The sequence below is a fragment of the Salvelinus namaycush genome, chromosome 28 (genome assembly GCF_016432855.1).
Source record: "Salvelinus namaycush isolate Seneca chromosome 28, SaNama_1.0, whole genome shotgun sequence".
Taxonomy (NCBI): Eukaryota; Metazoa; Chordata; class Actinopteri; order Salmoniformes; family Salmonidae; genus Salvelinus; species Salvelinus namaycush.
In genome coordinates, this window is record NC_052334.1 from 20,355,832 (window position 1) to 20,473,967 (window position 118,136).

At 41.4% G+C, this 118,136-nt stretch overlaps 4 protein-coding genes and 2 pseudogenes across 4 annotated transcripts; 1 reads left to right on the plus strand and 5 right to left on the minus strand.

Moving 5' to 3' along the window:
- Positions 1-8,264: 8,264 nt before the first annotated feature.
- Positions 8,265-10,100, minus strand: LOC120023252 (leucine-rich repeat and immunoglobulin-like domain-containing nogo receptor-interacting protein 2). The gene has a single exon (XM_038967297.1). It carries the CDS (start codon positions 10,098-10,100, stop codon positions 8,265-8,267), a length of 1,836 nt encoding a protein of 611 aa, XP_038823225.1.
- A 34,297-nt stretch (positions 10,101-44,397) lies between these two features.
- Positions 44,398-57,871, minus strand: LOC120023573 (eukaryotic translation initiation factor 4E-like). The gene is made up of 8 exons (XM_038967610.1): positions 57,744-57,871; positions 47,516-47,619; positions 46,845-46,940; positions 46,601-46,664; positions 46,318-46,431; positions 45,963-46,102; positions 45,633-45,758; positions 44,398-45,508 (listed from the first exon to the last, which is right to left on the minus strand). The coding sequence occupies exons 1-7, from the start codon at positions 57,816-57,818 to the stop codon at positions 45,644-45,646; spliced, it is 708 nt and encodes a 235-aa protein (XP_038823538.1). The 5' UTR covers positions 57,819-57,871; the 3' UTR covers positions 44,398-45,508; positions 45,633-45,643.
- A 449-nt stretch (positions 57,872-58,320) lies between these two features.
- Positions 58,321-86,574, plus strand: LOC120023510 (methionine aminopeptidase 1-like). Its single transcript, XM_038967536.1, has 11 exons — positions 58,321-58,475; positions 59,660-59,711; positions 60,222-60,328; positions 60,589-60,649; positions 80,414-80,505; positions 80,615-80,698; positions 80,829-80,967; positions 82,473-82,604; positions 84,461-84,604; positions 84,768-84,833; positions 84,965-86,574. Exons 1-11 carry the CDS (start codon positions 58,362-58,364, stop codon positions 85,129-85,131), a joined length of 1,158 nt encoding a protein of 385 aa, XP_038823464.1. The 5' UTR covers positions 58,321-58,361; the 3' UTR covers positions 85,132-86,574.
- Positions 86,575-87,672: 1,098 nt separating this feature from the next.
- LOC120023253 lies at positions 87,673-89,020 on the minus strand (annotated as a pseudogene).
- A 5,344-nt stretch (positions 89,021-94,364) lies between these two features.
- On the minus strand, positions 94,365-98,056 carry LOC120023254 (annotated as a pseudogene).
- A 3,641-nt stretch (positions 98,057-101,697) lies between these two features.
- On the minus strand, positions 101,698-105,026 carry LOC120023565 (uncharacterized protein FAM241A-like). Its single transcript, XM_038967598.1, has 2 exons — positions 104,811-105,026; positions 101,698-102,376 (listed from the first exon to the last, which is right to left on the minus strand). The coding sequence occupies exons 1-2, from the start codon at positions 104,934-104,936 to the stop codon at positions 101,945-101,947; spliced, it is 558 nt and encodes a 185-aa protein (XP_038823526.1). The 5' UTR covers positions 104,937-105,026; the 3' UTR covers positions 101,698-101,944.
- Positions 105,027-118,136: the final 13,110 nt, after the last annotated feature.

Sequence of the window (118,136 nt, forward strand, 5' to 3'; positions counted from 1 at the left end):
AGTCACTTTAATAACTCTACCTACATGTACCAATTACCTCGACTAACCGGTGCCCCCGCACATTGACTCTGTACCAGTACCCCCTGTATATAGCCTCGTTATTGTTATTTGACTGCTGCTCTTTAATTCTTTGTTACTTTATTATTTTTATTTTTTTGTATTTTTCTTATAACTGCATTGTTGGTTAAGGGCTTGTAAGTAAGCATTTCACTGTAAGGTCTACACCTGTTGTATTCGGCGCATGTGACAAATAACATTTGATTTGATACTTTTGACTCGACTTGCACCTGATATGCAAACAATCACTGCATAGATGAGGTAAAGGAGTTGGCGCACATTAAACATATCTGATCAAACAAAGTGGATATCTGTCAAATTCATCATGATTTATGTATTATGACATGCCCACAATGTGATTGCTTAAGTCCAATTTTGATATATTTGGCTGTTTTTGCTGCATAACATATAGAAGTGGCCCCTTTTAAGGTTTAGAAGAACTGACTGCTAAATGCTAACTCCCGTTCGTATAAGCTAGTTAGCATAGCTAGCATACATACATCGGTGGTGCTAGTCAGTTGTTTTTAACTGTACTAATGCTGTTGATTGGTAATGATGACATAAACATATGTTAGGGTTGACATCCATACAAGCATTACACTCAGATTTTTACCTCAACATAGTGTGAAATACATGTATAAACAATAGCCTAAATGTAGGTTAATTTTGCTGGGGGACAATGATGAGACTTGGGATCTTTCCCCACGAACCTTTCCCATGGCAATTCCATTTTATTGTTGTATGTTTTTACTTAACCTTTATTTAACTAAGCAAGTCAGTTAAGAACAAATTCTTATTTACAATGACGGCCTACACCGGCCAAACCCTAACCAGGACGACGCTGGGCCAATTGTGCGCTGCCCTATGGGACTCCCGATCATGGCCGGTTGGGACACAGCCCGGAATCAAACCAGGGTCTGTAGTGACACCTCTAGCACTGTGATGCAGTGCCTTAGACTGCTGCGCCACTCAGGAGCCCCATTGTTTTGGTCTTGGTCGAGATTTATTGACCTCTACCGCATCTATGAGCAGCAGGAATTAGGGTTGCATTGAGTGAGGCAGGGATGAGTTTGTTTTGAACAAAGGTCATTTAATTATGCCTCCAGCCAGGGCCATTTAAAATTGCATTATAAATCCCTTTTAGCAATGTAGGATAATCTTACCCTCCCCAATCCATTAGGGGTGGAAATGTGCAACTGACATTGTATTACTGAGTGTCTAGGGGAGCAATTCATCCACTCCTCTGCCCATGCCCTCTTTACCACCCTCTTTCTCGTAAAACAAACTACACTGGACTGTAGACCATCAACACTTTCACTTCAAATTATTGTGATTGGATTAGTTAAAACAATCTCATGGTATCCTTGATTATGTCGCAAGTTGACAGATTGATGAGGCAGGCTGCACAAATCACATCAACACGTTTTCCTTCAAGTGATGATAGGCAACTTTGCTCAGACTTTTCAACAGGGCTCAACTGCCACATTTCAAAGGAGGAACTGTGGGTCGTAGGCACAATTATAACCCAGCGCCCTTCTCACTATGATTCCAAATGAGGCACGCACAAGCATCTCTGTAGTGGTTGGTAAAAGAGAACTTCAAAGAGTCTCGTCTCAGCTGAATTGAATCCCTTTGCGACAGCTGCACTTCGACGCCATACTGGAAAAACAAACAAGCCAATAAACTGGATTTTAGATAAGACTATCAGAGAGACAAAGATCAGTGACACACAGCAGGCCATCTCTCAGGCATCATCTTGGGTTAGAGTATTTGAAAGCCCAATAACACCCATGAATAGACGGGTGATGAGTGGGTGGCATTTATCCTGTGCTTCTCAATGTATTTAATATTGGGAAATGTACTTCATCCACTACCAATGTACAGTAGAGCACTCACATAGGTGATGCATAGCAGCCATTACAGTATGTGCCAGATTGAACACCACATGTCGGGTATCACAGGGGAGAGATGAACTGCGAATTCTGTCCATTTTAAGTACAGGATAATTGGAAGAGTGCATTTTAGGTACATGATAATTGAATGGCCATTGAAGCACTGAACGTGGGGCTAGATTGGGAATCATGTTGAGGGTTAACAGTAACACCACTATTCCTGCAATAAATGTCATGGCATCTTTATAATGAGGGCTTGAGTTTGGTCGCTCCTGAACGACAGCATATTTCACAGGGCCGTGTCTCCATCACTAGCCTGGGCCGCTGATCCCAGCATCTGTCTGATTTAGCCAGGGGGTCTCCCATCCAAGCACCGACTAGGCCCTGCCCTGCTTTAGCTTCAGCTGTGGGATGCATGGACCTGAGTGGAATGGTTGTATTCAATGAAAACCTCATCCCACACAGATAAACAATTTAAATGCTAATATTTGTCTTTGACTTGAGGTAATATTAGGAGTTTAAAGGTAAAACTTTCCATTGCTGATAACTGGTGCCTTATCTCCTCGTGCATACTTTTTAATTTAGTCAGTAATTGTGTTTCGACCTAAAGGCCATAAGCATTACGTCTCGCTAATTAGCCTTCATGACACCTCTAAGTGCCGCTATGACCTCTCCATCAGCTAAAGGGCTTGACGTCGACCTCACTGACTGGACTGACAAGCAACCACTTACCAAAATAAAAGTCTAGCTGTTTTGTTTCTTCAACCTATCCTCAAAGTTATTTGCCCTCTTATTGCAACCAAAATATACTTATTTCATAAAACTGAACACATCTGTGTTTTGCAAGAGGAATCATGTAAGGAAAAGGCTATACCAGCTCAAACAAACATCAGTAGATCAATGGGCCTATTTAAAGCACACTTTCAAGATAGATCTAAGGAGAATTAAAGCTTTAATTAATCAGAACCTAGCATTGTGATTTTCTTCCTCTATGATTTAATATCTGCAGTAGGAGAAGGGGGCAGAAAGTCACACTCGCTAATTAATCATTCATACATTAAAACTTGGAGACGAACTGCAGCGCAGCTTTAAATGATTTCATAATACATTGATATTAATTTCATAATTATGTTAATTTCGTACTCGTCTCCAGTCTCTCTCTCGCCCTTTGTCCTTTTAAGTAAAATATATCCTAGTGTTCTAAAAGCTGTCACACTGTGATGCGTATCTAAATATGCACCCATTGTTCAGTTGCCTATAGGGTTATGTTATCACATAGCCAGGGCATGTTCGTATCCAAGCCCAGAGGACATCCCTAATGTGATTGTAGTCCTCTGCAATCGAGCACAAATCACATCCCTAGCCCCAGGCTCTCTCTATGCTTAAGGAGTAAGAACCTGGGCTTGATGACGTCATAGTGGACTCTCCCTCCAGTGCTTTCCTTGTGTGTAAATCCATATTCTGATAAACAACGTCAATGTATGATGCGATGCTCTTCGATCCTTTTATTGCTCTCATCTTTCACAGTATGCATCTTACTGACACTTGCCACAAGCCTTGTTTTAATGGGGAATTGCACAGGGAAGCAGTGAGGTTTGTGATCTAGACCCTTTGTGGGGTTAAGCAGGAAGCTCAAGCTAATGGTGTGCTTGGGGCCTCATTCTAAGTAGAGCTGAGGACGTAATTCTGCCAGGCTGCGTGCTATTAAACCAGTTGAATGATAGGACAGATAAAAGATTTCCGCCTAACTAGACATAACCAAACATAATTATTTTTTATGATTTCTTTCGTATTCAACAAAAGTGGGACAATAGCTAGGTCTTGAAATGACTGAAAGGCTTTCTAAATACAGTACAAATCAAAAGCTTGGACACACCTAATCATTCAAGGGTTTTTCTTTATTTTCTACTATTTTTGCTAATAATAGTGAAGATATCAAAACTATGAAAAAACACATATGGAATCATGTAGTAACCAACAAAGTGTTAACAAATCAAATCAAAATATATTTAATATTTTAAATTCTTCAAAGTAGCCATGCTTTGCCTTGATGACAGCTTTGCACACTCTTGGCATTCTCAACCAGCTTCACATGGAATGCTTTTCCAACAGTTCCCACATATGCTGAGCACTTGTTGAATCCTTTTCCTTCACTGCGGTCAAACTCATCCCAAACCATCTCAATTCGGTTGAGGTTGGGTGATTATGGAGGCCAAGTCATCTGATGCAGCATTCCATCACTCTCTATGGTCAAATAGCCCTTACACAGCCTGGAGGTGTGTTTTGGGTCATTGTCTTGTTGAGAAACAAATGATAGTCCCACTAAGTGCAAACCAGATGGGATGGCGTATTGCTGCAGAATGCTGTGGTAGCCAAGTGTACCTTGAATTCTAAATAAATCACAGATTGTGTCACCAGCAAAGCACCCCCACACCTCCTCCTCCATGCTTCACGGTGGGAACCACACATGCAGAGATCATCCATTCACCTACTCTGTGTCTCACAAAGACACGACGGTTGGAACCAAAAATCTCACATTTGGACTCATCAGATCAAAGGACAGATTTCCACCAGTCTAATGTTCATTGCTCATGTTTCTTGGCCCAAGCAAGTCACGTCTTCTTATTGGTGTCCTTTAGTAGTGGTTTCTTTGCAGCAATTCAACCCTGAAGGCCTGATTTACACAGTCTCCTCTGACCAGTTGATGTTGAGATGTGTCTGTTCCTTAAACTCTGTGAAGCATTTATTTGGGCTGCAATTTCTGTGGCTGGTAACTCTAATGAACTTATCCTCTGCAAAGGAGGTAACTCTGGGTCTTCCTTTCCTGTGGCGGTCCTCATGAGAGCCAGTTTCATCATAGCACTTGATGGTTTTTGCAACTGCACTTGAAGAAACTTTCAAAGTCTTGGAAATTTCCAGATTGACTGACCTTCATGTCTTAAAGTAATGATGGACTGTCGTTTGTCTTTGTTATTTGAGCTGTTCTTGCCATAATATGGACTTGGTCTTTTACCAAGTAGGACTATCTTCTGTATTCCACCCCTACCTTGTTACAGCACAACTGATTGGCTCAAACACATTAAGAAGGAAAGAAATTCCACAAATTAACTTTTAACAAGGCATAACTGTTAATTGAAATTCATTCCAGGTGACTACCTCATGAAGCTGGTTGAGAGAATGCCAAGAGTGTGCAAAACTGTCATCAAGGCAAATGGTGGCTACTTTGAAGAATCTAAAATCAACAATTTTTTGGTTACTACATGTATTATTTCATAGTGTTGATGTCTTCACTATTATTCTACAATGTAGAAAATAGTAAAAAATAAAGAAAAACACTTAAATGAGTAGGTGTGTCCAAACTTTTGACAAGTACTGTATAGTAACATTGAAATTATAAAACACTTACTATAAGATTTCAGATTTCTTACAACTGTAAATAAATAAATACATAGTGACAGTACAATTAACCAATATTGGCACTGAGGGGCACAGAGACACCATTCAAATGTGTGCAGACTCATTACAACTTCAGCTTTAAGGACTAAGTGATTTCTTTCCTCTATGATCAAGAGAAAGTGGTATTGTTTCAATGAAATCATTTAGTATTTTTTCATGTTGAGAGCTCTTAACCCGGTTGAGAATATCACAGTGAGATGAAACCACAATGGCTGGATCCGCTAGACTGTTACCGTTCATATGCCGTCTCACAGGCTGGCCTCACTCGGTCTTTACTAGTTATCACAGTCATAAACCCCGCAGATTTTTTAAATTATTTTTTTTATCTTCTTAAAATGTGATTTTAAACCTAACCTTAACCACACTGCCTACCCCAAACCTTAAATTAAGACCAAAAAGCAACAAAAACAAAAATCATGAATTCTTTCAACACGTCACTCCCTATGCAAATGTAGGCTGTGAAACCTGACACTTTCCATACAGCTCCAGTAGGAGAGTGAAAGGGGAGAGCAGACAGATGAGGCTTTCTGGCATTATAAGGCACAGGACCCTACAGCATTCACGGTGCGCTTTCGTACACACAAATGTCAGTCAGAACCGGTCCAGAAGCGCTCAAAATCTAAGAGGTTAATTAACAGAATGGATGCCATTAGTGTTGTAGGTGATATTATTTGGTCTGTCTCTTTATAAAAAAGCTTTAAGAAGTGGTTTTGAATGTTTCCCTGCATTATTTTCTATTTAATTTCACTGCAGGCACAATATGCTCGCTATAATCCATGTAGACACCAAGTTTAATCACAGGCATAAAATAAAGCTAATAACAATGTTTCCTCCCCAGATAGCAAAGCACGCTTAGCACCAATCATTAAAGCACTGATTACCAAATCCTCTTCATCTAGAGAAATGGCCTACGGAAATTAGAGTAATATTATCCATGTGGTATTTCTTTCTCCCCATTGTTTACTGGAGCCCTCTTTCTTTCCCAAGTTGTGGAGAAACCACTGTAACAAAAGTGATAAAAGCCCATCGGTGGGACTTTGATCTTGTCTTCTTGAATATTCCCTGTGTGCCGACTCCAAAGATAGAACTACTTTTAACCATTAACGTGTTAGCATCAAGTGCACCCTTCCCAGATCTCTGTAAAGAGAAGGGTGCTGAATGAAGACATCAGGAGCAGCTACATTTATCAGATTTTCAGGAGAGATTCAGGCTCGTCGGGTATAGTAGGTGTGGTTTAAGAAGAGTTGAATTAAACATCTGGTGGGAAATGAAAATATTCCCGTTTGTCACCTTTCCTTGGCCTGCGTCATAGGCTACAACCAATCTATATCCTTGCTACAACACACCATGTTGGTTTCTAGTTCACATTTTTCTAAGGAGTCTGCACATCTGTGGTTTGCTATTACAAATGTTTGAGACATCAAGTAAAATTGTAAAAATTTAAGTAAAAAGTACTGATATGACATTGGAAATGACAAAATTACCACATAAAGCTGTATGATTACGATTTATTTCCGTTGAAAATATACCCATAAATTTATCATATGAAAACATTTATACAACCTTTAACATTGTATCACACATGTTGACACACACATCCCTGCATTTACAAAGAGTTGCCCTTAATACATCCTTTAATATATATATATTTTTTTTACAGTTAAAACATTTAAACAAAAACGCCACAACTTTCAAATGTCATCAATTAAATACCCAGAAACCCCTTTTAGCCCATGGGAGGCCTCAGGACATGCCAGCTTGAAGCATTGGGATAAAGAAATTAAGAGGGGATACAATACAACCCATAACTCAACGGGGCTGAGATTTGTCCTGTTCCAAGGGGGACATTGGTCAGTAAATCTTTACTATTGTGTCTAGTCTAGTCACTGACCATTTTTTTATGTTACATCAGGAGAATTTGCTGACAGGAAAATCTGCCATTGATTTATAAGGTAATAAAAGGGGATTTAACATACAAATTTTATCACCTGTGGTCTTTTTCCAAGCAATAACCAACATTTTCAGCTGCTACTATTTCTTCAGCAAGAAGTTGTCTTGTGTTTTTCTAGTGATTTGAGCTGAAATCCCACTTAAAGTTGTAAATATCGTGTGTATAAATGTTCCTTGAGTTGAAGGTTGATTTGCTAAAATCCCTCTATACCTATCTTGAGGTGGTACAAAGGGAAACAATGACCTAGTTGAAAATATATGCAACAGGTCTCTTGGATAATGTTTGGAGGGATTTGCATGTGCATACAAACATACGTTATTTTACTGAACAGTGACAATACTGTTGTTACAATGAATTAACAAATACAAAGGCAGGTCAAACAACTTTGGACCCTATTATCCTTGATGATTACCCTGTCACACAACAAAGGCAGTACACATACGCGCACACTCACACCTGCAGCTCAGATGGGTATTAGACACAATTTACTCCAGACATGGCAGAGCAATGATAGCTCCACTGTCATCTCAACTTCTCCCGTCATTCCAAGAGACTTCCTTTCTCACCTTGGTGTCACGCGAGTCTACAACATCATTAGTCATTACATCACCAACTAGCACATGCCCAGCGGTGTATCACTGCATCACTGTCATATTGATATGTGGATTATATAGTATTATATCCAGTGTATTGTATGATTACATCATTTTATATAAACACGTCCACAGTATCATTGATAACTTTTCTATCAACATGTCCACTGAATCACTAGATCATCTTCATATCAACACCACTACATCGGTACATCACAACCATTTTCACGACTCCACTGTATCAAAGAAATATTTGCAAATGAGATGCACTGTATTGTGTTTGTTACTATCATATGAGTTGGTCCGTTTGTTAAATTAAATCATTTTCATGTTGACTCGTCTGGGCCCGCTTGTCTCAGTTGCCTCCGCTGCTGTCCCGTTCGATTTGCGGGGAACGTACTCCATGTCAAAGTTGCTCTTGTGCCTTCCCTTCCCACGACTCCATGCAAACAGGAGGAGGAAACAGAATATGACCACGCCCAGGAAGGACAGGCAGCCCATTGCTGTGGAGATGATGATGGTCTTCAGGTCTATGGGGTTTGTCATATTGTACAGGACGGTCCCGTTGGCCCAGGTCCCGTTGGAGTCCGCCAGGAGTCTAATCTTGTTGGCGTAGAGCGATGTGTCGCTGATACCCAGGCTCTTCACCGCCAGCGAGGCCGACAGGCTGGCGTTGCCCGCCGCATTGCTGGCCACACACAGGTACACGCCGCTATCGTGCAGCTCTGCAGCCTTGATCTCCAGGGTGCCGTCGGTATGGACCGTCACTCTACCGGTGCTTTTCACTGTGACATACTGTCTGTGTGGCGTCACCCAGGCCATGGAGGGCCGAGGAGCCCCGTCTGCAATGCAGTTGAGCCGAACAGGCTTCCCCTCATCTGCCAGCAGCAGCTGGGTGGTGTTGGGCCCAATCCGGGGCTTGGTGCAGATCACGTACCGTGTCACCAGCGGCTCCTTGAGGTCCAGCAGGGGTTTCCCACGGAGGCGCTCAGGGGCACTGCACTCGGGCTGGGGGTCAGGGAGCTGCAGAAAGGGTGGCTTCCGGCCACTCAGCAGCCATAGGAGCCGGCAGTCGCACACCAGTGGGTTCCCCCCCATGAGCAGCGTCTGCAGGCTGTCAGGGGACTTGAACACAGCTCGCTCCACTGAGTCCAGCTGGTTGTGGGACACGTCCAACATATGTAGTGCTGGGAGGCCCAGGAAGGCCAGGGGTTCAATGTAAACCAGTTGAGCTCCTCGCAGGTGCAACTCCTGCAGTCGCGGAAGCTGGTCTAGCACCCCTTGCTGGATGTGCTGGATGTGGCAGAAGGACAGGTTGAGGTGCGTGAGGTAGGGCAGGTTGCGTAGAGCATGGCCGGGGAAGGACGACAAGTTGGTATTGGTGACAGAGAGCGTGGTGAGGTTGAGGCTATGTAGTGACAGAGCGGGTAAGACTTCCAACCAGGGCCAGTAGTCGATCTCCAGGTGGCGAAGACGGGGAAGTCTCTTGAAGGAATAGGGCTTCAGGGTGCCGATGCCCAAGTGGCGCAGGCGGAGCTCCACCAGGCTGTGCAGGTGCCCCAGGGCATCGGTGGGCACCACAGTCAGGTTGCAGCGCTCCAGGGTGAGGCTCTGTAGGCCCAGCAGGCCCGTGAAGGCCCTCTGGGAGATGAACACCAGCTCATTGTCGCCTACCTCCAGGGACACCAGCCTCCGAAGGTCCTGGAAGCCATGGTCCAGCAGCACCACCAGCCTGTTGTGGCTGAGGTCCAGACTTGTGAGGTTGGCCAGGCCGGAGAGCACGCCGGCAGGGACCAGCTGGAGGAGGTTGCTGTGGAAGTTCAGCGAGCGCAGGGAGAGCTGAAATTTGAAGGAGCCCGGTTCGACCACGCCAATCAGGTTATCGCTGAGGTCCAGATCCTCCAGTTGTAGGAAGGAGGAGAAGTTGTCTGGGGTGATGCTCCGCAGCTTGTTCTTGCTCAGGTCCAGAAGCCGGGTCTCGATGGGGATGCCCTCAGGGATGGTGGGCAGGCGCTTGCGATGGCAGCTGACTGACTTGGTCTGGGCGGAGCAATCGCAGCGGGCGGGGCAGCCCATGGCGCAGCTAGCCAGCAGTAGCAGCAGAGCCCCACCCAGAAGAGGGTGGCAGTGGTACAGGGCGAAGCGCCGCATAACTTTTACCCACGCTGCCCTCTGTTACGACACAGCTTCGTATCCTTGCAGACCACCATCACTGTATAGCCCTGCAACACAAAAACACACACAGGGAGGAGTGCATTAGAATACCTACCATGAATTATCCTGCAAAATAGCACTGTTTGTTATACAAAGCTTTACTGCCAACAAAGCTTTGCCCTGATGCTATTTTTCCCCCACCATGCATCACTCTGTTGTCCATTTCTTGCTCTCTCTCCGTCCTTTCTCACCCTTTCTTTCCTATTACACTATCAACACTTTTCTTCTTTTATCAGCAGTATTTTTTTCCGCCAAAAGGAAGTATACTGAAATTTAAATCTAATCAAACTTAATTTAAAGTGAATTAAAACACCAATACACTTTACAGAAAATGGGCAATAACATTGAGCTGCAACAGAGTGGGACAGCTTATGCAAAATACAAATACTAATCAATGTGTAAGCAAAAGGTTGAAGGGTATCTAGTGTGTTAAAAAACAAGGAGCAAGTTGTTCTAAGGCTTGTGGCCAAGACTGACCCTGGTCACATCATAAAGACTAGGCAGAAACCCTATTGGACGCAAGGAGGTGGGAGACGGGAGTTGACCCAGGGGCAATTCTGTTCCCCCAGGAGCTGCACTTTAAATGGAGAAGGATGGGAAAACCCCTCCTATAGACAACAGGTTGTTGGCATAGCAGATGGTCTGAGATGTTTACCTGAATGCATCTGTTTTGTATTCTGTTAACCTTGCCTATTATGGATCATACTCTGACTATTCTGTCCTGTTACACATTTTTTTAAAGAATAAAGCATAGGCTACAGTAAGGGAAAAAACTATTTGATCCCCTGCTGATTTTGTACGTTTGACCACTGACAAAAAAATTATCCGTCTATAATTTTAATGGTAGGTTTATTGAACAGTGAGAGACAGAATAAAAAAAACACATGTCAAAAATCTTATAAATTGATTTGCATTTTAATGAGGGAAATAAGTATTTGACCCCTCTGCAAAACATGACTTAGTACTTGGTGGCAAAACCCTTGTTGGCAATCACAGAGGTCAGATGTTTCTTGTAGTTGGCCACCAGGTTTGCAGGGGATCAAATACTTTTTTCACTCACTGTGTATAGCAAAACACTGTAACGCAGTTTAGGATTGGTAGCAGCACACATTGTCAAATCATTGTAAACAAGCACAAAACACTGCAGAGGTGAGCAGTTGGTAAGCATAAATACAGATATATGTGTATATGCTGCTGCTGAGGTGAGTAACAATTACTAAATAGATGGGCTGAGTACATACATACACACGTCATACACACACACACAAACACACACAGCACTCACCCCGACTCTGAACAGCTGCACTCTGGTGTCTTCCCTCCCATCCTTCTCCCTTTTCCACCCTATATATCTGCTGCTGCTTCTCTACTGTTCTCTCATCTTCTGGTCCTAATTTTTCACACCCCTTCCTCACTCCTTTTTTCTCTTTCTCTCTCTCGTCGTCATTGCCTGGGAGAAGCCCCATACTCTCCATTTTCCATTCCCCGCAGGCTGTGTTTTATCGATCGTGACACAGATCAGATGCCAGGAATGTATCCTTTTAACAAAGAGCAGGCCGTTGCCATAGCAACCACAAACCCTCCCTCCCATCCGCTCTTTGTGGTCTGCCAATCAAATTAATGAAAAAGAATAAAGGAAAAAACATGATTTGAATATATTTGAAATAGTTGCTTCATTAACTTGCAAGCATCAAGTTTACAGTCTCTCAACTGTCAGCCTGCCTGGCTATTTGTCGAGCTGTCTGATTGCCTATCCCTCTGCTGGTCTCTGGGTATCTATCTACCTTCAATCTGTCTGGGTCTTCTTATTGGTCTGCCTTTACCTATCGGGTACTTGTCTGTCTTTCTCTCTTCAGACTGTGTATGTGTGTGTGTCTGTGTGCCAATTAGTATTTCCGCCAATCTGTCAGTGAGTCTAAGTCTGTCTCTGGATCTGTCCATCTACCTGTCTCTATCAGTCTATCAAGTTACCGGTCTATACGTCTCACTGCTGGTGTATCTATTGGTCTGTACAGAATGTCTTGTCAATTAGTCAGTCTTCTAACAGGATGCCAGTGTGCTTGGTCTGGTCTGGCACATCCTGACTCCCTTGGAGCTGTGCCATACTTTTAGAGACCTTTGGACCACCAGACTTGTTGGACAGTGGAAAACATACCTGAGAAGGCTGGGTAAGAAGAGAAGGGTAAGGAGTCATTCAGTAGGGCAGACCCACAGGGTATAGAGCTTTTTGGGATTATGTTTAGAATTGGATTAGAGACGCAGTGAAACTGTAGAAAATCTGACAGGCAAATGAGAGCCTAGGGGAGACGCATGAGTCACGGTGGGAGAGAGAGAGAGAGAGAGAGAGAAATGCAGACAAAGATAACAGGAAATATGTTTTAAAAAATGGAGGCAGAGCTAAGCCTGTGGTAGATTGGATGAAAGTTTAATTTGCTTGCTGAGTTCATTGGAGTTTTATAATGTGATTCATTCCAGCAACACAAGTGTAAAGAATTTAATAAGAACCTGCAGATACTTCTAGACTCAGAATTATATATATATACAGTGGGGCAAAAAAGTATTTAGTCAGCCACCAATTGTGCAAGTTCTCCCACTTAAAAAGATGAGAGAGGCCTGTAATTTTCATCATAGGTACACTTCAACTATGACAGACAAAATGAGAAAAGAAATTCCAGAAAATCACATTGTAGGATTTTTAATGAATTTATTTGCAAATTATGGTGGAAAATAAGTATTTGGTCACCTACAAACAAGCAAGATTTCTGGCTCTCACAGACCTGTAACTTCTTCTTTAAGAGGCTCCTCTGTCCTCCACTCGTTACCTGTATTAATGGCACCTGTTTGAACTTGTTATCAGTATAAAAGACACCTGTCCACAACCTCAAACAGTCACACTCCAAACTCCACTATGGCCAAGACCAAAGAGCTGTCAAAGGACACCAGAAACAAAATTGTAGACCTGCACCAGGCTGGGAAGACTGAATCTGCAATAGGTAAGCAGCTTGGTTTGAAGAAATCAACTGTGGGAGCAATTATTAGGAAATGGAAGACATACAAGACCACTGATAATCTCCCTCTATCTGGGGCTCCACGCAAGATCTCACCCCGTGGGGTCAAAATGATCACAAGAACGGTGAGCAAAAATCCCAGAACCACACGGGGGGACCTAGTGAATGACCTGCAGAGAGCTGGGACCAAAGTAACAAAGCCTATCATCAGCAAGGTCATTGAAGATGAAACGTGGCTGGGTCTTTCAGCATGACAATGATCCCAAACACGAAGGAGTGGCTTCGTAAGAAGCATTTCAAGGTCCTGGAGTGGCCTAGCCAGTCTCCAGATCTCAACCCCATAAAAAATCTTTGGAGGGAGTTGAAAGTCCGTGTTGCCCAGCAACAGCCCCAAAACATCACTGCTCTAGAGGAGATCTGCATGGAGGAATGGGCCAAAATACCAGCAACAGTGTGTGAAAACCTTGTGAAGACTTACAGAAAACGTTTGACCTCTGTCATTGCCAACAAAGGGTATATAACAAAGTATTGAGATAAACTTTTGTTATTGACCAAATACTTATTTTCCACCATAATTTGCAAATAAATTCATTAAAAATCCTACAATGTGATTATTTTTTCTCATTTTGGCTGTCATAGTTGAAGTGTACCTATGATGAAACTTACAGGCCTCTCTCATCTTTTTAAGTGGGAGAACTTGCACAATTGGTGGCTGACTAAATACTTTTTTGCCCCACTGTATATACACACACAAAAGTATGTGGACACCCCTTCAAATTGAGGGATTTGGCTATCATAGCCAAACCCGTTGCTGACAGGTGTATAACATCGAGCACACAGTCATGCAATCTCTATAGACAAACATTGGCAGTAGAATGGCCTTACTGAAGAGCTCAGTGACTTTCAACGTGGCACTGTCATAGGATGCTACCTTTCCAACAAGTCAGTTCATCAAATTTCTGCCCTGCTAGAGCTGCCCCGGTCAACTGCAAGTGCTGTTATTGTGAAGTTGAAACATCTAGGAGAAACAACGGCTCAACCGCGAAGTAGTAGGCCACACAAGCTAACAGAACGGCACCGCCGAGTGTTGAAGTACGTAAAAATCATCTGTCCTCGGTTGCAAAATTCACTAACGACTTCCAAACTGACTCTGAAAGCAACGTCAGCACAATAACTGTTCATCGTGAGATTCATGAAATGGGTTTCCATGGCTGAGCAGATTACCATGCGCAATGCCAAGCATCGGCTGGAGTAGTGTAACGCTTGCCACCATTGGACTCTGTAGCAGTGGAAACACCTTCCCTGGAGTGATGAATCACGCTTTTTCATGGTTCGGGCTAGGCCCCCTAGTTCCAGTGAAGGGAAATCTTAATGCTACAGCATACAATGACATTCTAGTCTATTCTGTGCTTCCAATTTTGAGTTAACAGTTTGGGGAAGGCCCTTTCCTGTTTCAGTATGACAATGCCCCAGTGCACAAAGCGAGGTCCATGCAGAAATGGTTTGTCGAGATTGGTGTGGAAGAACTTGACTGGCCTGCACAGATCCCTGACCTCAACCCCATTGAACACCTTTGGGATCAATTGGAACGCCGACTGCGAGCCAGACCTAATCGCCATACATCAATGTCCGACCTCATTAATGCTCGTGGCTGAATGGAAGCAAGTCCCCACCGCAATGTTCCAACATCTAGTTGAAAGCCTTCCCAGAAGAGTAGTGGCTGTTATAGCAGCAAATTGGCTATCTTCAAATAATAGATAATAAACATATCAAAAATGTAAAATTAAACTACCGGTCAAAAGTTTTAGAACACCTAGTCATTCAAGGTTTTTTCTTTTATATTTACTATTTTCTACATTGTATACTAATAGTGAAGACATCAAAACTATGAAATAAATAACACATATGGAATCATGTATTCATCATGTATGTATAACAAATAATCACTATTATTTGTTTCAATGTTCATACAAGCAGTATACGACATACTCTCAGAACTTCATCTCCATTTTCTGTAGTCAACAATCCATATTCACTCAATTCCAGATCAGTTACATGACCAGCCAATTAGTGTTGTTTTTTTTCCTGACACAAGTGCACAATGCATGATAGCACAGGGAGACCCAGTTAGTTCATTAGAATGAATGTTCACCAGCCATGCTTAATTATTGATTTAGAAGTAATTATTTTGGAGATTATTATTCATTTTATTGATGTGCCTGGGACTTGCTGGAGGGTATTTATTAGACCCATGTTCTGCCTTGCGTGATGTAGCTACAGTTCTGGCCTCAAAGATTTGCAGCAATGTGGTATCATCATACACAGTGGGGCGACTTCCTGCTTACAATAGTACAATTTAAATCTGATAAGACTAACACGGTTAGCTCTTCCCATTTTGGACATGCCTCAAGAGAGGGTGCAAATCTGGAAAAGCCAATAGCAACCATCTTGGCAGATTTGAAGTTTGTTCTTGTTGCTCATCCCATTCAGTGGTGGAAAAAGTACCCAATTGTCATACTTGAGTAAAAGTAAAGATACCTTAATAGAAAATGACTCAAGTAAAAGGTTAAGTCACCCAGTAAAATCCAACTTGAGTAAAAGTCTAAAAGTACTTGGCATTAAATATACTTACATATCAAAAGTTAAAGTAAAAGTATAAATAATTTCAAATTCCTTATATTAAGCAAACTAGACGGCACCATTTTCTTGTTCTTGTTTTTGTTTAATTTACAGGGACATGCTCCAACACTCAGACATAATTTACAAACAAAGCATGTGTTTAGTGAGTCCTCCAGTAGGGATGACCAGGATGTTCTCTTGATAAGTATGTGAATTAGACCATTTTCCGGTCCTGCTAAGCATTCCAAATGTAACGAGTACTTTTGGGTTTCAGGGAAAATGTATGGAGTAAAAAGTACATCATTTTCTTTAGGAATGTAGTGAAATAAAAATATATATAGTTAAGTAAAGATACCCCCCAAAAAAGTACTTAATTAGTACTTTCAAGTATTTTTACTTAATTACTTTACGCCACTGATCCCATGAATGATGTCATATCGCTAAGTCTATCTTTGACTCAGTAAAACTGAGCTCCAATATATAGTTCTAGTCTCAACTGTAGCTATGAACAGCTTTCCTATTTGGTTACCCCTGGCTTTAGCTATAATATTTTTAAATAAAATATATTTGCCGTAAACAATTATTGTGGCCATGTACTGCAGAGCACACAATATTTATACAACAGTACTGTCTCTTAATGTTAAGTTAAGCCCAATGGTTCCATTTAGTTAATTTCCTACTATAATAGTGGCATGTATAATGAGATTATTGCACATGAGTGAGTTCACATGTATGCATTTTAGCGCAGCGACGTGAGCACAACCCATAACATGTTCTGCATGATAACACACATTTGCCTGGCTGACTTGGAGTGAGACATCATTGGGCTAGACATAATAATTGCTCGACATAATATTTTGTATTCACCTACTGTAGAATAGATTAAACAGATGTGTGTGCAGAATAACTACACATGTTTACTTATCAATTACTGAGTACTTAGGTCGTTTAACTGTTTAGAAGACTGGAACTTATTGTCCATGCATTATACACGGAGTATACAAAACATTTCCATGTGATAGACTAACCAGGTGAATGCAGGTGAAAGCTATGATCGCTTATTGATGTCACTTGGTAAATCCACTTCAATCAGTGTAGATGAGGGGAGGAGACAGGTTAAAGAAGGATTTTTAAGCCTTGAGCCAATTGAAACATGGATTGTGTATATGTACAATTCATTCAATTCATTTATACAGTTCTATATATATACCAACTGTATGTATGTGTGTATATATATACACTGCTCAAAAAAATAAAGGGAACACTAAAATAACACATCCTAGATCTGAATGAATGAAATATTCTTATTAAATACTTTTTTCTTTACATAGTTGAATGTGCTGACAACAAAATCACACAAAAATGATCAATGGAAATCAAATTTATCAACCCATGGAGGTCTGGATTTGGAGTCACACTCAAAATTAAAGTGGAAAACCACACTACAGGCTGATCCAACTTTGATGTAATGTCCTTAAAACAAGTCAAAATGAGGCTCAGTAGTGTGTGTGGCCTCCACGTGCCTGTATGACCTCCCTACAACGCCTGGGCATGCTCCTGATGAGGTGGCGGATGGTCTCCTGAGGGATCTCCTCCCAGACCTGGACTAAAGCATCCGCCAACTCCTGGACAGTCTGTGGTGCAACGTGGCGTTGGTGGATGGAGCGAGACATGATGTCCCAGATGTGCTCAATTGGATTCAGGTCTGGGGAACGGGCGGGCCAGTCCATAGCATCAAAGCCTTCCTCTTGCAGGAACTGCTGACACACTCCAGCCACATGAGGTCTAGTATTGTCTTGCATTAGGAGGAACCCAGGGCCAACCGCACCAGCATATGGTCTCACAAGGGGTCTGAGGATCTCATCTCGGTACCTAATGGCAGTCAGGCTACCTCTGGCGAGCACATGGAGGGCTGTGCGGCCCCCCAAAGAAATGCCACCCCACACAATGACTGACCCACCGCCAAACCGGTCATGCTGGAGGATGTTGCAGGCAGCAGAACGTTCTCCACGGCGTCTCCAGACTCTGTCACGTCTGTCACATGTGCTCAGTGTGAACCTGCTTTCATCTGTGAAGAGCACAGGGCGCCAGTGGCGAATTTGCCAATCTTGGTGTTCTCTGGCAAATGCCAAACGTCCTGCACGGTGTTGGGCTGTAAGCACAACCCCCACCTGGGGACGTCGGGCCCTCATACCACCCTCATGGAGTCTGTTTCTGACCGTTTGAGCAGACACATGCACATTTGTGTCCTGCTGGAGGTCATTTTGCAGGGCTCTGGCAGTGCTCCACCTGCTCCTCCTTGCACAAAGGCGGAGGTAGCGGTCCTGCTGCTGGGTTGTTGCCCTCCTACGGCCTCCTCCACGTCTCCTGATGTACTGGCCTGTCTCCTGGTAGCGCCTCCATGCTCTGGACACTACGCTGACAGACACAGCAAACCTTCTTGCCACAGCTCGCATTGATGTGCCATCCTGGATGAGCTGCACTACCTGAGCCACTTGTGTGGGTTGTAGACTCCGTCTCATGCTACCACTAGAGTGAAAGCACCGCCAGCATTCAAAAGTGACCAAAACATCAGCCAGGAAGCATAGGAACTGAGAAGTGGTCTGTGGTCACCACCTGCAGAACCACTCCTTTATTGGGGGTGTCTTGCTAATTGCCTATAATTTCCACCTTTTGTCTATTCCATTTGCACAACAGCATGTGAAATTTATTGTCAATCAGTGTTGCTTCCTAAGTGGACAGTTTGATTTCACAGAAGTGTGATTGACTTGGAGTTACATTGTGTTGTTTAAGTGTTCCCTTTATTTTTTTGAGCAGTGTATATATACACACACATACATACAGTTGGTATATATATATATATACACATACACACACATATATATATATAGTCGGAAGTTTACATACACCTTAGCCAAATACATTTAAACTCAGTTTTTCACAATTCCTGACATTTAATCCTAGTAAAAATTCCCTGTCTTAGGTCAGGTAGGATCACCAAATTATTTTAAGAATGTGAAATGTCAGAATAAAAGTAGAGAGAATGATTTATTTCAGCTTTTATTTCTTTCATCACATTCCCAGTGGGTTAGAAGTTTACATACCCTCAATTAGTATTTGATAGCATTGCCTTTAAATTGTTTAACTTGGGTCAAACGTTTCAGGTAACCTTCCACAAGCTTCCCACAATAAGTTGGGTGAATTTTGGCCCATTCCTCCTGACAGAGCTGGTGTAACTGAGTCAGGTTTGTAGGCCTCCTTGCTCGCACACACTTGTTCAGTTCTGCCCACACATTTTCTATAGGATTGAGGTCAAGGCTTTGTGATGGCCACTCCAATACCTTGACTTTGTTGTCCTTAACTTCTCTAGGATAGGGGGCAGCAAATTCACTATTGGATAAATAGCATGCCCAATTTAAACTTCCTTCTACTCATCCCCAGAATATAAGATATGCATATTATTAGTAGATTTGGATAGAAAACACTCTGAAGTTTCTAAAACTGTTTGAATCATGTCTGTAAGTATAACAGAACTTATGTAGCAGGCAAAACCCCGAGGACTATCCATTATTTTTTTTATTTTTTTTAAGTCACTGTCTGTTCAATGTGTTTTCATTGGAATACTGGATTTCTAATCACCCTGTTTTCAGTTCCTACCGCTTCCACTGGATGTCATCACTCTTTGGAACTAGGTTGAGGTTATTCCTTTGTGCAATGAAGAAGTGAGGCCACCTGGAAACAGTGTAAAGTCATGTGTACTGTTTGAGAGTTGCGCAAGACTAGAAAAGTAGCGTGCGTTAGTTTGTTGATCTCCTGTATTGAAAACAGATAGACCCGTCTTCAATTTGATCGATTATTAACATTTACAAATACCTTAAGTTGTATTACAAAAGTAGTTTGAAATGTTTTGGCAAAGTTTAGAGGTAATTTTTTTGATATTTTGTAGTGACTTTGCGCAAATTGGAAGCTGTTTTTTTCTGGATCAACCGCACCAAATAAATGGACAATTTGGATATATATGGACGGAATTAATCGAACAAAAGGACCATTTGTGATGTTTATGGGACATATTGGAGTGCCAACAAAAGAATCTCGTCAAAGGTAAGGCATGATTTATATTTTATTTCTGCGTTTTGTGTCGTGCCTGCAGTGTTGAAATATGCTACACTCTCTTTGTTTACTGTTGTGCTATCATCAGATAATAGCATCTTATGCTTTCGCCGAAAAGCCTTTTTGAAATCTGACATGGTGGCTGGATTCACAACGAGTTTTAATTTGGTATCTTACATGTGTGATTTAATGAAAGTTTGATTTTATATCATTTTTTTTGAATTTGGCGCTCTACATTTTCCCTGGCTATTGGCCAAGTGGGACGGTAGCGTCCCACATATCCTAGAGAAGTTAAGCCATTTTGCCACAACTTTCGAAGTATGCTTGGGGTCATTGTCCATTTGGAAGACCCATTTGCAACCAAGCTTTAACTTCCTGACTGATGTCTTGAGATGTTGCTTTAATATATCCACATCATTTTCCTTCCTCATAATACCATCTATTTTGTGAAGTGCACCAGTCCCTCCTGCAGCAAAGCACCCCCACAACATGATGCTGCCATCCACGTGCTTCACGGTTGGGATGGTGTTCTTCGGCTTGCAAGCCTCCCCCTTTTCCCTCAAAACATAACGATGGTCATTATGGCCAAACAGTTCTATTTTTGTTTCATCAGACCGGAGGACATTTCTCCAAAAAGTACGATCTTTGTCCCCATGTGCAGTTGCAAACCGTAGTCTGGCTTTTTTATGGTGGCTTTGGAGCAGTGGCTTGATGTCAATTAGCCTATCAGAAGCTTCTAAAGCCATGACATCATTTTCTGGAATTTTCCAAGCTGTTTAAAGGCACAGTCAACTTAGTGTATGTAAACTTTTGACCCACTGGAATTGTGATACAGTGAATTATAAGGGAAATAATCTGTCTGTAAACAATTGTTGGAAAAATGACATGTGTCATGCACAAAGTAGATGTCCTAACCGACTTGCCAAAACTAATAGTTTGTTAACAAGAAATTTGTGGAGTGGTTGAAAAACAAGTTTTAATGACTCCAACCTAAGTGTATGTACACTTCCGACTTCAACTGTGTGTGTGTGTGTGTGTGTGTGTGTGTGTGTGTGTGTGTGTGTGTGTGTGTGTGTGTGTGTGTGTGTGTGTACAGTCGTGGCCAAAAGTTTTGAGAATGACACAAATATTAATTTTCACAAAGTCTGCTGCCTCAGTTTGTATGATGGCAATTTGCATATACTCCAGAATGTTATGAAGAGTGATCAGATGAATTGCAATTAATTGCAAAGTCCCTCTTTGCCATGCAAATTAACTGAATCCCCAAAAAACATTTCCACTGCATTCCAGCCCTGCCACAAAAGGACCAGCTAACATCATGTCAGTGATTCTCTCGTTAACACAGGTGTGAGTGTTGACGAGGACAAGGCTGGAGATCACTCTGTCATGCTGATTGAGTTCGAATAACAGACTGGAAGCTTCAATAGGAGGGTGGTGCTTGGAATCATTGTTCTTCCTCTGTCAAACATGGTTGCATGCAAGGAAACACATGCCTTCATCATTGCTTTGCACAAAAAGGCTTCACAGGCAAGGATATTGCTGCCAGTAAGATTGCACCTAAATCAACCATTTATTGGATCATCAAGAACTTCAAGGAGAGCGGGTCCAATTGTTGTGAAGAAGGCTTCAGGGCTTCCAAGAAAGTCCAGCAAGCGCCAGGACCGTCTCCTAAGGTTGATTCAGCTGCGGGATCGGGGCACCACCCGTACAGAGCTTGCTCAGGAATGGCAGCAGGCAGGTGTGAGTGCATCTGTACGCACAGTGAGGCGAAGACTTTTGGAGGATGGCCTGGTGTCAAGAAGGGCAGCAAAGAAGCTACTTCTCTCCAGGAAAAACATCAGGGACAGACTGATATTCTGCAAAATGTACAGGGATTGGACTGCTGAGGACTGGGATAAAGTCATTTTCTCTGATGAATCCCCTTTCCAATTGTTTGGGGCATCCGGAAAAAAGCTTGTCCGGAGAAGATAAGGTGAGCGCTACCATCAGTCCAGTGTCATGCCAACAGTAAAGCATCATGAGACCATTCATGTGTGGGGTTGCTTCTCAGCCAAGGGAGTGGGCTCACTCACAATTTTGCCAAAGAACACAGCCATGAATAAAGAATTGTACCAACACAACCTCCGAGAGCAACTTCTCCCAACCATCCAGGAACAGTTTGGTGATGAACAATGCCTTTCCCAGCATGATGGAGCACCTTGCCATAAGGCAAAAGTGATAACTAAGTGTCTCGGGGAACAAAACATCGATATTTTAGGTCCATGGCCAGGAAACTCCCCAGACCTTAATCCCATTGAGAACTTGTGGTCAATCCTCAAGAGGCGCGTGGACAAACAAAAACCCACAAATTCTGACAAACTCCAAGCATTGATTATGCAAGAACGGGCTGCCATCAGTCAGGATGTGGCCCAGAAGTTAATTGACAGCATGCCAGGGCGGATTGCAGAGGACTTGAAAAAGAAGGGTCAACAGTGCAAAAATTTACTCTGCATCAACTTCATGTAATTGCCAATAAAAGCCTTTGACACTTATGAAATGCTTGTATATATGCTTCAGTATTTCATAGTAACACCTGACAAAAATATCTAAAGACACTGAAGCAGCAAACTTTGTGGAAATTAATATTTGTGTCATTCTCAAAACTTTTGGCCACGACTGTATATACATCCAGTTGAAGTCGGAAGTTTACATACACTTAGGTTGGAGTCATTAAAACTCGTTTTTCAACCACTCCACAAATGTCTTGTTAACAAACTATAGTTTGCATCTATTTGTGTAATGCATCTACTTCGTGCATTACACAAATAATTTTTCCAACAATTGTTTACAGACAGATTATTTCCCTTATAACTCACTGTATCACAATTCCAGTGGGTCAGAAGTTAACATACATTAAGTTGACAGCTTGGAAAATTCCAGAAAATTATGTCATGGCTTTAGAAGCTTCTGATAGGCTAATTGACATCATTTGAGACAATTGGAGGTGTACCTGTGGATGTATTTCAACGCCTACCTTCGAACTCAGTGCCTCTTTTCTTGACATCATGGGAAAATCAAAAGAAATCAGCCAAGACCTCAGAAAAATAATTGTAGACCTCCACAGGTCTGGTTCATCCTTGGGAGCAATTTCCAAATACCTGAAGGTACCGCGTTCATCTGTACAAACAATAGTATGCAAGTATAAATACCATGGGACCGCGCAGCCGTCATACCGCTCAGGAAGGAGAAGCGTTCTGTTTCCTAGAGATGAACGTACTGCGAAAAGTGTAAATCAATCCCAGAACAACAGAAAAGGACCTTGTGAAGATGCTGGAGGAAACAGGTACAAAAGTATCTATATCCACAGTAAAACGAGTCCTATATCGACATAACCTGAAAGGCTGCTCAGCAAGGAAGACGCCACTGCTCCAAAACCGCCATAAAAAAGCCAGACTACGGTTTGCAACTGCACATGGGGACAAAGATCGTACTTTTTGGAGAAATGTCCTCTGGTCTGATGAAACAAAAATACAACTGTTTGGCCATAATGACCATCGATATGTTTGGAGGAAAAAGGGGGATGCTTGCAAGCCGAAGAACACCATCCCAACCGTGAAGCACAGGGGTGGCAGCATCATGTTGTGTGGGTGCTTTGCTGCAGGAGGGACTGGTGCACTTCACAAAATATATGGCATTATGAGGAAGGACAATTATGTGGATATATTGAAGCAACGTCTCAAGACATCAGTCAGGAAGTTAAAGCTTGGTCGCAAATGGGTTTTTCAAATGGACAATGACCCCAAGCATACTTCCAAAGTTGTGGCAAAATGGCTTAAGGACAACAAAGTCAAGGTATTGGAGTGGCCATCACAAAGTCCTGACCTCAATCCCATAGAAAATGTGTGGGCAGAACTGAAAAGGTGTGTGCGAGCAAGGAGGCCTACAAACCTGACTCAGTTACACCAGCTCTGTCAGGAGGAATGGACCAAAATTCACCCAACTTATTGTGGGAAGCTTGTGGAAGGCTAACCACAACGTTTGACCCAAGTTAAACAATTTAAAAGCAATGCTACCAAATACTAATTTAGTGTATGTAAACTTCTGACCCACTGGGCATGTGATGAAAGAAATACAAACTGAAATAAATCATTCTCTCTACTATTATTCTGACATTTCCCATTCTTAAAATAAAGTGGTGATCCTAACTGACCTAAGACAGAGAATTTTTACTAGGATTAAATGTCAGGAATTGTGAAAAACTGAGTTTAAATGTATTTGGCAAAGGTGTATGTAAACTTCCGAATTCAACTGTATATATATATATATATCGGTACTTTGCTTGTGTACATATGAGACCACATTTCAGGCATACTGTAATTTTTGCTTCGGAAATTGCAAACATCAATTTAAATGTCCTGCAGAGTGCACAATCACGTAACTAAACAAAAATAAAAAACTACACTATGGAACAAAGATAAATTATATAAAGAATGATAGTAAAAAGCTCTGGAGTACTTTAAATAAATTCTAGGCAAGAAAGAAAACTCGGCCTCATCTTTCATTGAGGCAGATGGCTTGTTCATAACAAAACCCTTTGATATTGCCAACCACTTTAATCACTTTTTTGTTGACAAGATTAGCAAACTTAGGTATGACATGCAGAAAACAAAATGTTGAGAGTTCATATTCATGCATAATGAACCAAATAATGAAAGACAAGCACTGTAGTTTTGAGTTCCACAAAGTGGGTGTGGAAGAGGTGAATTTATTTTTGCTATCTATAAATAAGGACAAGCCACCTGGTACTGACAACCTGGATGGTAAATTGCTGAGGTTGGTAGCGGAATACATTGTGACTCCTGTTTGCCACATCTTCAATTTAAGCCTAGAAGACATGGGAGGCAAAGGTCTTTCCGGTACCCAAGAATAGCAGAGCATGTTTGATGTGGACCCCAGGAAGAGAAGCTGATGCTTTTGTAGTGGCTAATGGGGATCCTAATAAATACCAAACGTCAACCCGGTTATCATAGCGGTGCTGAGATTTTACAGTTAATCTGTACACTTCTGTGCTAATTAGTGCTTGTGCATTCGCAACAATTAAACAGCTCCTTTCTGCAACACTGGACCTGCCTGCTCTCAAGCATTGTGTTGTAGAACAATCAACTCAACAGCCTCTCTCTCTCCTACAGCCCTGTAGAGTATACAAGGTCTGTTGCAGGCGGCTTACAATGCCCCTAGTTTTTCGATTCAAAAACACAAAGCAAATATTTGTCTGTTGTTTTCGAGTGGATGGGTGAATAAGGGTTTTGAGCAAATTTCCTTAAAAGGGAACTTCATGGTCAAAAGCAAGCAATGCATTAAACAGACATAAGCATTGCAAAAGTGCTTAGGGATGCTTAGTCTACCAGCACATGTTGACATGGGGTATACTGTGACATAACCACCTGTATTACCTGATGCAAGTAATTATGTCATGCAGTAGATCATACAGGGAGCTTGCATGATAGTTTTGCTATTTGTATTCTCTCCAGAGAGCGATTACGATAATTATAAAATAAACCAGGCTGTGTGTAATGTATGGTTGGAAAGATTGTGTTTTTTCTTAGGTTCCAGCAACAGGAAAATAAAACATTTTCCATGGCGTGTCGACTGGCATTACATTTTTCCCACCGATCTTGTCCGGATGTTCTGTTGAATGCCAGATTTATTTCCTTGTTTGTAAATCAAGTGTGACTTGAAGGACACTGTGTATTAGGTTTCGCTCTAATTTTAGTCTCAGAAGGTAGAACTCATCCATTTTTCATGGTGTATACCGCCACTGTTTCAGAGCCCACTTTCTTTCTAACCCACTTGAGGCTCTTAAAAAAGACTGTCACACCAAAAGTTTTTCCACCTTTCTATATAAAACACAGAGTATTGATTCATACACTGTTAACAGAGCTATGTAGCATGAAACAGCACTATAAAGGATGTAAAAGTCCTAACATGATGGTTAGCTTTTATAAATATTGCCATTTGCAGCCTGAAACAGCAGTGAAATGTGGTAATATTTTGCCTTCTTAAAGGCTTTGTGTCTGCAACTGTCAACATAAACTGACACAGAAAGATGACAGAAATGGACCATTTCAAAGGTTAAGTGTCAGCCTCTATCCAGAGGCTATAACAAATAAAACAACTATTTAAAGTGCACTCTCTCCTTGTTGTAAACATTTTATGGTTCCCACAAAGCTCTGGGGAAACATTTGTATATGCCCACGTGGAAGGATGTTGCAGTTATGTGGTGCCATATACCATATTGATCCAAAATATTGACCACCCAAGTTCTGGGTTATGAGATTCAACAGTGGATTTCAGAGCAAATGAGAACAAGGGAAGCTTGCCGGAGCCGTAAAACAGTGGGAAATATGTCATGGCTTGTTCATCCAATATTCATTGTTCCAACTCCTCATCCGGGTTCCTTTTTTTATTACATTTTATTCATATGTTACCATGCATCTGCAAAAAAGATAGCTCAGATGTGCGGGTGCCTTTCGAGTTTCCAACTCGTCATAAATGTAAAATGCCTGGCTGTGAATGTCTTGAGTGCAGTGATTCCACAAACCAAGTTATATGATCAAAATATGACTCTCTGATGGTGAATGTAGATTTAATGAATCTATGAATGAATAAATAAATAATTACATCCATTAAATGCATTCTTCCATGTAGTCTATTTCATTGTCACGAAGGCTTGAAAAGGCAATTCCAGCACGTCATTCATGTAAAATCCATGGATATTCATCTTTTGATCAAAATGTTGGATTGAGATTCATTGAAGTTCCAAATGCAGCTGTTTTTATCTAAATATTAAATCATTTCTGGGTAACAATGAAGTACCTTACTGTGATTATTTTAAATCAAAATGGTCAAAAATAAACAAAAATAGCTTAGTAAAGAGCATGTCTGGGAGTGGTCTGAGTGGGGAGTGGAAAACTGAAAACTAGCTGTTATTGGCAGAAAGGTTTGGAACTCTCTTTCTTATTGGTCTATTAACTAATTTACCACCTGGCTATGTCACCAGGCAGGCCAAAACCGTCCTAACAAAACAGGCTGATATTTCAGGCGGTCTTTTCAAACAGCTCTAAGGGCATTATCATCATTTTCACAGTATTATTCCAAACTCATAGTGTGGAAATATGTATAAAAACACAGGAAAATCACATTTTTGACTGCACTGGGCCTTTCAAGCATTCATTTTCACCTGAAAGAACTACAGAAGATGCTGACAACCCTCCTTGAATTGTCACAATGGCTACCAGATAACAACAGGAAGTCCTTTGGAGCAACTGGCCCTGCTTCCCGGCATGCTCTTGTTTTATTCCTGAAGAGCCAGTTAGCATCCCTTCCTCTTCCATCAGACTCATGCCAAGGGATTAAGCAGTCCTCACTGGCACTGAATCATATCAAAGGATTAACACTCTCCCGTCATCAAATCATACCAAGGGATTAGCAGTTTATACTGTTAGTCACAGAATTTGTCCTGACTGGCTTCCATTATTCTCTGTGTGAAAACTACATTGAGTGGAGAAAGACCACCGCTTCTGTCATTTCTCTGTCACTGCTTGGCAGGGTAATACACAACTTTAAGATAAATGTTTCAGTTCCACTTCACTTGAAGTGGATGAATGCCCACAATATTCTGTTGTATGACCTGTAAAGCTGTTATGTAATTTGGCACTAGGATTTAGCCCTACTGTCTGATATTGGCCTACAGGTGTGACTGATGTAAAACTGAAGCAAGACGTTTAAATAAAGAATGGAAAATCCCTAAACTCTATTCCAGGGTTGGGGAGTAACGGATTACATGTAAGGGATTACAAAAAAACGGTAACTAACCGGTTACACACAAAAATCTTGTAATCAGATTACAGATACTTTTGAAAAACTTGATTACTTCGATGATTACTTTTAAATTCAGAAAGGATGTTTGCGGAAAATAATAATAAGACACTTCTCTGTTCTCAATTATTCAAATCAGCACTGAAAAAAAGGCACAAGTTTAGATTTGTCCACCTGAGCGAGTCTGACCACAAGTCAGAGACCACTATGATGACACACCAAATGTGTTTGATGGATCGCGGGAAAATAGCTTTTGTAGGCTCCAGTCCAAGCTTTATCTTCCAATGGTGCGACTGCTGTCGGCATCCAAAGATTACTGAACTTGAATAAACACTTGAAGTTAAGAATGACAGTGGTGTAGTCTACGGCGATACGGCTATCACTTACTATTGATATCTACATAGCGCATTGATGTGAATCACACTGCTGCTCTCTCATTTAGCTATTTGCACCTTACGGATTGTGGATGGCTGTCCACACATCTAAAAATGTATTTGAGCCCAATAATGGTTGAATTCAAGAAGTTTAAGCTGCCTATCAATCGTTGTTTTTGAAACCAGTGAAAAATGCGCTCTTGCAACAGCTGCATAGTGCGGATGCCAACCTATGGAATAAAAGTGGGGCTTTTATGAATCAATCTAATTAATGCTCATAAAAAAATCCATAGGCCTAATGGATACATGCTAAAACTCGCACACTTTTGATGGACTTAAAAGCGTCAATCTGTAGTTGCTACATCCATTTTTGGACTAATAAATTATAAATATAGTACCAGTTAAAAGTTTGGACACAGCTACTCACTCCAGGCTTTTTCTTCATTTTTTAACTATTTTCTACATTGTAGAATAATAGTGGAGACATCAAAACTATAAAATAACACATATGGAATCATGTAATAACCAAAAAAGTGTTAAACAAAACAAAATATATTGTATATCTGTGATTCTTCAAAGTAGCCACACTTGATGACAGATGACAGCTTCCTTGATGACAGCTTTGCACACGCTTGGCATTCTCTCAACCAGCTTCATGAGGTGGTCACCTGGAATGCATTTCAATTAACAGGTGTGCATTGTTTAAAGTCAATTTGTGGAATTTCTTTCCCTAAATGTGTATGAGCCAATCACTTGTGTTGTGACAAGGTAGGGGTGGTATACAGAAGATAGCCCTATTTTGTAAAAGACCAAGTCCATACTATGGCAAGATCAGCTCAAATAAGCAAAGAGAAATGACAGTCCATCATTACTTCAAGACATGAAGGTCAGTCAACATCTCAACATCAACTGTTCATAGGAGAATGGGTGAATCAGGCCTTCATGGTCGAATCGCTGCAAAGAAATGTATTTTTTCTTCAAGTAAAGTCGCAAAAACCATCAAGCTCTATGATGAAACTGGCTCTAATGAGGACCACCACAGGAAAGGAAGACCAATTGTTACCTCTGCTGCTGAAGATAAGTTCATTAGAGTTGACTGCACCTCAGATCGCAGCCCAAATAAATGCTTCACAGAGTTCAAGTAACAGACACATCTCAACATCAACTGTTCAGAGGAGACTGAGTGAAACAGGACTTCATTGTTGAATTGCTGCAAAGAAACCACTACTAAAGGACACCAATAAGAAGAAGAGACTTGCTTGGGCCAAGAAACACGAGCACTGGACATTGGACCGGTGGAAATCTGTTCTTTGGTCTGAGTTCAAATGTGAGATTTTTGGTTCCAACCGCCGTGTCTTTGTGAGATGCAGAGTGGGTGAACGGATGATCTCCGCATGTGTGGTTCACACTGTGAAGCATGGAGGAGGTGGTGTGATGGTGTGGGGGTGCTTTGCTGGTGACACTGTCAGTGATTTATTTAGAATTCAAGGCACACTTAACCAGCATGGCTACCACAGCATTCAGCAGCGATATGCCATCCCGTTTGCGCTTAGTGGGGATATAATTTGTTTCTCAAAAGGACAATGACCCGAAAACACACCTCCAGGCTGTGTAAGGGCTATTTGACCAAGAAGGGGAGTGATGGTGCTGCATCAGATGACCTGGCCCCCACAATCACCCGACCTCAACCAAATTGAGATGGTTTGGGATGAGTTGGACCGCAGAGTGAAGGAAAAGCAGCCAACAAGTGATCAGCATATGTGGGAACTCCTTCAAGACTGTTGAAAAAGAATTCCAGGTGAAGCTGGTTGAGAGAATGCCTCTTTGGTTATTTGAGCTTTTTTCTTGCCCTAATATGGACTTGGTCTTTTACTAAATAGCGCTATCTTCTGTATATCACCCCTACCTTGTCACAACACAACCGATTGGCTCAAACCAAGGAAAGAAATTCCACAAATTAACAAGGCACACCTGTTGCATTCCAGGTGACTACCTCAAGAAACTAATTGAGAGAATGCCAAGAATGTGCAAAACTGTCAAAGCAATGGGTGGCTACTTTGAATAATCTCAAATATAAAATATATGTTTGACTTGTTTAACACTTTTTTTTAGTTACTACATGATTCCATGTGTCATTTTTTAATGTTGTCTTCACTATGATTCTACAATGTAGAAATAGTACAAATAACAAAAAACTCTTGAATGAGTAGGTGTCCACACTTTTGACTGATACTGTATATCCATTGATTCTTGAAGAAAATAACTTCTAAATGCATCATGAGCTTAGTTCAATTGTCACACTCCATGAGAACCCAAAATATAAGCTTGTTTTACTCCAATGTTTGTAAACATTGTAAATGTAAACAAACACTGTATAGCCTAATAACATGGTTAAAACAATTTTGATATCTTGGATGGTCAGTCCTTGCATCCATAGCTGTCTATTAATCTGAGAGTGGTTACATTTCTCCAGGCCCATCCCTCAGCTTTTTACCAAAACAGAGGCGGGGTGGCCATTTTGTTATTGTTTCATCTGTGGATTTGCCCTTTAAACAGCTGCAACCTGAATCGTAACAGTTCTGGCTCAGATCTGTTCTTTTCATATTGTCCTTTCTCGTATGGTTTCATAAACTATTACTGCATCTGACTGTCACTGTAAATGTGTGCCTTAAGCTAAAGAAAAAACACCAATTACCACAGATCCAGATTTCCACCAGCAAGCCAGAAAACAAGCCTTGTTTCACTGTGCCTGAAAAATAACTGTTTGCTTTACAGTGAGTGCGCTGTCTGTTTCATTTACTGTAATATGATCAAATTACTATGCCTTGTTGCTTGCCAAATATATCTGGTATTCACAAGATGTAGATTTGCATGGTAAATAGGATTCATAAAAATATAATAAGCATTAACTGTGGCAGCCATCTCGTTCGCCATGTACAGTATTTGTAGTCATCTTATAAAGTAATCTAGCGCCTAATTAGTTCCTCCTGATTAAGTTTTGGAAGATGGTAAATTAAGTCATGTAGATGATTATTCAAAAAGTTGGCTGGGGTCTGTTATGAGTTCTATCACATTGGTCTTCTTTTGCAATGACTCAGTCATCTCTCTCTCTCCACAGAATTGTGTTTAATGCGAATGATCCAAGAATGAGCTATTGAAAATGTTAAGAGGTGTGAAAAAAAAAAGGGATTGAGACGTGACAGGCACAGTTGTTATACGACACCAGCTGCCACGACCATCATCTGTCATCTATTATGTAATTATTATGACAGTGTTATGTGGGCTTTATGAACCACAAATAAAGTGTTTTGATACATTAAAATAAAGCGTTTTTTTCTGTTTTTCCTTTTGTCTTTTTTTCACTACCAGCCCCAAGTTAAGTATAATTTAGAAGTAAAGTGAACTATACCTTTAAGGGTGTGCTGGGCACTATAAACCTTTAGATTGGGGAAAAGTCACACTGCAGTGGATACATATCAGATGCTGGTATGCTAATTAATCCCCAAAGCAGCTGACAATCCAAGTGACAAGGAATGCTAACACATTTCACAAGAATAGGGAAAAGTAACACACTTGCAACACTCCCTCTTCAAATTCTCACTGTCTCAACAGTGGCTTCCAGCTCACTTGCTCATTACTGCAATGCAATGCTCATAAATGTGTTCTGCCAAAACTCCCAAAGCATTCTCCCTGTACTTGCTTGTCAAATACTCACTTTCCACAGATTTACTCTACCCCACTGTCCCCAAAGCTCGTTCTCTCTCCCAACAGTAACTCTGAATTCAGTCAACACTCCAAATATTTCATTTTCTCATTATTTTTTTCCTCGAATCTCTCTCCAGCATTCCATGGACCCAAATTTTACCTCAGATTAATCAGCTTGGAGAATAATGAGAAACTTTGCATTTTTATTCTGTTTGCAGAGAGTTTGGGGGGAAAACCTCTCTCGGGCAGCACCTATATAACAGTAAACGGTGGTGATGTGCAACAGGGACCTTGCCTCTGGGCAAAAAGTGGTCGAGTCAAATTTGTTTCCGTGTTATTACAACTTACTTTATCAACCTAATTGCATTACATCAACGTAGCTAGTTCAGTGAATTTACGTGGAGTTTGTCTAATTTTTATATCAACAACAAGTCAACAAATTTCAAGGGTTGGTTTATAATGTATTCATCGTTACATACAGGTGGTTCAAAGAAACGTTATTTCCTGATATTGCCCTCGGATCAAATAAACAGCAAGTAAAATGAAATAGGTCACAAGGATTATAGGGCATGAAAAGTCTCTGAAACAGACTAGTGTCGTCATTCTTAAAAAAACAAAACAGAAGCTGCAGATTTGCCTGTCATCCACCCACACAGCCCATGGCAAGGACTGTGCTCTTGGACTTCATGTCAGGCCAGGCCAGTGAGTTCTCTCAACAAATGCTGTTGAGTAAAACTCGCGAGCTATGAAGGTCAAATCTTGATTTGAAATGTGTCTGTCATACTGTTGACAGGCATACATAATGCCTGTCATACTGTTGTCAAACAAGCACTTGGTATGTGTGCTACCACCACAGCACAGCAGGTAAATTCTGTTGGCACTGCAGTTAGCTTCCTGCCTCGGGAACTTAATGTTGCCGGTTGGGTAACCAACAACTTACATAATTTGCTTCAATATGAAGTTGAATAACAACCTACAGAACACTGCCTGTATAGCTAACTCTGTCTTTCCTTGCCAAGCCATGCATGTTACTTAGGCGTGACAGTGAACAAATATGGCTGGGAGGAGTTCGCCAAAGCCCAAACAGATTTGGACCACCATGCTATAAAGGAATGTGTTCAAGTTGAAATTTTATGAGAAAATTCTAGAACCTGGGAAATCATGACCCCTGGAAGCACCCTCCAGAACATACAGTGCCTTCAGAAAGTATTTACACTCCTTGAGATGTTTTGTCACTGGCCTACACACAATATCCCATAATATCAAAGTGGAATTATGTTTTTTGAAATGTTTACAAATTAATTAAACATGAAAAGCTGAAATGTCTTCAGTCATTAAGTATTCAACCCCTTTGATAGGGCAAGCCTAAATAAGTATAAAAATATTCCAAAACATGCATCCTATTTCCAACAAGGCACTAAAGTTATACTGCAAAAAATGTGGCAAAGTAATACACTTTTTGTGCTGAATACAAAGTGTTATGTTTGGGTCAAATCCAAATCCAACACATTACTAAGTACAACTCTCCATATTTTCAAGCAAGGTGCTGGCTGCATCATGTTATGGTCATGTTTGTAATCATTAAGGACTGGGGAGATTTTCAGGATAAAAATGATCGTAATGGAAAAATCCTAGAGGAAAACCTGGTTCAGTCTGCTTTCCAACAGGCACTGGGAGATGAATTCACCTTTCAGCAGGACAATAACCTAAAACAAAAGGCCAAATCTACACTGAAGTTGCTTTCAAAGAAGACAGTGAATGTTCCTGAGTGGCCGAGTTACAGTTTTGACTTAAATCTGCTTGAACATCTATGGCCAGACCTGAAAATGGTTATCTAGCAATGATCAACAACCAATTTGACAGAGCTTGAAGAATTTTGAAAATAATAAATGGGCAAATGTTTCACAATCCAGGTGTGGAAAGCTCTTACAGACTTACCCAGAAAGACTCACGGCTGTAATCACTGCCAACGGTGATTCTAACATGTATTGACTTAGGGTTGAATAATTATCTAATAAAGATACAGTACCAGCCAAAAGTTTGGACACCTACTCATTCAGGGGTTTTTATACATTTTTACTATTTTCTACATTGCAGAATAATAGTGAAGACATCAAAACAAAAACAATTACACCCATGGAATCATGTAGTAACCAAAAAAGTGTTGAACAAATCAAAATATATTTTAGGTTCTTTGAAGTAGCCACCCTTTGCCTTGATAACAGCTTCGCATACTCTTGGCATTCTCTCAACCAGCCTTACCTGGAATGCTTTTCCTTCAGTAGTGGTTTCTTTGCAGCAATTCAACAATGAAGTCCTGTTTCACTCAGTCTCCTCTGAACAGCTTATGTTGAGATGTGTGTTACTTGAACTCTGTGAAGCATTTATTTAGGCTGCGATTTCTGAGGCTGGTAACTCTAATGAACTTATCCGCTGCAGCAGAGGTAGCTCTGGGTCTTCCTTTCCTTTGGCGGTCCTCACATACTCAGAAGCGGTGGGTGGTGTGTATGCCTTCGAAGTCCGACCAGGAGGCCGCTCCGTCTACCTCTTCTGCGGCGACGTCGTTTTGGGTCGGCTTCTGGGATTAGATCCAATGTCCTTGGTGGTGGTCCGAACAAAGGATCCGCTTCGGGAAAGTCGTATTCCTCATCGTAAGTTTGGTAAGTTGACGTCGCTCTTATATCCAATAGTTCTTCCCGGCTGTATGTAATAACACGTATATTTTCTGAGCTACAAATGTAAGAAATAATACAGAAAAAAACAAAGGATACTGCATAGTTTCTTAAGGACGAAGCGAGGCGACCATCTCTGTCAGCGCCATCTTGATGTCTTCACTATTATTCTACAATGTAGAACATAGTAAAAAGAAAAGAAAAACCCTTGAATATGTAACTTTTGACTGGTACTGTGTGTGTGTATATATATACACTGCTCAAAAAAATAAAGGGAACACTTAAACAACACAATGTAACTCCAAGTCAGTCACACTTCTGTGAAATCAAACTGTCCACTTAGGAAGCAACACTGATTGACAATACATTTCACATGCTGTTGTGCAAATGGAATAGACAAAAGGTGGAAATTATAGGCAATTAGCAAGACACCACCAATAAAGGAGTGATTCTGCAGGTGGTGACCACAGACCACTTCTCAGTTCCTATGCTTCCTGGCTGATGTTTTGGTCACTTTTGAATGCTGGCGGTGCTTTCACTCTAGTGGTAGCATGAGACGGAGTCTACAACCCACACAAGTGGGGCCACTGACCCTTAACCTGGAAGTTCTGTTTTGTGTTGTGTACTATTCTAATAATTTGAAGTTTTATGGAAGTGAAACTGAAATTGAAGAAAAAAAAGACGAAATCTGTCTCTCTATTCCTCTCTTGCTTCTTCATTTTGGAAGAAATTAATTTATTCAAGACTTACTGTCTTTCTTGCTCTTTGAGTCAACTACTCACCACATTTTATACACTGCAGTGCTAGTTAGCTGTAGCTCATGCTTTCAGTACGAGATTAATTCTCTGATCTTTTGATTGGGTGGACACAACATGTCAGTTCATGCTGCAAGAGCTCTGATAGGTTGGAGGATGTCCTCTGGAAGTTGTCATAATTACTGTGTAAGTCTATGGAAGGGGGTGAGAACGATAAGCTTTCTAGGTTTTGTATTGAAGTCAATGTACCCAGAAGAAGATGGAAGCTAGCGGTCTTCCGGCTACACCATGGTGCTACCCTACAGAGTGCTGTTGAGGCTACTGTAGACCTTCATTGCAAAACAGTGTGTTTTAATCAATTATTTTGGTGACGTGATTATATTAAGTATAGTTTTATCTAAAAATAATAACTTTTTTAATGTTTCACCATTTACATTTTTCATGAAATTCACTGAGGATGGTCCTCTGAGGAGCCTCCACTGGAACACACGTGTTGGTACATCTGACTTTTAATACAAACAAATGCAAACACAATCTGCCAAGTCCCTGACGAATGATCCATGTGGTGGGAAATATTAACATATTGAGCATAGGGAACATCTAGCAGTGGGGTTACAGCAACACCATCCTAGATGGGTTATTAAAAATGAAATAAGAGTGGGCCTCCCGAGTGGCGCAGCAGTCTAAGGCACTGCATCACAGTGCTAAAGGCATTACTACAGACCCGGGTTTATTCCCGGGCTGTGCCACAAACGGTTGTTGGCAGGGAGTCCCATAGGACAGCGTACAATTGGCCCGGCGAGTCGTCCGGGTTAGGGAAGGGTTTGGCCGGCTTTACTGGGCTCTTGTGGCGGGCCGGGTGCCTGCAGGCTGACCCCGGTAGCCAGTTGAACGGTGTTTCCTCCGACACATTGGTGTGGCTGGCTTCCGGGTTAAGCTGGCGGGTGTTAAGGAGGAAGTGGTTAGGCGGCTCATGTTTCGGAGGATGCATGACTCCACCTTCGCCTCTCCCGAGGCCATTGGAGAGTTGCAGCGATGAGACAAGATCAAAAATTGGGGAGAAAATATAAACTTGAAATAAGAAATCTTAGTCTGTGAGCGGACTGCTCTGGTCCGCTCATGGCAGAAGATTTAGCTCACTGGAAAGTATCTTCCATATTCAGTTGTGTGTGTGTTTTGGGGGTGGGTATTCTGTACCAATTCAGGTTTCATGGCAGTCCAACTGATGTCAGTGGTACTATGGGTAGCGTACCTGCCGGTGAGACAAAATAAGCCCTTCGTGCGTACGAGTATGGCCTAGCTCTTGTAAATCATCTGCACAAAAGTGTTTCTGAGTCAAACTATTTACCGCAGACAGGAGAACCTTGAGTTTGTTGAAAAGAACGCCTACGGAAGACTACATCTGCAATTCTAATTATCCCAGACTAAAGACACTACAGAGAAGCCTAGTCTCCCTGTCAGAACTACAAACCGAGTCGCCAATAACAACCAAACACCCCAGCTTGCCGCAGAGGAAGATGAGTGGCACAACTACTCCAGAGAACTGTGCCACATAGCATGCCATCCATATTCACTGTACGAGAGAGGGAAATGCTTAAGTGTGTTGACAGTTATTATTCTCATCGATCTGCCACTCCCTTGAATACAGCTCATATCCTTTCTCTGATGTGGCTGTAGACCTTTCTCAAAATAAATCCTTTGCGAGCTGCATCTCTTGAATAAATGGCTGCAAAGAGAGGAGCATGAAAACAATGAGAGAACAATATGGAGCCCCCATCCCCCCTCACAAGAGATAGTTCTTTGCTCCTCTCTGCTCCTCTCCGTCTCAGGGGAACAAACACACCCGACAGGTTGCTGTGGTAACGCCTCACATACACTTTCACATCCCTGCGCGGGCACTGCCTCTTTACTGGAAACTGGGCTCCTCTCCCCCTCCATTAGCAGCTCCAGCAGACAGACAGAATAGACAGACAGCAGGTCCAGGCTGGAGACCTATTCAGTAGCATAGAGCATTTATAATTCAGATGGACTCCTCGTGTTGAAGGTCAGGGGAGATGTGTATAAAGTTATTGGTTTCGCGAGCACTAATCCGCAGGGCTACGTCCACGATATCTTACCTTATCCACAAGCTTACAAAAGTGCGCTCATCCACTTGGAAGAAATACATACCCTCAGCTCACCTTGTCAGTACAGCTCAATAGATAAACGACAAGTCCCTGATCTATAAGTCTCATCCATTCAGTTCACTTCTTCCGCAGTTCTCATCCATGACGTGTTTCATCATGTTTCTCAACAATGCAGTACACATCTACATAAGTCATCCCAGTTCCATTCATCCCATCCAGTTCATCTCATCCACAGACCTGTCATGTCGTCAACCTTATGCACACTTTATCCATTCATTTAATTTTCAATTGTATCCCCCACTATCACACGCGCATATACATACACACACATACACTACCACAAAACTCACCTCATCCACAGAGCTATCCGCTCGGTCAACCTCATCCACACTCCTCACCCACTGATAATCTCACACAGCCTCCACCTCATCGACTAATTTCAATTCAACCAGTTTCCTCTCTCCCCTATATCGCTCATCCACATACCCCATCCACAACAGAATAAGACTACGCCTTTTCAGGGAGGTTTTCAAACAAGAGAATGATGAAATCTACTATTCTCTACTACTGCCTATACAGTATGCGCAAGAGAAGACAGACTTTGAAGGGTCATGCCAGTGAAATCTTCCCTATGTTAGAAATGTCAGTTACAGATTTGAAACAAGTGCAGTTGCCAAGAATTCTCCCCTCTGGAAAAAGAAATACAATTCCTTAATAATAGAGCATATTCTCAGTGACAGCTATAGTTTGAGGTGTCTCGATTCTTACCTTAAAGTGCTGCTCCTCATTTCAAAATCCATATTCCAGATTAGCTCACAGATGGGGCATGCAGCCAAGCTGACACTTACACGCACACACAATCTAACGCACACACACACACAGCCTCGGAGTGCCCGCTCAATCCTCTGTGTCCCTTCCAATCTGCCCTTCATGGAAACAATATCCTTTTATCTCCCTCTCTCTTTGATTACTGCGCATTTCATCCCCACATTCGCACTCCTCCTGCCTCCCACTGTTCTAACGAAGCATCTCGAAAGCCCTGTATGACACTGGACCAGGCGGGCGAATCTGGGGAGACGAACTGAGATGAGGCTGAGAGAGGCTCTTCACTAGTGTGAGCTCCTTTGTTGAGAAGTGGCAGCGGTTCAGTTATCCCCCTCGCTCTACTGATCCTCCCCCCTCTTCACTCTACTCTTGCACATCACCTGTGAGCAGCCTTACCTCTGCGCTCTGAATGGGTGAATAAAATCCTACAGTAGGGCTTTTACTCCTCCCCTCCCTCTTGCATAGCCTCACTCTCTCTTAGCTTCTCTCTGACATCTGCTCAAACAGGTTTTTTACTCCTCTCCCTGGCTATCCCTTTCACCCCTTCCCATCTTGCTCTCTCTTCCATTCAATTTCTCGTTATTTTCTACTTTCTCTGACATCCTCCTCTAACTATATCTCTGGGGACATTTGACCGGTATGTTCGCAGTACAAAGATGAGTCATGATTGCTGTGGTAATAGAGGGAGTAGGTAAGAGAGGGGTGTGCTATTGATTCAGTTTGCTTCATTAGCATGTACAGTTGAAGTCGGACGTTTAAATACACCTAGCCAAAAACATTTAAACTCAGTTGTTCAAAATTCCTGACATTTAATCCTAGTAAAAATTCCCTGTCTTAGGTCAGTTGGGATCACCATTTTATTTTAAGAAAGTGAAATGTCAGAATAATAGAAGTGAGAATGACTTGTTTAAGCTTTTATTTATTTTATTTTTGTAACTGAGTCAGGTTTGTAGGACTCCTTGCTCGCACACGCTTTTCAGTTATGCCCACAAATGTTCTATAGGATTGAGGTCAGGGCTTTGTGATGGCCACTCCAATACCTTGATTTTGTTGTCCTTAAGCCATTTTGCCACAACTTTGGAAGTATGCTTGGGGTCATTGTCCATTTGGAAGACACATTTGAGACCAAGCTTTAACTTCCTGACTGATGTCTTGAGATGTTGCTTCAACACAGCCACATCATTTTCCATCCTTATGATGCCATCTATTTTGTGAAGCGCAACAGTACCTCCTGCAGCAAAGCACCCCCACAACATGATGATGCCACCCCGTGCTTCACGGTTGGGATGGTGTTCTTTGGCTTGCAAGCCTCCCTCTTTTTCCTCCAAACATAACAATGGTCATTATGACCAAACAGTTCTATTTTTGTTTCATCAGACCAGAGGACATTTCTCCAAAAAGTACGATCTTTGTCCCCATGTGCAGTTGTAAACCGTAGTCTGGCTTTTTTTTAATGGTGGTTTTGGAGCAGTGGCTTCTTCCTTGCTGAGCGGCCTTTCAGATGATGTCGATATAAGACTCGTTTTACTGTGGCTATAGGTACTTTTGTACCTGTTTCCTACAGCATCTTCACAAGGTCCTTTGCTGTTGTTCTGGGATTGATTTGCACTTTTCGCAGTACGTTCATCTCTAGGAGACAGAACGCGTCTCCTTCCAGACCGGTATGACGGCTGCGTGGTCCCATGGTGTTTATACTTGCATACTATTGTTTGTACAGATGAACATGGTACCTTCAGGAATTTGGAAATTGCTCCCAAGGATAAACCAGACTTGTGAAGGTCTACAATAATATTTTTGGTCTTGGCTGATTTCTTTTGATTTTCCCATGTCAAGCAAAGAGGCACTGAGTTTGAAGGTAGGCCTTGAAATACATCCACAGGTACACCTCCAATTGACTCAAATGATGTCAATTAGCCTATCAGAAGCTTCTAAAGCCATGACATAATTTTCTGGAATTTCCCAAGCTGTTTAAAAGGCACAGTCAATTTAGTGTATGTAAACATCTGACCCACTGGAATTGTGATAGTGAATTATAAGTGAAATAATCTGTCTGTAAACAATTGTTGGAAAAATTACTTGTCATGCACAAAGTAGATGTCCTAACCGACTTGCCAAAACTATAATTTGTTAACAAGACATTTTTAGAGTGGTTGAAAGACGAGTTTTAATGACTCCAACCTAAGTGTGTGTAAACTTCCGACTTCAACTGTACCTGTGGCTTGAGCTTCTCTGTGGGTTAGCTACCCTACTGTAACTAGCTCTCTGCTTCTCCCTGAGGTGACAGACTGCCTTCGCTGCCTCCCTCTGAGCCAGCTGATACGGAGGGTTGAAAAGGGAGACCAAAATAGATGCAACATCCCACTGCCCTAGACTTAAGGAAATGGCAGAACTATGACATGACATCCATGCTGCCTTGTGAAGGAAGCATACATTTTTTTTTTTTTTTTTTTTTTTTTAAACCCACCATAATGTGCAGTGGGGAAACATCTAAGCTATTCTATAATTCAGGAAAATGCATGGCATGCATGATTTTCTATAAGTAGTGTATAACCTAAATTCTGTTCAGTAATTACATTTAAATATATATATTTTTAATCAAGTAAACATTTTATCCCTACTGATTTGCAATTTTATACATAGCATACAATACCAATGCAGGTATTCCATTAGCAGTTCAACAACAATGTACAGTTCCATAAAATAACATTCATGCCACAACATAATAAGCAGTATAATTATATCCAGCTTTAATCAAGTCAGAGCACAAATCATCCATACAATTACATTACTGAACACTGCCCTGGTGTTGCCAGCCCCATGCTGAAACCAACTGAGCTATCACAGTTCTGGTATTACCCACAGTGAACTAGTGTTGCAGTCTAGTAATTATTCTAATAAACCTAAATGGTGAGCTCTAATCCCGATGGTCCCCATTAAGATGTAATTGCTCTGCAGATGTTAGGTATTTTCCCCCACACGTCTCCTCTTTTGGCTTAGCACCCTCTACCCAGAGCCATACACCTGCCTCTACCTATAGGATGCAGTATATTTCCATTGTCACCTGTCTGCCCATTGTGCTGCCAGTTGGCATGAAAGATTAAATGGAAACTGTTAATCAGTCTGTTATTTAGTAGACTGGCGAATTGAAAACTGTGTGGATCAATACAAAAATAAAGAAATGTATAGACCTATCTCTGGGGATGTGTGTCAGTCATTTACTTCCTTTGAGGAATCGTGGTCTTGGAGCTCTGTATGCACACATGTACAGGGCATTTGGAAAGTATTCAGACCCCTTAACTTTTTCCCACATTGTTACAGCCTTATTCTAAAATTGATACAATTCCCCCATCATCAATCTACCCACAATACCCCATAAATGACAAAGTGAAAACAGGTTTTTAGAATTATTTGCAAATGTATAAAAACAAAAACAAATAAAACACCTTATTTACATAAGAATTCAGACCCTTTGCTATGAGACTAGAAATTGAGCTCAGGTGCATCCTGTTTCCATTGATCATCCTTGAGATGTTTCTACAACTTGATTGGAGTCCACCTGTAGTAAATTCAATTGATTGGACATGATTTGGAAAGGCACACACCTGTCTATATAAGGCCCCACAGTTGTCAGAGCAAAAACCAAGCCATGAGGTGGAAGGAATTGTCCGTGGAATGCTAAGATTGTATCGATTCACAGCTCTGGGAAACGGTACCCAAGAAAACAGTGGCCTCCATCATTCTTAAATGGAAGAAGTTTGGAACCACCAAGACTCTTCATAGAGCTGGCCGCCCAGCCAAACTGAGCAATTTGGGGAGAAGGGCCTTGGTCAGGGAGGTGACCAAGAACCCGATGGTCATTCTGACAGAGCTCCAGAGTTCCTCTGTGGAGATGGGGGAACCTTCCAGAAGGACAACCATCGCTGCAGCACTCCACCAATCAGGCCTTTATGGTAGAGCTGCCAGATGGAAGCCACGCCTCAGTAAAAGGCATGACAGCCCGCTTGGAGTTTGCCAAAAAGGCATCTAATGGACTCTCAGAGCATGAGAAACAAGATTCTCTGGTCTGATGAAACCAATAATGAATTATTTAGCCTGAATGTCAAACATCACATCTGGAGGAAACCTAGAACCATCCCTATGGTGAAGAATGGTGGTGGCAGCATCATGCTGTGGAGATGTTTTTCAGCAGCAAGGACTGGGAGACTCGTCAGGATCGAGGGAAGGATGAACGGAGCAAAGTACAAAGAGAGATCCTTGATGAAAACCTGCTCCAGAGCGCTCAAGACCTCAGACTGGGTGAAGGTTCACCTTCCAACAGGACAACGACCCTAAGCACACAGCCAAGACAACGCAGGAGTGGCTTTGGGACAAGTCTCTGAATGTCCTTGAGTGGCCCAGCTAGAGCCCAAACTTGAACCCGATCTATCATCTCCGGAGAGACCTGAAAATAGCTGTGCAGCGACGTTGCCCATCCAACCTGATAAGAGATTGAGAGGATCTGCAGAGAAGAACGGGAGAAACACCACAAATACAGGTGTGCCAAGCTTGTAGCGTCATACCCAAGAAGACTCAAGGCTGTAATCGCTGCCAAAGGTGTTTCAACAAAGTACTGAGTAAAGGGTCTGAATACTTATGTAAATGTGATCTCAGTTTTTTTTACGTTTAAAAAAAAAAAAATTACGAAAAAAAACTGTTTTTGCTTTGTCATTATGGCGCACTGTCTGTAGATTGATGAGGGGTAAAAACAATTTATGAAGAAGGCTGTAACCTAAAATAAATGTGGAAAGTCCAGAGGTCTGAATACCTTCTGATTGCACTGTATGTGGTGAGTCAATAAAGTAATTACCTATGGCATCAGGTAACTGCCAAAGGAAACAAGTAAATGAGGGATAAAGTATATTGAAAGCAGGTGAGTTAATTAAGCAATTAGGGTCATGGGTAAAAATGTCCAGTTGCCCATTATTTTGCTTACCATGGCTAGAAGAGATCTCAGTGAATTTGAAAGAGGGGTCTCAAAGGAGCATAGGGGGTTTAAAGTGTGTGTGTCAGTCACCAGATCTCAACCTAAATGAAACTTATGGGAGATTCTGGAGCTGCGTCTCAGACAGCATTTTTTACCACCATCAACAAAACAATAAATTATGGAATTTCTCGTGGAAGAATGGTGGTGTCGCGTCGCATCGCATCCCTCCAAGAGAGTTCCAGACACTTATAGAATCTACAGTATGCCAAAGCGCATTGAAGCTGTTCTGGCAGCTCGTGGTGGCCAAACGCCCTATTAAGGCACTCTATGTTGGGGTTTCCTTTATTTTGGCAGTTACCTGTATTCCACTAGTAAGCATTGTATGTGTTAACCATTTTCTCAGATGATTTCAGCTCATTAGATCTCCCATATGTTTCATGTCTATGTCTAAGTCAAAGGCATTATACTAAATCCTTAAGTGCTTCTCTGATTATCCTTTCTATTCCCATAATCTCATATAACAAATCTTGCCATTGATCTTCACACTAGTGGGAGTGAAATGAAAGCTCCAACCAGACCCTCTGTAAAATAATCAGCTGTCATCCTCGCCACTATAGCCTACAATACAAGTACAGAATGGAATAGAATACTTAAACTCTTTAAAAGGGAATTTTTCTTGTGCTTGTATGCTAATATCCGCAGTACTGACAGTAATGCCAAAGTACTAGGATTAATGAAATGTTTATGTACTGCTTTGGAATGAAGTATATGGTTTACTAATGGGTTTTGAAGTCCTCCTTATGTAGGTACCCTTGAAATAAAGTGTGGGTTTGTTTTTGTTGGCCTTTGTAATGTCTGTGAGTCAAATAAGTCTCCATGTCAAAATAACACCTCTGGACAAGACACCCACTGTGGGAACAATGTTCTAAATTGTAGCCTTGCCCATTTGTGATTAGTAACCTTGGCAATTGACTTTTAGGCTTTCTGCCATCACTGGATCTGGTATACATTTTTTAAGTCTAGTTTTATGTTGTGGATTTTGGTCTGTGGAGAACTGACAATCAAGGTCCCATACCGGCTGGTCAAATAAGCACCTATTACAATGACTGGCTGCGCTTCAAAATGGGGTCACAGCACCCTCTAGAGGGAAGAGATGAAACTTCATGGTGACTTCAAATGAGTAAATCACTGACCCTCACAGTAAAGCAATTGGATAATACTTAAAACTCAAGAGTAAAACTCAGTTTATTAATGCGTTGCGAATAAAATAACCAAATTCATAAAATATTGTATGAATGTTGAAGAGCGGTTATGAAAAGTAAGTAATAAGAATTAAACATGCCTGACATAAATGGCAATTCATTATACTTTTATGAAATGGAAAGTATTTGAAAGCTCTGATTTGGTGCCATGACAATGTTATAGGTTGCCATTGTTGTAGGCTGTCATGATATGTTGCAACCGGTGATATACTGTAGGTACTGTAGGTGTAGCTACTATAATATTTCTTATGGCTTTATACATTATTCAGTTCTATGTGAAGTCCCTAGGGGCTACAGGATGGTTGTTTCTGGATGGGGCCAAAGAGCTATGGTAATTACAAGTGGCATTGAAAGAGATTATTTCCTGTTGGTTCCTGGGGTTGAAATGGCATATATTATATCATACTATATATAATATTATAAAAAATTATACGAAGTCACAGAATAACTTTAAAGAATCATTAGTGTTGTTTCCATTGCAGGCCGAAGATCAAAACCAACCACTAATAAATGTATACTTTGCAAAAAAACATCACTGTAAGTCAAATGTAAAACCATTTCTAACAAGGAATGTACAAATAACAAGTTGCAAAAAGTACTCCACAATATATAAAAACAGATTATATTGAATTGCAAATGAAAAGTTTTAATCATGTTAACACAGACTAATTGATTCATGACATGATCAGAAAGTCTTGATTACATCCACTTGAAGTTTAGGGCCACAGAACAAGTCTAAAAATAGCTAAAAAGCTAATTGGTATAATAAATTAAAACGGCGTAACATAATTAAGGATAACAGCAATTACAATGCTGTATAAGGGCACAGAGAAATGTTGACTTTTTAAATGTCAAATTAATTCCCTGCCATTAAATAAATCAACAAAATAATTTTCTTTATAACTCTGAAAATCTTACATTTCTATGAAAGGTATTCATTTGCGTTTTGAGGTTTGCATGTTCACCTGTGTGGCTATGGCAGGTGTCTTTGTGTGTGTGGGGGGGTTTCCAGAGAAAGTAGTGTGTCCGTGTTGTGAAAGTGTTTCCGGATTTTAGGTCCAGGACGGTTCTGTTGAAGTTTTTGTATATAGTCATGAGTTTTTCCAAGATTGTGTCACGCAGTCATTGCAGCTCCGTAAACAAATGCACCCACAATGAAATGTAGACCCCCAAAAATGTAATAGACAAGGCACCTGGTGCTTTTTCAGACCACAAACTTGTTTTTGGTGGTGGAGCCGTTCTTGGTGGCGGTGTCAGAGTGTGACTGGTAGCCAATGGTCATCTTCATGGGGATTCCCAAGCGCTCCTTATACACACTCCTGTTGTCACACAGATGGCCATATTTGAAGGGAGTTGGTAGCAACAAACTTTTTGGTATTGGATCTTAGTAATTTAACCAAGCCCAAAATAATTTACAAATACTAAGACTATACACTCTTTAGTAAGTCAGCACATTTTCCTGAGTCCTGATCAAAGTTGGAGTGATGACTAACAAACATTGACTTCACATTGATCTAACTTACCCGATGTGTGTTATGGCTTCCTTGTTGTCAAAGTCTGCCGTCCAGATGGCGATTTTGTCTCCTTTCGAGCGAATATTGACTACTGCTCCACACACTTCGTCACTATAGTCATCAAAAGTCTCCCCAACAAGGCAGAGAAGCTGGACAGGTGAAGTGTCAGGAAGAATATGGATCCACACATTAACGTTTCAGTGGCATCACAGAATTCCTTAATCCAGCCACACAGGGAGAAGGTCAAGGTTGCATTTCAATCCAAATTGTCTGCGCGCCCACACACACACACACACACACACACACACACACACACACACACACACACACACACACACACACACACACACACACACACACTCACGGTTTCTAGCCAGAAGCGGTCCAGGTCTTGTCTCCTCTGCTGCTTGCTGAGAGTGATCAGCCAGCGCCCTCCATGCTTGTTCCGCTCATCCTCCCACATGGGCTCAATGCCATCCTGTCACAACAGAGGAGACACAGCTTTACTTGCATTAACAAGGCCATGGCTGAGCAGTCCTGAACAACTTTCTTCCAGGTAGAATTATTAATTAAGTTGCAAAGATACCATGTAGTAACATGAAATAAAATGAGTTCCTTGTTTGCTTTTTGAAATGCAACAAACCTACCTTAAAGAGGGAGTAGTCGCATCCAGATATCAGATTGCTTGACAACTGAATATGATTATAGAGACTGAAATGACAAGATAATTTCGTAAGTACAATACACAATAGCAGTGTATTATTGACAACTGAATGCTATCAAGATGATGAATGAAGACAAATTTTGGTATAATCTCAAATCATCATTTTAATATTTATTCAAACCTTGTCATCACAAAACAAGAACAACTTTAGTCTTATTGATTCTTACGCCCAGAAATCTTCAACAGTGTCAAACGTGGAGATGAGGCAGAGGTTCGCCTGCCACGTTTTGGTCTTATCATTTTTGAAGAACCAAAGAGACCATCTGTTGGGGCAAAACAGAAATGGGATTTGCATAAGGTAAACACTGGCTAATTAAACGTATGCTAATCAAATGTAATCAACAGCCCATAAGCCTCAAAGCAAATTAGGACCTTATGGATGAGGGGGAAAACATTGACACGGTTCATTGCTTTGTGACATTCATTCAATGTAAAATCCTTAGGCAGTTCAAATGCGCTTGACTGCAATAAGAAAGGGCAATGCATGGTTGGTAATCACACACAGACAGCCTCAGCTTGTGGTGGTATGAACACTCATAAGCCAAAGTCACCTCTTTAGGTTTGGGTCATGATACTACCAATGTGAATTCACCATGCCTGAGACCTGGGGGGACGTAAACTCAGAGGCAACACACAAGATTGAATTGGTGCTTTGCATTGGCAGCTGTGCAACACTGTAAACTGGTGGGATCTACCTGATACTTTACATCAGATGAATACCCACCACTCTTACAGAAAACAACTCCCCGGAGGCCTTTTGCAGGAAGTTTCCTTACCACGGATCAGCAGCCTGTAATGAACAAGGGTTTTTAAAGAGCAGTAACCTGGGTCAGCTTACTTGTTCTGGAGGGGGTGTTTGATATAGCTCTCAGGGCTCACTATCTCCTGGCCAGTCTTTGCTTCTTCTCCTCCTTCAGCATGTTGGGGATTTAAATTGATCTCCTAGTGGAAAACAATTTGAAAGAAGTAAGAAGCGTTATCTTGCAGGACTGTCATGCCTTGGGTCATTGTCATGTTTTTTGTAGTTTTTTTTATACAAAGCTGGGTTGATGGTGAGTATAGGTAACAATCAATGAAACATGTGATGTTTGAAAGCTTTTCCATATGACCTCGGACGGAAGTTATTTTTGCAACATATTGTAATTTAAAAAAAAACTTTATATACACACTAATCAAATAGATGGTCCAACATTATTTAAAATCAATGAAATAAACTGTTTGTTTTTGCTAGGGTGGAAATATGGACAAGCATAAACAAACTTTTGCACCAGCCATAATGATTGGGCAAGTTGGTGAACTGTCTATCATCTAGATCTGGACAACAAAAGGGGGCTTAAAGCTTCCCCCTCTTGGGTTCTCAGCTGAAGGTATGGACCACAGCTGGCTCCATGTGAACTACAATCCCGACCCTCTGTTTTAACGTTTAGAAACGTTAATAATGCTCACTTGCGATACAAATTTGGAAACATAAAGCCCACAATTTTCACATCACACCAAAATAAAATAATTTCACAAATACAAAATACACACCTCACCGGTTTTAACACAGTTGAAGCTGACAGTATTTTTCTGGCGTCGTTCTTCCGTTACACACGTGTTCAAAGACATTTCAATTAGAGGTCGACCGATTAATCGGAATGGCCGATTACATTGCACTCCACGAGGAGACTGCGTGGCAGGCTGACTACCTGTTATGCGAGTGCAGCAAGGAGCTAAGGTAAGGTGCTAGATAGCATTAAACGTATCTTAGAAAAAACAATTCATCTTAACATAATCACTAGTTAACTACACATGGTTGATGATATTACTAGTTTATCTACCTTGTGCTGCGTTGATTATAATCGATGCGGTGCCTGTTGATTTATCATTGAATCATAGCCTACTTCGCCAAAAGGGCGATTTAACAAGCACATTTGCGAAAAAAGCACTGTCGTTGCACCAATGTGTACCTAACCATAAACATCAACTCCTTTCTTAAAATCACAAGTATATATTTTCAAACCTGCATATTTAGTTAATATTGCCCACTAAAATGAATTTATTAGGGGGCGCCATTTTCACTTTTGGATAAAATGGTGCCCAATTTAAACGGCCTCGTACTCTGTCCTAGATCATATGATATGCATATTATTATTACTATTGGATAGAAAACACTCTGAAGTTTCTAAAACTGTTTGAATTATATCTGTGAGTAAAACAGAACTCATTTGGCAGGCAAACTTCCAAACAGGAAGTGAAAATTCTGAAATGGGTCGCTGTGAAAGGCATCGCCTATTCAATTGCCTAATATTTATGGATATGTATGCACTTCATACGCCTTCCACTAGATGTCAACAGGCAGTAAAACGTGGAACGAAGTGTCTAGCCTTATGTGGGACCGAATGAGAGCCTTTGGAGTGACAGGTCAGTCATATTGCCAGTTTTTGGCCACGCACTTGGGTATGTCATATCTTTGTCTGCAAATCGTTAGATAGACACGAAGAAATGCTCCGCCTGGGACGTTATTGGATATAAATGAGAAAAACATCCTGAAGATTGATTCTCAACTGAGTTTGACCAGTTTATTCGACTTTTATTATCACATTTAGAAGTTTTCGTTCATTGCGTCAAATCTTCATGGACACGTGAGCTACACATGCTAGCCAAAGTTGCTAATTCGACAGAAGAAATGGACATTCTAAAACAAAACAACAATTTATTGTGGAACTAGGATTCCTGGCACTGCATTCTGATGAAAGTTCATCAAAGGTAAGGGAATAGTTATGATGTTATTTCATATTTTTGTTGTCTCTGTTGACTCCAACATGGCGGAGAATGGCTGAGCGCTGTCTCAGATTATTGCATGCTGTGCTTTTTACTAAAGTTATTTTTTTTTTTTTTAAATCTAACACAGCGGTTGCATTAAGAACCAGTGTATCTTTAATTATATGTACAACATGTATTTTACATCAAAGTTTATGATGAGTTTTTCTGTTAGATTACGTGGCTCTCTAAAATTTCTCCGTATATTTTGGAGCCATTTCTGAACATGGCGCCAATGTAAAACCACGATTTCTGGCTATAAATATGCACATTTTCGAACAAAACATAAATGTATTGTATAACATGATGTCATAAGACTGTCATCTGATGAAGTTGTTCAAAGGTTAGTGATTAATTTTATCTCTATTTGTGGGTTTTGTGAAAGCTATCTTTGCGGTGAAAAAATGGCGTTGTGTTTTGGGATATGGTGGTGAGCTAACATACATATATGTTGTGTTTTCGCTGTAAAACATTTTAAAAATCGGACATGTTGGCTGGATTCACAAGATGTTTATCTTTCATTTGCTGTATTGGACTTGTGATTTCATGTATTTATATTATATGATATTCCCTGTTGCGCTAGGCTAGGCTATTCTAGTCAGCGTTTCTGATGAGAATGATCGCGGATCCGGGATGGGTATTGAGTAGAATTAACTAGGAAAATTGTGTCACTTCTCTTGCGTTCTGTGCAACAGAGTCAGGGTATATGCAGCAGTTTGGGCCGCCTGGCTCGTTGCGAACTGTGTGAAGACTATTTCTTCCTAACATAGACAGCCAACTTCGCCAAACGGGGGATGATTTAACAAAAGTGCATTTGCGAAAAAAGCACAATCGTTGCACGAATGTACCTAACCATAAACATCAATGCCTTTCTTCAAATCAATACACAGAAGTATATATTTTTAAACCTGCATATTTAGTTAAAAGAAATCCAGGTTAGCAGGCAATATTAAACTAGGGAAATTGTGTCACTTCTCTAGCGTTCATTGCACGCAGAGTCAGGGTATATGCAACAGTTTGGGCCGCCTGGTTCGTTGAGAACTAATTTGCCAGAATCTTACGTAATTATGACATAACATTGAAGGTTGTGCAATGTAACAGGAATATTTAGACTTATGGATGCCACCCGTTAGATAAAATATGGAACGGTTACGTATTTCACTGAAAGAATTAACGTTTTGTTTTTCAAATTATAGTTTCCGGATTTGACCATATTAATGATCTAAGGCTCGTATTTCTGTGTGTTATTATGCTATAATTAAGTCTATGATTTGATATTTGAAAGAGCAGTCTGACTGAGCGGTGGTAGGCAGCAGCAGGCTCGTAAGCATTCATTCAAACAGCACTTTCGTGCGTTTGCCAGCAGCTCTTCGCTGTGCATCAAGCGTTGAGCTGTTTATGACTTCAAACCTATCAACTCCTGAGATTAGGCTGGTGTAACTGATGTGAAATGGCTAGCTAGTTAGCGGGGTGCGCGCTAATAGCGTTTCAATTGGTGACGTCACTCGCTCTGAGACCTTGAAGTAGTTGCCGCAGCTTTTGTGGAGCGATGGGTAACAATGCTTCGAGGGTGGCTATTATCGATGTGTTCCTGGTTTGAGCCCAGGTAGGGGCGAGGAGAGGGACGGAAGCTATACTGTTACACTGGCAATATAAGAACATCCAATAGTCAAAGGTATATGAAATACAAACGGTAGAGAGAGAAATAGTCCTATAATTCCCATAACTACAACCTACCGGGGAATATTGAAGACTCATGTTAAAAACTTCTTGACGCACGGATCCCTTTAGCGGGATCGTTTTCGTAAACAACCGCTGAATTGCAGAGCGCCAAATAAATAAAAAAATTGCTAAACATTTTTAGATTCATGAAATCACAAGTGCAATATAGCAAAACACAGCTTAGCTGGTTGTTAATCCACCTGTCGTGTCAGATTTCGAAAATATGCTTTACAGCGAAAGCAATCCAAGCATTTGTGTGAGTTTATCGATCACTAAACAAAACATTAAGAACACCTAGCAGCAATGTATATTGGTCACGAAAGCCAGAAAAGCAATAAAATTAATCGCATACCTTTGATGATCTTCGGATGTTTGCACTCACGAGACTCCCAGTTACACAATAAATGTTCCTTTTGTTCGATAAAGATTATTTTTATATAAAAAAAACTCAATTTGTTTGGCGCGATATGTTCAGTATTCCACAGCCTTAGGCAGGTCATCAAGGCTTGACGAAAATTCCAAAAAGTATCCGTAAAATTTGTAGAAACATGTCAAATGTTTTTAATAATCAATCCTCAGGTTGTTTTTAACATCAATAATCGATAATATTTCAACCGGACTGTAAACTATTCAATACTGGAGAGAAAGAAAATGTCGAGCAACCAGTGTCGAGCGCATGAACTAATGTAAGGACCTCCGCCTATCCACTGACGCGTTTTGATAAATCTCGCAAATTTTTCAGAATAAAAGCTTGAAACTATGTCTAAAGACTGTTCACACCCTGAGGAAGCCATTGGAAAAGGAATCTGGTTGATATCCCTTTAAATGGACGAAAGGCAGGCAATGGAACAGTGATTTTTCAAAATAAGAGTCACTTCCGGGTTGGATTTCCTCAGGTTTTCGCCTGCAAAATCAGCTCTGTTATACTCACAGACAATATTTTGACAGTTTTGGAAACTTTAGGGTGTTTTCTATCCTACTCTGTCAATTATATGCATATTCTAGTATCTGGACCTGAGAAATAGGCAGCTTACTTTGGGAACGTTATTTTTCCAAACATAAAAATTCTGCCCCCTAGCTTCAAGAGGTTAAAAGTAGAGGTTGACCGATTAATCGGAATGGCCGATTTCATCGGGGCTGATTTCAAGTTTTCATAACAATCGGAAATCGGTATTGTTGGGCGCCGATTTGCCGATAAAACATTTTTTTTTTTTACACCTTTATTTAACTAGGCAAGTCAGTCATCCCCCTCTTCAAAGGGGGAGACACTCTAGACCCAAACTGCTACAGACCTATATCTATCCTACCCTGCCTTTCTAAGGTCTTCGAAAGCCAAGTTAACAAACAGATCACCGACCATTTCAATTCCCACCGTACCTTCTCCGCTATGCAATCTGGTTTCCGAGCTGGCCATGGGTGCATCTCAGCCACGCACAAGGTCCTAAACAATATCATAACAGCCATCGATAAGAGACAATACTGTACAGCTGTATTCATCGACCTAGACAAGGCTTTCGACTCTGTCAATCACCACATTCTTATCGGCAGACTCAACAGCCTTGGTTTCTCAAATGACTGCCTCGCCTGGTTCACCAACTACTTCTCTGACAGAGTTCAGTCTGTCAAATCGGAGGGCCTGTTGTCCAGACCTCTGGCAGTCTCTATGGGGGTGCCACAGGGTTCAATTCTCGGGTCGACTCTCTTCTCTGTATACATCAATGATTTCACTCTCACTGCTGGTGATTCTCTGATCCACCTCTGCGCAGACCACACCATTCTGTATACCTCTGGCCCTTCTTTGGACACTGTGTTAATAACTAACCTCCAGACGAGCTCCAATGCCATACAACTCTCCTTCCGTGGCATCCAACTGCTCTTAAATGCAAGTAAAACTAAATGCATGTTCTTCAACCGATCGCTGCCCGCACCTGCCCGCCCGTCCAGCATCACTACTCTGGACGGTTCTGACTTAGAATATGTGGACAACTACAAATACCTAGGTGTCTGGTTAGACTGTAAACTCTCCTTCCAGACTCACATTAAGCATCTCCAATCCAAAATTAAATCTAGAATCGGCTTCCTATTTCGCAACAAAGCATCCTTCACTCATGCTGCCAAACATAACCTCGTAAAACTGACTATCCTACCGGTCCTTGACTTCGGCGATGTCATTTACAAAATAGCCTCCAACACTCTACTCAGCAAATTGGATGCAGTCTATCACAGTGCCATTCGTTTTGTCACCAAAGCCCCATATACTACCCACTACTGCGACCTGTATGCACTCGTTGGCTGGCCCTCGCTTCATATTCGTCGCCAAACCCACTGGCTCCAGGTCATCGATAAGTCTTTGTTAGGTAAAGCCCCACCTTATCTCAGCTCACTGGTCACCATAGCAGCACCCACCCGTAGCACGCGCTCCAGCAGGTATATTTCACTGGTCACCCCAAAAGCCAATTCCTCTTTTGGCCGCCTGACAGCAGAGTACGCTGCCCAACCTTATGTAATTAGAAAGAGGAGATTATCCTGATTAAAATGGTGTCCGACTTGAAAAAAATCTAAATATACACATTGCGAGATATTTGGCGAAATATACCAGCATGCCCTCCATAGGAAAACAATGTGGGGAGCTCAGCGTTCCAAGGGCAAAAGGTATTTCGAGGCTAGCGTTTGACAACGGAGTACGCTGCCCAGTCTTACATAATTAGAAAGAGGAGATTATCATGTTTAAAATGGTGTCCAATTTGAAAAAAATCTAAATATACACAGATATTTGGCAAAATAGACAGACATGCCTTTATTTCCCTATAGGAAACAATGGGACTAGATTTGTTTGTTTATTATCACATATTTTTATTTGTAAAAGTAATAAACACATTTTATATGATCAGATATTTAAAATGTTTAAATACATTGAATTATTGAACAATTACACATTATGTATTTATTTTCTTTTTAACTAGTAAACCTACACATTCTGAACAATTATAGTTAAGCAGTGTATTGGTAGTTAGTTAACATGCTACCTAACTGATCAACAATTATAGGTACAAGCTAATAACAAGGTATATATGCTCTCTTATTGAACAAGCAGCTTAACTCAAATAATGATGTGTGCGCCAGGCATCTCTCTCCAGGTTGTTGTGCTGCTTGGCTGGCTAGCTGCTCAACGGTTTCCTCCAGATATTGCCACTGTTCTCGCACACACTGCAGTGCACACTACCACCATCAGTTGTGTGTGTACGCCAGTTCCAGAAAGTCCACTCCTTGCATACATATTGTAAATATGATGAATCATAGATTGGCAAGGAAATCCTCTTCATCTTCACTGTCCAACTGCATTGTCACGGAGCTGGAACCAGCAGAAGAGGATGGAGTGGCCTTAAAGCTGTATGCTGCTGTGGTGCCAAACTGCTGCAGAACTTCACTTGGTAGTTTATGCTGGTAACAGGTATCACCATCCAGCTTGGGTCCATACCGCACCAGGAGTATGGAGTTGAGAGTGTGCAGTGAGAGTGTGCAGTCTTAACTTTGACTTGACCACACTCATTTGGCTGAACAGCCGTTCAACCTCCACATTTGAGTGTACAAGGAGAGGGCAGCGAGTGCAGCTTTGCACAGTCCTTCAAATGGATTTGACCCGGAAGAGTCTGTGTAGTTCTTCACTTCACGCCAAAAATCGACTGTATTTTCAGTTGAATCCCACCTAAACAGATTGATGTTTCTCCATTGGGGTGGCAGGTAGCCTAGTGGTTAGAGCGTTGGACTAGTAAGTGAAAGGTTGCAAGATCGAATCCCCGAGCTGACAAGGTAAAAATCTGTCGTTCTGCCCCTGAACAAGGCAGTTAACCCACTGTTACTAGCCCGTCATTGAAAATAAGAATCTGTTCTTAACTGACTTGCCTAGTAAAAGAAAACATATATATATAAACATTTGGGAAACAATTTTTGGGGGCTGGTACCCCAGTGACTTTAATAATTTCAGTGGTGCCTTTATTGTGCTTTGGTATTTCCTTAACATTGAACAAGGGCATGTTTTGCAAGGCGTCTAGGTTGTCTGGGAGCCTTGCTTGCAGCTCCTTGCTTAAATCTTGTGAACACCGTTGTGCACCCCAGTCATCACGGACGCATTGTCAGTGCCAATACCCTGAAGATTCTCTTTTTTAAGGTTACACTTCTCAAGAAACTCAACTACCGCCTTTGCTATTGATCTGGCATCACCCCCTCCAATTCAACCAACCCGAAAAATGTGGACACAACGGTTATTTTTTTTAGCTCTGAAATACCAAATCACCACACCCAGGTATTTCGAGACACTGACATCAGTGTACTCATCCAAAAGGAGACTGAACTTCTCATCCCCCACATCTGATGTTACCCTTTTGAGAAAACAAGGAGCCAGTACTCCTCTAATCATTTCTGTGCACTTGCTGCGGTGCATTTGAAAGTTTGTTGCTGCCACAGAATCTGAAAAGGCAGCTTTGCAAGCAATACCTAAATGGTCCCATGCTAGCAGGGAACAATGCTCCGCAATGGCCATTGCCATAGGAGCTTTTGCAGTTATCCACTTTCTTAACCAACTGTGGTAATGTAGACTGCATTGTGGGGTTGTACGGTTTTGATTTATTTATATGCTTTTCTGTAGCACAATGTTTTTTGATGTCATACATTTTTGCAAGCATATCTGATTTGCAGTACGCACAGTATGCTCGACAATCATCCCCAATTACTGGCTTCAGCTACCCTTTAAATTCAGGTACAGACTCCCACTCTTTTCTATACTTCTGGCTGTACAATTTTGATTGAGACATGATTGATATTGTAAGTTCTGTTCAAGATCAAACATTCGTGACCAACTATATTCATTGGGTTTGTCTCGTCGAACGCATACTACTGCTGCTGCAGTCAGCCAACCAGTGTTGGCAACTAACTTTCAGGGTAAGTTGCTAGAGGCAGGTTGATTTGTTGCTAAAAGTTGCTAAATGACATTGTGATGTCATTGCGTGATAACTTAAACTGTGTCATTACGTAGAATACACAATAACGTTACTCAAATTGACTGGCCATCTCAGCGAAAAATATGATTTGACATTTGTTCAGGTACAGACTCCCACTCTTTTCTGTACAATTTTGATTGAGACTTGTTGATTGATGTTGTAAGTTCTGTTCAAGATCAAACATTCGTGACCAACTATATTCATTGGGTTTGGCTCGTCGAACAGTACTGCTGCTGCAGTCAGCCAACAATGATTTGCAATTTGCTGAAATTGCTGCTGGCCTGCTGCTGCCTGTGCACGAGCTGAGCGCCTGCTGCTGACGTCACTCACAATGCACTTTTGCAGCATGGCACTTGTGTTGTGACTGAGTGTGTGACAGAGAAAATCGTTTGTCATTTAGAGGGAAAATGCGTGCATTTTAGCGTTTGAGTCACTTTTCAAAAGTTGCAAATACATTTTTAAAAGTAGCTCAATTTGTTGCTAGGTGCTGAATGAAAAGAAAGTTGCCAGGGTAGTCTGAAAATTGCTAAACTGGCATCACTGGACAGGTCTCATTGCCAAAAATAGCAAAGCACGCATTGTGACGTAGAACAATAGGCAGGGAATAAAACGTTCGGGAGGCGAAAATGCCCTAAAATAAGGCCTGTTTTTTCGTGATTACTTAAACTACCGCAAGAGCTGGGACATATGGTAATATTATTAAACTGGGCTCCACGGCGGATGCAATGAAATAGTTTTTAATCTGGAAAAAAAGCGTTGTTAAAAATGACATGTGTCAGCCTACGATGGGGCAATTGGAGATCTAATTTGACTATTGAAACAATGTTGCAAATGTCGGAGAGACAGACAGCAAGGTTTATACAAATCTCTGCTGTTAAACTAAATGTTAGTCTAAAAGCAACGTGAGATAATGTCAAGATGCTTTTTATAGTGGATATCAAGTTTATAATTTTCCTGGCTGGGCTGATGGATCAGAGTAAATAGGCATTTTAAGGCCATAGATTTAGCCGTTGGTAACTTGTGGAATAGACACCGTCTGGAATGCGTTTTTAATCAATCAGCATTCTGGATTAGACCCACCCGTTGTATATTACCTGTATAACTCAGTGTGATTTTATTAGGAAACCAGCTAGAGATAGCTATCCAACTAGCCTGAAGTGGGATAAAAAGTTCCAAGAAAGCACAAGCTGACAACTACCTAGCGAGTTATACCATGTATAGTGCGCTATTTATTTTATTAAAACATTTATGACCGAGCATATTTAGCAGCTGTCACACCGTTTACCGAACTTGGTAGCAAGCCAGATACTAGCTATTATTAAGGCTATTCACATAACCTAGCGAACATTCCCCTCTCACTTTGCCATGCTGCTTGGGTCGTGGCAGAAAAAGTTTCTACAACCGAAAATATGACCATAAACATGCATTTCATTCTAAGTTATTAGATTTCAGCTACTAATACCATATTTGGAGTAATATTGTATATTTTTGGGAAATGGATTCCGATAAACTTTATTAAATATTTTGGCCGGTAAAGGTACTCACCGGTTCCGCGGTCGCCATCTTATGATTCTTCGCGTAAACGTTGACATTCATTGGACTGACTTGGGGTGTAATCATTAGTCCAAACAGTTGCAAACAGTTTCGTTTTGCAACAAAAGCGATAGTTTCTATTGAATAAATTCAGGTAGTTCCCTCCCTGTTTCGTTCCGTTTGCTTCCGTTTGGTTCCTAGTGAATCCACCCCTGTTCAACGTGACAGGTCCTCTTTGGGCGTAGGTAAAAACGTTTATTGAAATAAGTAATTTAAATATTATTTGCCTACATTTTATTAGTGTAATTGTGAATAGTGAATCCACACGTAATAATAGTCATAAAAGGAGCGAATAAAAAAATTGAATATAAATATAATTGTATTGTGTAAACTAATCAGACATTTTATTAATTGTGCGCACAGTCAATACACAATCGTATTGTAAACGCTAACTATTTTTATGGTGAACACACAAATATACTTTATTTCAGCATATAAAATAGCAAGCCAAGGTCAGAACTACATGTTGAATTTCTCATAATTATGTGCACAGGCAGCGCTCGCGAGGTTCTCTCCAGCTGACAGATCGTCCAGTCCACTCCCCAGTCTCCACCCCTCCAGACTGCAGGCATGGCGGCTATCGAGGCTCGGGAATGCGAAACTGAAGGCTGTAGCAGCAAGGCCAAACTTCAATGTCCAACCTGCATCAAGCTCGGGATCCAAGGCTCATACTTCTGCTCTCAGGTAACATTAATTTTCTAATTCATTCAGTTAGAGAGGGGTCTGACATGATACATAGCGGCCCAGCAATACATAATTCATCACGAGGTAACGTTAACATAACGGCCCTGATTGAGTTTCCTCACACACCCCTTTAGCTAGCCTAGCACATGAAGCTAACTTACAAGCAATTTTCTACATAAAACACTAACGTTCGCTAAAAGTAACGGTTTGCAAATACATTATCTAGGAAGTTAATAACTAATGTTATAATCATGTATGAAAAATGTTTGTTGAAAAGTTTTCTTTATGGGTTTACTAGTAAGTTAGTTGTTAGCTAGCTACTAGCTAACGTTAAGTCTGTTAGTTCAACTGAGCATCAAGTTTGCGAAGTCTAGCAAATTAACGTTAACTGGCTAGATAGCCTAACTTGCTCAATGACATTGTTTGTTGCAATGAATGAAATGGTTAAATAGCCAAACAAGGAAGCGCTAACTGAGGCATGCGTTCTACACGCTGATGTAACGTTAACTAGCTATATTCATTCATTTGATTTCTCTGCCCCTGGCCTGGCTGTAAACCACCTGTGGCTTGCTTGTGTGAAATGTTGAGCAACTTTGAACGTTGTTAAATTAATGCATACCATTACCAATGGGTAACAAAGAGTATGTTAGATACAGATGGGTAGGTGGATCGGCTGCAACGTTCCACACAGGCAGTTCTGTCAGAGCCTCTATCCCACCCAGAGCCATGAGGCTAGTTGCATTCCAAGGGATATTCTAACCCCACTACTCTCTCCTTATTCTATTGGTCAGCAAAAAAAATCCATTAATTGAACAACCGAGAGATTAGTCATGGTCAAATGGCCATTGACCTAGTTTTGAAAGAAAGTTATATCTTAGCCTTGTATGTCTTCTTGCCAGTTCGACTAGCCTAAATGGCAGCGTTCCTCAATGACACTGTTGGAAACGAAAGTGGTTTATGTAATGTGTGAAATTCAGAGCTCATTGGTTTCACTCCATCTGCCTTTAATATTGAGCAGGGATGCACAACTCCCAGTTGATTAGAGGAATTGATGATGAATTGATTCCGCAATTAGGGCCAGTGAAAAACCCAACAACCAGCAGACACTGCTGCCGTTGACACCTGTACACCCCTGGTGTACTGAGTCATGTGTTTCTCTCTCCTCTTCATGTCCTCTCATTCAGGAGTGCTTCAAAGGGAGCTGGGCCACTCACAAGCAGCTGCACAAAAAAGCAAGTATGTATCCTCAACAATATTCTATCACATAGGCTTACTCCCTTCCAAATCATTTTTCAAATAGACCAAAATGTCCCTTCATGGTGTTTGTCATTGTTCCCATTCTTACCTGACCTATCATCTGAAAGCATAGAATAGGTGAAAGCCCACATAATTGCCCAAGCTTTTCCATCCTCTATTTCTTATGGTGGAATAGAGCAATGGTGTAGCCATTCAAAATGGATGAGACACTGCAATCAGTACAAGCCATTAGAGCAGGGGCGGACAACCTGAGAGGGCAGCAACACACCTGATTCAACTAAACAATGTCACCGTTAAAGGCAATTATTTATTTTGTTAGTAGATTTGGGCATTTTACTGCTTGGCTGGGGAAAAAACCTGTACCCACACTTGGCCCTCATAGGCTAAGCCTGCCCACCCCTGCCTTAGATGTTCACGTATACACACTAGACTAACTGATCTTTCACAATGGTGCCAAATCAGATTACCTAAATTACATTGTTTTTGCAGAGGAGGATAACCAGGATGAGGCAAAGAACTGCGTGGAGACCGACACCAACACAGACCCATGGCCTGGCTACCGCTACACGGGCAAACTACGCCCTCACTACCCACTCGTAAGAACACCTTTCTTGTACATTTCTAAATGGTGCTAATGTGCTGATATGAGCTTTTATGTAGGATATTCTTTTCTTAGCTACATAGTAGTTCAACTCATTTCCACATAACATGATTAATAGACGTAAACCACACAAGCTTTGTAAGTTTACTCATTAGCCCCCGGGAGCTGTAATCATGTCTGTAATCGCTCCTCTTGTTGGATGCTTCTGTGAGCTCCATATAATCAATCTCTGTTGTCATTGGTTCCCCCATGTAGACTCCGATGAGGACTGTCCCCAGTGACATCCAAAGACCTGACTATGCTGATCATCCACTAGGTAATGCTACTCTTAGACTGAAACAGCCTCCAGTTGCTTTTAATTATTATGAAATCCTTTGGTGTCTATTTGAAAATCTTCTCAAAGCCAGTTTTCTTTGTCATGAGTTGTGTTGATATTGAAACATTACACTTTATCCAAGGAAAATGTACACTGTCAATACTAGAGGTCGACCGATTATGATATTTCAACGCCGATACCGATTATTGGAGGACCAAAAATGCCGATACCAATTAATTGGCCATTCTTTATATATATATATATATACACTGCTCAAAAAAATAAAGGGAACACTTAAACAACACAATGTAACTCCAAGTCAATCACACTTCTGTGAAATCAAACTGTCCACTTAGGAAGCAACACTGATTGACAATAAATTTCACATGCTGTTGTGCAAATGGAATAGACAAAAGGTGGAAATTATAGGCAATTAGCAAGACACCCCCAATAAAGGAGTGGTTCTGCAGGTGGTGACCACAGACCACTTCTCAGTTCCTATGCTTCCTGGCTGATGTTTTGGTCACTTTTGAATGCTGGCGGTGCTTTCACTCTAGTGGTAGCATGAGACGGAGTCTACAACCCACACAAGTGGCTCAGGTAGTGCAGCTCATCCAGGATGGCACATCAATGCGAGCTGTGGCAAGAAGGTTTGCTGTGTCTGTCAGCGTAGTGTCCAGAGCATGGAGGCGCTACCAGGAGACAGGCCAGTACATCAGGAGATGTGGAGGAGGCCGTAGGAGGGCAAAAACCCAGCAGCAGGACCGCTACCTCCGCCTTTGTGCAAGGAGGACCACTGCCAGAGCCCTGCAAAATGACCTCCAGCAGGCCACAAATGTGCATGTGTCTGCTCAAACGGTCAGAAAGACTCCATGAGGGTGGTATGCGGGCCCGACGTCCACAGGTGGGGGTTGTGCTTACAGCCCAACACCGTTTGGCATTTGCCAGAGAACACCAAGATTGGCAAATTCGCCACTGGCGCCCTGTGCTCTTCACAGATGACAGCAGGTTCACACTGAGCACATGTGACAGTCTGGAGACGCCGTGGAGAACATTCTGCTGCCTGCACCATCCTCCAGCATGACCGGTTTGGCGGTGGGTCAGTCATGGTGTGGGGTGGCATTTCTTTGTGGGGCCGCACAGCCCTCCATGTGCTCGCCAGAGGTAGCCTGACTGCCATTAGGTACCGAGATGAGATCCTCAGAGCCCTTGTGAGACCATATGCTGACACATGCACATTTGTGGCCTGCTGGAGGTCATTTTGCAGGGCTCTGGTAGTGCTCCTCCTTGCACAAAGGCGGAGGTAGCGGTCCTGCTGCTGGGTTGTGCCCTCCTACGGCCTCCTCCACGTCTCCTGATGTACTGGCCTGTCTCCTGGTAGCGCCTCCATGCTCTGGACACTACGCTGACAGACACAGCAAACCTTCTTGCCACAGCTCGCATTGATGTGCCATCCTGGATGAGCTGCACTACCTGAGCCACTTGTGTGGGTTGTAGACTCCGTCTCATGCTACCACTAGAGTGAGAGCACCGCCAGCATTCAAAAGTGACCAAAACATCAGCCAGGAAGCATAGGAACTGAGAAGTGGTCTGTGGTCACCACCTGCAGAATCACTCTTTTATTGGGGGTGTCTTGCTAATTGCCTATAATTTCCACCTTTTGTCTATTCCATTTGCACAACAGCATGTGAAATTTATTGTCAATCAGTGTTGCTTCCTAAGTGGACAGTTTGATATCACAGAAGTGTGATTGACTTGGAGTTACATTGTGTTGTTTAAGTGTTCCCTTTATTTTTTTGAGCAGTGTATATTAGAAATAATAACAATACTTAATGAACACTTATTTTAACTCAATATAATACATAACATCTATTTAGTCTCAAATAAATAATGAAACATGCTCAATTTGGTTTAAATATTTCAAAAACAGTGTTGGAGAAGAAAGTTAAAGTGCAATATGTGCCATGTAAAAAAGCTAACGTTTAAGTTCCTTGCTCAGAACATATGAAAGCTGGTGGTTCAATATTCCCAGTAAAGAAATATTAGGCTGCTGTTATTATAGGAATTATGACGTGTCAACTATTTCTCTCTCTACCATTTGTATTTCATATACCTTTGACTATTGGATGTTCTAATAGGCACTTTAGTATTGCCAGCCTAATCTCAGGAGTTGATAGGCTTGAAGTCATAAACAGAGCTGTGATCAAGCATTGCTAAGAGCTGCTGGCAAACGCAGTAATGTTTGAATGAATGCTTATGAGCCTGCTGCTTCCTACCACCACTCAGTCAGACTGCTCTATCAAATATCAAATCATAGAGTTAATTATAATGAACACAGAAATATGAGCCTTTGGTCATTAATATGGTCAAATCCAGAAACTATAATTTAGAAAACAAAACGATTATTCTTTCAGTGAAATACGGAACCGTTACGTATTTTATCAAACGGGTGGCATCCATAAGTCTAAATATTGCTGTTACATTGCACAACCTTCAATGTTATGTCATAATTATGTAAAATTCTGGCAAATTAGTTCGCAACGAGCCAGGCGGCCCAAACTGCTGCATATACCCTGACTCTGCGTCCAATAAAGGGACGCAATTTCCCTAGTTAATATTGCCCGCTAACATTAATTTATTTTAACTAAATATGCAGGTTTAAAAAAATATACTTCTGTGTATTGATTTTAAGAAAGGCAAAAGATGTTTATGGTTAGGTACATTCATGCAACGATTGTGCTTTTTTCGCGAATGCGCCTTTGTTAAATCATCACCTGTTTGGCGAAGTAGGCTGTGATTCGATGATAAATTAACAGGCACCGCATTGATTATATGCAACGCAGGACAAGCTAGTTATCCTAGTAATATCAACTATGTGTAGTTAACTAGTGATTCTGTTAACCTCTACCGCTTCTCTCTCCCGGATCCGGGATCCTCATCAAAAAAGCTGACTAGCATAGCCTAGCCTAACGGGACAGGGATATCATATAATATAATTTTCATGAAATCACAAGTCCAATACAGCAAATGAAAGATAAACATCTTGTGAATCCAGCCATCATTTCCGATTTTTAAAATGTTTTACAGCGAAAACACTATGTATTTCTATTAGCTAACCACAATAGCCAAACACACAACTGCATATTTTCACCATGTTTCCACCGCATAGGTAGCTTTCACAAAACCGACAAAATAGAGAGAAAATTAGTCACTAACCAAGAAACAACTTCATCAGATGACAGTCTTATAACATGTTATACAATACAATTATGTTTTGTTCGAAAATGTGCATATTTATAGCTACAAATCCTGGTTATACATTGTGAATACGTAGCATCGATTCACCAGAATCTCCGGAGCTATTTTGGACACTCACCTAATCTGACCAAAGAACTCATCATAAACTTTACATAAAAATACTTGTTGTATGGCAAATGAAAGATACACTGGTTCTTAATGCAACCGCTGTGTTAGATTTTTAAAAATAACTTTACCATAACATACAGCTTGCGTTATTGTGAGACAGCGCTCACCAAAACAGCGGGGAATAGGAATCAACATTTTCCACAGAAATACGAAATAACATCATAAATGTTTTCTTACTTTTGCTGAGCTTCCATCAGAATGTTGTACAAGGAGTCCTTGGTCCAGAATAAATCGTTGTTTGGTTTTAGAATGTCCATTTCTTCTGTCGAATTCGCGCCACAATGCTAGCCAAGGTTGCTAACATTCCCATCCTCTCGTGACGCAAAGAATGGAAAACTCCAAAAGTCCCAATAAACGTTGAATAAACTGATAAAACTCGGTTGAAAAAAACCTACTTTATGATGTTATTATCATATGTATCAAATAAAATCAGAGCCGGAGATATTCGCCGTGTATACCGAACGCTTTTCAGAAGACAATGTCGAGCTCCCCGGCGCGCCTTCGAAGACAAAGAAAATTCCGGACCTGTCACTCCAAAAGCTCTTATTCGACCTCAGATCAAGCTAGACACCCCATTCCACCTTCCACTGCCTGTTGACATCTAGTGGAAGGCGTATGAAGTGCATGCATATCGATAAATAAAAGCCAGTTGAATAGGCAGGCCCTGAAACAGAGCCTCGTTTTCAGATTTTTCACTTCCTGTATGGAAGTTTGCTGCCAAATGAGTTATGTTTTACTCACAGATATAATTCAAACAGTTTTAGAAACTTGAGTGTTTTCTATCCAATAGTAATAATAATATGCATATTGTATGATCTAGAACAGAGTACGAGGCCGTTTAAATTGGGCACGATTTTTTCCAAAGTGAAAACAGCGCCCCCCCCTATTGACAAGAAGTTTTAAGATTGATTGTTTTTATAAGATAAGTTTAATGCTAGCTAGCAACTTACCTTGGCTTCTTGCTGCACTCGCGTAACAGGTTGTCAGCCTGCCACGCAGTTTCCTCGTGGAATGCAATATGATCGGCATCCAAAAATGCTGATTACCGATTGTTATGAAAACTTGAAATTGGCCCTAATTAATCGGCCATGCCGATTCGGTCGACCTCTAGTCAATACCCAGTACTATACTTAGAAATAGTGTTGTCGTGAAACCATCATTTTGACTTCGATACCAGGTTTTGTATCACAATACTCAATACCATCACAATACTCGAAACAAAACGATGCCATGGATGACCTACCGGGGAACCGCTGCCTTGTTCAGGGGCAGAACGACAGATTTTTACCTTGTCAGCTCAGGGATTTGATCCAGCAATCTTTCGGGTTACTGGCCCAACGCTCTAAACACTAGGCTACCTGCCGCCCCAATATCATTACATTCAATGTTTTTTTTTACGTCGATATTTTTCAGACAGCCATGGAACAATTATACATTCATACAATTAATTTTACTTAGTTTTTACCAATCTAACAAGATGGTATATCTCTTAAACTGGGTACATCAAGCTGTAGCCTATGCCTATCCACAATACAGGCGGATTCATATTCAATAGGACTGTGTGCATGCATTGACTTATTGAGCTTGTGCTGGCTGATTACATGGGGCTACAGATGACAATCTGTTTCCCTTCGATTTGCGACTTATTTTATCAACAACATTTGCGTAGAAGTAGCTTCTTTTATAAAAATGTGCGCTGTCTCGTTAACCAGTAATGACTACATTCATGAGGCAAGAGTGGGGTGGCCCATCGCAACACAGTCAATTCGCTGAGGCAATAGATCATCTTTGGGAGAGATGTGAACAAGAGACCAAATAAGTGTATAAATAGTTTTGGTGGCAATTGGCTTTCAAATCAGCTTTGCGTTGTGGTTTGCGCATTATCACAAAGTACTAGGATAGTGAATTTGTTAGCTTTAGCTGTCATCTAGCAAGGAAAGTTAGCTTATAAAGCTGGAAGCTACTGATATCTTCTTGCATTGTAAAGTGTTCAAGCTTGTATGAACATTGTTTTGCGAACAGTAATTAACAGTTTCAACATTTCTACATGCAGTGTTGCATTATTCAAGTGTGTTAACTTCAGTGCAGCATGAGTGGGGAGCTAACATGATGCAGCTGAGACTCCCAGTGCAGGCTAGCAATGAGTCATTGGAGAAGGCACAGTGCGCACTATAATAAGAGGTCGGCTGCGCTGATAAACAGACTTGATCCGTGAGACACATTTGACAGAAGTGCCCAAAGTAAAGACAAATCTAGTGCCGAACCGTTTTTCATGATCTAGTATCAAAAAAGACCGGAACAACGCTTCCCAGAAAAGTATTGATGTTTTTATGTTTAACATCTCACCTGACATACCCATTTTCTATGACTGATACTGTGTCTGCCCCAGCCCTAGATTCCACTAAAGCTGGTTATTCATGTTGTAACCATGGGAACCTCTAGGCTGAGCATCCATTCTGTCCATAAATTCAGAGTGTTTCGTTTTCGGAGCGTTTAGAGTGCACACTGGATGCTCTGGCTGAGGAGTAGGGTTGATCTGAGCGTTCTGGGATCACAACGGCGGTCAAGCACCCAAGCTAACATTAGGTAGCTTACTAGCTACTTCCAGACGTAAATGAGAGAACACATCACTTTGACCATTTTACTCTCTCTAGCAGAGCTGATTAGGCTGTTTTAATGTTATCTAGAGTGTTGGCGACTAACTGTGCTGCTGGAAACAATGTTTTTTTGCGGACATTTACTGACACCAGTCAACAATGGGTGTTGTGTGTTCGTAAATTCATAAACTGTTCTGCACTCTGGCACACTCATACAAGAGTGCTTTGAAATCGGAGTGAATTTTACGAACGCACCCTATCATCTGACTGCTGATTAGTGGTGTGGAGTCGACTCCAAAATAATAGATTCCTTGACTTCCATTTCTGGGGCTGCGGTCCAAATACTTACGACACACCCTCGCATTATGCCCTTAGGGGAATCCCCGTCGCCATCTTGGATGGTGATCCAAATGATTAGCCAAGCAAGGGAAGTATGCAACGTAAGCCCCTCAGTCCTCGTTTTTAGTCGGCTTTGCGAGTGTATAACTATGTTCCCCCCCGGGACCTGAAACTCCCCATAATTCAATTTGCAACGATTGTACACCCGCTAAGAAAAGTCTGCTAAAACTTAAAAACAACATCAATGGAGAAGTCAACATACAAGTGTAAGTTAAAACCAATGCAAATAAATTTGAAATTGTGCTACTAATGCACATGACGGCACAAACACGTCTCGTAAATATGTTTTTGTTTGGTTATCTTTTGGAAATTGTAGAAATAAAACTTCCTTCAGAAGTTCCAGCTAGGCAGGCTAACGTTAGTTAGCTAATTAATTTGCTGGCTATCATACAGTAGGCGTATATTAATAATGATATATTTAATGTAAGTAGACATGCACTCATAATTGACTGTAGCGGATATAAAGCACCCACCCCTGAAAACACAATCATCGGGATGAACGAGTGACGATTTTCCGGCCAAGGGTGGTCTATTTAAAATAAAATCCTTCCTCCCTTGCCCTGCAAGTGTGTACTCGTCAGACGTCATGATACGTCATCAAGTGTCCACTTAATTTGAGGGGATAGGGTGTGTCTTAAGTGTTTGGACCGCAGCCTGGGTGTCAAACTTCGATTCCACTAGGAATCAACTCATAAGATTCAGTATTTTTGCGACGGTGGAAAAAGTTTTCCATAGTCTACTTCAAAAACACATTCTCACATCTTTCACAGCAAAGAGTGGGCTACAGAGGGAGAGTGATTGGGGGGCACAGCCATGCATAGGTAGGCATGTCGGCAACTAGGCAGACAGAACTGTGCATTGGTAATCAGAAGATGTAGTCTCACAATGCTTTAGTTCACAATTTCTTGGCTTGCAATGCCTCACGCAAGTTTACTAAAGTAGGGGCTATCAATGAGTAGGCTGAGCTATTCTACACGCAACAGACCGAAGCCCGAACACACACTAACGTTTTTCATAGCGAAGAAAAGAGGAGCAAAAAAGAGGGGGGGGGGGCAGGCAAACAGCCTACGCGAGCGGTTCTGACTATCTCTTGGTAATCTGTATCTGCCTCGTAAATTCACCAAAGGTATATATTAGGCTATCAATGATTAATGGCTCAACTATTCTTCATAGAGCCAGTGAATTGAAGTTGAACATCAGTTTAATTAGGCCTTCATCATCAGATCAGTCTGCCATTTTAGTTGCAGCCACATCTAGGGTTGCACATTTTATTCAGAGGTAGGAACTTTCCATGGGAATTAACAGGCGTATATAGCTATTAATACCATTTAAATGTAGATGTTTTTTGCATTAGATATATTTATCATATGAAGACAAAAACATAAACCTTTTACCTTATCATAAGTAGACATAATTGCAAATGATTAAATCCTTACAATAGAAATAAAAAAAGCAATTTAGTTACGAATTGAACTTTAATTAAATGAGTTGGCTCTTCACATGGGATGATTTCCCTGAACAACAAAAGGGAATATTGAATGATCCATCGCATGTCCCAAAAACGTTTTCAACATCTGTAAAATGATAGACGAGAAACTAAAGCTTTGGTTGTCTTCTCAGGCGTCCATGTCTTCTCCCTGGACCTCCTCAATGTCCACCTCTTGGACATCAGACTCTGAGGCCTCATCTTCACTGTCACTTTCCAACCTTGTTGAGGATGGCTTGTTGTCAGGCTCAGAAAGCCTCAAATTTGCCCGGATGGCAAATTTTTCAACCCTTGGATTGGTCAGCCTGTTGCGTGATTTGTGTGTGTGTGTTCCCAAACAAGGACCAGTTGCGCTCTGAGGCGGCTGATGTTGGTGGGATTTGGAGGATGAAGGCAACGGGAAAGAGCCTCAGATCCACAAAGTCTCTTCCACCATGTGACTGATGAGATATGTTGGCACGACTGCCATATTGCATCTCCATCCCAAAGCCCTTGCTTGGAACTGTACTTCACCACACTGCCAAGAACCTTGTTCTCATCCAGGCCAAGGGGGCGAGACACAGTAGTGATGACACCATAGGCCTGGTTGATCTCTGTACCAAGACAGGATGCTCTTGCCAGCATACTTGGGGTCCAACATGTACGCTGCGGCGTGTATGGGCTTCAGGCAGACATCTTCACGCCTTTTGATGCATTTCAGAACTGCAGTTTCCTCTGCTTGGAGCAACAGTGAAGTGGGCAGGGCAGTACGGATTTCTTCTTACATCTGCAAGCAGAGTCTGAACATCAGACAGGATGGCATTGTCTTCCTCAATCCGTGCAGTGGCTACTGCTACCGGTTTCAGGACTTTCAGGCTGCTTACCACTCTCTCAAAATGCATCATCCAGGAGGATCCTCTTGATGGGGCTGTCCATATTGACAGACTGTGATATGGCCATTTCTTGGAGAGACTCTTTCCCCTCCAGGAGACTGTCAAACATGACTACGACACCCCAACGGGTGTTGCTGGGCAGCTTCAATGTGGTGCTCTTATTCTTCTCACTTTGCTTGGTGAGGTAGATTGCTGCTATAACTTGATGACCCTTCAAATACCTAACCATTTCCTTGTCTCTCTTGTAGAGTGTATCCATTGTTTTCAGTGCCATGATGTCCTTGGAGAGCAGATTCAATGCATGAGCAGCACAGCCAATGGGTGTGATGTGAGGGTAGGACTCCTCCACTTTAGACCAAGCAGCCTTCATGTTCGCAGCATTGTCTGTCACCAGTGTAAATACCTTCTGTGGTCTAAGGTCATTGATGACTGCCTTCAGCTCATCTGCAATGTAAAGACCGGTGTGTCTGTTGTCCCTTGTGTATGTGCTCTTGTAGAATACTGGTTGAGGGGTGGAGATTATGTAGTTAATTATTCCTTGCCCACAAACATTCGACCAGAGAGGATTGCAATACAGTCTGTTTTCTCTATGATTTGCTTGACCTTCACTTGAACTCTGTTGAATTCTGCATCCAGCAAATGAGTAGATAAAGCATGTCTGGTTGGAGGGGTGTATGCTGGGTGAAGAACATTCAGAAATCTCTTCCAGTACACATTGCCTATGAGCATCAGAGGTGAACCAGTTGCATATACAGCTCGAGCAAGACATTCATCAGCATTTCTTTGACTACGTTCCTCCATTGAGTCAAAACAACTTCTGATTCCATGAGGAACATGAGCTGTTGCTATCGATACGGTGTCTGATTCATCATTTTCACCTCGAATAGAGTGGGACTTTTGTCAGAGGTTGCTTGTTGTGAGCGCTGAGCGAACTTTATGCACTTGACCAGATGATTCTGCATCTTTGTTGCATTCTTCACATATGATTTGGCACAGTATTTGCAAAGGTACACAGCTTTTCCTAATACATTAGCTACAGTGAAATGTCTCCACACATCAGATAGTGCCCGTGCATTTTCCTGTAAAGATTTGAAAAAAATGAGTAAAATAAAAAATAAAATTCCATGTACAGGTAAATAGTTAAGCAGTTAGATTAAACAACTCCTTTGTAAGATACATGTTTTAAAATTGAACATGTATGGAAACAGGTAGCAGGCTCAAGCAAGCTAAAATTCACATGGTAGCAAAAACTAACTAGCAGGAATTGTTAGAAATGATTTAAACACACTTTGCTGTAGGCTACTATTTACTAGTTAACTTCTTATGGCTGCAATCCTGGTAACGGGATCGATATGACAGCAGCCAGAGAAAGTGCAGGGCGCCAAATTCAAACAACAGAAATCTCATAATTAAAATTCCTCAAACATACATGTGTCTTATACCATTTTTAAGGTAATCTTGTTGTTAATCCCACCAAAGTGTCCGATTTCAAATAGGATTTTCAGCGAAAGCACCACAAACGATTATGTTTGGTCACCGCCAAATCACAGACAAAGTAATTTTTCCAGCCAAAGATAGGAGTCACAAAAAGCACAAATAGAGAAAATGAATCACTAACCTTTGATTATCTTCATCAGATGACACTCATAGGACTTCATGTTACACAATACATGTATGTTTTGTTTGATAAAGTTCATATTTATATAAAAAAATCTGAGTTTACATTGGCGTGTTACGTTCACTAGTTCCAAAAACATCCAGTGATTTTGCATAGCCACATCGATTCAACAGAAATACTCATCATAAATGTAGATGATAATACAAGTTATACACATGGAATTATAGATATACCTCTCCTTAATGCAACCGCTGTGTCAGATTTCAAAAAAACTTTACGGAAAAATGAACCATGCAATAATCTGAGACGGCGCTCAGAACAATAGTCAAATTAGCCGCCATGTTGGAGTCAACAGAAACCAGAAATTACATGATAAATATTCCTCCTTACCTTTGATGATCTTCATCAGAATGCACTCCCAGGAATCCCAGGTCCACAATAAATGCTTGATTTGTTCGATAATGTCTGTTATTTATGTCCAATTAGCTACTTTGGTTAGCGCGTTTGGTAAACAATTCCAAAGTCACGAAGCGCGTTCCCTAAAAGCTGACGAAATGTCCAAAAGTTCAGTAACAGTCAGTAGAAACATGTCAAACGATGTATTGAATCAATCTTTAGAATGTTAACAAATCTTGAATACATTTCCAACCGGAGAATTACATTGACTTCAGATGAGCGATGGAACAGAGCTCCCTCATGTGAACGCGCATGGTCAAAGAATGGTCAGGTCATGGCAGACCTGTCAAATTCCCTCTCATTCAGCCCCCCTTCACAGTAGAGTTATCAGACAAAGTTCTACAGACTGTTGACATCTAGTGGAAGCCGTAGGAAGTGCAAACTCATTCATATCGCGCTGTGATTTCAATGGGATCTTGGTTGAAAATCTGCCAGCCTCAGAATTTCCACTTCCTGTTTGGATTTTTTCTCTGGTTTTTGCCTGCCATATGAGTTCTGTTATACTCACAGACATAATTCAAACCGTTTTAGAAACTTCAGAGTGTTTTCTATCCAATACTAATAATAAGCAACTATGACTGAGGAGCAGGCTGTTTACTCTGGGCACCTCTGTGCACCTTTCATCCAAGCTACTCAATACTGCCCCTGCAGCCACAAGAAGTTAACAAAAAATCGTGTATGTCGGGCCTCCCGGGTGGCACAGTGGTCTAGGGCACTGCATCGCAGCGTCAGCTGCGCCACCAGAGACTATGGGTTCGCGCCCAGGCTCTGTCGCAGCCGGCCGCGACCGGGAGGTCCGTGGGGCGACGCAGAATTGGCCTAGCGTCATCCGGGTTAGGGAGGGTTTGGCTGGTAGGGATATCCTTGTCTCATCGTGCACCAGCGACTCCTGTGGTGGGCCGGGCGCAGTGCGCGCTAATCAAGGGAGCCAGGTGCACGGTGTTTCCTCCGACACATTGGTGCGGCTGGCTTCCGGGTTGGAGGCGCGCTGTGTTAAGAAGCAGTGCGGCTTGGTTGGGTTGTGTTTCGGAAGACGCATGGCTTTCGACCTTCGTCTCTCCCGAGCCCGTACGGGAGTTGTAGCGATGAGACAAGATAGTAATTACTAACAATTGGATACCACGAAATTGGGGAGAAAAAGGGGTAAAAAAATATATATATAAAAAATAAAATAAATAATCGTGTCATAAAATATATTCACCCCACCCAGTATTGTAATCAAAACTTACCAGAAAGCATGTAGTCCTTGGCTCAGACAGTGTAGTAGTGCGGGCTTAATAGCATCTCATTGGTGTGCAAGATCTTGAGAATCAGCTGTGATGGAAGAATGCACTGTGCATGCAGAGGGTTGCAATTCCATTGAATTGGGGATAGTTTAAACAAAATATGTCACAAGACCTAGAATTGCCTTGTGTATCCAACAATAAAGGTTCACTGTTAAGCTAACGTTTTTGATGAATTTAAGCAACATTCCCAGGTTTAACTTCTCATGGAAAATGTACTCAAAATTCCTGAAATTGACCAGAAAGTTTGACCTTTTGCACGTCTTGTGTAAGGCCAGCCAAAAGAGCTCAATTTTGCTGGCGATTTCAATGTTGGAACGTGATATGATGAACTCCATGCATTAATTTGGCTATGATCCCACAACCTTTCTAAAGATGCAACAAGTACTCTAATTTCGACTGATGTTACAATACCTACACTACCGTTCAAAAGTTTGACATCACTTAGAAATTTTGTTTTTTAACTTCTTATGGCTGCAGCCCGAGGCCGCCCACAATATGACAGCCAGCTCAAGTGCAGGGCGCGAAATTCAAAATATATTTTTTTTAAATATTTAACTTTCACACATTAACAAGTCCAATACAGCAAATGAAAGGTACACATCTTGTGAATCCAGCCAACATGTCCGATTTTTAAAATGTTTTACAGCGAAAACAGCACGTATATTTATGTTAGCTCACCACCAAATACAAAAAAGGACAGACATTTTTCACAGCACAGGTAGCATGCACAAAGCCAACCTAACTAACCAAGAACCAACCAAACTAACCAAGAAACAACTTCATCAGATGAGTCTTATAACATGTTATACAATAAATCTGTTTTGTTCGAAAAATGTGCATATTTCAGGTATAAATCATAGTTTACATTGCAGCTACAATCAGAAATTGCACCGAAAGCAGCCATAATAATTACAGACACCAACGTCAAATACCTAATTACTCATCATAAAACATTTCTGAAAAATACATAGTGTACAGCAATTGAAAGACAGGCATCTTGTGATTCCAGCCAATATTTCCGATTTATTAAGTGTTTTACAGCGAAAACACAATATAGCGTTATATTAGCTTACCACAATAGCCAGAAACACATGCCATTTCCCAGTAGCAAAAGGTTAGCGATCGTAACAAACCAGTAAAAGATATATAATTTTTGACTAACCTTGATATTCTTCATCAGATGACAGTCCTATAACATCAGGTTATACATACACTTATGTTTTGTTTGAAAATGTGCATATTTAGAGCTGAAATCAGTGGTTATACATTCTGCTAACGTAGCTACTATTTCCCACAACGTTCGGATATTTTTCTGACACTTTTTCTGACACACATATTCTGACCAAATAGCTATTCATAAACATAACTAAAAAATACATGTTGTATAGGAAATGATAGATCCATTAGTTCTTAATGAAATCGCAGTGTTAGAATTCTAAAAAATAACTTCATTACGACATCCAGCTTCGGTATAGCTAGAGTACCCAAAAGTTGGGCGCCGACGACTAGTTCACATGCACGACAGATATATGAAATAGCATCATAAAATGTTTCTTACTTTTGCTGATCTTTCATCAGAATGTTGGACAAGGGGTCCTTTGTCAAGAACAATCGTTGTTTGGATTTAGAACGTCCATTTTCCCTCTTGAATTAGCAAGCACACTAGCCAAGTGGCACGGATCTCTCCATCGTCAACAAAGTCAGAGAACGGAACACGGCAAAACTCCCGAAAAAATGTCAATAATCTGATTAAACTATATTGAAAAAACATACTTTACGATGATATGGTCACATGTATCAAATAAAATCAAAGCCGGAGATAGTAGTCGTCTATAACGGCAGCTAAACAGAAGGCAAATCCAGGTACCTCCTCGCGCTCTCCAGAAAACAGGAAATGGGGGACACGTCATACAAAGAGCTTGTATTCCACTTCAGACCAAGATAAACACTAAATTTCTTCTCTCACCGCCTCTTGACATCCAGGGGAAGGTCTATGAAGTGCATGTATACTAATACGTATCATGCCCATTTATAGGCAGGAAGTAGAACAGAGCCTCGATTTCAGACTTTCCACTTCCTGGTCAGGAAGTTTGTGCCAAATGAGTTCTGTTTGACTCACAGATATAATTCAAACGGTTTTAGAAACTAGAGTGTTTTCTATCCAATAGTAATAATAATATGCATATTGTACGAGCAAGAATTGAGTACGAGGCCGTTTGAAATGGGCACCTTTTATCTGGCTACTCAATACTGCCCCTGCAGCCCAAACAGGTTAAAGAATAGCAAAAAATGTTGTCCATTAAAATAACATAATTGATCAGATATACAGTGTAGACATTGTTAATGTTGTAAATTACTTTTGTAGCTTGAAACTAGTCTAAAGAAGGCCAATTTTTATTGCTTCTTTAGTCAGAACAACAGTTTTCAGCTGTGCTAACATAATTGCAGAAGGGTTTTATAATGATCAATTAGCCATTTAACTTCTCTGCGCTACAGATCCCTTTTACGGGATCATTTTCCTAAACAACCGCTGAATTGCAGGGCGCAAAATATTACTACAAATATTTATAATCATGCAATCACAAGTGAAATATACCAAAACACCGCTTAGCTTGTTGTTAATCCACCTATCGTGTCAGATTTTGAAAATATGCTTTACAGAGAAAGAAATCCAAGCTTTTGTGAGTGTATCAATCAATGCTAGAACAGCTAGCCCCAAATTAGCATGGTCAGAAAAGCAATAAAATTAATCGTTTACCTTTGATAATCTTCGGATGTTTGCACTCATGAGACTCCCAGTTACACAACAAATGTTCTTTTTGTTCGATAAATATGACTTTTATAGCAAAAAAAACGCCATTTGGGTTGCGCGTTATGTTCAGAAAACCAAAGCCTCGTTCCGTTCGACGAAAATTCCAAAAAGTATCCGTAATGGTTGTAGAAACATGCCAAATGTTTTTTATAATCAATCCTCAGGTTGTTTTTAACAAACATAATCGATAATATTTCGACCGTAACCTATTCAATAAGAGAGGAAAGTAAAATGGAGAGCTACCCCACTTGCGCGCAGGAACTATTCAGAGGACACCTGACTACTTTTGAAAAATCTCGCCCATTTTTTCAAAATAAAAGCCTGAAACGATGTCTAAAGCCTGGTCACAGCCTGAGGAAGCCATTGGAAAAGGAATCTGGTTGATACCCCTTTAAATGGAAGAAAGACGGGCCAGGAAACACAGATTTTAAAATAATAATAATAATAAAATGATACTTGGATTAGCTAACAACATGCCATTGGAACACATGAGTGAAGTTTGCTGATAATGGGCCTCTGTACTCCTATGTAGATGTTCCGTTTCAGCTACAATAGTCAATTACAACATTAACAATGTCTAAACTGTATTTCTGATCAATTTTATGTCATTTTAATGGACACAATTAGCTTTTCTTTCAAAAACAAGGACATTTTTAAGTGACTCAACTTTTGAACGGTAGTTTATGTATTTCTCTACTGAAGCAGCGAAGTCTGAGTAAGTAGTAGCTAGTGCACACTCGCACAGTGAATTCCAGTTCAGTTTCTCTGGATGGCAAGGGGCTTGAACATTTTCCTCCATAGCCAAATGATCCTGGCAAAACCTCACGTTGCTAGGCAACCATGCAAACTTGTATAAATAGAAATGACTATGTATGGAATCTGATTGGAATGTTGACGCTGGCCAACTACTGCATAACATATACAGTGGGGAGAACAACTATTGGATACACTGCCGATTTTGCAGGTTTTCCTACTTACAAAGCATGTAGAGGTCTGTAATTTTTATCATAGGTACACTTCAACTGTGAGAGACGGAACTAAAACAAAAATCCAGAAAATCACATTGTATGTATTAAGTAATTAATTTGCATTTTATTGCATGACATAAGTATTTGATCACCTACCAACCAGTAAGAATTCCGGCTCTCACAGACCTGTTAGTTTTTCTTTAAGAAGCCCTCCTGTTCTCCACCCGTTACCTGTATAAAAGACACCTGTCCACACACTCAATCAAACAGACTCCAACCTCTCCACAATGGCCAAGACCTGAGAGCTGTGTAAGGACATCAGGGGTAAAATTGTAGACCTGCACAAGGCTGGGATGGGCTACAGGACAATAGGCAAGCAGCTTGGTGAGAAGGCAACAACTGTTGGCACAATTATTAGAAAATGGAAGAAGTTCAAGATGACGGTCAATCACTCTCGGTCTGGGGCTCCATGCAAGATCTCACCTCGTGGTGCATCAATGATCATGAGGAAGGTGAGGGATCAGCCCAGAACTACACGGCAGGACCTGGTCAATGACCTGAAGAGAGCTGGGACCACAGTCTCAAAGAAAACCATTAGTAACACACTACGCCGTCATGGATTAAAATCCTGCAGCGCACGCAAGGTCCCCCTGCTCAAGCCAGCGCATGTCCAGGCCCGTCTGAAGTTTGCCAATGACCATCTGGATGATCCAGAGGAGGAATGGGAGAAGGTCATGTGGTCGGATGAGACAAAAATAGAGCTTTTTGGTCTAAACTCCACTCGCCGTGTTTGGAGGAAGAAGGATGAGTACAACCCCAAGAACACCATCCCAACCGTGAAGCATGGAGGTGGAAACATCATTCTTTGGGGATGCTTTTCTGCAAAGGGGACAGTACGACTGCACCGTATTGAGGGGAGGATGGATGGGGCCATGTATCGCGAGATCTTGGCCAACAACCTCCTTCCCTCAGTAAGAGCATTGAAGATGGGTCGTGGCTGGGTCTTCCAGCATGACAACGACCCGAAACACACAGCCAGGGCAACTAAGGAGTGGCTCCGTAAGAAGCATCTCAAGGTCCTGGAGTGGCCTAGCCAGTCTCCAGACCTGAACCCAATAGAAAATCTTTGGAGGGAGCTGAAAGTCCGTATTGCCCAGCGACAGCCCCGAAACCTGAAGGATCTGGAGAAGGTCTGTATGGAGGAGTGGGCCAAAATCCCTGCTGCAGTGTGTCCAAACCTGGTCAAGAACTACAGGAAACGTATGATCTCTGTAATTGCAAACAAAGGTTTCTGTATCAAATATTAAGTTCTGCTTTTCTGATGTATCAAATACTTATGTCATGCAATAAAATGCAAATTAATTACTTAAATCATACAATGTGATTTTCTGGATTTTTGTTTTAGATTCCGTCTCTCACAGTTGAAGTGTACCTATGATAAAAATTACAGACCTCTACATGCTTTGTAAGTAGGAAAACCTGCAAAATCGGCAGTGTATCAAATACTTGTTCTCCCCACTGTATATGACCAATCCGTTAGCCAGCACTAAGCGTGTTTTCGTGAATTAATAACTTTACTCATAACCCATTTCACATCAGTCACTTCCCAGTTCTGATGATCTCTGCATTGCAGTCTTCTCAAAATTAGAATGTAACCTAGATTCCTGGGCACTTCGAAATTTAAAAAAATCTAGACCTCATACAGCTTGGCTGGGTTAAATATAACCATAAGCAGCACAACTGTCGATTTGCTTTGCTGTCCTTGCCCAGAATTAATCGCCAGACAGTCTGTTGGAGCTAGGAACAGAAGCATTAAGCTAGACCTGCTAAATATGTGTATGCGAGCAATAACATTTGATTTGAGTCTGCCACAGTGCTGTTCATTGTTAATGGCATCGAATCACTTCCCGTCGTCCTGAGTCTAGTCTACACAGTGTGACCCTGGCTAGTGAGATCGTCTGCTCAATAGCAGAATTGATCTACCCCTAGGCTTTCTCTGTTGGTTCAGAGTACAAACAACCCATTGTTGAACTGCAACTCAGTATTGTACACATTAATATTTAATCTCTGCAAACAAGTAAACGGGATGAATTCCTTTGTATGTTACAGTAGATGGCTGTTGTAGCAGGTGCCTTTTGTCTTTTTGCTAGCTTCTTAGCAAGGTTTTGGGTCTATAGCACTTGAACTCTGTCCAATTAAAAAATGCAGTCCTTAATTGATTAAATAGAAATTAAATGGACTCCTACTAAATCCATTAAACGAGTAAACCTTACCCTAGAATAACGTTTTACCTCTGCTTAGTCTGTAGACAAACTGTAGCTTAAACAATGGCATTCCTTTATACATTTGCTACCTTCTGAAAAAAGCGTATTCGTCTTGGTCGATCCCATGGTCATTCCCACTTTTTTTGTGTCTGGCTATGTATGCAAGTGCTTTTGAGTGTTTGTGTGAGTTTAAGAGGGGGTGTGTGTGTGCTCGCATGTTTGAGTGGGAGAGGCTGGTGTCTGAAGCTCTTTTCTACTCATCACTTCAGCAGCAGAAGTGGGTCTTATGGCAGGTACGTCCTACCCCCCCCACAACAATCCCTTATCCCCCCCATCTGTGCAGCACATAACCACACACTGTCGCTCCTCTTGTTGTATACCTGTTGTTTCTTTTGTATGTCTCCATCTGCGAACACCAGGCAGGAAATGGAAGCATGGTCAAAGATATTGTGTTTCTGCATGGCATTGTTTTCATTCATCTTTTGCTGCTGCATTAGAGCTATGGTTTGTATTTTATCATAGTGATGGGGGTTTTGTACAGTAATCGTGTTGTCTCTGCTAAGTGGTTGATAAACATACTGATGTGGTTGTGGCTCATGCTTCAGTGATGTTGCCTACACCGATTATGACGCTCATGTCAATGCTGTGGTCTATACATTGTATGTAAACATTGTTTGGTATTGTGATCTGATAACCAGATAAACTGTACAAGAAGAATGACATGGGCCTTTTCAATGAAATTAGTCTAACCATGTGGCTCAACCAGAATAACTGTATGCCTATGTCAATAAAAAGGCTCCCATGCCATAGAATTATGTAGCTCAGAAATATTTCCATAGGAGTAAGCAATTTCGAGAATTCCACCCGGCCGGAAAAGGATCCTTTCAGCTCTACAGGTGTTTAGTGTAAGGGGCAGAGGTTGATTTGGAGTGCCTCAGAATTGAGGCGGTTTCAGGAGGTCTGCAGATCAATATTATCATGCCCCTTGGTCGACATGTGTAGGACTACATCCTTGTGACATGCTGTGATATAGTGTATTTTTCTTTCATATAGCCAGGTTAGGTGAGGACGTTTGGTGTCTACTTTAATCTAATGCAGTGAATCTATTCTGTGAGGATGTGGGCTTCAAAAGTTGCGTTTTACATAGGCAGCCCAATTCTGCCCTTTTTTTGTTGTAATTCTATGCTAGTAGATACCATAGACTTCCAGTCGTTGCGCTAACGCTAGTTAGCAAACTACCTCGAACTTCCTTCATACTGGAGACCGAGACATAAAAATGATATCCACTAGTTCATCGGACTATGGGGAAGTAGACAAAGGGCCTCATTTTCCGAAATACCAAAGTATCCCTTTTAAGCTCTTTCCAGTAGCATAACTACTTTTTTGAGCAGATGCATGAAGTGGTTGCGTCAGTAGACTGGTAGTCCGCTTTGAGTGAAAGTCAGACTGGACTGAGTGATATTCTTTGACTCAGTTTAATGGAAAGCTGATCAGGGTGAGTTGGTGTATGGATAGAATAGTGACGTTAAAATGAGGCCAGTATGCCTATTCTTTTCGCTTTTTTTTTTTTTTTTTTTTAGGCATGTCTGAGTCGGAGCAGTCTTTGAAGGGCACTTCACAGATCAAGATCCTTCCTGCCGAAGACATCGAAGGCATGAGAGTTGTGTCTAAGGTAAATGATTCAATTGTTTTTAAGCTTTCGCTGTTGCAGTTAATAACTTACTCAAACAGTTTTAAAAACAGTGGTTTTGAAATACAAAGTCTATTTCTGTCTTTTGTAGCTGGCCCGAGAGGTGCTTGACATCGCCGCCCTGATGGTGAAACCTGGCATGACCACAGAGGAGATTGATCACACTGTGCACCTGGTAAAGACACTAGCCTCCTTTCCCCTCTTTCCCATCCACTCACTTTCTCCTGTCGCTCTCTTCCTTTTTCACTCTTTCCTCCTCTCTCCCTTGTCTTGATCGTTGACGTGTAAGCACTTCCTTCCTCCAGGCCTGCACAGCCAGAAACTGTTACCCCTCCCCTCTCAACTACTACAACTTTCCCAAGTCCTGCTGCACGTCAGTCAATGAGGTCATCTGCCACGGCATCCCAGACAGGAGACGTCTGGTGGATGGGGATATCCTCAACGGTAGGTTTCCCAAGGGCAAAAAGTGGCTTCCTCATCTGTCCCTTCACCGTTACTTGCTTGAATTAACTGGACAGGTGAAATATAAATCCCCAGTTGACATCCTCCATATTCTTTCACCTAATGTGTGTTTTCAGATCATTGAGTATGATGGGGTTTAAATAGGTGAGTGAGACTTTAGACTATTGAGATGCACATAGAGAACGGGCTAGTTCCCGTTAGACAGACTGCCAAAGAGCTCTTGCTGACATGGTTTGACAAGAGAAATGGTTTTATTAGTATTCAGCAAGAGTCTATAGGACTTCAGCCAAAATGTAGCCTGTGTCCTATATATGTCTGAAAACGGGACTATTCTCAAGAGAAAGATCCCATGAGACACTGCCAAAAAAACTGACTTACAGCATGGTTTGACAAGACAAGTGGTCTCATGAGCATGATAGTGCCCACTATCATGTACAGTGCATATTATAAGTATTTATCCCTCTGTTACAAAGTGTGACTGAAATTGATTTCATTGGGATTTTCTTTTCTTGTCTACACAAATATCCACATGTCAAGGTGAACATTTTATTATATGAATGCTAACAAATGTAAAAAAAATAAACTTCAATATCTTGGTTGTATAAGTATTCACCCCTTTGTTATGGCAACCCTAAATTAGTTAAGGAGTAACAAGTTGGACTCGCTCTGTGTGAAATAAGGGTAAACATGTTTTTTTTTTTTTTGACTTCCCCTGTACCCCATTTATACAGCATCTGTAAGGTCCCTAAGTCGTGTTTTGACTTTCCAGCACAGATTTAATCTATAAAACCAGGGAGCTTTTCCAGTGCCTCATACAGATTGGTAGGTGGGTAAAACATAAAAAGCAGACACTGAATATCCCTTTAAGCATGGTCAAGTTAGCACTTAATCTGTGGATGTTGTATGAAACGACCCAGACACTACAAAGATGGTCGTCCTTCCTAACCCGACCCAAGATTATACATAGGGCCTGTTTTTTCATCAATAACTAGGGTATGGGCAGGGCTCGGGTATCACTAAATGAATCACTAACATTTTGAAACGGAGCCATTTGCTCTGCTGCGCAGTACACCAGACACTGGGAGAGGAATTCACTTTCAACAGGACAGTAACCCAAAACAGAAGGCCAAATATAAACTGAGTTGCTTACCGATGAGACAGTATGTTTCCAAGTAGCCTAGTTAGTTTTGACTTAAACTTGCTTGAAAATCTATGGCAAGACTTGAAAATGACCATTTAGCAGTTATCCCGCAGCCAACTTGACAGAACTTGAAGAATTTTGTAAAGAATAATGGGAAAATATTGCACAATCCAGGTGTGCAAAGCTTTTAAATACTTACCAGAAAAGAGTCAAAAGCTGTAATGTCGGCCAAAGGCGGTTTTATATATAAAAAAAATTGAATCAAGATAAAGCATTAATTAATTTAATTATAGGCACTGTATATATTTCTGCTAATGTTCAGCATCTCTCTCTCCCCCCCGTGCAGTGGATATTACTGTGTACCACAATGGTTTCCACGGAGATCTCAACGAGACCTTCTTTGTCGGCGAGGCAGATGAAGGGGCAAGAAAGCTTGTCCAGACCACCTTCGAATGCCTTATGCAAGCCATCGACTCAGGTAGGATCTCTTACCTGATGCCAGATAAAGATAAACTAGATTTTTTTTTAACAATTGTGGCTGATCGGCTCGAATAGGTCTTATGTAGCAAAATTATAAATTGTGTTTTTTTACATTGAGTAAAAGTAGAGACTAGAAAATGCTATGTCATACACTGCAGTTGATGAACGGGAAAGTAATTGTAAAAAGTAATTGAATGGGAAAGTAATTGTACTTTTTAAAGTTGATAAACTTGTAACCTCACTTTTGAGAAAATGGTCCTTCAATGTTTTGGTACACCTACTGGAGAGCTCTTCTTTGTCTACAGCCATTCAGAATCGTTCACAACCTTTTAAGCTTTAAGGATTCACATGTGAGGCTATGTACTAAACAACCAAAGATTTCAAGACTAAAGGCTGAAACTACGGGAGTGTTGGTAAATTTAATCTGGAGTGCCAGAGTGTGCTCTGGGTGTTCGGAAACCCAGTGTTGTCAGATTCACCGTTTGTAAATTGAGAGCATTTCTCTCTCGGGGCGTTCAGAGCACACATTGGACACTCTGGATGAAACATAGGGTTGATCTGAGCTTTCTGACCTAAAAGCACCCAAGCTAACTGGGTAACGTTGGCTAGCTACTTTCAGATACAAATGAGAGAACAGCTTACTCTGACCATTTTACTCGCCCTAGCAGAGCTGGTTATCCAGAGCGTTGGTGACTGCAACTGTGACGCTGGCAACTATTTAGTTACACTTTTTTTGCCAAAGTTTACTGACACCGAACATATTCAACGGGTGTTGGGTGTTGAGCGTTTGTAAATTTGTCAGTTATTCTGCACTCTGGCACACTCGGGAGAGTGCTCAGAAATCGGAGTAGATAGACGTAGCTGGTAAATTTACTCTCGCTATCGACAGTTGTGACATCAAACATTCTATTGAAATAGTTTCTTGCATAGTGGAGTCTTGTTTAGACATCTAGCTAGCTAAACAATGAACCATAATCCCAACTCCTAACGTTACTACCCTGCATGATTCTGCAGGTAGCTAACCAACCAGGTTCAATGTTAGCTAGCTAACATCAGGCTATAACTAGCAATGCAAATGGCTCTGAGATACAAATAATATTACTACACAGATCATGCATGTAACGTTAACTAGCTAACAGTACACTTTAACTTGACATGAAAATGTCTTTCTGACAAAATTAGAAACTTGTCAAATCTGAAAATGGAGCTAGCTAGACTCTCTTACGTGTATACATGGATGCTTCTCCCTCTGTCACGGATGCCATGGTTACCCATAGTTTGAAGATGTAATCTGGAGACAGGTGTTTTTATACAACAGCCTTCTGTGTGTTCTCTTTTCAACTCCGTCTGCATATTTGCAATCAAAACGCCAGAATTTCCTTAGCTATCATACTCTAATTCCACTGATTTCAAAACTCAGTCCTCCAGAAAGTGTGGAGCAACAGTTATGCAGTTCTACCTAATATCTTTCAAAAGCCCTGTTTCGAAAGGATTACCTACACATACTGGCCAGGTCATATTATAGACAGAAGCATGTTCAGCCCACTCATTGTCTCAGCCAACCATGGCTAGCAGGAATGTTGTGGCTTTTTTCCATGGCTAAACCAACTAGGCTCGTAATTTAACAATTTTATTTGTATTTACAGATGGCATACAAGTTTGTTTTTAAGGCACATGAAAGTTCACATGTTTCAGAAGGCATTTCTGACAAAATGCATTTTGATAAATAAATAAAGTTTGCATTCAAATGGCGCTCCTGTGAAGTAGTGACACGTGACATATGCCTAGTTTCCTGGAACGAGTCTCAATTAGGTCACTATCACAATGTTTTTTCCCCCCCTCTTCCTTCTCTAGTAAAGCCTGGTATCCGCTACAGGGAGCTTGGTAATATCATACAGAAACATGCCCAGGCTAACGGCTTCTCTGTGGTGCGGAGCTACTGTGGCCATGGCATCCACAAACTGTTCCACACTGCTCCTAACGTGCCCCACTATGCCAGTGAGTACCCCTCAGTCTCCTTCCACCAATACGCTTGTGTAATTGACGTCCTTTTCTCAGATAACATAGTAGCCTACTTCAAATTTTATAGGTCACGTACACGTTAATCCTCAAAGGATTTTGGGGGAAGATGTATAAATTGGTGGGTTTCCTTTCTTTGCAGAAAACAAAGCGGTCGGAGTGATGAAGCCTGGCCATGTATTCACCATCGAGCCCATGATCTGTGAAGGTAAGGGTCCTCAGAGACATGACAGCAGATTTGGGATGTAATTTTGTTTGTGTGTGCTTAATGGTTGGTAATTGTATACCTGTGTTTTAATACTGTACTTGTGGGCTTAACACTGTGTGTGTTCTGTGTAGGTGGTTGGCAGGACGAGACGTGGCCTGATGGCTGGACAGCTGTGACTCGGGATGGGAAGCGTTCCGCCCAGTTTGAGCACACCTTGCTTGTGACGGAGACGGGCTGTGACATTCTGACACGCCGGCTGGACGACAACGGACGTCCCCACTTCCTCAACCAAATCTAAATGGGGGGGGGGGGGGGATACAGCAACGAACGGACTGTCTGGTGGGCAGCTCTCTTTGGTCCCCAATGTCATATCACACATACACATCTCTAACCTGAGGCACGCCGCCCGCCTGCCCCCCCCCCCCCCCCGGAGGCTGTCCCTGCTGCGGCCTGGCTCTCACCGTTCCACGAATTTAGTGTTCTCCAAGATTTACAGGAAGTACTTGAATACATCTGATATCAACTGTGTGGATTGTTTTATCGGTGCTGTTTTAAAAAATAAATGTCTCATCAGGAGATAAAGTAAAAATAAAGAAGTGTATTTATGCGCAGTAGCAGGTTTAATTTTTACCTTGATTGTGAGCTTTGATTCTGTTGACGTATTTGACTGCAGAGGTGTGGAAAGGGTCATGCTTCAGTTTGACTCCTTGACCTCTAGACATGTGCCACCTTACTGTGTTGCCTAATTGACAGCAAGGCAGCTGGGTCCTATTGAGTGGCCAGAGAGGGGAGCTGTTGAGCTCAGTGTTCTGCTAAAGTGTGTAGTGCAGGTCTATTCAAACCTGGGTCCTGAGGTCTGCAGCACTGCTAGTTTTCTTTTCTCTCTTGTAGTGAACTAGTTGATTTAGGTTCATTGATTGACCAGAATCTCCTTGCCAGGCATCCCAAGTCTGGTTTGAATCGGGATGAAAGTCTGCAGTGCGGTGGACCCCAAGGCCTGGATTGGAATTGCCCTGGTGTAGCGCGTTGAGCCTTAATCTGTATGAATTAAGAATAACCATGCCAGATAATGTCTAGGCAGCATGTCTGTTATTCCTCAAACCAGTCGATCAATATTTACCTTGATATACTGTTGAGCAACACTCTTGAGTCTCCATTTTAATCCAATCTTTCCAGTTTCTCTGCCAGCTTTTTATTTCTTCTATGATGGGAGTAATAAACAGCTGTTCTGTAGTTGTGTGTGTGCGTATATGCTTTTGTGTTTGAGTGTGGTGAGGACTGTATAAATGCCAAAGGCTCTATTGCAGCAGAAGTCTGGGTTTACTACAGACCTGTGAATTAATACCCTTTTTCAGAGTACTGTATTATTAAAATAGTAATAACATAATCATTGAAGTATTGATTGTTTGATTGTTTTGCATTAGCTCAAAGTTAAGTGTTTCTTGTTTTGTACTTCCTATGATGTGCACATTATGAGAATCTGACTGCAAATGACATGATACTCATTCACTAGATGCTTTCTCCCAATGCTATGCTCAATTATCCTGGTGACGAGGTTCAAATTAATTTGACCAGTAAGACAATCCTTTGATTTAATGTATTCAATTGAAATGGAGAAATAAGGAGTGATGTTATGGTTTTTAGAGCCGCCTCTTGAAATCTAAAAATTCAGGACAACACGAATACTGCAAGACCGAGGAACGATGAGAAATATTTACATTTAGTAAACACAAAATGGAAAGCAGGCTTTGTTGTGTTTTTTGTGCAATGCCTTAAAATTTCCCAGCATGCATTAAACTGAAGCCCTCTGATCCGTTCGAAGGGTGATGTGTGGGTCACAATCATCCACCTTCAGCTTATTGTTCATGTACTCACTGACCAGTTAGGAACACCCTCCACACTTGTATATTCTATGGAAAGCAAATGCAAAGCATGACCTCAGTTCAATCAAATGATAGACAACTGGTTGGATTATGTGGGGTGACAACTACACAGAGCTTTTGGCTCTCACTAACACATTAGAACCATCCCAGTTCCTGTCCAAGTTCATCCTGTCACCAGTTGGAATGGGTGAGAGGAGATCTTTTGCCCGCCTGCTGACAAGCCTTCAGGGCCGCACTCTGGAACAGTCACTTACACATCTGTAACCTTGCTATCGTGCCACTATGACCATTAGGTGTAACATAGATAACATATGCTACAATTGAGATTACAACACTTAGCTGCAGTGGTGGAAAAAGTACCCAATTTTTAAAAGTAAAGATACCTTAATAGAAAATGACTGAAGTGAAAGTCACCCAGTAAAATACTAATTGAGTACAAGTCTAAAAGTATTTGGTTTGAAATATACTTAAGTATCTAAAGTAAAAGTATAAATAATTTAAAATTCCTTATATTAAGCAAACCAGTCAGCATCATTTTCTAGTTTATTTTAATTTATGGATAGCCAGGGGCAAGCTCCAACACTGACATCATTTACAAATGAAGCATGTGTTTAGTGAATCCGTCAGATCAGAGGCAGTAGGGATGACCAGGAATGTTCTCTTGATAAGTGTGTGAATTTGATCATTTCCCTGTCCTGCTAAGCATTCAAAATGTAACGAGTACTTTTGGGTGTCATGGGAAAAAGTATATCATTTTCTTTAGGAATGTAGTAAAGTACAGATACTGCCAAAAAAACTACTTAAGTAGTACTTTCAAGTATTTTTACTTAATTACTTTACACCACTGCTTAGTTGAGCATTTGTTGACATTGTTAAAAGAAATCATAAAATTGAGAAAAGCACTGTGCACTCTTTCTACACATTGTCAGTAAAATGGTCATTAATTCCCCAAACACTCAAGGGTAGTATGTAAAAGTAGAATCCACTTCCTCACCATGATCCCTATGTTGCACACACATATGAAGGAATAATCCAAACTCCTTGGCCACCTTAAACTGGGTTGAGGTCAATCCCAATGATCCTGGTCGCCTCAACTGCTTTGCATCCCTTGATGGCAGCCAGGCCCGACGCGCCAAGTCCGAACACTGCACAGGTCGAGCCCATCTCCACCTGTAATGACATCGTTGGGCATGGAAATCACAAATAGAGACTAGGTGAAAGTTTTGTCCTGCTATACACAATCAGTTGAATCAGTTGTGTTCGTCAGGAAATATTCTGCTTTTACAAAATGCCATGCTGTTTTCAAAACTTTTAGAAATGTGAGACACTACCATCAGGAAATCCAGTGACTGACCTTAGCTATGTTAATTGCTGCCCCGTAGCCTGTGGAAATCCCACAGCCCTGCCTTCTCGTCCACCTTGGCCAGCGAGATGTCTGCCACCACCATGTACTCAGAGAAAGAAAGTGCTGCAGCCCATGAAGTGGGCCAGACTTATCCCCTAACGGGAGAATTGACTGAATGAACCCAGCCTATTTCTACAATTTATCGTCTTAAAAACTGATTTTAAACCCAACCATACTGCTAACCTTATGCCTAACCTTAAATTAAGACCAAAAGCACATCTTTGTTTTCATTCATTATTATGATGTAGCTGTTTTGACTTTGTGGCTGTGGCAACTAGTGACAACCAGATGTAGTGGCTAGAGGTTGTCTCTGATTTTGTTGGCTGTGCCCGGAACACTCACCTGATCTTTTGACCAGGTTAGTTTTGTGATTTTTACAGAACTTGCACTCTCCACACAGGGAGGTACAGGAGGATCACAGTATCCCCTAAAACACACACAATAAATAACTTGTGAAAGCCCTGTATGTATTATATCAAGATATTTAAATAAAATTATTGAAAGCTCTTGGAACGTGAGCAATAGGAGGTAACAATGTCCTTCTGTTAAGTTTTTCTCTGACTCACTCAGTATGATCAGAGATCTGTATATAATGATGAGATGCTCACATCTCCGCCCTAACAATGGGAGTCGTCGTCCCAAAGGCGGGAAGGCTGGCGACAAGCTTAGATCCAAAATAAACCCATAGAAACGTATTGGGCTTATTTAGGTGAGAGTGAAATCTCTCACTTCGCCTCTACATCTATGGTATGACTACCTGGTTTGAATTTTGTGATGCCCTCTTCAACGCTCTCCATCGTCCCAGCACCTTCATGGCCCAACACGACAGGGAAAACCCCCTCTGGGTTCGAGCCACTCAGGGTTCAGGAATCTGTATGGCAGATCCCAGAGGCAACAATTTGCAACACATTCAGGGTATTTTAATTCAGCCAATTTAGGAGATGATTCAACTTTACCATTGTCCACTTAGGTAATTACAATAACTGCAGTGTTTTCAAGGGCAATCATGAAACCACCCCCTATAAATGTCAATGATGTTAGTAATTTAAGAGTAATTGGACTCTTGCCCTATGATTTCTGGTCACACACTCAACTCTCCCGCCTCCCAGAACTTGTCCCATCTTCACGGTAATCTCTTACTGTAAGGAGCACTGCAACATGGCAAGCTAAATCAATTGAATCGAAAGTAATTGAAAGAAAGCAGTTAATAATACTAAGTGTGCTATTGTGACCCTGGTATAAGGTACACCAGTGGTTCTATGCTATAGTACATGACCTTGTGACCTTTATCTTGATGCGCACTTCCTCCACGGAGAGGGGCTTCCCAGCCTAACATGCAACTGCAGCCCGGCATTGGATCACAGCAGTTCACTGTCACATGGCCAGACAAGATGCATCTCCTTACTCATTTCAATCAACACATTTGATAGAAAGAAACACACGAGCCAAACATGATTCCTTGGCATGAAATTGGTGGCCAAGTATAAACAAAGTGAACAAGGTTTGATTTGTCAAATGTGTGTTTATTTCTATCAAATGTGTAGATTGAAATGAGTAAGGAGATGCATCTTGTCTGGCCATGTGACAGTGAACTGCTGCTGTGGGGAGGACAGCTCATGATAATGGCTGGAATGAAATGAAAACCATGCATTTGATACCATTCCATTCACTCCATTCCAGCCATTATTATGAGCCATCCTCCCCTCAGCAGCCACCACTGGACTACACAGATAGTTTGGTTGACATATCACATTTAGAAAAATATGGAACAATTAAAATGCCTTCAGAAAGTATTCACACACCTTGACTTTTTCCACATTTTGTTGTGTTACAGCCTGAATTTAAAATTGATTAAATATAGATTTTCTTTTATCGCTGGCCTGCACACAATACCACATAATGTCAAAGTAGAATAATGTTTTTCGAAATGTTTTACAAGTTAATAAAAAATGTAAAGCTGAAATGTCTTGAGTCAAGTATTTAACCCCAATTTCCTTAACAAGTCACATAATAGGGTGCATGGACTCACTCTGTGTACAATAATAGTGTTTAACATAATTTTTGAATGACTACCTCATCTCTGTGCCCCACACATACAGTACAATTATCTGTAATGTCCCTAGGTTGAGCAGTTAACACAGATTCAACGACAAAGGCCAAGTAGGTTTTCCAATGTCTCGCAAAGAAGGACACCTATTAGTAGATGGGTAAAATAATAAATAAGAAGACATTGAATATCCCTTTGAGCATAGGATTAATTATACTTTGGATGGTGTATCAATACACCCAGTCACTACAAAAGGTACAGGCATACTTCCTAACTCAGTTGCCGGAGAGGAAGGAAACCGCTCAGAGATGTCACCATGAGGCCAATGATAACTTTCAAACAGTTACAGAATGTAATGGCTGTGATAGGAGAATATTGAGGATGGATCAATAACATTGTAGTTACTCCACAATCCTATCCTAATCAACAGAGTGAAAAGAAGGATGCCTGTACAGAATAAAAATATTCCAAAACATGCATCCTGTTTGCAACAAGGCACTAAAGAAATTTTGCAAAAAATGTGGCAAAGCAATTAACTGTTTGTCCTCAATACAAAGTCTTATGTTTGAGGAAAATCCAATACAACACATTAGTGAGTACCTTCAAATTTTCAAGCATAGCGGTGGCTGCATCATGTTATGGGTATACTTGGGACTGGTGGGGAGGACTGGGGGGAGGAGGTTCAGGACAAATAATTTAACGGAATGGAGCTAAGCACAGGCAAAATCTTAGAGGAAAACCTGGTTGTCTGCTTTACACCAGACACTGGGAGATGAATTCACCTTTCAGCAGGATAATTACCTAAAACACAAGGCCAAATATACACTGGAGTTACTTACCAAGAAGACAGTGACTGTTCCTGAGTGGCCAAGTTACAGTTTGACTTAAATCTGCTTGAAAATCAATGGGAAGACCTGAAAATGGTTGTATAGCTATGATCAACAACCAATTAGACAGAGCTTGAAGAATTTTGAAAATAATAATGGACAAATTTTGCACAATTCAGGTATGGAATACTCTTAGAGATTTATCCAGAAACACACACAGCTGTAATCACTCAATCAAGCATGTATTGACTCAGGCGGTTGAATACTTACCTAATCAAGATATATTTGTGTTTCATTTTTCATATACACTGCTCAAAAAAATAAAGGGAACACTTAAACAACACAATGTAACTCCAAGTCAATCACACTTCTGTGAAATCAAACTGTCCACTTAGGAAGCAACACTGATTGACAATAAATTTCACATGCTGTTGTGCAAATGGAATAGACAAAAGGTGGAAATTATAGGCAATTAGCAACACACCCCCAATAAAGGAGTGATTCTGCAGGTGGTGACCACAGACCACTTCTCAGTTCCTATGCTTCCTGGCTGATGTTTTGGTCACTTTTGAATGCTGGCGGTGCTCTCACTCTAGTGGTAGCATGAGACGGAGTCTACAACCCACACAAGTGGCTCAGGTAGTGCAGCTCATCCAGGATGGCACATCAATGCGAGCTGTGGCAAGAAGGTTTGCTGTGTCTGTCAGCGTAGTGCCCAGAGTATGGAGGCGCTACCAGGAGTCGTCCGGGTTAGGGAGGGTTTGGCCGGTAGGGATATCCTTGTCTCATCGCGCTCCAGCGACTCCTGTGGCGGGCCGGGCGCAGTGCGCGCTAACCAAGGGGGCCAGGTACACGGTGTTTCCTCCGACACATTGGTGCGGCTGGCTTCCGGGTTGGAGGCGCGCTGTGTTAAGAAGCAGTGCGGCTTGGTTGGGTTGTGCTTCGGAGGACGCATGGCTTTCGACCTTCGTCTCTCCCGAGCCCGTACGGGAGTTGTAGCGATGAGACAAGATAGTAATTACTAGCGATTGGATACCACGAAAATTGGGGAGAAAATGGGATAAAATTTAAAAAAAAATAATAATAATAGAAATGGCTTGCATAACCAATAAAATAACAATCCCAAACATTGACATTTCCATTTGCAATAAACTTTAAACAAGCTCAAATTAATTGAGTTTATATGTGCTCGCTTGTTTGTTTTTTTGTATGATGCAAACTGGTATAATACCTGAAAGTAGTTATGTGACAATATGTAGCTGCACTGTAAATACACAATACCTGCCTATGTAACTCCCAATGTAATTACATAGGTATCGGGTATTACATTTATTGTAAAAGGGGTCAAGTACTGCTGCTAAAATTGATATTTGACCTAATGATAGGTGAAAATTATCTGTTAATTGAATGATTAGAATATTCCGCCCTGAAACATATAATTGTATGGAATTGATTAGAATGTATAAAATCATAATCAATAAATGTGTAGTCCTAGTCAGAATTAGGGTAAAGACAATATGTCTTTATGGTATTTTAAACACAGACTGTCTGAGCTTGGTGCCGACCTGACTAGAGATTTGGGAGAGAACGGGGAGTACGTCTCAAGGACAAGGTCACTAATCTCTGTCGGCTGGGTAGCAGGACCTGTGTGTGCGTATGGTTGTGTGTGTATGTGTGTGGGTATGGTTGTGTGAATGTGGGCGTGAGAAGTCAGTATAAAATGTATTGTTTTGTATTCTTGACTTTAGAACGTTCCCGTGAATAAACCTTTTTGACTATTTTAGCTGGGCCTCCGTCTGTTTCATTCGACCAGGATCTTACAAATTCTGGTTTGGAGACTGAGGAATATAATTAAATTGGGTTATGTACCTTGAGAACAAAATTCTCTTATCACCTAATCATCTATCCACTAACCATGAGGTAAAGGAGAAGAGCAAACGGGGTCTAATCAGAAAAGTGCTGTGACACAAAGCCATATCAGAAAGTGCTGTGACACAGTTCATCAGCACAGACAGCCGACAAATAATTATTTACAGAATATAGCAATTTTTTATAATTTTGTATGTTGTCTGTAACGAGTCCTGAAATCATGTGTATAATTAAGCAATAAGGCCCTAGGGGGTGTAGTATATGGCCAATATACCATGGCTAAGGGATTTTCTTATGCACAACACAATGCGGAGTGCCTGGATACCAACGTAATTAGATTTTTTTCTAATTAAGTACTTTTTGGGGGTCATTGTGCCCAGGTATGTCTCGTTATCTGAGGGTGGGGTTTTTCCTATAAAATGACAGTGTTTCCCTGTGCCCAACAGACTGCCATTATTTGTAAAGGTTGGAGTACCTTGGGAGGACGACAGCGGTGAATGTGCCTTAGTCCAAATTCCAGTGTGGCAGCCTGGTAGGCTAATCGTAAGTATGTCGTTGGCAAAAGTGTTCCCTTCAGCCATGATCCGCTCTCCTTCTCCCTGTGGCACACCTCCCTCAACAATGGACGGAAATGCTTGTTTCAGTAAGAGGGTCAACCATCCAACTGCACATATTTTTTTGCTGGTCAGCTGAATAAACAGCAAAACTGTTAAATATGGTTTGATAAACCAATCATTCACTATATCACAATAGTTATTAGTAGGGGTGAATACTCAATGGTATGCAGCATACTGTAGGCTTAATGATAGTAACCGTTGTAACAACAATGATAATCGTAAAGTTTTTATTTTGTTTGGTATCCAGGCCTTTTTAATACCCTTTATCAGTGTAATGTCTGTGCTCAAACATACATTTTCACACAGAAACATGTTTCAACAACACTGCTTCTCACCAATTCTTCTCCAGGTTATTCTATTGTCATTTAAGTGATTGTGTTTGTCAAGGAGTGACAGACAGTGACCCAGTTGTTTCTTTCTTTGTTACTGACTCAGACAGTGTAGTCTAGTTATTAATAATATTAAGTCAGGTATCAGCTTGTTCCTACATTTTATGATATTCTGTAGTCCTATTTATAATTCTCTATGTGACTTAAAACGGGGTACGATTGATTCCGGCATTAATCATATGTTGAACACATTTCTGCTATCAGACCTGAATAAAAACCACAGAGTGATAAATCAAACTCAGACACTGAAGTGACACAAATTACCTGAATCAAACTCACACAGATGAAAAGTTACAGAAGCATCTAGGATCAAACACACAGAGATCACAGTGATTACACAGACCGCATGTGATCACAAGCACACTGCAGAGTAACACAGCCAAGATGAAATTGCACACACTAACCCCCGTTTCCATCCACAGTTTTTATGCAAGTAAAGTCATACCGTATATTAAAAGAAAGCTGTGATGGAAACAGGCAGTTTAGCTACAATTTTATAATGCCAATTTGTCACTTTTTGGAGTCCAGAATCTTATTTAGCTAAAGGGGTTGTCCCTCCATTTCAGGTAAGTGTTCCTTTTGAGGTACCTATGGAGCCCAACCACTTTCTTGGTCCTCTCCTTCTCTAAGTCTTCCAGTTTGATGTTGGGGTTGCCCTCAAGTAGTAACCAGGACTGAGCCACATGCAACTCAAAGCAACACCACATACTATCAACAAAGTTTCTCAACACTATCACAATGATCTTGTGGCTTTTCATAATCCCCAAATTGATAATATTGGACGCAATGGATTCACCTATTTCGAAGTCCCACACATGAAGGCACAGCTGAATGGGAGGGACTCTTTCTCAAGGTTCTCTACCAGTTCCCCCATAACACTGTCACGACTCCTACCGAAGGTGGCTCCCCTTCCTGTTCGGGTGGCGCTCGGCGGTCGTCGTCACCGGCCTACTAGCTGCTACTGACTTTTTCCTCCCCCTCCTTATTTGTTTATTGGTTACACCTGTTTGTGGTTAGGGTGATTAGTGGGGCTTTATTACCCAGCAGCCCGGCCAGAGTTCACCTCTGTGTGATTAAATTAGTACGCTACTCTGAACTCTCTGTCTCCTGCGTCTGACTCCTTCCTCCACTACACCCCGGGCATTACAAACACAGTACTCATCCTTGTTGGAGTTTATCACGAAGGCACCGCAACTGTATTTTTGGCATTGAGAGACCTTGTAGTTTCTCAGCAAAATTCAACAGTATGACAGGTAGATTTGAAACTTGTAGGCCAAGGCTAACAGAACAAGTAATGAAACTACAACAAATGTAACCACAATTATTTTAACTATTAAGTTGTAGAGACAGTGGAAATTAGTATTGAAATCAATCACTTCCTATAGAGAAGAATTAGACAATGTTTTACACTGAAAAAAATATAAACGCAACATAAAGTATTGGTCCCAAGTTTCATGAGCTGAAATAAAAGATCTGCAAAATGTTCCATACGCACAGAAAACTTAATTCTCTCAAATGTTGTGCACAAATTTGTTTACATCCCTGTTAGTGAGCATTTCCCCTTTGCCAAGAGAATCCACACACCTGACAGGTGTGGCATATCAAGAAGCTGATTAAACAGCATGATCATTACACAGGTGCACCTTGTGCTGGGGACAATAAAAGGCCACTCTAAAATGTGCAGATTTGTCACACAACACAATGCCACAGATGTCTCAAGTTTTGAAGGAGTGTGCAATTGGCATGTTGACTGCAGGAATGTTCACCAGAGCTCGTCAGATAATTGAATATTAATTTCTTTACCATAAGCCGCCTCCAACATCGTTTTAGAGAATTTGGCAGTACGTCCAACTGGCCTCACAACCGCAGACCTCGTGTAACCATGCTAGCCCAGGACCTCCAAATCCGGCTACTTCACCTGCTGGATCGTCTGAGACCAGTCACCAGGACAGCTGATGAAACTGTGGGTTTGCACACCTGAAAAATGTCTGCACAAATTGTCAGAACCGTCTCAGGGAAGCTCATCTGTGTGCTCGTTGTCCTCACCAGGGTCTTGACCTGACTGCAGTTCGGCTTCATAACCAACTTCAGTGGGCAAATGCTCACCTTTGATGGCTACTGGCACGCTGGAGAACCGTGCTCTTCACGGATGAATCCTGGTCTCAACTGTATCGGGCAGATGGCAGACAGCGTGTATGGCATCGTGTAGGCAAGCGGTTGATGTCAATGTTGTGAACAGAGTGCCCTATGGTGGTGGTGGTGGGGTTATGGTATGGGCAGGCATAAGCTATAGACAACAAAAACAATTGCATTTTATCTATGGAAATTTGAATGCACAGAGATACCGTGACGAGGTCATGAGGCTCATTGTCGTGCCATTCATCCACCACTATCACCTCATGTTTCAGCATGTCACAAGGCTCTATACACAATTCCTGAAAGCTGAAAATATCCCTGTTCTTCCATGGCTTGCATACTCACCAGACATGTCACCCATTGAGCAAGTTTGGGATGCTTTAGATCAATGTGTACGACAGCGTGTTCCAGTTCCCGTCAGTATCCAGCAACTTTGCACTTGAAAAGGAGTGAGATAACATTCCACAGTCCACAATTAACAGCCTGATCATCTCTATGCGAAGATGTGTTCCGCTGCATGAGGCAAATGGTAATCACACCAGAAACTGACTGGTTTCTGATCCACGCCCCTACCTTCTTTAAGGCATTTGTGATGAACAGATGTATATCTATATTCCCAGTCATGCAAAATCCATAGGTTAGGCCCTAATGAATTTATTTCAATTGAGTGATTTCCGTATATGAACTGTAACTCAGTAAAATCTTTGAAATTGTTGCATTCTGTGTTAATATTTTTGTTTAGTATAGTTTGGTCAAATCAAAATGAAATTTTTCTTTGTCACATGCTTCGTAAACAACAGGTAAAGACAAACAGTGTAATTCTTACTTACAGGCCCTTCCCAACAATGCAGAGAGAAAGAAAATAGATAAATAATAGAAAAGTAAAACACGCAATAATAAAAGTAATAATAAATACACAATGAGTAACAATAACTTGGCTAATCAAGTTAATGTGCAGGGGTATGAGGTAATTGAGGTAGATATGTACATATACAGTAACTAGCAATAAAGTGACAGATAATAAACAGTAGCAGCAGCGTATGTGATGAGTCAAAAAAGTTAGTGCAGAAAAGGGTCAATGCAGATAGTCGAGGTAGCTGCTGTACAGTATTTGGTTAACTATTTAGCCGTCACGCCTGCTCCCGCTCTCCGTTCCTGGCACTCAAAGGCGCCAGGCTGCCCTGCATTATGCACTCCTGCCACCATCATCACGCACACCTGCCTCCCCTCGTCACGCGCGTCAGCGATTCATTGGACTCACCTGGACTCAATCACCTGTTTTATTTCCTCCCCTATATCTGTCTGTTTCCCAGAGCCGTTCCCCGCTTCTGCATTAATTGTCTTACGTCTGTGTAATACCCGGTTCTGACGCTGTTCCTGGCCTGTTTCATATCTGTTCCCATTAAATGTTCTACTCCCCGTACCGGCTTCTCTACTCCAGCGTCAGTCCTTACATTAGCAGTCTTATGGTTTGGGGGTATAAGCTGTCCAGACTTGGTGCATCGGTATCGCTTGCCGTGCGGTTTGTATTTCTCAGAACCACATGTTCATGTGTTGAGAAAATAACACAAAGGAATACTTTTAAAAAACATAACTTTTATCTACATTTTTTAAATTCAAGGTCATTCATTTTGCAAGTATGCATAACATTGTAAGATCTGAATATCACTCAGAAATCTTAATCTAAAAATCAATCAATATAACTAAAAATCAATAATAAAAATGAAGCACGATTATATTAATTCATTGGTGTGAGTACGGCACAATCAGTAATCCATGCTATGCCATCCTTTTCTGCCCTGAAAGATTCCTCTGTGGAAGACTTACATTTTACATTCTTAGTCATGTAGCACAGTGGGTCCCAAACTGTGGGGCGAGGGGTCGGCAGGTGGAACTCAGTCTGGCTTTCAATTTACTCTTGAAAAGTGTAATAGTAGAATCCACAAGGTGCAAAATCGAAATTGGGTAGTGCATCATCAGTTTTCCTCGTCATGTCAGTCATTACATACTTTAGAGAGCTATTTACAACTTGTCAGATCAACTGACCCATGTCAGCTAACATTATTTTGCCAAGTTTTTTGCCAATGCTGGAAGGGGGGCCTGAGTGAAAAAGTACCCCTGATTTAGTAGACACTCTTATCCAGAGCAACTAGGGTTAAGTGCCTTGCTCAAGGGCACAGACAGATTTTCCACCTAGTCGGCTCAGGGATTTGAACCAGCAATCTTTCGGTTACTGGTCCAACGTTCTTAACCACTAGGCTAGGCTTGGCTTGAATCTTAACTTGACATACAACATCTTATACTCATACAGTAGCAAAGCATTTACACTCAATTAGTGTACAATTAATGCCAAAAAGAACGAGAAAACCATATTAACATGTGTTACAAATTTCTCACACATCGTCCAGCTTTTAAATCATCAAGTAATTTACCCAAATTTTAACATTCTTATAACACACAAATTACTGTATATTCTCATTGTTAAAGGAATGCGGGATCTATGTTTACCAAACTGATCACAGACATACCTATAGTGAATATGATATGTCAATTCAATCAATTCACTCTGCAGATCCACATCTGTTTTGCTTTGTGCTCGATCACTCTTAAAAGCCTACTTTGTAGATATTAATAGACATTCCACTTTTGAAAAACCTTGCATATCAACATGGAACATGCCAAACATCAAAAAGCATTCCACAAAGACTACGGGTATTTTAGTTGCCCACACAAGCTTATAAAATGACAGTTTTATTCTGAAGTCGATTAATCCAAACCTGAGATATGTTTGTGCTGCCGATGGCCACTCTTTGACAGGTAGAGATTGGCCCCAAGTACAGATCTAGGATCAGGTTTCCCCATCCTAACCTTAAACCTTATGTAGCAAAAACTACTTTAGATCAGCACTTATGGACAATGTTAATTTATCAGTGTGGACTAGGCTACATCCCTGGCTCTTGCACTCAACCAATAGTGCTGCTGAATATTTTCCTAGGAGTGTATGTGATGTGTATGTAGTACTCCACAAGTTAAACAATTATTCTCATGCAGTGAACACTGGGCATGCTTTGCAGTCCTCTGGCTTACAGTAGTACAAGTAGGTGGTCTATCATACATTCTGATGTCTGTTATATTGAATATTTGGACACCCATGACAGAAAGTCATCATCATCATAATCTTCAAACAGTATGATAGTAGCAGTATCTCTCAAAAAAGCAGTGATATATTTAGGCCTAGTCAATCTCAACATTGCAATTTGATATAGCCTTTCCTACATTAATTGACAACAAAGAACCACAAGGAAAAGTGCTTGTTCGCCTTACAGCACTACCTTATGATTACATTTGGAGTAATTCTCAGAATGACATACCACTCTTAATAGAGTACCACAGTACGAGTCATAATACCCATAAAACCTAGTGGTCAAACAGGGAAATGGTTTCAATTGTTTTTCAACCATTTATTTTTCCCATAGGGGATTTTAAAAACACTTAAAATAATGTTTTGTGTAGACTTACCATGGTGTGACGTTTTGATAACTGTGTAAATCTCTCTAGGACAAGGTGACTTTTATCAATCTATTAGCCTGCATTTACCCCCAAAATGAAACGCTAATTAACTGCTAATGTGGCTTTCATAAAGAACTTCAAATGCCATGATTATCTAGACGAGAATTCCAAATCAAGACAAAGGTAAGAATCTCTGGATTAACTATCTAATGTTAGCTGAATGTAGTAATGAATAAATTGGCTACATTTCTTTAAATGGACAATTCTTTGAACCGTCTTCTGCAAGTTTTAAATTGACACGATACCTGTTAGCAAAGTTGTCAGCTAGAGATGACATTCAGGAGCTTGAAGGGATTTGTAGTTTTGCATGATGTCTCCTTTGATGCTAATTAGCATTTTCAAAAAATTTGAGGAAACAGAGACGAATATATATTGATAAAAGTCACCTTGTCCCAGAGAGATTTACATGGTTATCAAAATGGTACGCCTACACGAAACACAGCCCTTATTTTAAGTGCTTCATAAAATCCACAATGGGAAAAATGAATGGAGGAAACACAATTGGAACATTTCCCTGTTTGACCGCTAGGTTTTACGGGTATTTTGACACCTCCACTGAAGTTGCAATATGCATAAATCACGTCACCATTTCCTGATTACAAAAATTCTAATAGTTCACCCAATTTCAGTTTGTGACAAAACAAGCAATGTATAGTGTAGAAAATAATTTGTCCATCTAAAACATATTGTATTTTCAGCTGGTGAACAAAACCGAAATTAACAGGAAGCATAGAAATAGAGCACAGAACAGATCTACCGCTTCTTAGACTTGCTTTCAAGTTACATATTGCATGCAACTTTAAAAATAGTAGGATTCCTGACAATTTATGTACCATTTTCATTCAAAAGGATAGGCTTGATATAATATAACTCTCTCTACCATTCCCATTTACAAATGTGCAAGAAGTTAAACATCCATGCTAGTCATGAGCACACTTTCCTCCTTCACAGCAACCACACATTACTTTGAAGTTACATGCATATCAAAGGTATATGTTTGAATGCATTTTCAAAGTAGGGGGACAACTCACGTTACTATAGAACCTAATAAACCAGTCAGTGATATGCATTCCAGGTCCTTGTAGGCATGCAGGTGTTAGAATGTTGCTCCCAACTTGCCTTAAAAAAGCAATCTGTCATATGGCCTGATGGTCATTGGTAATTAAAACGAATGCAGCAGAAACAGACCTCTAGATAACCCCAAAATGAAGGATATTTTACTTCATTCTATTGTTTAACAAAATGGCGTATAATGTCAAATGTGAAGCAAAGTAATGTTGCTCTCATGTAATGTCATTCCTTGACCACTACAAATTGTATCATAGAAATACAGTGCTACTTGTATGTGCAAATCTCATGGAATGCACCTTGGAATATGACGGGCCCACTCCTTGATTTAGGCTACAGGTTCTAATGATGTTACGAAATATTTGTTTTTCCCCCACATAATATAATTCCATGAACACTATAGATATCATCTTACAGATTGCATATTTAACTGCTCAGGATACTTGAAGCAATGGCTGCATCCAAATAGTTCTGATAGACTTCCTTTCCTTGATTGCTTTCCCTCATGATCAAAAACTTCATAACACTTAAATGATATTTACCAGTTAAGCTATGCAACACAAAACTAGTTAAGCTATTAGACATATTGCTTTCATTGATCCAGTTCTTCCAAATCAATACTCACACATGTAAGGAGATAATGAGACATTGCTTTTGAGTATTGGGGCACAGCTAGTGAGCAAAGTGGTCTGATTTTAAGTTTTAAAAGCTTGAAACCAAGCTTTAGGAGCAAGGCCTCCATTTCACATGCCAGCACTCTAAATGTTCCCTCCAGATAAAGTGTAGTTGGCCACTATGAAGCTGAGTATTGAGAAACGCTCACTTAGTCTAGGAAGCTTTAAAGTGGCAATCAGCAGCTGAACAATAAAGCGTGCCCCCCACCACTGTTTCAGCATAAAGTGGCGGGATGGGGCTGGAGAAATTTAACCATTCTCAAATTCAAAGACAGAGCTATGGATGCAAGGACTGACCATCCATGATATTCAAATGATAGTTTTAACCAGGTTTTTCTATGCTATACAGTGTTTGTTTACAAACAGAGTAAAACAAGCTTATATTTTGGGTTCTGATGGGGTACCACAGTTGAACTAAACTCATGAGGCATAATATTCTTCAAGAATCAATGGGTATATATCATTAATATACAAGTCCAAAAAAGTAAGAAGTAACTGCTGATTGCCCTTTTAATGCAAACAGAACAGACAGCGGGGAGTTCAAGTCCTTTCATTTGGAGTTCAAGTCCTTTTTATTTGTAGACACCGGAGCTCCCAACTGCCAATAAAACAGGCTGGAGATCGAGTTACTTCTGGATGAAGATGATGACAATGCACAGAGTCCCCACCAGCCCAAGAGCTTGGATGCCCAGGAACCACAGTAGGACCCAGAAAAAGATGATGATCACAGGATCCACAACCTTCTCCCCAAAGTACATCTGTGTGAAGCCCGCGCTGCGCAGGCACTTGTTTAGCTGCCCGAAAAGGGTCCCCATCCGCTCGCAGTCATCCACCTGAGGTCTTGTCGTGGGATCGTCAATGAGGGGCCACCTGGCCATGGGGTCACCGGCTGGGCGTGGTCTGGCCCTTGGGTCACCGGAGGGGCGTAACCTGGCTCTGGGGTAAGCGGTGTGGCGGGGCCTGGTTCCAGGGTCGCCAGAAGGGCGTGACCACCAAGTCCCAGGGTCACCGGGAGGGCCTTGCCATCTAGGTCCAGGTGGTCTGACTCTAGGGTCATCCTGAAAAGACAAGTATCGCTTTTAAATGACACCCCTATTCCCCATACAGTGTGGTGCACTACAATTATCCAGTGTTGCATAGGGATCTGGTCAAAAGAGGTACACTACATGGAATGTACCATACCTAGGATAGGCATGTGGTTGTGTCATAAGGCTGTGTGACATGCCATTAGGCTGTATGAATGGGTCTCTCATTCCAACAACACATAACTTCTTATCAGCATTATACTGATACATGCTGGAGTCATAAGACTGACCGCCAGCCTTGAAATGTAACTGTTGGTTGTTCAAGTAGCTAGGTGACAGAAACCTTTGCCAAAGCTTAATGAATGCACTAAACGTAGCTAGCTACAGTTCATTCAGAAAGTATTCAGACCCCTTGACTTTTCCCACATTGTTATGTTAGACTTATTCTAAAATGTATTAAATTAAATCAATCCTCATCAATCTACACACAGGTTTTTAGAAATATTTGCAAATATATTCAAAATAAAAAACAGAAATACCTTATTTACATAAGTACTCAGACCCTTTTCTATGATTCACGAAATTGAGCTCTGGTACATCCTATTTCCATTGATCATCCGTGAGATGTTTCTACAACTTGATTGAAGTCCACCTGTGGTAAATTCAATTGATTGGACATGATTTGGAAAGGCACACCTGTCTATATAACATCCCACAGTTGACAGAGCATGACCAAGAACCAAGCCATGAGGTTGAAGGAATTGTCTGTAGAGGGTAAGGGTAACAAAACATAGCTGCAACATTGATGGTCCCAAAGAACAGTGGCCTCATCATTCTTAAAATGGAAGAAGTTTAGAACCTTCAAGACTCTTCCAAGAGCTGGCCACCCGGCCAAACTGAGCAATAGGGGGAGAAGGGCCTTGGTCAGGGAGGTGACCAAGAACCCGATGGTCATTCTGACAGAGCTCCAGAGTTCCTCTATGAAGATGGGAGAAGCTTCCAGAAGGACAACCATCTCTGCTGCACTCCACCAATCAGGCCTTCATGGTAAAGTAGCCAGATGGAAGCCACTCCTCAGTAATAGGCACATGACTTCCTGCTTGAAGTTTGTCAGAAGGCATCTAATGGACTCTCGCACCATGAGAAACAAGATTCTCTGGTCGGATGAAACCAAGATTAAACTATTTGGCCTGAATACCAAGCGTCATGTCTGGAGGAAACCTGGCACCCTCCCTACGGTGAAGCGTGGTGGTGGCAGCGTCATGCTGTGGGGAGGTTTTTCAGCGGCAGGGACTGTGAGACTAGTCAGGATCGAGCAAAAGGTGAACGGAGCAAAGTACAGAGAGATCCTTGATGAAAACCTGTTCAGGACCTTAGACGGGGGCAAAGGTTCACCTTCCAACAGGACAACAACCCTAAGTGTACACAGCCAAGACAACGCAGGAGTGGCTTCGGGACAAGTCTCTGAATGTCCTTAAGTGGCCCAGCCAGAGCCCGGACATGAACCCAATCGAACATCTCTGGAGAGACATGAAAATTGCTCAGAAAACCAACCTGACAGATCTTAAGTAGATCTGCAGAGACATTGGGAGAAACTCCCCAAATACAGGTGCCAAAAACAGTCAAATCATGAGTCAGTGATTTTCAGGTCAAAGTAGGAGCTCAACAGCTAAAACGATGTCCTATTTTTACGATTTGGATGACCTTTCAAAGCGATTTTTCCCAGTTGGAGCAATTTATTTTTTCCCGAGTTCCCAGCTGTCTTGAATGCACTGAAGTCGGAAATCCGAGATTTCCGAGTTCCCAGTTGGTTTGAAACGGCAATAGCTGCCTTATGTCATCTAGCTTTGGAATACATCGGGAAATAAACTTCTGAATCCAACTTTTGTCCGAACCACACCATATTCCTGCTGTGTAAACAGTGGTAGATTTCGTGTTAGGAAGTTTCGCGTGAAGTGCGTGGTCTAATCGCAGTCACAGTTTAACTCGGAGGGAATATGGTGACGACAAGTTTTATTCAGAAGTTTATTTGATAGCGATGGACACATTGCACTTTACGTCTGGTAAGTAGAGTTCTTATATTATACATATCCTAACAATCCTAATAACAATTGTTGGGGTTTAGCCGGATATATTGTGGTAGGGTTATTTTCCGTCGCCACCCACCAGCACGATGCACAACTATACAGACTCCCGATGTTGTCCCAAAGCTACATGTCAGTATGACGTCAAGGGATTTAGCCTGCTAGCTAATTATCCAAGCAACTTAGTAAGCATGATATGAATCGTCAGTCACCAATTAGCTATCCCTGAAATGTATTCGCTTCGTGCCAGTTCGATGTTTATTTTTTTAATATATATAACTAGTTACAGATCCACTTGATTAAATATTGCACTGCTATCAACAGTAGCTAGTTAGCCAATGCTATCCAGCAGGTGCAGTTATCTAACGACGTTAGCTGGCTACCTGGAATGTTTGCCTTGGTGTGTTGGGTGGATGATGAGATTGACACCTTCTTCGACTATCTAGCTCCTCAAACTCCCGCCGATGCAGTACCGGCTGATCATTCACAAATGGTGGTATGGTGGTCATGTTATTCACGCCGTTATAATGATGTTTATCCGATGAGGTTTAGGAATGAGAACAAAACAATCAAGACTGTCAATGACACTACCGCACCCCCCGTTGTCACGTGTGAGAATCAACGTCACGGTAAGGGGCGTGTCAATTTCAGCTGTCAGTGTGAAATAGCTGAAATGTCCATATCAAGGAACATTTACATGCAATAATTCGATATTAAACTGATTATGGCAGAAGGCCGAGTGTCAACATATTACTCTGTTTATCTTAATCGGCGTAAGGTCATAATCGGTAGCGTCATTGCTAGTCGATTTTTATATATTTTTTGCATTTTTAGCTAACCCTAACTATTTTCCTAACCTAAACCTGAGTTTCCTAAACTGCTACGTTAATTATCCTAACCTGCTGCGTAAATTCTCCAAACCTGCTTTGAAAAGTCAACTCTGACGTTAATTTGACAAAAGCTGGATCCCTTCTACCCATGACACGCAAGCCTCCCTCTTTTGCACGAGTGAAGTGAGGTCGGAAAAACTGAAAGTATGCGTTTTAGAAATAGTTTTCACATGCTGAGGCTGCATACACATTTAATGTCCGAATCAAATAGTTATCGCAAAAATAGCATGGTCTGTGGTAGAACTTTTCTTTGAGGTTGGGCACTGATGTTAGGCGATTAGGCCCGCAGTTGGCATTCCAATTCATCCCAAAGGTGTTCAATTGGGTTGAGGTCAGGGATCTGTGCAGGCCAGTCAAGTTCTTCCACACCGATCTCGACAAACCATTTCTGTATGGACCTCGCTTTGTGCACTGGGGCATTGTCATGCTGTAACCGGAAAGGGCATTCCCCAAACTCTTGCCACAAAGTTGGAAGCACAGAATCGTCTGGAATGTCATTGTATGCTGTAGCATTAAGATTTCCCTTCACTGGAACTGAGGGGCCTAGCCAGAACCATGATAAACAGCCCCAGACCATTATTCTTCCTCCAAATTTTACAGTTGGCACTATGCATTCGGGCAGGTAGCGTTCTCCTGGCATCCGTCAAATCCAGATTTGTCCATCGGACTGCTAGATGGTGAAGCGTGATTCCTCACTCCAGAGAACGCGTTTCCACTGCTCCAGAGTCCAATGGTGGCGAGCTTTACACCACTCCAACCGACGCTTGGCATTGCGTATGGTGATCTTAGGCTGCTCGACCATGGAAACCCATTTCATGAAGCTCCTGACGAATAGTTATTGTGCTGACGTTGCTTCTAGAGGTAGTTTGGGACTCAGTAGTGAGTGTTGCAGCCGTTCTGTGATCTTGTGTGGCCTATCACTTCGCGGCTGAGCCATTGTTGCTCCTAGACCGTTTCCACCTCACAATAACAGAACTTGCAGTTGACCAGGGCAGACGAACTTGGAAAGGTTGCATCCTATGACTGTGCCATGTTGAAAGTCACTGAGCTTTTCAGTACGGGCCATTCTACTGCCAATGTTTGTCTATGGAGATTGCATGACAGTGTGCTCAATTTTATACATCTGTCAGCAATGGGTGTGGCTGAAATGGCTGAATCCACTCATTTGAAGGGGTGTCCACATATCAAGTGTTAAATGTGTGGGAATAAAGCCGCTTGAATGAAAGAAAGTTAGTAACCAAACAAATACTGGACTATGAAAATAAACACACATTTGCAGGACAGAAAAAAAAACATGACACAGTTGTGTATCAAATATATATCACAAAACATACAGTACCAGTCAAAAGTTGACACCTACTTATTTTTTACTATTTTCTACATTGTAGAATAAAAGTGAAGACATCAAAACTAGGAAATAACACATGGAATCATGTATTAACAGAAGTGTTAAACAAATCAAAATATTTGAGATTCTTCAAAGTAGCCACCCTTTGCATTGATGGCAGCTTTGCACACTCTTGGCATTCTCTCAACCAGCTTCATGAGGTAGTCACCTGGAATGCATTTCAATTAACAGGTGTGCCTTGTTAAATTGTGGAATGTCTTTCCTTAATGCGTTTGAGCCAATCAGTTGTGTTGTGACAAGGTAGGGGTGGTAAACAGAAGATAGCCCTATTTGGTAAAAGACCAAGTCCATATTATGGTAAGATCAGCTCAAATAAGCAAAGAGAAACACCAGTCCATCATTACTTTTTAAACCATGAAGGTCAGTCAATCCAGAACATTTAAAGAACTTTGAACGTTTCTTCAAGTGCAGTCGCAAAAACCATAAAGCACTATGATGAAACTGGCTCTCATGAGGACCGCCACAGGAAAGAAATACCCAGAAATATATGTTTGTTCAGAGATTGAGTAAAATGCTATTGTAAAAAAAGGAGTTGGTGGACTAATGATTTGCCATGCTTGTTTGTTGTGCAAACAGTTAAATCTTAAATTCCTTGTGTCCAAATAGGACTGATAGACGTATTAGCTCAAATAGCGTCTTACTCTTCCCTGTGTATTATTCACATACGTTATTCATCACACTATTTGCGCTGACAGGTCTGTTTTAGTGCAGCGGACCCCGCATGTCGGCCATCCCCCTCAACACTCCAGCAGACAGTCAAGTTGCGTCTAGAGAAGATCTCTAGTGCCCCGGGCAGCCTTCTTCTACTCGTCTAAGTTCCTGTGGCTGACCTACAACTCCATCACCACCATCCACCCCAGCAGCTTCCTTAAATTGAAGGTAGGAATGGGCATATTCCCTTCTGTATTTTGAACCCTCTCTATTTAAATGAATAGTACCAGTATCTGCAACTAGGGCTGTGGTGGTCATTAAATATTGTCAGCTGGTGATTGTCAAGCAAATAACTGCTGGTCTCATGGTAATTGACCGTTAATTAACATAAACAAATTTAGCATCTCCTGGCTTCCACGCATGGCCTACAAGCCACTGATGCAGACCTTTGGAACATCTACATTTTAAAGTCTAATAAATCCATGTAATCTAGCCTACAGAATCACTATAAATCCATAATTTATTTTAGACAGGTCTCAAGAAAATGTAGTCTATATTTCAGAAGAACAGAATAGCATACTCTGATTTGTCCTTAGGCCCTGACCTGGCTATGTCAAATGGCTATGGGCTAGACTACTTCATTTAGCAGACAAGATTTGCTTAGAATTCTGTGCCATTATTTTATGGTATGAAGAACACAATTGAACATAGCTGAATAAAATAGAAATGATATGCGGCTATTCTGTGTTGAGCGGTTGACAAAGAAACCGGTACTTCTTAATTTAGAGTTATTTATGTAACTTTAGTTGTGATATATAGCCCAACATTTGTGTTTTGATTTTTAGGCTACATGAAGGCTACATGATGCAACTTTAATAATGATTTGAAAAAAGTTGAATGAAAGGCAGGAGCTCTGCTTTGTTTTTTGCTCATTCTGTACACACTTCATCAGTTTCTCATTCACAATTTGACAAGCACTTAATAATGCCTCGAATTTCCCGGCTGCATCCACTTTGTGTGGCCGTAATGCCACATAAAAAAATCCATACCTTTTGTGGCCGTTGTGACCTTGGGCTGTAATATAATAATTACAATTTCCTGCTGCTTGCCGAAGCACATATGGCTCTCCGTCATGTGACCGGGTCTTTCTCACAGGCTACAAGTGAAGACAGACACATCGAGGATGCAACTGCATGCATCCTTATATCATTCCGAGGTGCATATTGAAGATATTGGAAGAACTGTCCACATTTATTTTTCGTCAGCCAACAAGATGAGTAGTTCTAACGAACAGCAAAAGCACTAGCCTATGTCAATCTACTATCCCCCATAGTACAAAAGTTGACCTATTCTGTGCAATAAATAAATATTCCAAACATGGTCTGGGATAGATCCCAAATGAATACAACCACTAGCATCAAAACAGATGAGATGAGAACGTTTAGCCTAATAGTTTATCAACATTTTAAGCTATTTCTTCACATTATAAGCGCAGCAATGTGCTCGTGGCAGTAGGCTATAAGCGCAAATGTTCCATTATCAGGAAAACACCATTATCAAAAGTGAACACAAATGGGATTATGCATGTATTGCTATTATAAAGGTGTATTTTTATAGTGAAAATGATCTTCCCCAAACTCAAGCGCTGCGTATGTATGCCAGTTAGGCTCTACACCCGTTGTAAAGCGGATTAATGTGCTTCATTTTAAGTTATTTTGCCACTTTGTTGTGATACTAACCTTATCAAAACATATAGGCGTATGGACTAGCTACATGAGGTGTGAGACTATGATTTGAAAAAGTAAAAAAAAAAAAAAAAAAAGCATGCAGTTTCTTTCCTTAAGCTGGGCATCATTCACAAGTGATATGCTAATATTGTCACCATCACACTATTCTTGATTTAATCTTGTCTTTACATATACTAAATAATATATGTGTGAAATTAGTTTTGATTTAGAATGGACCTTTTATCAGGCACCTGTATCAACACAGGGACAGTGGGGGGGGGGAATACATGTCATTTATACACTTAAATGGCGAATGGAGGACGATTTTTCCCATGGTTAATTTTCATGCGAGCCAAGTAGGCTATACTCCTGTTGTAAATATAAGCAATGTGCTTAATATTAGGAAAGTTGATAAATAAATATAGTAAGCCTAGCCTATAGAAATCTGATGGATCCTCTTTTTAATAGAGGCCGTCAGTTTTCTCACGCAATTGTATAGCCTATAGAAATGTTGTGCAACGTAAGCTCATGGGCTCTCATGAAGTGTGTGATTAGCTTTGCCATGATGTCAGAGTGATTAAAGGGACAATAGAGTGCCGAGTACCAGGCAGTTAGCAAGTTTGGTAGACTACTAATGACCATCAGCCGCATCAGAGCTTGGAGAAGCCTAATTACCGTGACTAAACGGTCATCATGGAATTTGACGGCCGTCATGACTCATGACCACTGGTGTGGCAATAATATGGTCACCGTAACAGCCCTATCTGCAACACTAGCCCTAGAATAACTTGGTATTGTATGAAAACAAAATTTGACACTATCTTTCGCTCACCTCTCCCTGATGGCGCTGTGTGAGTTACAATTGGATGGGAACCTTCTCGCCTGGAAGGGGCATAGGGACATGCCGCATCTGCGCACTCTGGGACTGCACAATAACCGTCTCGTCAGCATCCATGCCCACACTGCCCTCTTTCTTCCCATGCCACCTACCTGGACCTGTCCAGCAACCACTGACCACTCTGCCCTCAGAGCTGCTGGACCTCTGGCTCCCTCCACCATGGCAAGCTGGTTGGCCACACTCAGAGAAAAGTGTTGGGTATGGTTCACTAATAGTAATGTTAGTGTTCTGTACATCCGAAATGGAGAAATGCTCAGATATCAAACTTTCAAGTAAAACTTACATGTCTTATAGGACATGTTCCCCATTTCACTTCTTTTCAAAACTAGGCCAAACGGCCTCGCTTTTCTCTGTGTCTCCATGACAATGTGTGGCAGTGTGACTTCCAGATCTCCATGCTGCTGGCCCACTCCAAATCACAGGGGATCCCTGTGGTTCTGATGGATCAGCTCCTGACCTGTAGCCATAGTGGAGGGTCTGCCTCCCAGCTGGGGGCTTCCCTCATAGAGGCTGCCTGTCGCAGTGCCAGAGGCCCTCTGTTCAGCCTTCAGCCACCCCGGTTACCTCCCACTGGGCAGCAACGTGATGCTCCGCTGTGATGTCACAAGCTACCCCATTCCGCTTCTCACCTGGACCAAAGCAGCTGGAACCTCCATATACAACACAGGTAAATACCCAGCAAACTACTGGCCCCATGTGGGTATTAGCCTGACATGGGCAAGCCCACACCAGCCTGACATGGGCTAGCCCACAACACGCTCAAAACAGTCTAGCCTACAACAAGCCCACACCGAGCCCAACACGGGCCAGCCCACAAGCTCAGCTACGTTATAATGTTAAGGCGGTGGTTCATGTGAATATTTGGAGGCGTGGTTTGCAAATGCCCCCATGTTGTTAAGCTAAAAAGAATGCAAGATAAAAAAAATTGCTGACACCATTCAAAACAATGAGAGTTCAGAACTTTAAAGCCAGTTATCTCGGAATCATCTTTTTTCAGATAGAACCTTAGTTTTAAGTTGAAGTTATTTTTGTGCAATTGTTAGTGTAATTCCAGTGTCCTGTTGTGTGATATCAACATAAATCTATCTTGCCAATGATGAAGTCTGTAAAATGACTTAGATTAGATAAGTTTGTGTGACATAAGATCAACTTTTAAGTTACATAATAATATGTATATAACCAGGTTTCCTTCTAACCATTTCAACCTGACTCATGAAAAAAGTCACGACTGGGCTGATGGAAACAGGAAATGCCGGTACAATTTTATAAATTGGCAGTGGAAATGCCTTTATGCGCAAATATTAATATAACCCTCAAATCAAAGTAAACTTGGAGTCAGAGTGTTAGTTGAAAATGTGTTGGCAACACATTGAACTTTAGAATTTTATTAGGTATATAAAAACTACATTTTGTGTGCCCTACATCACACACTGATTTGAACTACAACTAGTCAGTTTGGTGGAAATACACCACTGGTGGAGAAATGCTAATTTTCTTTGTGGATTTTAGAATATTCACATGAAAATCTGTCGCCTATTGGATGGAAACCTAGCTACTGATAGTAAAAACTTTGGTGTTCTGATACAATGTAGCAGGCTGCCGATCCCCAAAAGGGTGGGCTTAATTTAGGCGACATGAGGGCTGCCCTTGGGGACACCTGCCTTGGGGCCAATGTGGAGCCGATGAGCAAATGAGGGGAGGACAGCTCATAATGGCTTGAATGGAGTGGTATCAAACACATAAAAACCATGTGTTTGATACCATTCCGTTCCAGCCATTATACAGGAATCTCCACGTGTTGGAATCCAATGGTCCATCATCAGCCTAAATGGACTTTCGTACAAGGATGCAGGAGAATATCGGTGCCAGGCACAGAACATGGCGGGAATAGCAGAGGTCCCCATTAGACTTAGGGTGGTGGGGGTGAAGGCTGTGCCCCCTTCCGTAAAGAACAAGACCCGCAAAGCTATTTCTAGGTCCTCATCCAAAAGAAAGCCTCTCCCACAAAAGCTGAAACGGCCACAGAATATTACTTCAATCTCCACCCCAAAGATGACTCTTCTGAACCTCAAGTATGTTACACCGCCCTCACTCCAACAAACATGACCCAGAGTGTCAAAATGTCCTCGGTCCCCACCCCCCCTGAAAAGAAAAAAAGGGAAAAAAGGAATTGTTCCTCACCACAGAAGTACATACCCAAACGCAAAAAGACCTCAGCCCCAAAGTCAGAGAGAACCTCCGATATCTGTCAATAGTATACCCACCTTGCCAGAAAAGTCTACCACTCCATCGTCTTCACCAACAATCAACCAGGACCAAGTATAGTGGCCAAATTATCTGTTACTATAATGACCTTTCTTATTTTCTGCCATTCTATTGGTCAACATATGAAGGAGACCATACATGGCCCTTTAGAAGAGGATCATTGGCCAGCAGAAGGCGCCCCAGAGACATGTAGTGTAAGGTACTGTAATGCTCTTTGAGTGACAATGATTACAATGGGGGGTGTGATGTATTCTTTCATGTTTTCTCTTTTTTTTCTCTAGATCTGTTTTTTTACCCTCTTTAGAGAGATCGAAGGTGAGCGAATGTGTATCACCCACAACCTACACACAATATCTCAATGCCAAAGTGGATTTATGTTATTTTATTTTTTTTACAAATCAATTAAAAATGAAAAGCTGAAATCTCTTTAATCAATAAGTAGTCAACCCCTTTTATGGCAAGCCTAAATTAGGTCAGGAGTAAAAATGTGCTAAACCAGTTGCATAATAAATTGCATGGACTCACTCTGAGCACAAAAGTGTTTAACATGCTTTTGACTGTCTACCTCATCTCTGTACCCCACAGATACAGTTATCTGTAAGGTCCTTCAGTTGCGTAGTGAATTTCAAACACAGGTTCAACCACAAAGACCAGGGAGGTTTTCCAATGCCTCGCAAAGGGCACCTATTGGTAGATGGGTAAAAAAAAGAAAAAGCAGACATTGAATATCCCTTTGAGCATTATTAATTATACTTTGGATGGTGTATCAATAGAGTCACTACAAATATACAGGCGTCCTTCCTAACTTCGTTGCCGGAGAGGATGGAAACTGCTCAGGGATTCACCACGAGGCCAATGGTGACTTTCAAACCGTTACAGAGTTTATTGGCTGTGATAGGAGAACTTAGGGTGGATCACTCTTCATATTTTCAAGCATTGTGGTGGCTACATCATGTTATGGGTATGCTTGTCATCGGCAAGGACTAGGGAGTTTTTTGGGGATAAAAAGAAACAGAATAGAGCTAAGCACAGGCAAACTCCTATAGCACAATCGGGTTCAGTCTGCTTTCCAACAGACACTTACCAAGACGATATTGAATGTTCCTGAGAGGCCGAGTTAGTTTAAACTTAAATCAGCTTGAAAATGTCTGTCTAGCAATGATCAACAACCAACTTGTCAGAGCTTGAAGAATTTAAAAGATTAATGTTCAAAGATTGTACAATCCAGGTGTGCAAAGCTCTTAGAGACTTGCCCAGAAAGACTCACAGCTTGTATCACTGCCAAAGATGACTCTAACATGTATTGACCAGTGCTCAATTTGAGCCGGGACCTCTCCGAAATGTATTTGGCTGGATCCGGTACCTCTCATGGCATGAGAAATAATTGTCACTTTTTGCAAAATAATAAAAATGATCAAAGTTAATTTGAGTTGCCTCATGGTTAATTCTCCTGCCCCCACAACAAAAACGTTATGTGAAAAAGTAGATTCTCAGCCCGGGCCTAATATTCTAACAGTTGATGTGGGTTGGGCCGATCCTGGTTTATGTTTTGTGCAACATTGTAAGCTATGTTTGAGACCAACGCTTGGCCGTGGCTGTGTGAGATGCTCGCCAGTATCTCACATAACTAGAATGAGTTTCACTTTCTATGATCTCTCGCCCTCTCTGCTCGGATAGACATGAGCTTGCAACTCATCTCTATGGCGTTGCGCTTCATAATCTATTTTCTTATAGAAGCATTGCCGCGTGAAGGGTTCTGAAGGAACTGCAGCACCCCTGAAAATTTGTCTGTTCAGAAATAAATTAAATGATTCAGAATAGCCTACTACACTCTGAGAAGGCCTATAATTTAGCCACAGTGGATCAATAGCTTCTTTTAGAAAATAGCCTAGCTGTGGATTGTAGCCCAATAACAAGGAATAGCCAGTGGTGGAAAAGTCCACAAATTGTCATACTTGAGTAAAAGTAAAAATACCTTGTGAAAATGACTCAAGTGAAAGTCACCCAGTAAAATCCTTCTTGAGTAAAAGTATTTGGTATTAAATATACTTAAGTATTACAAGTAAATGTAATTGCTAAAATACACAAGGATCAAAAGTAAAAGTATAAACCATTTCAAATTCCTTATTAAGCAAACCAGATGGCACCATTTTCTTGTTTTGTTTAATTTACGTATACCCAGGGGCACGCCTCAACACTCAGACATAATTTACAAATTAAGCATGTGTTTAGTGAGTCTGCCAGATCAGAGGCAGTAGGGATGACCGGGATGTTGTCTTGACGTGTGTGAATTACACAATTTTCCTGTCCCGCTAAGCATTCAAAATATATCAACTACTTTTGGGTGTCAGGGAAAATGTATGGAGTAAAAAACATCATTTTCTTTAGAAATGTAGTGAAGTAAAAGTTGTCAAAAATATATAGTAAAGTACAGATACCCCCAAAAACGACTTAAGTAGTACTTTAAAGTATTTTTACTTAAGCACTTTACACCACTGGGAATATCCTACACATGGCAAATCTGTCAGTGAAAAAACAGCATGCTGAGAAAACAGGCCTTTTGCAATATTTCAAATACAAATCTAGGGAAAACACAGGTTTGAAAGCAAATGGCTCCTGTTGAAAAGTGAAGACTATGCAGTAGGCTACCAAAATATTTGATCAACTTCCAAATATTGTTTTGCAAAAGAGAGGCTTTTGGCACAAGCACTTCGGCCATCAACAGTGAGGGAGTTGCACATCATTGGGTGAGTCAATGAAACCGGAAAGCATTTTTAGGACTATATAATTAATGTAGCCTACAATATGTGTCTCCACACACCTAAGCCTAGGCTATTGATGGATTCAAGACACGGTCATTGTTTATTGATCTCAGTTCGTCTAAGTAGCCTGCCATTTCAAACATTTGTGCTGTATTAACAAATATTCTGTCCAAGTCTCGAGTCATGTAAAATGACATAGAATTGCATGAAATGCGTTTATAAAAGGCCATGTTTTTTTCCTGACCCTAGTCTACAAAACCTGTTCCCGACGTGTGTCTCTACTCTACTGCTGTATGCCACTATGCAAATGTAATATTTTGTATGTCATTTTCAAGAAATTTACCATGTTTTCACTTTGTTATTATGGGATATTGTTAGTAGATGGGTGGGGGGAAAAATCGACTTAATCCATTTTTAATTGAGGCTGTAACACAACAAAATGTGGAATAAGTCAAGGGGTATGAATACTTTCTGAAGGCACTGTATATATTCATGCCAACATCTATTTGTTCCAGCTAAAGCCAAAGGAAACCATTAATACATCTTAGCTCAGAATGGTCTGTGAATTATTCAGACTGAGACACACTGGAATGTCCAGTGTGTCTCAGTATACCATAGGATCCTCTGGGGTTCATGGCAACTCTGAGAGGTCCCGGAACTGTTTATCCAGTCCGATTGAATTGTGGCCATTTGAGACAGTGAGACCTTTGTTTTACTCCACACAAACAGTTATAGTTTCACAAGTTTGCTGGGTAGCTTTGGCCATGTTTACCCAACTGTTCCTAAAGTTGAAGTATTCCATTAGGGGCTGTGGCTTGCCATTTTGTTATTGTTCTATTTATGGATCTACATTGTATGATTTTTAAGTAATTAATTTGCATTTTATTGCATGACATAAGTATTTGATACATCAGAAAAGCAGAACTTAATATTTGGTACAGAAACCTTTGTTTGCAATTACAGAGATCATACGTTTCCTGTAGTTCTTGACCAGGTTTGCACACACTGCAGCAGGGATTTTGGCCCACTCCTCCATACAGACCTTCTCCAGATCCTTCAGGTTTCGGGGCTGTCGCTGGGCAATACGGACTTTCAGCTCCCTCCAAAGATTTTCTATTGGGTTCAGGTCTGGAGACTGGCTAGGCCACTCCAGGACCTTGAGATGCTTCTTACGGAGCCACTCCTTAGTTGCCCTGGCTGTGTGTTTCGGGTCGTTGTCATGCTGGAAGACCCAGCCACGACCCATCTTCAATGCTCTTACTGAGGGAAGGAGGTTGTTGGCCAAGATCTCACGATACATGGCCCCATCCATCCTCCCCTCAATACGGTGCAGTCGTCCTGTCCCCTTTGCAGAAAAGCATCCCAAAAGAATGATGTTTCCACCTCCATGCTTCACGGTTGGGATGGTGTTCTTGGGGTTGTACTCATCCTTCTTCTTCTTCCTTTACGGTCGAGGGTGGTGTATTTGCCATACCAAGAGGTGATGCAGCCATTCAAGATGTTCTTGATGGTGCAGCTGTAGAACTTTGATGATATGAGGGACCATGCCAAATCTTTACAACCTCTTGAGGGGCAAGAGGTGCCTTCACGACTGTGCAGGTGTGTATGTGGACCATGTTAACTCCTTAGTGATGTGGACGCCAAGGAACTTAAAGCTCTCAACCTGCTCTACTACAGCTCCATCTATGTGGATGGGGGTGTGCTCTTCCCTCTTTTCCCTGTAGTCCAGCTCCTTGGTCTTACTGACGTTGAGGGAGAGGTCATTGTCATGGCACCACACTGCCAAGTCTCTGACCTCCTCCCTGTAGGTTGTCACACCGCTGTAGTTTCGGCAGCAAACTTGATGAGGGTGTTGGAGTCGTGTGTGGCCACGCAGTCGTGGGTGAATAGGGAGTACAGGATGGTACTAAGCACACACCCTTGAGGGGCCCCTGTGGTGAGGGTTAGCTTTAGATTTCCTGTCAGGAAATCCAGGATCCAGTTAGAGGGAGGTGTTCAGTCCCAGGTTCCCCAGGTTGGTGATGAGTTTGCAGGGAACGATGGTGTTGAATGCTGAGCTGTAGTCTATGAACAGCATTCTCACAGTTATTTCCCCTCTTGTCCAGGTGGGAGAGGGCAGCGTGAAAAGTAATTGAGATTGCATCATCTCTGGATCTGTTCGCACAGTTTGAATTGGAGTGGGTCCAGGGTGTCTGGGATGATGGTGTTGTGTGTTATGACCAGCCTTTTTTAAAGCACATCATTATAGATGTGAGTGCTCACAGCGATAATCATTTAGGCAGGTTACCTTGGATTTCTTGGGAACAGGAACAATGGTGGTCAGCTTGAAACATGTTGGGATTACAGACTGTGTCAAGGAGAGATTGAAAATGTCCGTGGAGACACTTGACAGCTAGTATGTGCATGCTTTGAGAACGCGCCCTGGTATTCTGTCTGGCCCAGCGACCTTGCGAGTGTTAACCTGTTTAAAAGTTTTACTCACATCGGCCACAGAGAGAGATCACAGCCATCCGGAACAACAGGGGCTTTCACCCAAGACTCATTGTTGTATTCCTCGAAGCGAGCATAAAAGGCTTTTAGCTCGTTTGGGAGTTCTGCATCACACACATGACGAGCTTCGCAGCCGGTGTAATAGGATTCCACCTTCATACTATATTTTCCTTTTGCATGATCAATGTCTTGTCGGCGGTTGTAGCAGGCTTTCTTGTATGCGTCTGTGTCCCGCCTTGTAAGTGGTAGCTCTAGCCTTTAGCCCAGCACGGATATTGAATTTGGATACGTTCTTATAGTCACTCTGGGGACGACATCTATGCACTTATTGATGAAGCCCGTGACTGATGTGGTAAACTCCTCAATGATATTGGATGAATCCTGGAACATATCCCAGTCTGTACTAACAAAACAGTCTTGTAGCCTCACTTCTGCATCATCGGACCACTTCCGTATTGAGCTGGTACTTCCTGTTTGAGTTGTTTGTTTGTAAACAGGAAGCAGGAGAATAGAGTTATGATCAGATTTACAGAAGGGAGGATGGCTGAGGGCCTTTTATATATGCTTCTGTGGGTAGAATAAAAGTGGTCTAGGGTTTTAGCACCCCTAGTGGCGCAG

Bases quoted from the DNA above. Each gene is read 5' to 3' on its own strand.
- LOC120023252 (XM_038967297.1), bottom strand. From the start codon at position 10,100: ATGCGGCGCTTCGCCCTGTACCACTGCCACCCTCTTCTGGGTGGGGCT.
- LOC120023573 (XM_038967610.1), bottom strand. From the start codon at position 57,818: ATGATTACACCCCAAGTCAGTCCAATGAATGTCAACGTTTACGCGAAG. The intron at 47,620-57,743 runs GTGAGTACCTTT...GTTTTCCACTAG, and splicing joins AGATGGCGACCGCGGAACCG to GAGATCAATTTAAATCCCCA. The intron at 46,432-46,600 runs GTAGGTTTGTTG...CTGTTGTGACAG, and splicing joins GCGACTACTCCCTCTTTAAG to GATGGCATTGAGCCCATGTG.
- LOC120023510 (XM_038967536.1), top strand. From the start codon at position 58,362: ATGGCGGCTATCGAGGCTCGGGAATGCGAAACTGAAGGCTGTAGCAGC. The intron at 80,699-80,828 runs GTAAAGACACTA...TCCTTCCTCCAG, and splicing joins TTGATCACACTGTGCACCTG to GCCTGCACAGCCAGAAACTG. The intron at 82,605-84,460 runs GTAGGATCTCTT...TTCCTTCTCTAG, and splicing joins TATGCAAGCCATCGACTCAG to TAAAGCCTGGTATCCGCTAC.
- LOC120023565 (XM_038967598.1), bottom strand. From the start codon at position 104,936: ATGACCACCATACCACCATTTGTGAATGATCAGCCGGTACTGCATCGG. The intron at 102,377-104,810 runs GTAGCCAGCTAA...TTGTCTTTTCAG, and splicing joins CACCAAGGCAAACATTCCAG to GATGACCCTAGAGTCAGACC.